This window comes from Gymnoscopelus microlampas, assembly GCF_963454915.1.
Source record: "Gymnoscopelus microlampas genome assembly, chromosome: 9".
Lineage (NCBI taxonomy): Eukaryota > Metazoa > Chordata > Actinopteri > Myctophiformes > Myctophidae > Gymnoscopelus > Gymnoscopelus microlampas.
In genome coordinates this window covers 11,335,949-11,471,930 of record NC_139946.1, presented here as the reverse complement: position 1 = coordinate 11,471,930, position 135,982 = coordinate 11,335,949, and the positions used below count along the sequence as shown (strand labels likewise).

At 41.8% G+C, this 135,982-nt stretch overlaps 2 protein-coding genes across 2 annotated transcripts in view; both read left to right on the top strand.

Annotated features, from left to right (window-relative positions):
• The window catches only part of fgf22 (fibroblast growth factor 22), a 47,138-nt gene extending 43,239 nt beyond the window's left edge, over positions 1-3,899 (top strand). The window contains exons 2-3 of the mRNA XM_084066500.1: positions 114-217; positions 2,163-3,899. Of these exons, the coding sequence (XP_083922626.1) occupies positions 114-217; positions 2,163-2,357 (299 nt within the window). The 3' untranslated portion in view covers positions 2,358-3,899. The remainder of the gene's footprint in view (positions 1-113; positions 218-2,162) is intronic.
• Positions 3,900-14,286: 10,387 nt separating this feature from the next.
• Positions 14,287-106,241, top strand: polrmt (polymerase (RNA) mitochondrial (DNA directed)). The gene is made up of 21 exons (XM_084066473.1): positions 14,287-14,464; positions 16,330-16,431; positions 16,719-17,776; positions 18,631-18,764; positions 27,664-27,853; positions 34,972-35,121; positions 37,165-37,350; positions 38,714-38,884; positions 40,395-40,634; positions 44,091-44,879; positions 45,538-45,660; positions 50,378-50,500; positions 63,197-63,376; positions 64,548-64,634; positions 67,667-67,780; positions 83,219-83,271; positions 88,443-88,541; positions 89,731-89,803; positions 92,130-92,221; positions 95,165-95,238; positions 104,994-106,241. Exons 1-21 carry the CDS (start codon positions 14,317-14,319, stop codon positions 105,041-105,043), a joined length of 4,236 nt encoding a protein of 1,411 aa, XP_083922599.1. The 5' UTR covers positions 14,287-14,316; the 3' UTR covers positions 105,044-106,241.
• Positions 106,242-135,982: the final 29,741 nt, after the last annotated feature.

The window sequence follows — 135,982 nt, the reverse complement described above, 5'->3', positions numbered from 1 at the left end:
CTGGTATCCTAATCGCTAATGATAGAGTGGCTTTTGATGGGGAAAATCCCACAGCTAGATGTTTCTAACTCAGACCCCCCCCCCCCACCCCTTTCTTTTTTTCTCTTTTTCAGGTCTGATGGAAATCCGATCTGTCAGTGTGGGAGTTGTCGCCATCAAATCTGTCAGCACTGGGCTGTACTTAGCCATGTCCAAGAAAGGCACACTCTTTGGATCGGTGGGTATAGGACCTGGCAATATTGTTTCTGCATAGTACCTGGCAACATTGTTTCTGGCGGTCAAGATGGGCGGCCTGGGAGGGGGGTAATATATGCATAGGGGCAGTGGTGGAAAGTAACGAAGTACATGTACTTAGGTAGAATTTTGAGTTACTTTTTACTTTACTAGAGTATTTCCAATTTGCAATACTTCTACTCCACTACATCTCAGAGGCAAATATTGTACTTTTACTCCACTACAATTATTTGAAAACTTTAGATGCTAGTTACTTTGCAGATATAAATTACTATATTATAAAACATACATTAACCACTTTAGCCCTATTTTATACATAGGCTATTTGAAAATAGCCGATCTACAATCTCACAACGCATAGTGAGCTTGTAGATCTGCTATTTTCAAACATTAGTACCTTTACTTTTGGTACTTTAAGTATATTTTGATGCCAATACTTTTGTATTTCACTCAAGTAACATTTTGAACACAAGCCTTTTACTTGTAACAGAGTATTTTTACATAGTGGTATTGGTACTTTTACTTAAGTAAAATATCTGAGTACTTCTTCCACCACTGCATAGGGCTCCCAAATAATTCTCTACCCACACTTGTTTGACTCTGTTAGAAATGAGAGGAAAACCTCAAGAGTCCAGAGAAAGGTCAGAGTGGTAATATCAATCATGCCTGTACACCTGGGCCCTAGAGCTGATGATACCTGCAGGTTGGGATTGCATGCAATGCTTGAGGAGGCTTGTTCCACTGTCAAAATAGATAGCGGAGACAAGGGAGCCTGATCTACGATGACAAAAGAGCCAGCTGGGCTCCTCTTGGAGGCCTTTGCGTGCCGTCTGCCAGTTGTTGTGCACACAGCCAGTAACTCCCTCTCTTTGTGAGAAATCAGACACACACACCCTTTACACTGACAGGGCCTGAAGGTGTGTGGTGTCTAGCACATGTTTTTAATCTGGGACAGGTAGAAATCAGGGCCTGGCAATCAGTCAGCGCGCGGCGATAAGATGAGTGGCAGTCACTTCTGCCCACCACATCATAAACAGGACAGATACAGCCCAGCCCTTTACCTCAGCTCTGAATCCTCCCTTAACCCACTAAGACCCCCGAGGCCCATTCCACAAACGCCAGCTTTCTGAAAAACGTACGTTGCTATATCAGTGGTTCTCCAACCTTTTCATGTCTTTTCCACTGTCAATATTATATGTATTTGGCCGTGGACCCCAATCTAAAAATATTCTTGTTCTAGGGACCCCCAGAAGCAAAGATTTGAGTTAAAAATGGTCGCTTTGAAAAATAAATAAATATATATATTCAAAGATTTGCACAAATGTTCAGGATGTTCGGAAATGTTCGGGTTTTTCAAAAATAGCAGATCTACAAGCTCATAGCACGGCACAAAGTTATTATTTTTTCATAAGTTATACATTATTTTTGAATAGCCAACCAATGTGCTATATACAGCTAAATTCTAAAATTCTTTCCCGGTTTGAATGGGTTAATGACAAATAAGCAGGTGGATCCCGCCACGCTCACGTTATCATGATGCTATCTGAGTGAGGGCAGCACAATAGCAATCTCGTAGTAGGGAATGCACCCGAAGCTCCTTGTCAAAACCATATCTTTCCAGACACACTTAACTGATTAACGTAACTGATAAGAGGTGGTAACCACCCATAAGAAAGTGGATTCTGATCTGATTACAGCCACGGATCTGCGTGTATCTGTGAATAGATCTGGTCACATGGATTTAAAACAGGCATAGCCAAGGAGATTAAAAAGCTCAGCAGGGTATTGAGCTGATTCGGGCTCTGAACCAATGTAACGCAACGCTTTCCAAAGACAAAATTCTATATTCGTGATGGAAAACCCGAAGGCATGGCCGGGGAACTACTACTCTAACCTTTGTGCATCCGTGTCTCTCGTCTCCCCCACAGGTGAAGTACAACCCCAACTGCAAGTTCAAAGAGCGCATCGAGGAGAATGGCTACAACACGTACGCCTCCCTGCGATGGAAGCACGGCGGGAGGCAGATGTTTGTTTCGCTGAATGGCCGAGGGAAGCCGCGGCGAGGTCACAAAGCCCGGAGGAGACACCCGTCCACTCATTTCCTACCCATGCTCCCTTCCTAGCCGCCCAGCCATGAACTCGGACCCACAAATTGGGCTGCAGGCTCTGCACCTCCAACACGAGTGTTGATCTAGTCATGGCGACTATCATATCATTTTAAATATCTCATCCTCCTGTCTCGTATATGTGCATTCAATGAGGTTTGAGATACTTGTTTTATGAGGTCACAGTCCAGTAGGGGTAGTCTAATATTTACGTTTAAGTTATTTTCTCTGTGTTCCAGTGTAAGGCCCAATAAATGCTATCCATTGCTGTAGTGTACAGCTGTATTATCCTCCAATGCTTCTGTACTTTAATGCTATAATTCTGTTATAGCAAGCCTGTAATTGAAGATTAAGTTCACCTGATTGGATGTGATGACTTAACAACATGATCCCCCCCCCTGTTTCATTTGGCCTCTACTGACGACAATGGGCCTACACTTCATTTGTGTGACCTCACCGGGCTGTAAGACAGACAACAGAGAAGGGAGACTGGATGGCAAACATCGATGTTGGGACATTGGTGTGTCAAGTAGCTTATTGTAGATGCACAGTTTAATAAAGAAAGGACTCGTTTGGGAGAGGACTCGAAGTGTTACTTTGTCAATCTGAAATGATAACTGTCATTATAAAAAAGATACAGGTCCAAACTCTTGTGTCTTTACCGGCATTTGGGATGTAGTGCCGTCATCATCGCTGGATAAGAGACAATGACAATGCAGCCGAATGAACTTTGAACAGACGACACAGACATAAACTAACTCCAGTTACATTGACCGATGTATCTATCGTTCTTGTCACAGTAGAAGTATCCATGTATGACAGGAACTCGACAAGAACATTTCTAACTACTTGGGGACATGTGCCGGATCTTCTGAAATGAATTTTGTGAGCTTAAGTCCGTGTGTTCCTTTCAATCTGCTTCTACCATCCCAACAATTGCATAACCACTTTGAAGTCAATAGTAGAGAAAACATGAAAGGGTACTCATCAAGTCTCTGATTATGGGTCCAGACTTATAATAGATTTGGATCATTCTATCCATTTTAGATACTGTATAGGTGAAGAATATCGCATAGCAACCAGCAACTATAGACCAGTTATTTCCATGCGTATACAGTAGTACCTGGTTATTACATATCATGTCTTTGTCAAGTCTAACATTTTCTCAACAACAACAAAAAAAAACTGTTGCAAATAGAACATTTAATATATTTAAACTTTTTGTACTGTATAGCTGTTTGATGTCTATTATTATTGTTTACTTTTTGCATTGGATCGTACTGTAGTCCCATTGTAAAAAACAAGAAAAAAAGGGAAAATGAAACTGTATTCAAGAACATATCCATATTGTATGTTACTGCATTGGGAAATCGGTATACCTCTTCAATCATGTATTTACAACATTGTTGACTTGTTGGCCAGTGATAGTAAGTTGCAAGTATAAGGCCAAAATCTCAAATCTTTCAGTCCTTTTGGAAAAACAAATACAAAAACAAAAGAAAACAGGAAAGTAAAAATAATTTGAGTGCCTTGGTCCATGCTCAGTTTGGTGAACTTCAATAAAAATGTGCATAAATCAGATTACGACTGGCTCCCTCATGCTAGCATTCGCACTACTTTAACACAAGCATTTTACTGTCAAAGTCATGAATTGCAATAACAGTGTTCTTCTCCTCCTGCGCGGTTCATGGCACTGATCATAAAGGCTTGGTAACATCTCCATCAGAGCTCTACCACATAATCCCCCCTCTTCATCATAATCTTGACAAAACTCACAGCAGGAGAGGGGTTGATGAGGAGGACCTCCCCTGTCTGCTGAAAGGTCTGTGGTTATGAGGTCTCCAATGCAGCATCATGGTCATTTACACACACTGGCCCTCAGGCAGCATGGGAGGCCATTCAGGCTTTTCAGCCAGACAGAAAGGAGGGTTGGGGATGAATAGTGGCTGTTTGGGGTGGATAAAGGCCAACCTTTCAGCCTGTCATAATGTGAGATTGCTGTGATGGGGTACATGTCTGGTCAGAATGGCTTGAAGTCGCACTGTAGTTCTATTCCAGAGGTCTGGGTCTGAAACACAGACACATCAGATCAGTGTGGGGGGTCTGGGGAGACTGTTGCCATGCAAATTCCTTTTTATTCAGCCATGCAAACTTTGGGATGTCATTTGAGGAGTAAAATGAGAGAGTTAATATATCGTCTCTGTCGGGGGGAAACCTCATTTATTATGTTGTATTTGTCAGGATTTAAATTCTAAAGTAACAGATCTACAAGCTCAAAACACGACAACATGTATGTATGTACGTACATACGTACATACATACATACAGTACATGCATGCATGTATGTATGTATGTATGTATGTATGTATGTATGTATGTATGTATGTATGCATGCATGTATGTATGTATGTATGTATGTATGTATGTATGTATGTATGTACTGTATGTATGTATGTATGTATGTATGTATGTATGTATGTATGTATGTATGTATGTATGTATGTATGTATGTATGTATGTATGTATGCATGTATGTATGTATGTATGTATGTATGTATGTATGTATATGTATGTATGTATGTATGTATGTATGTATGTATGTACTGTATGTATGTATGTATGTATGTATGTATGTATGTATGTATGTATGTATGTATGTATGTATGTATGTATGTATGTATGTATGTATGTATGTATGTATGTATGTATGTACATCCATACACGTGGGTGAGAGTGTGTGTGTGTGTGTGTGTGTGTGTGTGTGTGTGTGTGTGTGTGTGTGTGTGTGTGTGTGTGTGTGTGTGTGTGTGTGTGTGTGTGTGTGTGTGTGTGTGTGTGTGTGTGTCTGTGTGTGTGTGTGTGTGTGTGTGTGTGTGTGTGTGTGTGTGTGTGTGTGTGTGTGTGTGTGTGTGTGCGTGCGTGTGTGCGAGCGTGTGCGTGTGCGTGTTTTGCTGAAAGGATGTACTTAAGGACGTACTGCATACAAGCACAGAAGGTACAGTACATTTCAGTTCAGCAGGTGTTTCACAACACAATTGCGCCACAAAGCAATCCCATTTTCTGCCTATTCCCTTGCTCTGCCACAGTCCTCCGCCCTTCTCCTCTTCTACTTCTCATCTTTTCCTCTCACGGTGCAAGAATCTCTCCTTTCTTCTTGGCCTAAAGGTGAGGCAGTCTGTTTATGCCAGTTCCAGGGACACAAAATGGGAGCCTGTAATTATCATTGTTCCACCACTGTCCTGTCAGTGTGCTCGCCAGCGAAACAAGAGGATCCCTCTGGTTGGTCTTTGGCAGTCCTGATCAAAAGCTGCAGCCTTTGATCAAGTAGCAAAGAGAAAAACTCCCAAAACACTGTTCAAAATCACAGTGGAATGTTCCAAAGATATAGTAAGATGAGAATGGAAGTGGGCAATCCTCAATTCCTCTGCAATGACTTGTTGATGTCACAACCACAGGTGTTACTTGTGAAACCTGGTCTGTGCCTGATCAGGTGGGTGCAAAGGGTGACGTAAGGAAAAGCAGACATGCAATGTTTTTGTTGCTAAAATATCAAAAGACAGGGTAGTTAATTACCTAGTACCGTTACCGTATGTTGTGTCTTCAAGTTTTCAAAGGCCTTTTCAGTGGTTAGACAACAATTATTTCGATTTGATTTGAATAATTAATTCAAAATGCACACGTTTGTTTAAAATTTCACTTGGCTCATTGTACATAATCTCGTCTAATATTCACAGAACCTTATTAAAACATCATCCTTATAAAGGTATTACACGCACAACCCATTGCAAAACAATGTACTTCTACATGTAGTGCTTAATGCTTCAACATTAATTTGCAGCTGAGGGACAGAGGAAAACAACACAAAAAACATAATAATTGAAGCCCATTTTAAGGGGCCTTGGCCAAAACCTACAGGGGCACAAGTCATGCTGCTTCAGCGACAACAGCCCAGAGCCTCCAGAACCTTTGAAACCCTGTGTGGTCATTTTCTCTCACAGCGGCTGAAAAGAGCTGCGGTGGGTGGGAAAGAAAAAGAAAAAAAAAAGAGCCCTCACCACTCATAATACCAATCTGATGTATGTAGACGAAAATGGGAGGAATGGGAGGGGTGGGGGAGCTGCGCCGAGGGACCAAGGCACAATTTTAAAGCGCTTATTGAATTGCGATTACAGCCTCTGAGACTAATTGTGGCTGTTGTGTGTCTCTCGGTGGCCTAGGGGGCTCTAGAGTGGCCCTGTATGCTCTTACTCAGTGGGGTTTTCAAACCGAGTGGCCCTGAAAGAGAACAGGACCACCGTAGATCAATGGCAAACCCTTCACTCTTTCACGGGCTCCTTGCTAATCCTTCTCATTTGTCTCCCATTTGTTCAGGGGTATTCACAGCTCCCTGAATTTAGGATTAGGTCTTGTTTTGTTACAAAAACAGTCCAAAATGTAATGGTGAATAGATGGACCTGGGAGCAGACGATGGATGAGTGTGTATGCGAGGGTTCATGACTGTGTGTGTGTGTGTGTGCGCGCGTGCATGTGTGTGATTGTGAGCGTGAGCGTGTGCGTGTGCGTGTGCGTGTGCGTGTGTGTGTGTGTGTGTGTGTGTGTGTGTGTGTGTGTGTGTGTGTGTGTGTGCCTACTACAAATATCATGGGAATGCATAGGTAATTGCTTTCAATGTACATCCCTACAGTAAATCAGGCATTGCATTATAGGTGACAATTTTCTAAACTATTTTTGAAAATGTTTTGAACAGGGCTTAAGTGTTTAATGTCTCGTCTCACCAGTGATAGCTATCCAAAAACCAAAGGATAATAATCAAAGAGATGCAAAAGATAGTACTTATACAATAAAAAAAAAATGCCAGTCCATAAAAGCTCCAACATTCTCTTGGATACAAAGAGTTCTCCCGTTCTTTTGTCCCAACGTTGCTCTCTATCTGAATCAGAATCTAGTGTATCTGCAGTCTTGGCAGCGTCGCAGCAGAGACATCAGACTGATGGCCTACTCATCACTGAGTGGATTAGCGGGCACGTCTGAACCCACTGGCCGGACATTAGACAGGGAATACTGAGTGGCACACGCGCCACATCATTACCCCCAAAGCCCTGTCGTGCCACGACCACAGGTATGTGGCGCTGACCGGGCCGAACCCTGTGTCGAGCATTCCCTGCATGCCTGTGACGGGGTCACACACAAGGCCAGGACAGGACCGGGGTTGAAAGAGACGGAGGTGGAAACTTGTTTGTTATAATATATCGTTGCTGTCCGGCAGAAACCAGCTAACTCAATTTTTCCGCTTTTGCATTTTTTTCCACAAAGCAGTGCTATTGAACACCCTTTACGTCTGTGTGTTGATTAAAAATATATTGAACAAATGAAAGGTATTAAAAAGCGCTTCTGACAAAACCAGCTAACTCCATTGGATCCTCAAACTTTCTGCTAAACCAGCTAAGTCCACCAATGGAGGGTGGAGTTAGCTGGTTTTGCTGACTCCAGGCTCCTTTGGACCTCCAACCTTATTGTGAGCTTTGAGGTCCATTTAGCTGTTCTTATCAATGATGAACAAAACCTCCTAACTCCACTTTTAGTTTTGTTTTCGTCATTTCCTGAAAAATTTACATTTTGGAGTTAGCTGGTTTCTGCCGGACAGCAGAGATATTCTAAGTACAGCAGGAGAGTACAAGAACAATAATTTGATGGGTTGGGGGGTAAACTTTGATGGATATAACAAACCTAACTCAGAGAGTAACTAGAGGGGGGCCGCCAAATCTTTATGTGATAGGATGTATTTTTTTTTACCACTTGAACCTTAGCATCCCTATTCTGAGGGGAACGTTAGCTGAAAATAGCAGATCTACAAGTTAGCGCGAGGCGTTATGAGCTTGTAGATCGGCTATTTTTGACAAAGAGGTGTGGTATAAAGGGAAAAAAAGAGTATGTGAGTGAGTGAGTGCATTAAATGAATACACATTAACATGAATCCAACATACACTGATCAGTGCTGTCAAATAAGTCTGTGGTGCCCGCTGGCCTAGTGGTCCAGGCGCATACCAAAAAGGCTCTGATGCCCGACGACCTTTGCTGTGTGTCACTCTCTGTCTCTTTCTCCCTGTTTCCTGTCATTCTCTACTATAATATCGATAAAGGCAGAAAAGCCAAAAAAAAAGTCTATGAAGCTATCTATTAAATCTATAAAAAAAGTTGAATCTGCAACACTATTAGCGGCGCTAGCCGCTCTATACCTTTAGGTATAGAGCGGATATTAGCCCTCTATACCTGGCTTTTGCGTCAACGTTCTGATTGGTCAGGCTCGCCAAGGTTCTGATTGGTCAGGTCCGTCAACGTTCTGATTGGTCAGGTCCGTCAACGTTCTGATTGGTCACTATTCATGACATCACTATGTTACTATTCATGACTTACAGAGATTTAATATTGTTTCTCTAGTAGAAACACATATCTATGACAAAATATATCAAAGGCGCCGCTACCTTCACACAGGTGTGATTTTTTTATACAATATGTAGTACTTTAGCTCAGCTAGGGGGTCCTTGGCATGAAAAACATTGAAGACCCCTTAGATAGAGGATAGGCTATATGCAGTAATTAGCACAAGAAGACTCTGAGTCTACAATCCACACTACTGCCCCTAGAGGCTGTGCTGCTCCTTGCACTCAACTGCACCAAATTGGTTTGAACAGACGAACATTGCCATCCTTAAACCCTGCTCTTATGACTGGAGCTAAACATGAAACAAATTGGATATTTTGGCATGAGGATGGCGCTAGATGAAAAGGGTCATGGGATTGCTCAATGGTTAGGATGCTATAACTCCGGGAAACACGCACTCAGCCATTAGATACGTACAACATCAGATAAGATATCTTATATGCAAGTGGAAATTCTGGCCTACGGTTGGCGTTAGAGGAGAGGTCATGAGTTCCCCTAAAAATCTGTTTAACCTCCTGGGACTATGTAGTACAATATAGGGGTGTGGCGATAAACATGAAGATGAGTGTAAAAGCAGAAGAGAAAGGGGGTTTTTGGGTACGAGAGGAGGCAGAGGAAAATGGACGAACAAGGGGCACAGACCAGCCACCCTCCTCCACAGAGGCTGGTCAAAATGAGGCAGGGCCGGCTCCACGTTGGCCACCGTCCCAGTCAACATCATGAGGTTGTCTTTGGCTGTTGGTGATTGGAAAAGACCAAAGTCGAGGCCGCCTCATGCAAAGTCTGAGCCGTGCCAAAGCCTATCCACCCTGCCCCTTGAGCTCCGCTGTGTGTGGAGTAATTCCTCATGCCAGAGAGGCTAGACAGTCTCTGTCTTTTGTCACTGTGTTCTCTCTGTGATATTTTTTTTTTCACGGCACACTGTGCTTCACAAGTAGCTTACACCGAGCCCTGCTTTCACTTCAAACATCAACAGGTGGGTGTTCGTCCGACAAAGATGTTTTTTTTTCCATGTCCACGGTTTAAATTTAGCCATATTTTTCTTTCTTCGGAGGTTTTAAATAAAGCCGGCGAGTGTGCTTTTATTGGATTAAATCCTGCGGGTTGTATCAGACATATAAAATAACCATGACTAGAAAGTGTCAGCTTCCTCAGTCAGGGCCTGTCATCATGTTCCTCTCGGAGAGACCGGGGGGAACTCAACACTGGCTGGCAGACTGAAAGGAGGTATACAACGGTTACAATCAAGTTTATGGCATGCTATTTTTCCGCTAACAATCTGGCAAGAAGAAATGGGTGGGTGGCTCATGCGTGGGCCTTTCTGAAATGAACCAGCCCTCATATGATATTCAATTAATTCTAAACCCAGGAGATATATCTAGACAGAGTGCGGAACTAAAACATGTCAGTGACAGTGTAGACTAAGAGGGTGTAGCGTTGAATACCGCCCAACTCACTCCAAATCCAACTCACTCCATGAAGACTTAAGAAATATTTGCCCAACTCACTCCAGGGCTCGCCCAACTCACTCCAGGGCTCGGCCAACTCACTCCAGGACCAAAGACCAACTCCCTCCAGGACCATAGCCAACTCACTCCAGGACCAAACCCAACTCACTCCATGCAATGTCACCAGTGTAATATTGGTTCAATGTGTCAGTGGTGTAAAGTAACTAAGTACATTTACTTAAGTACTGTACTTAAGTACAATGTTGGGTATTTGTGCGTTATTTGAGTATTCCCAACTTCCAATGCTTTTACCTCTACTCCACTACATATTGGATCCAAATATTGTTTTTTTACTCCACTAAATGTATTTGTTTTACTAGTTGCTTTGCAGCTATAAATTATAATATTATAAAACATGCATTAAACACTTTAGCCCAGTGTTCGTGTGTGTGTGTGTGTGTGTGTGTGTGTGTGTGTGTGTGTGTGTGTGTGTGTGTGTGTGTGTGTGTGTGTGTGTGTGTGTGTGTGTGTGTGTGTGTGTGTGTGTGTGTGTGTGTGTGTGGGTTGAATCGGTGGAGACTCTTACATTCTAACCCTAACCCTAAACCCTAACCCTAACCCTAACCTGGGTGGAGGGTGATTATGCGGGTGAACTCAGTGGAGGAGGGCCATTAGGTGTAAGCAGTGGGGTGGAGTGAGTGGAGTGCCAAAGTGTTAACAGTCCAGGGCCATAGATACTGTTAAGGCTCAATAATAGCCTAACAAGACGGGGGCCAGCGAGCCCCCCCCCCCTTAAGTTGTTTTGTAGAGACTGTTTTGTAGAGACAGTATTTAAAACTTTAACCAAGCCTAAAACAGAATAGAGTTAAAAGTAACAAATTCCTCAATATTGTACTTAATTCCTCAATATTGTACTCAATAATAATTTTTGGAGTGAGTTGGCCAAGTGTGTGGAGTGAGTTGGGCAAGTGTGTGGAGTGAGTTGGGCAAGTGTGTGGAGTGAGATGTCTGGAGTGAGTTGGGCGCGATTTGGAGTGAGTTGGATTTGGAGTGAGTTGGGCGGTTACCGTAGCGTTCTGCCCAGACAGCCTTGAGTCTGGACAAGCGATGAGGTTTAACGCCCCGATCTCAAGGGACTCATAACCAATTCCTTCTGACTCAACCCCCTTGTACAGTGAGCCAAGGTCATCCGTGTGCCACAACACTCAAATATCCCACCGAGCTAAAGGATCGAAAGTAAGAGGCCTACTAATGTTAACTCCACTGGAGCTCTTTTAAAACTTCATGCATCAGAGGAAATATAAAATTTGACTTACATTTACAGAGTCTCACAATGACAGGGCCTCTAAAATCATACTTATGAGCTCAATTTGTGAATCACGGAGTCCTCTAAGCTCTAAGCACACACACTTCACATTCAAGAAAATATAACAGCCGCCTGCAATGCAGTGGTGGAAAAAGTATTAAAATGTTTTACTTAAGTAAAAGTATCAATACTGCAATGCAGAAGTACTCTGTTACAAGTAAAAGTCCCGAATTAAAAAAAATACTTGTGTAAAAGTACAAAAGTATTGGTATCAAAATGTACTTAAAGTACCAAAAGTAAAAGTACTAATGTTTGAAAATAGCAGATCTACAAGCTCACAACGCGACGCGTTGTGAGCTTGTAGATCTGCCATTTTCAAATGGCTTATGTATAAAATAAGGCTAAAGTGGTTAATGTATGTTTCATTATGTCATAGTTTATATCTGAAAAGTAACTAGTAACTAAAGTTTTCAAATAATTGTAGTGGAGTAAAAGTACAATGTAAATGTAAAAGTACAATATTTGCCTCTGAGATGTAGTGGAGTAGAAGTAAAAGTATTGGAAATTGGAAATACTTAAGTAAAGTACAAACACCTCAAAATTGTACTTAAGTACAGTACTTAAGTAAATGTACTTTCCACCACTGATTAAGATGATATTGAGAACAGGTTTTCTAAACAATCTCTACACTCATTTCTGTACACTGAGTATTTGCTATAATTCTGAAGAAGTCATTTAGAGCATCTAAACACCATGTACCAGCAACACTTGTCTCTTAGAATGGTCTACTATATAAACACAGACACACACACATCACTATTTATTTTAATGTATTTATTCTTTACAGTGATGGAAGGGAACATTGTTGGTATATGATAATGAAAATTGCAGACCCACAGAGCCACAAAGAGATCAGAGCCGGTGGAGATGCTACGCCATCTCATGGTCAAAAGGCATAACAACTTTTCACAAGTAGCTCAAATCTGTCTGACTCTGGCGCTCTCTTTTGGATATATTGAGGTACTACAATAAACTGGTCATGTAATTTACAGTGGTGTAAGTGTAAGTATACCAAGTACATTTACTCAAGTACTGTACTTAAGTACAATGTTGAGGTATGCACTTTATACTTCTCTACTACATCTCAGAGGCAAAAGCACTTTTTACTAATTTACTCTACTACAATTATTTGAAAACTTGTGTTACTAGTTACTTTGTAAATTTAGATTATTATTACAACATACATTAACGAATTAAGCCCTATTTTATACTTTGGCTTTCAAAAATAGCTGATCTACAAGGTCACAACATGTTTTGGGCTTGTAGAACTAAAACATTTTAAGGAGAAACTTTGAAAAAGAAATTTCAGCATTATGAGTAGCTATTATTACTTTTGCACCTTTTCATTTTTTTTATGCAGGACTTTTACCTATAATAAGAGTATTTCTACATTGTGGGTGTGGATTAGATCAGTGGTTCTCAAAGTGGGGTCCGGGGACCCCCAGGGGTCGTTGAGGGGGTTCCAGGGGGTCCTCAGCAAAATGAGTTAATATGGCATACATCTTTGAAACATTTGGAATATTTATAAAACATTTTAACAACGCAAATCTTGGGGGCCTCTGGCACAAAATATTTTCAGATGGGGGTCCGTGACCAAATAGGCCTACATTTGGCGGTTGCTTGACATGAAAGAAGTTTGAGAACCACTGGTTTAGATGACCGCAATGTGTAACATATCAGGCCTTCCTTATTTCCCTACTTCAATGGTAGGCCTACATAACTATAAAGGTACACTGTCTAGTGTCTAAATCAAGCATTACAGTTAATATTTCTCGGTGGAGTCAATTAGACTATGGAACAGTATTCTCTTACAGAGCACTTCTGAAGAGAGAGGCCTACTGGATCTCCACTCTCAACACCCTTGCCTTGCCCCTAATGGCCTTTAAATAGATAGATTTTGATTTGAGACCTTTTCTTTGACAGCTTGTAGCTAGAGCTCATAGAAATCACACATGGGCCTACTGCTATTGTATATAGCATGATGCCCCCCTGCAAACATATCTATGTGAAAATATACAGTACAAACATACAATAGCAGGCTATGTGAAACATACTGTGCGACTATGCATGTCTTTTTGGGTACTGGACAGTAGTTTGTGGCCAGTCTATGTCAGTCAGCTATGACAACTTCAACTATAGGCTATAGAATAGACAGTGGTGGAAGAAGTACTCACATTTAAAGTATCAATACCACAATGTGGCAACTTTGTTGCGAGTAAAAGTCTGGTAAAATATACTTGAGTAAAAGTAAAAAGGTATTCGCATCAAAATATACTTAAGTACCAAAAGCAAAAGCACTAATTGTGCAGAATGTCCCATTTCACAAGTTCATACAAAATCTTTTGAAAATAGCAGATCTACAAGTTCGCAATTGTAAAGTACAGTAATATATAGGATTGAAGTGGTTGATGTACGTTTTGTAATATTCAAAATCTTAAGTAAAAGTACAATATTTGCCTCTGAGATGTAGTGGAGTAGAAGTAAAAGTACTGAAAACTGGAAATACGCAAGTGAAGTAAAAATGCCTCCAAATTATACTCAAGTACAGTACTTGAGTAATGTACTAGTTACTTTACGTTACGTACGCAACGGACATACAATCCATTATTCTGTGATCCTGTAACCACGCCTGATGCACTAGCATTCGTCCTTTTCCATTAACCTGGTCTTTTTCAAAATGGCGGCCCAGTGAACAGATGTAACGCGGTTATATCATGTCAACATGTCCCTCCTCAGAATCTGTGCCTTTTCTAAGAGTCTGAATCGCTGTGGTTTATTAATTGAAAGATGTGTTCCTCCTCGCGGACCCCTAGTGGACCGCTGTCAGCACTGTCTGACGGTCCGGAGCAACGTTATAAGACTCATATCAGGTAATAATAACGTCTGTCTGTGTCAGTACAGTAGTTCTCAAACAGTTATGCTCTATGCCAGTGGTTCTATTCAACTTTTTCATGTCAACGACCCCCAAATTGATCTATATTTGTCTGCGGACCCCCATTTGAAAATACTTTGAGCCAGGGACCCCCAGAAGAGAAGATTTGTGTTGCAAATGCAAAATTTCCAGATTTTTCAAAAATGTTCAAAAATAGCAGATCTACAAGTCTGCAGTGCAGCACGAAGTGACGCGCTGTGAGCTTGTATATATCTGCTATTTTTGAATAGCCAACTAATACATGGATAAAGTGGTTATAACTACTTTTGTTGGGGACCCCCTGGATCCACCCCGAGGACCCCTGGGGGTCCCCGGACCCCACTTTGAGAACCAATGCTCTATGCACAGCAACCGTATTGGAAATAAACTGGGCCTCTTCTTAATTCCTTCACAGGTGTTACCAATGATACTAATGAAGGCTCTGTTCCATTCTTGGTCAAACAGAGTCAGGGTGCTGATGTTGTGCATGTTGGCTCACTGGACTAACTCTCAGGGTTCCTTGATTGGGTTCCAAATGGACTCTTATATGGGTGTGTGTAACTCTGAGAGTGTACACATGGAAACAAATGAACGGTTGACTGTCAGTCAGGTGGAACAATCCCACAACAAACCTTGCATGTGACAGTTTGCTCTTGTTGTCTCTTCGAATCTAGACAGGCAGGCTATGCACTGCTTGATAGTCTAATTCCAATGGGTTAAAATGGGGTGGTCGAATGCATAGCATAGGGCCAACATGTGAAAGGTACATACTGTATAGATATAGTAGGAACAAGAGTGGGCATCTAAACATTGTGGGCACCTCAATGTTTTTTGGGCAAATGTTCTGAAGTAATGCATGGTAGGCTACATCATTACCAGACCTAAATTTACCCTTCAACTTTGTGTTAATGCCCATATTGACTGGCTGGTCACAGGTTTTGTAGCAATTTCTAGCAACTGTAGAAATATTAGGCATTAAATGTCAAATGTTCAAACATGTTCAAATCATGTATACTTTACATTACTTCAGACCATTTTCCAAATTCTTTTATCTTTCACATTTTTGAAAAAATAGAGATGACCACAATGTTCAGGTGCCCACTCTTCTGGTTACCATGAATTTTGACCTTTTGGAATTTGACTGGCAGGTAGCTGCGATTTGCTTGTATGGGCCATCCAAACAAGCACTAATAACTATATGTTATAACTACCGGTATGTTATGAAAAATCATCCACACCACAACTATAAGTTATAACAATGACAAGTGGTGATCGTTATAGTGCTTGGTGTGCACAGCCATTAAAACCTGAGGCCAATCCTACATATGCCATTTAAATCAGTAGTTCGTACAGATTTTCCAAAAATGTTCAAAAATAGCAGATGTACAAGCTCGCTGTGAGCTTGTATGTCTGCTATTTTTGAATAGCCAACGCTAAAATCTAAAAATGACACAGATGCTTCTCCAGGTCTTAATGGGTTAACCCATTAAGACCGGGAAATTGAGCTAAAAAGCATTATTTTACACTTTGGCTATTCAAAAATAGTGAAAATGTGTGCAAATCTTAGAATATATATGTTTTTAAAGCGAACATTTGTAACTCAAATCTTTGCTTCTGGGGGTCCCTGGAACAAAATATTTTGAGATGGGGGTCCGCGGCCAAATACATATCATTTTGGGGGTCCTTGACATGAAAAAGTTTGGGAACCACTGATATGGAAACACGTTTTTTCAAAAAAACAGATTTTGTAGAATCGGCCTCAGGTCTTAATGGTCTTAATGGGTTAAGTGAGGCTAAACTAAACTTTACCTATTTTCCTTTCAGAAACTCCCTGGTGTTTACAACGGAGACATTTTTCACCTTTACCTTTACCAAAGACAGTGGAAAGGAAGAAACGCATAGTTGAACAGTTTCAGCTTTTAGATGGTACGTTGCCCAATTCAACAGGTTTGTCAAAGTAAGGTTTTGGTTTCATGTTAGTGTACATTGCCTTGTTTAACGGTTTATAGTTTTATTTTCCTTAATCCCAATATTATCTTGTTGGCAATGAGTCTAATATGACAATCAAGCTGCTTTTCTGCTAGGCCTTAACAGGCAAAACATTTGATCTTATTATCATAGTATACTGGCATTCTTTTGTGTTTTATTATTCATATTCCTGTAAATTATTTGTTTTGCTTACCGTAGATTCCATTTCTGTTCATTTCTCTTAGTGCTTGAGGCAAGGATTCAGCAACTCCAATCCGATGGCATTCTAGATGTCCAACATGCAAAGGTGCAATTTCTCCAAACTCCTTCATCTGCACGAGGCCCTCAAAGAGTCCCTAACGAAAAAGGAGGCATCCCTAAATCAGGACAGTCTGATTCTCAAAGATCAACTAAATCGAAAATGTCTGAATCGCAGCACAGCCGCTGGGCGGAAAAACTGAAACAGGAGGAACAAAACAAAGAAAAAACAAAGAAAAAGCAGAAACTTCCGAAGAATGTTAAGCTGCAACCTCAGAAGAACGTTGAGCAAAAACCTCAGGAGAACGTTGAGCAGAAACTTCAGGAGAATGTTGAGCAGAAACTTCAGAAGAACGTTGAGCAGAAACTTCAGAAGAATGTTAAGCAGAAACCTCAGATGAACGTTGAGCAGAAACTTCAGGAGAATGTTGAGCAGAAACTTCAGAAGAACGTTGAGCAGAAACTTCAGAAGAACGTTGAGCAGAAACCTCAGAAGAACGTTGAGCAGAAACTTCAGAAGAATGTCGAGGACAAACCACCATCAAAATCTAAACGTAGCAAAGGTAGCCTGAAGCCCCCTGGTACAGTGCTCAAAACCATATCCACCTCTGCATCCTCTGCTCCTCCACATTCAGCAACATCTTCTCCACCTCGTAAGGCCTCTGCTTCTCCAGCACCAGCAACAGCTTCACCACCTCCTCCTAAGGCCTCTAAACGTAAAGGGAAGGACTCTAGTGGACAGGGCCAGAGCCAGTCTCTCACCGACCCCAAGGAGCTGGCCGAGGTAGAGGAGCTGGTGAGGAAGATCAAGGCACAGCTCGGTCATCTGACACCCTCAGCCAAACCAGAGGACCACTCAGAGGACATGCAAAACGAGTATAGGTACCACCAGCTTAACTACCTTTCCTATCTGGAGGCGTGCGTGTTTAATGGGCAGGTCGAGCAGGCGCATCGCTTCATGCACAGCCTGCACAGAAGCATGAAACGCCGCAAACATCTCAACATAGAGATCTATAACACCGTGATGAGAGCTTGGGCCAAAAAGGTAAGATTTGCTAGTGATGAATACAGGTTTTGTTTATTAACACAAATGTATAATCGATCACACAAGGGAATACAACGTACGATTATCCATTCCAGCTAGCTTTTCAAGATCAGGTAAAGAAAGAATGGTCAAGAATAGCCTTGTGATGAAATGCTTTTTGGGAATATCTTCAGAATGTTTGTGATGGCCAAAGATGAATGACATCATAGTTGAAAACGTTGCTCTCATATCAAAGGCCTGAATTGTTGCTTTTCATATATCTGTTTTTTTCCTTGGAATGATCATCTCTACTGGTTTCCAGCTGGAATGGTTATGTAGAAGTTTTTATTGTGAGTTTTTATGCAATATTCAGTTCGCTGCTGTGCAAGTGCGCCACCCAGCACTAGGCCTGTCACGATTATTACATTATCGTTTAATCGCAATTATTTCATATAATCGCAATTATTTTTGCATAATCGTCATAATCAATTCCATGTTAAAAAAACGTCATATATATATTTTTTTAAATCTAAAATAATGGAAATAGCAGATAAACATTAATAGTGGAAATAGCTGATCTATAGCTCGTTTTGAGCTGATAGATCAGCTATTTCCACTATCAATGTTTATTTTTAAGTATAAAATAATTAAGTATGTGTTATTTGTCATATCTGCCCTGTGCAACTTTTGTTTACGAAAGCTAAAAGCCGAACAGAAATGTAATTTGTATTCATAATGTTCCATTAATTTTCAACGACAGAAACACACTTAAATTTGTAATCGTGACAGCCCTACCCAGCACTTCCAATAAAACCAACTCATAATATCTATCTCTCTTATCTCTGAACTTCACTTTCTGTCTGTGTTTTCTGTAGGGCACAGTAAATCAGATGGGCCGCATGTTTATACTGGTAGAAGAAGCTGGTTTCAAGCCTGACCTGGGATCCTACTCTGCTGCTTTGGAGTGCATGGGCCGCATCCCCAGCTGCTCGACACAGGTCATCAGCAGGTAGGCTAAGAAAAGTGATGATGGCACTGCTCATGTGCTAGTCTAGACCAGTGGTTCTCAAACTTTTTCATGTCAAGGACCCCCAAATTGACACTTATTAGCCCACGGACCCCCATTTGAAAAGATAAGCCAGGGACCCCCATAAGAGAAGGTTTTTACGGCTCTCTAGCAGTGATTCTCAACCATTTTAATTTCAAGGACCCCCAGTTTAACATGCATTAGGCTACGGACCCCCATTTAGTGGAATTTATACCTCTGGGACCCCAATTCATATTGTAAAATCAATGTTAATTTAGCTGGGGACCCCCTGGAACCCCCTCAAGTACCCCTGGGGGTCCCCGGACCCCACTTTGAGATTCAATGGTCTAGAGCACTGTTTCCCAAACAGAGGGTCTGGACCCATTTTCATGGGTCGCAATTAAATGTCCCCTTTATTCTTTTCCTACATATTTCTTTATTTCTTTATTTATATTTATTTCCCCCCCCTTTTTTTCTTTTTCATAAATTAAAATAATTTCTAAATACATTTAATGATAATTTCCATAAATAAAAAACAACAACTTTTAAGAAGTATTGAAAATAGCTAATTAAGCTTGCATCGCGACACGCTGTGAGCTTGTAGATCGGCTATTTTCACTAGTTTGGGTCCCAGGGAGGCATAACATCTCTGTTTTAGGTCTCGAGCTAAAATGTTTGGGAAACCCTGGTCTAGACACACGCTCACAGAAACACAACTTTTTCCTATGTTTTGGTGACATGTTCTGCAAGTGGATGATGACAATACTGGTCAGTACCAGCAGGTGGCACTAACACCTTTTAACCCATATGATTTAATGCCTACTATAAGATTGAACTAAATGGCCTACACAGTGGTCTAACCCAGTGCTTCTCAACATGGAGCCCAGAGTCCTTGAGGGGGTTCCAGCCAGGGGGTCCCCAGGTAAATGATTGATAGTTAGAAACCAAATGGACCCTTACAGGTCTGTAACTCCTAGAGCGTACAAATCAAACTCTTATGGGTCCATCTGGTTCCATTTGTACACTCTCTGAGCTTGTCATCAAATTATTGGCATAGGAATGCGACAAAAACTAAAACGTATCCATGAATTCAAGTCTCCATGGGGTGACTAATCGATAGAAAAAAAGTATTTTTTGGGATGAACTATCCATTTAACAGACAATTAATTGTACAGTATAGATTGGGTTCCCAGAGATAATAAAAAGTATAAATGGGGGTCCATGGCCTAATGCAAAACTTGAAATTGATGCGGCCCTTGAAATTAAATGTTGTATTTTAATAGCTAATCAGTCAATTACAGCTAAAGATCCTGCAGTGTGTGTGTGTGTGTGTGCGTGGTAGCCTTAGACTTGTGAGTGTGAACTAGAGTCGGCCACCATTGGGATTATAACTAATCATAAAACAAGCAGCACAGCAAGAATAATGTTCTGCAGGGGAATTTATAAAGTGTAATATAAAAAGGCAGCAGAATTCAACCCAGTGAGTAATCACTGGTGCTTGTTCTGTGGAGGACAGGAATAGTCCCAAAACACAAGTGGATTCTGCACACAGGCATATTGCTGAGTATTATATTTATTGAGTTGTCTGGAATCAGCACGCAGGCTGAACAAAAAGAATGAAGAGTGAAAATGCTGCTGTTGGAATAATTCCTCCTGTCGTGAGACTGCGGCTAGTAGTTCAGCCCAAGCCCCAGGACCGGGTGGTCAAACCTGGTACTGCAATTGACCTCAACCAGTTCACCCATTAAGACCTGGAACGCATCTGTGTCACTTTTTGATTTTAGCTAAAAAGCATTATTTTACACTTTGGCTATTTTTGAAAAATCGTGACAATGTGTGCACATCTTTGAATATATATTGTTTAAAGCGAACATTTTTAACTCTAATCTTTGCTTCTGGGGGTCCCTGGAACAAAATATTTTGAGATGGGGGGTCGGTGGCCGAATACATATAATTTTGGGGGTCCTCGACATGAAAAGTTTGAGCACCACTGATATAGAAACATATTTTTTTTCAGAATAATGTTGGGATTTAGAAGACATTTGTAGAATCGGCTTCGGGTCTTAATGGATTAATGGACTCGACCAATGGGCTCGACACACGGGCTCTGCCGTGGAGGTAGTTTGTGACGTGAACACTTATAGGACACTAAAGTGCATGCCGTTATGACCTCAGTGACTTGACAATTACCCGTAAGTAGGGTGTCCCTAGGGACGTATGTGCCGGGTGAGTAACTTTCATTGAAATGAGTGGGTGGGGAGGGTGGGGGTGGAGTCCTTCCTCCAGATAATGTATAGTCGGCCTTCCTGACCCCAGGCTCCTTACTTCCTGTTCCAACATACTTGTACATGGCTGATGTTTGTCTCCTTGGCAACGTAGCAGAACAAACTGTTTCCCAGTGGTCACTGCCCCATATCTGTTGTACAGGGCTGTCATTTTGTATTCTTGCTTTTCTCAAGGCCACTTGAGAATTGTTGAAGCTGTGGAGACATGTTGTGATGATCGTTGGGGTCTTGCATGTTTTTGTAAGATTACTGGCCTGGTTTTAAATCGCAGAACGACAGTGGCGAGCAGGACATATTTATATTTGCTTGGACAACCGTTTCCCCGGAATCGTCAGCGAGCACAAATTCCTGGTCTGTCTTTAGGCAGCTCAGGGGTAGAGTGGCCGGATGGCAACCGCAAGGTTCCCAGTTTGATCCCGGGCTCCCCCAGAGTCAGTATCGAAGTGTCCTTGAGCAAGACGCTGAACCCCTAATTGCTCCAAATGAGCACGTTGGTGCCTTGCATGGTTTCCTCCGCCATCGGTGTATGAATGTGTGTGTGAATGGGTGAAATCTATGTAAAGCGATCGATTTATTACATGACATTTAGCACACATGAACGGAGGAGCACTTCATCACTGGAAGAAGCTGCAGTCAGTCACTCAAGTTTGCACTATTTGTAGTGGGAAAGAGTATTCATATTTAAAATTGTGACAAGAAAAAAATGATATAGAAGTATGTGTTCCTGATTTAATGGTTTAATGGACAGGTCGAGCAGGCGCATTTGGGTGAACTACTGCTTTAAGACTGTCAGTTACCTTGTCGGGCTTTACCAATTGGCCATGGAAGAGAGAGGTGTGGTTGGAGAGTTTTTATTGTGTTGATTTCGCTTTGTTTGCTGTTTCTTTACTTCACATGAATTAAAGTTCTCAGTCGCCACGACAGATTTCAGTCTTTTGGATTCCATAGAAGCCAGCATGTCTTCTATGGAAGCTATAGCTATACAAGCTCTCAATGCATTGAGAGCTTGTAGATCGGCTATTGTCGGTTAATATTTTCAAAGATTGGAGCATTTGAAGTGGTGAGACTAGCAACATTTTCAGAAGCATTTTCCATAAAACCCTAATGGTCTCTGATATGTCATAAAGATCAAAGGTTAAAGCCTCAATCTGTGATTTCTTCACCTGGTTGGCAGTATGTAGAACAGCAGGAACAATATTACTAAAACATAATCAAGATTAATTTTACATATGAGCAATATGACATATTTAGAACCACAATACCTCCAAGTAAGCTGTTCTAATATTTTATTATGGTATCATTTTATTATCAGTGATTCAAGTGACTGCAGGGTTCATAGTCTACCTCACCCCTTGTGGTTTCATAAAACTATTGTAATGTATTGTATTGTAAAACATACTGACCTCTGCTAACCAGCATATAACATGTCATACTTTATAATGTCATAAAGACATTAAACTTGTCGATTCAGTGTAAAAAGTACAGTACAGTTTCAGTCGTGAGATTTTATTTTGCTTTAATCCATGAGTTCATTATGTATTTGTATTTGTATTGTATTACAACCTGTATTAGGAAAAGTGTTATTTGTATTGCTTGTGGAAATAATTGTTGTTAGATTGTGTTTACATGTCCTCTAAAGTTATTGTGGGAGTGTCTTGGGGCTGAACTATTTCTTGAGTATTCCCCAGGCATGGGGCTGGTATGACTGCAAGTGGAACTACAGGAAACGCGGTCTGTAGTCCACTGTAGTTCAGGAAGATCTGAGATCCCCACTGAGACATCATGGATTACACCAATTCAAAATAAATAACACAAGAAACACTGCATAATCATGTTTAGTATTTCCTCAACTTCATAAAAATGGGATTAGGTTTAAAAATGGTGGCCCTTTTAAGGCTTGCCGTACTGTAGTGTTGTAGTTCATTGCGTGCTGTGTTGTGCACCGAAAATAGCCGATGTACAAGCTCACAACTTGTGTGAGCTTGCAGTTTGGCTACTTTTGATGCGCAACACCGGCATGCAACTATATCCGTCTTCAGACATCTCTTGAGTAGTTCACAACTCAAGGGGAGGACTGCATTTATCATAATGAGTCTCCCTGCTTGACGGGAGCCAATAGAATCTGCAGGCCCCGTGCCTAGGCTGGCAGAGTTGAGTGCAAGTCCGTCAGAATAAATTGATTAGGATTGATGCTGTATCTCCTGTGCTCCTGGCATTACTTTACTGATAATGGAATGGAAAACACCACATTCCAGTTTGCTTTTCAATTATTTCTATGCTTGTTATTATCAAAACGCTTCCAGATTTTGGAAATGGCATCAACTAATGTCTAGAGACCTAGAGGCACTGCGTTTCCGCACACGCACACGCACACGCACACGCACACGCACGCGCACGCACACACACACACACACACACACACACACACACACACACACACACACACACACACACACACACACACACACACACACACACACACACACACACACACACACCAGTGGTCCTGGGGGGGGGGGGGGGGGGGTACCAGGGGGTCCCCAGGGGGGGGGGTACCAGGGGGTCCCCAGCGAAATTAGTTAACATAGCGTCAAAATCTTTTTAACCACTTAGCTTTGGCTCTTCAAAAATAACAGATATACCGGTATAAGCTCATAGCTATGAGCTTGTAGATCTGCTATTTTTGAAAAATCTTGAAAATGTGTGCATACAGTAGCTTTGAATATATATATATTTTTTTTAATCACAATTTTCTTTGCTTCTGGGGGTCCCTGGCACAAAACATTTTCAGATGGGGGGTCCGTGGCCAAATGTATATCAATTTAGGGCATGAAAAAAGGTTGAAAACCACTGGTGTACAGTCATCCTATGCAGCATGGGGCTAATAGCAGGACAAGTGTCATAGTAGCAGGAGTAGCTGGCAGGTAGCCAGTATGGTTCATCCATAACTGTAAGCTAATGCTTATGACATTGTTGTTCTGTGGTTGTGCTCACTTGCCTGGTCTCTGACGCTAAGCAGTACACGTCCTCAGACTCCTCACTCTGTGTTCCTCCTTACCAGTACAAACTCATTCCTATCTTCTCTGTCTGTTATTACTCGATTACTTGATTCATATACTCGCCCTTTGTTCCTTAACCACTTTCACACTGTCGTACCCTAGTTTGGGCGTGTCATTATTGGTGAAAATGTTACCAAAGCTTCCAGAAAAGTCCAAAATCACTGTTTGTTGTACGGCAAATTATATAGGTTGTAAGTGCTTAATGCCTTTTTTGTTTGGTAACATAGTACTCTTGCTCTAACGAACACACACACACACACACACACACACACACACAAACACACACACACACACACACACACACACACACACACACACACACACACACACACACACACACACACACACACACACACACACACACACACACACACACACACACACACACACACACACACACACAGTTTAGTCTTTCTCACTGCATGTTCTGTTCATCCCTGTTGAGTGCTATCCTCCCCAGTGCTCAGTCTCCGCCGGGCTGCAGCATAGCACACTCACTGGACAGATTAAGCACGCTATCTCCCTATTTCTCTGCCCTCTTTGTTCCTCTGGACCTCACTGCCAGCACCCAACCTAATCCCGTCTTTGTTCAAGGCACCCTCTCATTTGCTCAAACTGAAATTGCACATTTTTACCATTACAAGAGAAGCCAAGAAGGAATGCACTTAAAAGGTCAAATTTGACCCGTTTAACCCTCTTCAGAAGCATTTCTAAAGCTAGCCCAATGTTCAGTAGTTAACTCGATAACGTTTGTAGTGTCTCTCATTCATTCTTTTGTACTGTACATGCAAATAGTCCAGATAGCATCAGGTGAGGGATGCATGCCATGATTGATTATGCAAGGACTTCCACCAGATGGTAATAACTATTGCCTATTTAATCATTGTCTCTTAAGGGGAAATGTGTAAAGGGCAGTTGATAATAAATGGCCCGTCCCCTCCCTGGTGTACAGTTCTGCAGTTAACCTACAGAGAGCAGTGCTATCACATGGTCTCATTGTGCTCCCTTATCAGTGCTTTTTGGGGGGTCACTTTAAGGCATACATGTTATAAGGAAGGACGGCATTGCTTAACTGATAATCAACACATGGCATGCAAAAAAATATGGCCAAATAATAATTAAGCCCTCAATTTAAGCAGGTGTGGGGGGAGGGGTAGTAGTAGTACCTACCCGTGTGGGTTGGTAGTGGTGCTACAGTATTTCCTTAATTTATTCTTAACATTAGGTTATGTAATCCCTTCAATCTGAAGTGCTTTATATTCTTAAGCATTCACTGTCTATATTTCCCATTCTCAAACCCACTGTATTAGGAGACTGTAGGAGACTGTATTTTAATCCATAGAACATGTGATGGGTTATGTATCAAAGTGAATTGTGAAATAATGTTATTTCAGACACATTTATATTCCATTGGCTGAGTGCACGCTAGCACTATCTACATTAATCAGCCCCACCATGGAGACCTATGCTTTCTGCAGGTGATTCTACTTGAATTATCATATCACTGATCTCGCCTGTGCCCATCTGTCGCCGGAGTCATCTCATATCTCCTGGAGTGTCTGGTGGAACAGATCGTCAATGCAAATACCCATATTGCTATTCTGCTGCTGTCAATCAGGCTAGGGAGGCCATCCATGCACAATGATCTCGCGGAGAGCGTCCTTTTTTTTCCAAAGCCAGTCTAAATGGCGTCCCTGTAATTGATATGACTACTTTAGCCCCAGCCCCCCCCCCCCCCACATGAAGAAGTCGCAGGTCAGAGGGCTGTGAGCTCTAACCTCGCTATGAGACTCTAAATTCTGTTCCATCATGATGAGTATCATTTGCTATTCAAATGAACTATCATTGAAATGAATGAGTGAACTCATCTGTGGTGCTGATTTTCTGGTAAGATCCTTTTGGTCTGAATATCAAGCACAGAGACTACCTGAATAAAACTAAACCCTGAACACATTTGGTGAATGTTCTGCCATTTAAAGGCGAAAAGTCAACTAAAAGACTTTAGATAGACTGACCTAATGTTAGCAACAGAACGGCACCTAATCCTACTATAAATGGGTGAAATCTCTGTGTTTCCACGTGTCATGTACAGTATGTGTTCATGTATCTGGAGAAGCTTCCGACCAACAACTTATAACTCGGACCAGAGGTTAGGCGGATAGGCCGTTGTCCAAAACCACTGATCCGATATGCCTATATGGGACCGACCGGCTTCAAACTCGCCGTGCGTATCACAGAGGACCCGGATCTCCCAAAAATATAGATAAAAGCCCAAATTCCCATATATGGAGTGCGTACAGTGATGTTATCAATATCATGTCAGACTGGCCTAGTCTACATATTTGGGAATGCCTGGGACAGAACTCTATATTTGGGCATAAAAGCGACACACACAGACAGACATAGTACATACAGTACAGACATCTCCATATATGAGCATAAAAGGGACACAGAGGTGTAGCTGTGTTGCTTACATAACGTTGTACAGTGCCAAGCTCAGACTAACCCGTTCAGATGATTGTCAACCTTTAGATGGCAGTAAACTCACAACATTGGCACAGAAGTGAGTTTAGTTCACCTTTTAAATTCTATGTTCAAATATACCCATAATCTGTCGTGTAGATGGGACCCTTGAGCGACGAGGCAATCAGTCGCCCCGAGGTGGCCGACCGAAGTGGTCGGGCAGGGGTGTAAGCATCGACCATAGCCCGGAGGTAAGAAGGAGCTGTTCCTTTCACTGCCCTATAGGCTAGCACCAGGGTTTTAAACTGGATGCGAGCCACTACGGGAGCCAGTGTAGAGAACTGAGATGTTTATCAACATGACAAAGGTGAACAGCTTGTGTGTAGCATCCAAGTTTTAAATCACAAAACAGCTTTGCACCTGCCTAGATTTCAGACCTTTTGTCCCCTTAGATTCCTTCCCACAACCTTAGATCATCATCAGACCAGCTGTTGCTCGAGGTCCAAACTTCAAGCCTGGTTACAGAAGGGGATAGAGCATTTGCCGTTAGAGCTCCACTTTTATGGAACAATCTTCCTCTAGAAGTTAGACAAGCTACCTCACTGACCATTTTTTAAACGTGTCTAAAGACCCACTTTTTTTAGAATGGCTTTTAACTAGAACACTAATACCCATCTGAGGACTCCATGGTATGGCCTCTATTTTGTTGTTCTCTGCTTTTTTGCTGTCGGTATTGTTTTAATTGAACTGTCTGTGTTTTTTTTTCTTCCGTTTTTTGTTTTGCTTTCCCCACACTGTCTGCTGTGGGTTGTGTTGTGAAGCACTTTGTAAACTTGTTTTTGAAAGGTGGTATATATAAATAAAGATTATTATTATTATGTGAATCTCATATTTATCTATTGCCACAGCCAATCACAGTTCAGTCCATCAATGTGTATTTACACTAATCTGAATAGGCCTGACATGTTAATCACCACCTGACACTCCAATCAAATGAGAACAAACGCCAAGAAGAACTGTTTGCTCATGCTATCCGACCCATCCCTTGTGTGTGTGTTTGTGTTTCGTGTCCAGGTGTCTGAGCAGGATGGAGGAGGACAGCTTGTCTGTGGACGATCTGTTCAGTCAGTGTGTGTTCCACCAAGACGAGAGAGACATGGTGCTGAAGGCCATCCACAGAGTCCAGCCGGACTACCAGCCCAGCTTCAACTCCAAAAGCATCACCCCCTGCACCTTACCGCTGGTCCAGGACTTCTACACCGAGGTACTACACAGTGTTGATTTTGACAGCAAATTTTGATTTCGTTTTAGTCATAGTCTTTTGAATCAAATTCCATTTAGTTTTAGTCATATTTTAGTCATCTGAAATGTTTTACTTTCAGTCTAGTTTCAATCAACTAAATATCATAAGATTATAGCCGACTAAATCTTACAGTTGATTTAGTCGACTAAAATGTATTTTGGCGGTGCCTTGATGGCGTCGTAATGCTTGATTTTACATTTGGTTGCATGCTGAAAATAGCCGATCTACAAGCTCACAACGTGTCGCGCTGCGACGCGTTGTGAGCTTGTAGATCTGCTATTTTCAGAGATCGACACCCGAGCGCAACCAAACATAAAATGACTTGTCTTTTAGTTCTACTGGATCTCTTCTCCACTAATCCCTCCCTAACATTTTAGTCTAGTTTTTATTTGTTGACGAAATTGTGAATATATTTAGTCTTAGTTTTAGTCATCATAGCTTAGTTTTTGTTTAGTTTATATTTCGTTTTCGTCAGTGAAAAAAGGTAGTCGACGTTTTGTCATAGTTTTAGTCGACGAAATCAACACTCGTACCACTATGGCCAGTAGTGTAGTCTGGTTATAAGCTCTGCTAACCCTATATGGCATACACAGGGTGTCATTCGTTCATTTGGTTTTAATAGTAGACTGGTCGTGCCCCAGAAAACAGGAACTGACCATCTACTTTCATCATGGTTGCCAAAGTTTCCCATGTTGGATGTTAATTTCAGGCCCTGGTCCTCATGCTCCTTATCTATGGTCATTAAAAGGCCATGTTTTTTTTGTCCCTTATTATCTGTTTATGTCTGCGCTATATCAGGTTAGCCTGGCATGGCCAGACTAATATCACTGCGCAATTTTCTTTTGCAATGGCAGATTCGTCCGGAACCAGGCTAATATCAGGTTGGCTGCAGACAGTACTGTTACATTAAACGGGGTGATATAATCACTAATCAGCTGTTTTTCTTTCAAAGGATATAGCTGACACACACAGTACAGTGTGGTGTAATGTAATGCCTTTCAGAAAGCATTTGTAGTTATGCTTAATATGTATGAGTCCTGTGGAAATTGGCTTAGGGAATAGGGAATTTATTTAGGAATTTAGGAAGTTGCTTTTCAAGTGGGCACTGTGTATGCCGAGTGGGTCAAAGCACCAGAGAGTCGAGAGAGCTGTGTCCGTAGACACCAGCATTGCCTATGGAAAGATGTTATTGTCGCTCTCCTTCACAGGCAGGTAGGCACTGGAATATTTATATAGTGAAATGAACCAAGGCTGCTACGGTTCCTGTCTTCTCAAACATGTCTCCTCCTCCTCCCCTCTCCTGCTCCCCCCCATCTCCTGTGATCCTCACATGATATTACTCATGTGACGCGTTCACAGCTTCTTTGTGCACTGGGAGAATTCTCTGTCATAAGCTCACACCATATTTATTTTGATCTCATTTCTCAGTCTGATGTATTGTTAGGGTCTTGATGATCCGTTTGTGCAAGTGTTCCATTAACCCATTAAAGCCGGGAATCCATCTGTGACATTTGTAACTCAAATCTTTGCTTCCGGGAGATTCTACAAATGTCTTCTAAATCCTAACAGTTTTCTGAAAAACGTATGTTGCTACAGTATATTATGGTGGTTCTCAAACCTTTTCATGTCAAGGACCACCCAAAATTATGTGTTTTTGGCCAGGGACCCCCATCTCAAAATATGTTGGGCAAAGATTTGAGCTACAAATGTTCGCTTTATACGTATTCAAAGATTTGCAAAATTTTCCAAAAATGTTCAAGCGGTTTTGCGCTATGAGCTTGTATATCTGCTATTTTTGAATAGGCAAAAGAAATCTCAAAATGACACACAGATGCGTTCCTGGTCTTAATGGCTTAACAGGCAGGCCATGTTTTTATTTAGAAAAGAGTCCAGACGGAAGCACGCACATCCCAACAAAAACTTTCCAGGTGCTGAACAACAATACGTACTTGCTGGGAGGAAATAAAGGGAAGTTCGCACACTGTAGCTCCCAGTAGAAAATGTATGTACTATAAACAATGTATACACAACAAAAGAGCAACGTCACAATCAGAGGCAGCTGTAGTAGTGATTAACCACCGTCACACCCACCAGATCTACAAGCTCAGGCTTAGTAGTATAGTGCCATGCTGAGAGCTTATAGATCTGGGAAAGAAAAAAGGGGCGGTAAAGCCAACTGTCATGAAAGAAAGAGTGGTTATAGTGTGTGCCAAAAATCCTGAAGGGGGTGTCAATAAGTGTCATTTGGTAGCGGCGGACATCTTTGTGGGGTATAAACAGGTTGACTTAACATTGCCCCCCCCCACAAGTATGTCTGCAGCTACTATGCCACGCCCCTCCCCCCGTGGTGACGAGACGTTGGCAAGCACTATAAGGCCAACAGTATAGTTACATTACCATTTACAGCTAAATGGACACATGGAAATTAAAAATAAAAGTGACTCCTCAGATATAACGACCAATTACAAAGAATATGCGTGCGGCAGATGCAATGCAGAAAGTAATACCAATGTTGGTCTATTAGATAGACCAACATTGAATTGAATTAGACAAATATACGCAGTTAAGAATAATAATAGAACTCAGAAAAAAAGGGGAAGCACGCACATCTCTATGAAAATGTGCAGGTGCTGGCCTGCTTATAGGCTCATAGGTGAGCCTATAAATAAAACTGGTCGCTGGAGCTTCAAAAGTGTGCGGACTTCTTCTTCGTTCTAAAGAATAATAATAGAATCACAGAAATGGCTTAACATCAAATTCTTTGTTTTCTTTCTCCGTTTCATTTTGATCTTTTTGTCCTCATTATTATTATTACAGCTGCCTCTGATTGTGATGTTCCTTCCTTGTGTAAATAACACGCCCTCTTCACATGTTTCTTTAGTTAACCTTGATGACAAAATGTGTCAAATTGGTTGGTAAACAAAGATGTAAAACAGGGCTAGATGAGATTTCTTCATTATAGTCTGATTGTGATTTCTTTGTGACTGACTGACTGACTTTCTGTCTGACTATAGCCTGCTGATTAGTTGACTCACTTACTGGATGTTGCTTTGGGGGAAGGCTGTTTGGCTGTTTTCAGTGTGCGACAGCGCACAACAAGGTATAAATTGGGTTTTAGCTGCTCAGGCCCCTGGGAACTTTCACTTAACATATTAAGACCGGTAACGCATCTGTGTGTAATTTTTTAGATTTTTTTAGCTATTCAGAAATAGCAGATATACAAGCTCATAGCGCGGCACCGAGTGCCGCGCTATGAGCTTGTAGATCTGCTATTTTTTGAAAAATCATGAAAAGTTTTTTCTTTTTTTTGACGGACATTTGTAACTCAAATCTTTGCTCCTGGGGATTCTACAAATGTCTTCTAAAACAGGTTTATTTTATATAATATCAGTGGTTCTGAAACATTTTTCATGTCAAGGACCCCCAAAATTATATATATATTTAGCCGCAGACCCCCATCTCAAAATATGTTGTTCCAGGGACCCCCCAGAAGCAAAGATTTGAGTAAAATAAATTTGCTTTAAAATATATCATATTCATAGATCTGCACACATTTTCCCGATTTTTCATAAATAGCAGATCTACAAGCTCGGCACTCGGTGCCGCGCTATAAGCTTGTATACAGTATCTGCTATTTTTGAATAGCCAAAGAAATCTAAAAATGACACACAGATGCGCTCCCGGTCTTAATGGGTTAACTGTTAGCAGCAGCCACACAGACTCATTTGAATATTGTTTTCAGGCGTTGGCGTGTATATAGCATGTTGGAATGTTGATGTAGCTTTTAGGAAATTGCTGTTTGATGATGTATTGTATTTTCATTTGATTATTATGCGATTATTATGTTCTATTGTTATGTACGTTTCTGCCTCGCCTATTTAGCTTTTCACCTGTTTTCATCACAACAAGCTAATGTAGTCTACCCTGCGGCGGAGAAACCAACGAGGGTCACGGCAACATTGTATTTCTGAGCCTCTTGAACGGTCACATTGTTGGCCTCCCCAGCATTAATTCAGTAAAAGCTTTCATTCTCTATTTGAATCAGTAAAAAAAAGAGACTCACAGGCTAGGAGGAGAAGCGCGGTTCTGTGGCAGGCTTAGTGTCAAACTCGTTGACACTAAATGTTGCTACATTTCAGTGGCAGCGCTCCATATTTTTTTCATGTAATCCTAACGACAAATAATATTACCACTATAGAGAAGGCGCTAGAGACTCTCTCTCTGTGTTCGATCCTTTTACTCAAATGAACCGTGTTTGTCTGGAGCTGTGGTGGTGTACTAACTAGACAATAGCAGCTCAGTGTTTTTTATCTGTGACACAACCTTAAGCTTTGCTTTGGCAGCGGTCCACGCAAAGTCGCTTTTGAGGTCAGATTTACTGTCCAATCTTTTCCCCTGCTTAGTTAATCAAGGTCTTCCTTGCTACTGTTCTGCAGCCTTTTGTCTTTTGACTACTGACTCCTGCACAGACTCTGGTGGACTTGCATATTTGCTTCTAGGATGTGCATTAACAAACTTTGACAGATGCCTGTAAGCATAACTGTTGAGACTGTACTTATATTCACTCTAAGACTATTGATAGACTGTACCTATATTCATCCAGATGCTCATGTTAAAGGTCTGTTGATACACTTTACACATACACCTACATTACGTATATCCATTCTTATAACAATTATTGTATATCATAGTATATTCATTCTTATACCCAGTGTTGTTGATAGACTATATTGACCCGTCATAATTATATTCACTGCTGATAGATGTACTGTATAGCGATAGATGTACAGTATATTCATTAATATATTAACTGTACATAATACAGTATATTCATTCATGTACATAATACAGTATATTCATTCATGTACATAATACAGTATATTCATTGATAGACTCATTCAGTGAGTTCCAGTGCAGATATCTAGGGCCAGCAGCATTTTATTTATTTTGTGTTTCATCCGTTATGACACCTGAATTTCCCTCAAGGGATCATTACATTTTATCGTTATCGCTCACTTATACAAGGTCTCCATGATGTGTTTCCTCCTGATCATATTACAATGTCCATGGCTTAGCTGGCCAGCATTTACTATCTTCAGTAATAAATGACAACATGAAGAAGCACATGCATGACCTTTTTGGTAGCATTGCGTATGCGGGCCCACTCATGTGTGCACAGACGATATAACGACTATATATTCAGATAGGACAGTGTAGTAGACTAGAGAGACGGGGAACCAAGGGCAAAGAGAGGAGAGACATACATCACAAGACGGTAGTCGGATTCAAACTCTGTTCTGCGCCGTCGAACTAAGGAGCATATGGTCTGCTCTAGTATCCCAGCTGCTCAGCTTCTTAAACTCTGTGTACATGGACAAAGAGAACCCTGCCATGTTACTGCCACCTTCAATGGGTTGTTAATTACTGCAGCTGCCAGCCATGCCCTCCCTCTTTGTGGCTAAAAGTTATTTATTTTTAATTGGGCTTGGGCAAAATGTGATGCAAGAACATTTCCATATCGACTGGCCGTTAATTAGGGCCATAAATTTGTCAGCATTGGATTTCCCACATGCCCTGCTTACTAGTGCTTGTGTTCTTATCTGCTGACAGTCGTGCATGGACCTCTCAGCAAGTGCAGCTTGTGTGTTTGTTTTAGGATAAATATAGAAACCTCTTATCTCCATATTTTTAACTTTGTGTGTTTGTTTTGTAAATTAACGCCCTGCTTGATCATACTGCAGTGTCACCGAAAAGCATCGCTTCGCTCCGCGTTTCGAGCTTGTAGATCTGCTACTTTAGCAATTTTTTCATTTGAATCCTGAAAAGTAAGTAAGTTCTGGATTTGGACATGAGGTTTCCACCCAACAGAGACGAAGTACACACTAGGCACTCACATGACATATCTTTTCATGTAAAAAGCTCAAAAGTCAAAATATGCATCACTTAACTTAAAATGTATTGTGATATCCGTTAATGAGGAGAGATTATAAGATGAGATGAACAGCAGCTGGGTATGCATACTTACAAGGGCGGCAGTGGCTCAGCGGTAGAGTGGCCGGTAGAGTGGCTGGATGGCAACCGCGAGGTTCCCAGTTCGATCCCGGGCTCCCCCAGAGTTAGTGTCAGAGTGTCCTTGAGCAAGACGCTGAACCCCTAACTGCTCCCAATGAGCAGGCTGGTGCCTTGCAGGGTTTCCTCCGCCATCGGTGAATGAATGAATGGGTGAATGTAATGCACAATCTATGTAGAGCGCTTTGGATAAAAGTGCTATATATAAATGCACCATGTGTTCGAAAATAGTCTGATATATTAAATCAGCAGTTCCAATGGCCCACTGTGGACACTGATCACCAAAGATAAATGAAGAGAAGCTATATACTGTGTCTTTGAGGGGACAGTGTGGGTTGTTGGTTAGAGCTAGGTTAGCAGAAGGAAGCCATTTTAATTACGACTACAGACGTATCCTGTTGAACCATTTTCTTACCTGTGTATGCAAGATAAAGTCACGTTGGATCACCGTGTCTCCCAAATGCCTGGAATGCATGTAGAATGTTATCGTTAAACTACTGGCACGTTGTATTTACTGGGCATTTTATTTAAGGGTCATTTAGAATTGGGGGTTTTATTCACAATGTTCCTTATGCTGTATCTGGCTTGAACGCCAGCACTTTCTCATTTGGTACCAATAACATCATCCTCTGTCTCTAGACCTGCCCAACTAAAGTCCTAATGTAAACTGCAATTAAACTTGGGCACTATCGGGCCAATGATGCTGTTTGGTCAATGAGGTGCCTTGCTGTTCCATCTTATTAAGCAGGAAATAATATGCCATTTGCTAGCTACTTAGTAGTTTCTTTATGATCTCTGCTCGGCAACCAGACTGTCTCTCTGCCTCACCCTCTGCTTAGCTTCCCTGACAGGCCTATTATAGTGCACAATCATTGTTTTACTTACCGAGTTGTCCCCCCCCTCCTCCCACACACACACACACACACCGTTTTGTAAAAGCAATGTAGAGCCCAGATCTCTTACAGTATATGGACGATAAATCCTGCATTTCCTTTTCTTTTGTGTTTCAGAGGACCGACCACAGGTACCCCAAACTGGCCTTCACCCAGGAGGAGCTCCGGGAGCACTTTAGCCAACAGCTCAGCATAGAACAGGCCTGCACCATCACCATCGACTCGGTGGAGGCTCTTAAGCCTGTCACCGAAGACATGACCAAGATGGTAAACAAGCATCCCTCTATGACAGGGGTCTTCAACGTTTTCAGGCCAGGGACCCCCTAGCCGAGAGATAGATGAAGCAGGGACCCCCTCTATAATGTATAAAATTGTGTTTCAGATTAAACTTTCTTTTTTTTTACTTGGTCTGCTCTTTTTCCCTTCTACACCTATGCCTCTTTGCCAAAAATAGCAGATCTACAAGCTTGCGAGGCGTTGTGAGCTTGTAGATCTGCTGTTTTTGGCTAAAGTTCTCCTCAGAAAAGTGATGCTAGTTCAAATGGTTAATGTAAAAAAAAGAAAAAATCATATCACACAAAAATTTGGCGGACCCCCAGTAGTAACACTGAGGACCCCCTAGGGGTCCCGGACCCCCTGTTGAAGACCCTTGCTACAGTATATAATATTGTGTCGTCAAATAGAAACAGCAGTGAATTTGACCCTACACAGAACAGAACAGTTCTTTTGTTGTCAACATAGGGTGCGTTCGGAAATTGCGCACCGGAGCGCACTCGCCTATTAGTTTGTATTGGCCAGTGCGCTCAGTGCTATATTTCCGAACGCACCTAGAGTATCCATTAGCTCCGATGAGTGTAGTTCCTCTGTCTCTCTTTTTAAAAACTTTAGAAACATTTATGCATTGAGGCCAAGCAGGTTTCAGTGACAGGAACATCATATTCCCACGGTGCCTCTTCTCGCCAACTGTGGCATTTACAGTTCTAGCCTGGTTCCCCTGCTGATGCAGATCAGGCTGTGGGAGACACAGGGCGTGCGGTAGGGAGATGGCTCAAGCCAGGAAACATTTGCAGACAGCCCCGGCCCGAATGATAATGCATCGCAGAAGCCCTGGATAGAATGCAGAGTCACCTCCTCTAATCCCCAAGCCAAGCTCGAGATCTGCTCTCTCTATCAGACAGACTGGGAGGTGGTGTCAAACAGAGAGACAGCCTTCACACACACAAAAGGAACACACGCTTTCACACCCATACCCGTACACACACACACACACATACACCTACCTACCAATCCAGTGACCCGAGATGCTGTGTGCACAGAAGAGCAGACAGTGTTGTCTCTTCCCTGTTGATTTGAGATGAATCAGTCTGTGACCTAGTTCTGATCCTCCCAGATGGATGTTCTGGTCTCCCTCCCCCCCTGTTATCTGCTGGTATCTGGGCCAAACAGGCCTGAGCAACAAATACAATGCACAGGCACATAGTGCTGATTTATGTACAAATGAAAAGTATGGCTGCAAAAAAATAGCCATTTCTGCAAAAAAATAGCAGAAATGGCAGATCTACAAGCTTACAACGCGTCACTTTGTGACACGTTGTTTTCCCTACTTATGGTTCCTCGATCACAGAGCACAGAAGCAACAGATACAGGTGATCAACAATATCTGGACTTTATATCATGCATGCCCAGTATAAAACTCAAGGTTCTACCAAACGGTGTTGATTTCGTCGACTTAAACTATGACGGAAAATGTTGGTCGACTTCCTTTTTTTCACTGACGAAAACAAAATAAAAACGGAATAAAAATTTAAGCTACGATGACTAAAACTAAGACTAAATATATTGACAATTTCGTGCAACAAATAAAAACTAGACTAAAATGTTAGTGAGGGACTAGTGGAGAAGAGATCCAGTAGAACTGAAAGACGCTCTGAAAGTGTTGCGCTCTGAAAATAGCAGATCTACAAGCTTGCAACGCGTCGCGCTGCGACGGGTTGTGAGCTTGTAGATCGGCTATTTTCAACATGCAACCAAGTTTAAAATCAGCCATTACGGCGCCATCAAGGCACCGCCAACATACATTTTAGTCGACTAAATCAACTGTAGATTTAATCGACTATAATCTGATGATATTTAGTTGACTAAAACTAGACAAAAACTAAAACATTTTAGATGACTGAAATATGACTAAAACTAAATAGAATTTTATTCAAAAGACTATGACTAAATGTAATCAAAATGTGCTGTCAAAATCAACACTGCTACTAAAGCTCATCATTGCTTGAAGAGTTTCCTGTTTTTGCCTTTTATCAGAGGGAGAAGTTGGCAGAGCAGCGGACGCAGTGGAGTAAGGAGCTCCTTCAGGCACTGAGGGAGAGGAAGATGTTCCTCAACACCAACGGCAACGTCAACACCAACGGCAACGGCTCCAAGGTGGTCAACGTCTACCCGTACCTCTGTTTGCTAGACGACAGGGAATACGTTGATATCATGATACAGGTAATACTGTCCATCTGATATGGTCTATAACACTAGGGGTGGGCAACTTTGATGATGGAGAGGGCCACTATATTTACACACTCACTCCAGACGAGCCGCATTGCATATACTGTTGGGCAGACACCTCTTATCTCTTTTTCCGTAAATGAATGCCATACTTCGCCATTCTGTCACACAAAAGTAGCAAAAATAGCCGATCTACAAGCTCAAAACGCGTCGCGGTGCGACGTGTTATGAGCTTGTAGATCGGCTATTTTTGAATTGGAATCCTGATTTTCTTTTTGCTGTTTTTGAATTGGAATCCTGAAATAACATTTTTTATTTAATTTCAAATGCATTTAGTTATACTTATGTTAACTTTATGAACTTAAATACAAACACATTGGACATACAAAAGACAATAGAATTGTAATACTAGTCATTAAGCCACTAATATAGATTGAAGTAATTAAAGCGGGTCATGTTTGCAATTGTACAGTAACAGCTCAATAATATAATCAGTATTCCGATATTAACCTGCGGGCCGCATTAAGTGAAGGTGGGGGCCGCATGTGGCCCCCGGGCCGCCAGTTGCCCATGTATGTTCTATACCGAAACGCAACATATAAGTCTGACGCCTGATTTAGACTATGTTGCAGTGCACATCGTGTCATGTACCGAAAATAGCCGATCTACAAACTTATGTCACGCTGTGATGCATTGTGAGCTTGTGGATTGGCTATTTTTGGTGCACAAAACCGGCATGCAACTTTGTATAAAACGTCATGTTTCAGATAAGACTTTTTTGCACTAAGCATTTCTAGTTTATTTAGAATTTAGGCTCATGTTTAAGTTGATGTTTTGTACGGTTGCTGTACTATTCTTATGTTTTAGTTATGACTGACTATAAAACTAGATAATAAAGCTATGGCATTCATTCTCTTTGTATCTAGAGACACAACCCAAACAGTGAGACCCTAACCCATAACATCTATAACGTATTTGATGAGGATGACTGCTGAAAAAACTAGAAATTTCCCTTTCATACATCAAAGAAAAATGCATGCTTGGATCAGAAACACCCGCCAGCTGTTACAAATACACAAGTTCATGAGAAGGGTGTTTCCAGTAGGATTGTTTTATTTTTTACTTGGCAAAAAGAGCTGGATTGAATTGTATTGAATGCCATCTAAACACACATAGAAATCAGAGAAATTTGTGTATGTTTAATTTTTTTTGTCTTTTTTATGTGAAGAAATCAAACTGTGCAAGGGCCTTAATGTATTGGTTATTGCTTTTTTTTTTTTCTTTTCATAGCCAAGACTTTGTCCTACATGTTTTGACTGCTTACCTTTTGAGGCATACGTATCTTGTCCTTTTCCAGAGTTTGGCCAAAATTCCTTACAGTGGAGAGTCGATGACGATTATTGCCTCTGATCTGGGCACTCAGGTCTACAACAAATACTTCGTCCAACACAAGTACCATAATAAGTTGGTGGAAAAACTGGGCACTGTCTACAGTGATTACACAAGCTTGCTCGCTAAAGATGCCAAGGTAGACCTTTTTAAATGTTATATTTTTATATTTTATTTTAACTTATCATGGTAAAAGCATGAACGCTCCTATGATCAGCTTCTCATCCTGTTCCTCTCTCCCTCTCTCTTGCATGCCACCTCAAGCATATCTTCTAAAGCGAGCATCTTCTCAGCCATTATCTCTGTTAACCCACATGAAAGCAGCATGAAAACCTAGACCCGTTCTAATTGGCAATTTCTGCTGCGCAAACACCATTGCAAAGTATGAAATAACCCATTAAGACCGCAAACGCATCTGTGTAACCACTTTAACCATTATTTTATACTTTGGCTATTCAAAAATGCCGCGCGATTGCCGCGCTATGAGCTTGTAGATCTGCTATTTTTGAACAACATTTTTGCAAATCTTTCAATATTTATATATTTTTTAAAGCGGGGGGGTTCTGGGGGGTCCCTGGAATAACATATTTTGAGATGGGGGGGGGGGGGTCCGCGGCCAAATACATATAATTTTGTGAGGTCCTTGACATGAAAAAGTTTGAGAACCTGTCCGGATATGCAAGACATTTGTAGAATCCCCAGAAGCGAGAGATTTGAGTTACAAATGTTCGCTTTAAAAAAATATATATATTCAAAGATTTGCACAAACTTTCATGATTTAAAAAAAAAAGAGCAGATCTACAAACTCAGAACACAGCACTCGGTGCCGCGCTATGAGCTTGTATATCTGCTATTTGTGAATAGCCAAAGTATAAGATAATGGTTAGTAGTGGTTAAAATCTAAAATGACAGATGCTTTCCCGGTCTTAATACTGTAAATGTAAAGAGGTCAAATGGAGCACATGTCACCTCGCTCTGGCATTTTGGCTATCCAATTATTTTGTGGCTCACCTTATTATCACTTGCAAGAGGTTTTCACACTCATCATGACTCATAACATGGAGATTGACTGGAGAGAATCTCTACACGCTAAAATCCTTGCGTGTCAATTTAACTGGGAGTGTAAAAATAGAACCACACTCTCGATTAAATCAGGATTTTGCTGTGTATCTAGGGCTGTCACGATTACAAATTTAAGTTGATGATTAATTATCACTCAAATAATTGCGAATAACGATTTAAGTGTTTCTGTCGTTGAAAATGTATGGAACATTATGAATAAAAATGACATTTCTGTTCAGCTTTTAGCTTTCGTAATCAAAAGTTGCACAGGGCAGATATGACAAGTAACACATATTTAATTACTTTATACTTAAAAATAAACATGAATAGTGGAAATAGCCGATCTATAAGCTCAAAACGCATCGCAACGCGTTTTGAGCGTATAGATCTGCTATTTCCACTATTTTGTCATTTAAAAAAATATATATATGACATTTTTTAACATGGAATTGATTATGACGATTATGCAAAAATAATTGCGATTACCGGTATATAAAATAATTGCGATTAAACGATTATGTAATAATTGTGACAGGCATATGTGTATCTCCATGTAACAAGTTGAAATTCCTTTCCTCTCCTTCTAGGTGCACGACGTCCTGCCCAGAGAGCATTGGCTTAAGCTGGAGATGGAGCACAGTTCCGGTCCTTCGCTCTGTGGGAACGAGACCCAGTGGCCACACATTGTAACCCTGGAGTTGGGCATCTACTTGTTGGACCTGATGGTCAAGCACCTCAAGATCAACAGCGACATTCTAAACCCAGCCCATGAGAAGAAGATCATACCCATCCTTTACCACATGTACACCTTCCGCAGCGTTAAACAGGTACAGGAACGGGCTATACTTGGTCTTACACAGGTCTAAAGGCTTCTCCGCCAGGCCAAAAGGCATGGCGAGAGAGTATGTTTTGCACCCTGTCCGTGTGTCCGTCCGTCCGTCCGTCCGTCCGTCCGTCCGTCCGTGTGTGTGTCCTTCTGTCTGTGAGCAGCTGATCTCCGGCACCGTTGGCCCAGTCATTTTTCAGATTGGCCTGTTATAGCGCCACCAGGAGGCCGATTTGTGCGAGACCGTTTTTTTGATTCTACTCCTACAGATTTTATCCAAACATCACACAAATCGGTACACAGTATCTCTATAGTCATGTGATCAACACGGATCTGTCACATATTCCATCCTGATTGCCTAAGATTGGCTTCCAAAGTTTGCAGGATTGGTTCGTTTTGAACAAAATGCCTCAAATCATGAACGCAGCATGCAGACTGGTTAGCCTAATACACACATCTTTGATCGGATGCCCTCAGGGCTCGGGCTGCAAGAATTAACATGAAGTACAGAATGCAGCCATTTACAGGATGAATAGGTTTTCGTGTATTTGTATGTCTGGCACGCCTTCAGAGGTGTGATAGTGAAATACAGCGAGATTCTTCCAAGACCCGGAAAAGGCGCACTGTGATTGGCCAGTAGTCACTTTGAGTGGCAGTTGGGGCAAACGCTCACCCTAAAACATGATTTACGATTCTGTGCCTATCGGTACATAACTCGGACGGCGCTGAGTCGGCTCAAGCAAACTTCGCAACGCTCGGCACGGCAACTCGCTCGCTCGGTGGTGGCCTCTCGTGGCTCAAGTTCGCTTGAGATGGCGTGCCTCCGACGCGGTCCAAAACTATACTTTATCGCCAAAAAACTGTGTCCGCGGTTGTGTTGGGGTCGGCAGTTCAATGCTCAGTGAGGCACACCACCAGACCAGTCATAAAATCAGGGTTTTGGGCTGTATTAGAATGTGACAACGCCCCCACCGTCCCCTCTGGGGGCGGCGTCCTTGTTTTCTCGTTTTTGCATTCAGCCAATCGCAAGGCAGGCAGGGCGGGGCTTGGTAGAATCTCGCTGTAGAAAAATAACACAGATCCCCACATACAACAGTATAACCACATGCACAGAAAGTACAGTGTCCGTTTTTCCGTATCCCGCAGCCTGATCAACTTGGCAAAATGTCCCTCCCCACTCACACACACACACACACACACACACACACACACACACACACACACACACACACACACACCCCTTCCATTCCGCCGACCTGTGATGCCGATAGATGTGGCATTCAGATCACGGTGAGATAAGAAATTAACTCCTTTGATATCCTCACAACAGGTACAGTATCTTGGGGTTTAACCCAGACTCCAAAAAGATTATTTTTGCAGAGATGTAAGTGGTGAAGTGGTCCAGTTTTAATAGGATCTTCAGGGAGCCAGCCTTCATAGAAGCATTGAAAAGGATAAAAAATAAATCAGAATTGATCGAGGGCTGTGCTGCTCACAGACCCTTACACACACACACACACACACATTGAGAAGCACTTAGCTGGGTGAAGATGAAAAATCAAGGTCTAATTAATATTATTTTTCCAAACCCTTCCCAGGAAGTCCCACTTCCCAATTCAAAGATACTATTTTTTTTTAAACAGTCATATAGCAGAACTATCCGTACACACAACCTGCAGCAAATGACTTAGTAAAATACACATAAAAACACATAAACTCAGGTACAGTACCAGGGGCCTTGATAAACTCCTCTTTACAACTTTCAAAATCAAATTTTGAAAGCTTGGTCAAGTGTCGAATCTCAACCAAGTGTGGAATCTCAGGGGTTTCTCAGTCATAGCTTCATCTTAAAGTTGAAATCATCATAGCACTGCTATCGGGGGAAAAAAATCTAGTCATAGATAACCTTCACTTGACAGGTCTGTCTGTCATTCAGCGCTACATTGCTGTCTTGTAAAGCCTTTCTTGCATAGCTCAGCGCTCTCCTATCCATTCTTGTGTTCACAAGTATATGAATTATAAAGCCATTTTCCTCCGGTGTGAGAGCACATTGAGTAAGATGAATAGGTTCCAGGTTAATCCCTTTTTAGTGCCCCTCCTTAATTGGCTGGCTGATTTAGTAGTGCCTTGAGACCTTGAAACCACCGTTCAGTCCTGGGAGGCTCTGGCTCTGTAGTCTATTCCTAGAGAGGAGCGGATCCACCCATGTGGACTTAATGGGCTTTGACAGGAGAGCACATTTTCTGAGTCAAAGTCCCCCCTCAGTCTGAACTCTCTTTCTCCCTCTATAACTTGCTCTGTTGTTTCCTCTCCATCTTTCACTCTCCCCCTCTTCTCCCTGCTGTGTGTCATTCGTGTGTGTGTGCGTGGATGGGTGAGGTCAGCACATCAGGGGTGCGCATCCTAATGATTTTACAGCCCAGCATGACGGTCTGACTCATTCGAGTCCATGCTGAAATGTTCTGTGAGGTTGATGATGGATGAGGGTTAGAACATGATACGGACGGGCTCTTGATGTTACATAAGATTGTGGTTAAGGACCGTGAGACGTCGTATAGGCAGTCGTAGTGTAGACGTTTGTCTTTTTTCCGTGTCAGCCATAATTAAAGCTGTCACGGAACAGACGTCTGTGCTTGCAAGCTCCTCTATTTACATCACCGTAACTACCCTGCAATCAGTCAGGAACTAAATCAGCCGTACGCCGCGCACCAGAAGTCATGATTAACCTTTTTTGCTGTCAAAGCAAATACGGATGCCTCTTTCATTACTGTATAATTGTACCATTCATCTTTATTTAAAGAGACATGCTCAGTATGCCTACTCACTCTCTGTCTCTCTCTCTTTCGCTAATCAGATCTCATGATTATCTCATGGCAGTGTTGATTTTGTCGACTAAAACTATGACGAAAAATGTTCGTCGACTACCCTTTTTCACTGACAAAAACTACATAAAAACGAAATAAAAACTATTCTATGATGACTAAGACTAAATGTAGTGACAATTTCGTCAACAAATAAAAACTAGACTAAAATTTGTTAGGGAGGGGACTAATGGAGAAGAGTTCCACGTAGAACTAAAAGACAAGTCATTTTATGTTTGGTTGCGCTCGGGTGTTGCGCTCTGAATAGCAGATCTACAAGCTCACAACCTGTCGCAGCGTGACACGTTGTGAGCTTGTAGATCTGCTATTTTCAGCATGCAACCAAGTGTAAAATCAGCCTTTACGCCGCCATCAAGGCCCCACCAGAATACATTTTAGTCGACTAAATCAACTGTAGATTTAGTCGACTAAAATCTTATGATGCTTAGTCAACTAAAACCAGACTAACAGTAAAACATTTCAGATGACTAAAACTAAATGGAATTTTATTCAAAAGACTATGACTAAAACCAAATCAAAATTTGCTGTCAAAATCAACACTGTTGTGGGGTTAATGTTTTTTTCACCCCCACCAGATTGGCTTCATCAAGCCCCACCCCATCCTCTCCCAGATGCAGCAGCGGGCCAGGGAGGACACCTCGCTGACCTTCGACTCCTACGTGATGCCCATGCTGTGCCCTCCCGTGCCCTGGACCTCGGCCAAGTTCGGCGCCTACCTGCTGTCGCCGACCAAGCTGATGCGCTCGACGGACGGCGCCATCCAGCACGAGCAGCTGCTGGAGAAGAGCGAGAACCTCCACGCCGTCCTCGACTCCGTCAACCAGCTGGGCAACTGCGCCTGGAGGGTCAACAAGCCCCTGCTGGACATCATCATCGGCATCTTCAACGACCAGGGCAGCGACAAGCTGGACATTCCCGCCCCGTCGTCGGAGCCGCCCAAGATCCCGCACTTCCGCTACAACGACCCCACGCACACCGCCGCCGAGAAGGCCCACCTGAAGAGGGAGGCGATCAAGGCCAGGAAGAGGTGCAGCGAGATGCACAGCCTGCGCATGGACACCCTCTACAAGCTCTCCATCGCCAACCACATGCGCGACAAGGTGTTCTGGTTCCCGCACAGCATGGACTTCCGGGGACGCACCTACCCGTGTCCTCCCTACTTCAACCACCTGGGGAGCGACGTGACGCGGGCCCTCCTCGCGTTCGCCGAGGGTAAACCGCTGGGGCCGAAGGGCCTGGACTGGCTGAAGATCCACCTGGTCAACCTGACGGGGCTGAAGAAGAGGAGTTCCCTGCAGGGCAGGCTGGAGTACGCCAACTCGATCATCGACGACATACTGGACTCCGCGGACAACCCTCTCGATGTTAGTCTTTCTCTTAACCAATTTAGACCTGGAACGCATCTGTGTCACTTTTTCATTTGAGCTAAAAAGCATTATTTTACACTTTGGCTATTCAAAAATAGCAGATCTATTTTTGAAAAATCGTGAAAATGTGTGCAAATCTTTCAATATTTATTATTTTAAAGCGAACATTTTTAACTCAAATCTTTGCTTCTGGGGGTCCCTGGAACAAAATGTTTTGAGATGGGGTCCACGGCCAAATTCATATCGTTTTGGGGGTCCTTGACATGAAAAAGTTTGAGCACCACTGACATAGAAACATACGTTTTTCAGAATACTGTTGGGATTTAGAAGACATTTGTAGAATCGGCTTCAGGTCTTAAAGGGTTAACCTGTCCATTGAAAGCTGTTATATTTTTAACCATGATATCATATATAAACATAGCTCATCTGTCTGTCTTTGGTGGTGGTGCTGAAGTATTATTATTAGCCTGGTAATATACCTTGACTTTATGAAACAGCATAATCATCTCTTTTACAGTGAGAGAGGACAGATTAGTATCCTAAGAAAAGCTCTTTGGCTTGGTTTTTGCCTCCCTCTATGCAGGAAAGTATGTCTCCTGCTGGTGTTTGTATGCAGGATAAGCATGTCTCATGCTGGTGTTTGTGTTTTGGCCAGGGTAAGGGGTGGTGGATGACTGCAGATGAGCCATGGCAGGCCCTGGGCTGCTGCATGGAGATCGCCAACGTTCTGAGATCCCCTGATCCAACTCAATTTATCTCCCACTTACCTGTCCACCAGGTACAGTATTTTCAGCTGGAAAAAGTATTGTGCAACAAGTAGAAAATGCCTTTTACAAGGAAGGTTCAGAGAACTATTGATTATCCTACTATCCTACTATCCTACTATAATCCTACTATAATTCTAGTAACCTCTGTAGTGGTACGTGAGTGAAGATACCCGGTTCTCCTCACTGGCTGGACCAATTGCTCTGATTTTGCACACAGCCATTGACCATTACCATCTGAACGCAACTGTGAAGCCCGTTTTTCAATTTCATCAAATCTCAGCTTCTTATTAGCGTTTTTGTGTCAAACACTGTCGCCATGGTTACGGGGCTGCCCAGCTATGGGACGAACTGCCTCCCGGGTTGCCAGATCATGTGCGCATATCCCCCCACGGATGCGCTGCGCCGACCGGGTATGGTCTAGTTCTACTATAATTCTAGTAACCTCTGTCTGTAGTGGGAGTAGGTGAAGCTACCCGGTTCTCCTCAGTGGCTGGACCAATTGCTCTGATTTTGCACACAGCCATTGACCATTACCATCTGAACTTAACTGTGAAGCCCGTTTTTCAATTTCATCAAATCTCAGCTTCTTATTAGCGTTTATGTGTCAAACACTGTCGCCATGGTTACGGGGCTGCCCAGCTATGGGACGAACTGCCTCCCGGGTTGCCAGATCATGTGCGCATATTCCCCCACGGATGCGTCGACCGGGTATGGTCTAGTATGAACTAATTTGAATAATCACATATTGTTACATGTCAATCCATAACCTGGGTTTAATACTATTCATTTAATACTATTATTTATGACTCTTGTTTTAATGTATAGGGGTTTCCAGCGTTTATGAATTGACGTTTATTGTAAACTTACTTATGCTAGCTACAACCTCTCGTATTACCCTACCTAGTCTAGCGTCCGAATGTACATAAATCTAATGGCTTCAAATTTCTAGTATTAGATTGACCTCGCGTCACCAGTCTTTCCACCTCGGAGGAAAGCCTGGTATGCGTTACTAAAGACCCATATGATCCGGTCTAGGCCACGCCTACTGAAAAAAAAAAAAAGAAAAGAATCCTCTTTCCGGATTCTGCCCATCCGGTTTTGCGGTGCCGCTTTGTTTTGGTTCCCCAATCCCTATTTAAATGGAATAGAATTTCCCCGTGGGATAATACAGACGCTAAATAGTCTCCAGATAGTGCACGCACATTTAAATTAAAAAAATAAGCTAAACTACGCTGCATCAAGGATTTTATTAGGACGGACCTATTTTGGGGTGAGTCAGGGTGAGGTCTTTCCGGCTCTGCCCAACCGGCCGCTGGATGACGCGGATGACGCGCCTGGTGACGTAGAGTTACTTCCGCTCCCGACCGGATCATAGACCCGAAAAGATATGCTGCCCAGGCTACTATTAGATAGAGGTGTGCATTGGCACTGCCCTCACGATTCAATTCGATTACGATTCACCAGGTAACAAAAGTGCAGGTTTCACGCAGACTAAAACCTGTACGTAAACAGTTTTAAGGGAAATCAAAAAATCTTCTTCTTCTTGATGTTTGTGAGCGAGTGGATTCAGGGACTCTCTACTCCAGGCACACGGACAATGTAGAATCTACATTGTCCGTGTGCCTGGAGTAGAGAGTCCCTGAATCCACTCGCTCACAAACATCAACTCAACTTTATTGGCACATCACAGGTTTATTAAGTGTAAAAAAGAGCTTGGGCCATTCATCAATCAAATAAACATGTTTAGGCCTACATGCGATGCACACTTCCCTCTTCATGCAGCGCTAGCGCCTTTGTTTAGATCTCATAGTCTGAGAGGACGTTCGGCAGTAGCCTGGGACCAGACGAATCTGCGAGTGCAAAAAAAAATTGCACTCTGAGTCTGCGATATGGGTCTGGCACCGCTCCATAGAGAATCCATTTCCTGCTCCAGAAGACGTGGGTGACCAATCAGGGCCCAGTATTCGAATATGGGAGACTGTAATTGGTAGTTGGTTGTAGGTCTAACCAATTGCGTCGAGGGCCATTGTTTTGATCCCGCCCCTTGGGAAAAAAAACGTCCTCATGGAAGCACCAGACTCATATCCACGCAGTGATGTAGTCTGGCTACGCGAGGCTAGTTGGGCAGGGTGAATGTAGCCTATTGCACAACAAGGAAGGGAGTCTAACTAGATTGCGCTCTCTGTTTGCATCGCGATACATTTTTTTTATTTCACCGTAGAACAACCTGAGGGGATGTGAGGACACACCCTGAATTTCTTACGCGATGGAGGAGACAGTAAGGGCACTGCCGAGTCTTTTTCACCACATGCGCGGTGTGTGTCCTATTTGCTGTCCTCATCGATGTGTGCTCTGAGGACCTTGAAGTCACTCAGAGCTCTATAGTGAGAACATTTTGGTCGCACATGCGCCCAAATATGTATCAAGTGTTACTAAACGTTTTAATTAGTCGCACCATTGCAACTGAGATTCAGCAGGTCTCTTTGTTTTTGTTTTCCTAACCACTCAGATTCTTAGAAGACATACTCTGCCTCCGTGGCTCTAGGAGGAAAACCAGCATGTGCATGTGTAAAAACCGCACCCCCTTATACTCCTAGTCGAGCACATTGAGGGCCGAGCGACATCATCACTGATGGCACAGCAGCAGACAGCATACACGGTGGCAGTTCAAAACGCAGCGAACCGTGGCTCAGAAATGACAAAAACGCACTGCAATTATTGCAGAAGAGTTCGGCCAAGGCATGGCAGGGAACAGCACATTTGCTGTCAGAGCGTTGCCATTCTGAATCAAAACAGTAAAACAGTACAATGCCTCTGCCGTGACAGCTGCATGGCCCGCAGACAGAGCAGGTCCTCCCACGTCGTTGTGACAGTCGGTGACAGGCAACAGCGAACAAAAACAGCGAGGAGTCAAGGAGTCGTGGGGGGCATAGGCGAACCCCCCCCCCCCCCCCTCTCTGCCAGCAAGGGGGGGCAAGATTTTCCTTTGAGGAAAAAAATACATATTTTCAGTAATGCCATAGCCCAGGGGTCTTCAAGGTTTTCGGGCCAAGGACCCCTTGGCTGAGAGAGAGATAAAGCAGGGACCCCAAATTATATATTGAATAGAATATAATCTTTTCATAGATTTCATAGATAGCTTCATAGATTTGTTTGACAGACACTGTCATCAGTGTTGGATACATGTTAATTTGTGTTTTCAGACTTTTAACCACATAAACCGTCCATACTAAGTAAACTTGACGCACTCTGTACTTGGTCTGCTCTTTTTCCCCCCTACACCAAACGTGTACAAATATTTTGTACACGTTTATTTTGTGTGCCTTCTCTATCTGCAAAATGCCTAAATTTGACACTCTCGCATCAGCCATCAGTCATCACTCTTCAGTTGTCTCAAAGTAGAGAAACTGCTGAAGCACTTGTGACCAGTATGGTGAGATGCTGCGCGTAGACTTGTTTTAATGTGCCAAATGCATTGGGCAGTCCCTTCTCATGATTCTTTTCAAAACAGTGTCATGTTCTCGTATTCTTTGGGTTCTGTCTGTTCTCTGAACATGGAAGTCATTGCTGAGATTTCAGCTTTACGAGAATCAGCATCAAGATTGTATGTCTGACTCTGACATACGTCTGTCACACTGTTTGTTCTCTGACGAGCTATCTGAGGGTACAGCATCAGCAAGACACTGCAGAATGTGCAAATTGTTTTCAGAAAAGCGATCCTGGAGCTGTTGTTGTATGAGAGTATCCAGGGTTCTGTACATAATCTCACATCTGTAATAATCCTCTGGTGTGTCAAACACTTGACTTAGCTCCTCCTCCCAGTCTGGAGGGAATACTTTTGCGTTGCACACTGGGACCCACAAATCTATTCTTATCACAGAGCTGACTAACATACTGGAAAACTTGACGATGCAAACACTCCCTCTCTAAGCTCTTTAATGGTTTTAACAGTAGCTTTCACCATTGAAAATGCAGTGTCGTATTTGTAGTTTCTTTGTTCGCAACATTTTAGATGGAGAGTCAGTCACAGTAAATACAGTAAATAAAGTCTTGCAGATGTTTAAGTAGTGAACTTGCCTCGCCACCTGTTTTTTGTGAGGGCATCAATGATCATCAATGATTAATCAAAGTTATCCAACACGGCTCTGATAGCTAGGATAGAAGGTTAGCTTTTTTTCTCTGGCTCCTCATCTGAAAACAGAGTCGGTGGCCAAATTAAATAGATCTGCCACAATTATTAGATGATAAGACTGGCAGATAGCGAGATAGAAGATGGCACATAATACGAGAAACAGTGTGTATTCAAAGACCCAGCAAATCATCAAGTACACTCACCACCCAAGCCACAATCTGTTAATAACACGACCATGGCCAGGCAAGCTCTACCGTTGTATCAAAAGCCATACCACAGTTTTCCCCAGACCACTATAGGAGTATTGAACTAGCGCTATTTTAATCCAAAGGACGTATTTCCCCTCAGTGATCAATAAACTCTTAATCCATAATCTAAATGATATCTGACAGCAGCGTTCCAGTATGTCCCGGATTATTTTTCTTTACCTCATCAAATTCATTCACCCTGAACTCTCAAACTCTCTATGTACTGGCTCTCTCCCTCTCCCCTCTTATCCTGATCTTTCACATGCTTCGTCTCTCTCTAATCACCCTGCATTCTTACCCCCCCCCCCCCCCCTCCCCCCATCTCATCATTCACTCTCTCTCCTTCAGGACGGTTCATGTAACGGTCTCCAGCACTACGCAGCACTGGGTAGAGATGTCATTGGTGCCACCTCGGTCAACCTCGTGCCATGTGACCTGCCCCAGGACGTGTACAGTGGAGTTGCACAACAGGTCGGTCCCCCCCCCCCCCCCCCCCCACACACACACACACATAAACATTGTGGGATTGCATCGTCTTGCTTGCCCCCCCCCCCCTGGCCTACATCCACTTCTCATGCACTTCTGCTTTACTGCACATTTGAACTGTGGATGTTTTATATTTCATGCCATGTGGCATTGACTCATTCTTTAATATATTCAAGACAACTCCTCTGATCCCCCACGGCGGGATCTGGAATTGTTTTCCTGCCTTGCAACCGTGTGCGGTAAAGGGTGGAGACTTAAAGGTCCCATATCATCATATATACTGTAGGCCCATATACTGTATGGCTACTGTATATATGGGCGTAGTCATTAGTGACATGTCATGCCTATACATGGGCATATCGGATTTGTTTATGGTTATGTCTGAGTCATAGTAGCGTGGTCCGCCCGATTGCCTGCCGTCCGGCAGGGAGAGAGAGAGATAATATATATAATATACAGTATATATATATATCTCAATGAAGGCACAGTGAAGTTTTACCACAGTCAGGCACAGGGAAAAGCTTTACTTTGTTTGGGTAAGCTTAAAAAAAAGGGCCTTCATTGAAAATGATCTCAACAGCTCCCACAGCAGCCACAAAAGGTCATTTATCTTTGCAGCTGAAACATTTGTAGCGGACATGGCGTAATAACTATGGGAAATATTAACGATAATTATGAAAATATTAAAAATATTTTCTGAAAAATCAAAATATTGATTTTCACCAAAAATTAAGGAATCGCGCAAATTAAGGGATTAATTCGCACCTCCACACAACCATGAAAAGGGCTACGCAAGAATCTTGGACACAGTAATGATGCATGGGTTCTGGTTAGAAAATGATTGGAAATATATGCGTTGAAATCGATTGGAAAAGGACTTCCGTTTATACCAAAATAAAGTGTTTATTAAGATAAATCCTATGTACATATTAAAACAACCAATGAAATGGGGAAAAGAACAATAGATCAATAACTCAAAAGATGATGAAACTGGTTAAAATCTCAACAAAATACAAAATCACAGATCTACAATTCAATCAGGTCAAATCAGGAAATGGCCACATTTTAAACTACTAAAGGAGAAAGAGGGATTAAAGTCATAAAAGAAAAGAGAAAGATCAATGATTAAAAATAGCTAATCTACCCTCACACTACACTCAGGTTGCCACACCACATGTGAATGCATTATGCTCGCCTGGTCCATTGGGATAGGAGAGAAGATGATTCCATTGTCTCTGGGGAAGAGACCATGAGGCGTTGGCTAGCAGGTTTGGCTAGCGTCCGGCTACTTCACTGCCTCACGAGGTCCTTCTCAGTCTCCACTCAACTTGGATTGAGGAGACAGTATGTGTGGCTTTTGGCCCACGAGTAGAGGGGGAGCAGTTGGTCGTGGGCATCGGGTAGCGGTTCAGCAGTCCTCAGTCTCCATTCAAACTCGGATTTGAAGAGACAGGATGTGTGGCCAAGGGCCCACGTGTAGAGTAGAGGGAGCAGGGCAGTTGTTCCGGGTCAGCAGGGCATCTGGCTTTTGCTGGAGAGCTCGGCGTAGGCCGGTGGTTCTTCTCGTTGGGAGAACCTGAGGCGTTGGCTAGCATGGATAGCTAGCGTCCGTGCAGGAGACAGGGCCAGTTGTAGAGAGGGAGAAGGGACTTCTGGTCAACCTTCCTGTTGCTGTGGTCGTTGGGAGAGAGGCACGGGGGAATGTTCACCCTGGAGATAGCAGTGGAAGAGGGGACTCCGTCAACCCTCAGTGTCATCAAAAGCGCAGTGGAAAAGAGGGGACTTGGTCAACCCTGGTTGTCGAGAAGCGGTCAAGAGAGAGAGAGAACTGGCTGAGCAGTTCTTCTTATAGGCAAAAGGAGGGGTCTCCTTCTTGGCCCATTGGGGGGTGTGTTGGAGGCAGCTGGGGTGGCAACCTCCTACCTTACAATATGAAAAACTAAAACTTCTCTGCTAACTATCTTAGGGACTTCCTATTAACACATTTGACTGGATATTGGGAATCACAATGAAATTAGAATTCTCTAGATATTAAACATGAAGGCATTATGTCAAATAGAAAGCAGGTAAGCATCAAAGTGTAATTAGCATGGAAGCATTTACATTTTACATCACCAAAGTTCATATTAGTGTTGTGGTCATAATACAGGACAATAAATATATATTTTGAAGTCACAGAACATAATACATAAGCCAATTTATTCAAAGTTCTTGTTGCTCATTGTGTTGTTCAGTTAGTCTGTGTGGGTGACACAGTGAGCGCTTGGCAAGACATTCGTTGCATGTCGTAAAAATTCCATCCTTATCTCTTAAAAGATGCCGGACAGAGAGAGAGGTAGAGAGGAAACCAAAGAGCCTGTGTGTGTGTCTTCTGAAGACATTCCAATGGGTAATAAAGGTCTTATCTGAAGATGCAGTTCTCTATTAGTGAGCTTGTTGGAGTTTGTGTTTCCTCTGAAAGGAGGGGGGGGGGTCTTTTATGATGAGTCCCGGGTCCATTTGGTTATGAACTAAAAACAATATTAATTTGCTTTCTATGTTCACACCTGGCGGCCTCGGCATTATCATTACAGACCTCCCCTTGTTATCAATATCAGACGAAACGAAACGTTGACGTCACGACCTTTGATAACACAAAAGAAAATGTGAGAGGACAACAGGAGCAGAACGCATAGCATATGCATTCACATGTCAATGGCAACTCTTTCATTAAGCTGATCTAGTGACACTGGATCTGATTGCTTGAAAGAAATTTACCTTTTAGGCATTGGCAGTCACTACTGTCTGTTAACTATTTTCTGAGAGGGCTTTCGGATAATCACAAAAACACCTAAGAAAACATTATAAATCAGAGAACAAAAAGAAAAGAAAACTCCTAATACGTACATATTGGGGTATAATTTTGAGGAGTAATGTGGTAGCACTTTTTGTGACTTTTAGATGTGAGAGCTCGTAGTTGCATGAGCACTCTTACTAATCTCTGCTTTTGTGTACCAGAATTCAATTTGAGCAGTGAGCTCAATTTGCTGACATGAAAGGTGTCGCTTCATAATACAAAATATTCCATCCGTTTTTCTTTTCTACCACGGCTTGCTGGAATATATATATATACACGGGGTGACCTTTTTGGCTTGGTTACACAAGAGCAGATCGGAAGTCCAACCTGAGTGCTAATTCTCTGAAAGAGTTTGGTTGGTTGTCCACTAGGGTAAATCCTGATTTACTTGGATGATAAGGAAATGGATTAGTCCTAGCCTGGATAATAAGTACTTACTTCCTGTTTAAGACAACCAATTCTTTGTAAGAGGTACAGGTTCAAGTTTGTATGGTTTTTAACTAAGGTTAAGAAGTTGCTGTAGATTTGAGAACCTATGTAACAAGGGTCTTGCTCCTCCCCTTAGTCATATCCTGTGTGCAGAGACAACAATTTCTATATAGCTGAATTGACTGAACAACACTACAAGTCTTAGTTAGTCCAGTTCCTGTTAACTGGGTTCTTGTAGCAACCATCATACATCACTATCAGTGTAATACACTTTTGGTAGGGCAAAGAGAGGAAATCTCACTAAACGTGGGTGGAGTTACAGTGTACCTTGTTAATAGCATGCTTTTAATCCACCTAGGGTTAGTAAACTATTCAAGCACACAAACCAGACAGTGTTCATTATCATAGAATGACTGAGGAGGTTAGTTAGGTGAGACACAAAATGAACTTGTTAAGCGCCTTGGATAGAGGCCCATGTTATTTTGAGTAACCTGATCTACCCTTTATGAACACATTTGACTGTTGACTCTTTACTATTTTACTAGTTTGATGGGGTGCATTATACATTAGTTTGTACGCCAATGCAGTTTTGCTGCATGTCTATAAACATTGCAACCTGTTAACGCAAATGTTTCCTTTTAAACACAGGGCAGGTCACCTTTGGGTTTGCACAAGGAGACACAAATGCACAAAAAGTTTAAAATTTGACAAAAAGTTTGAGACACCTCTGCGCAAAAAGTAAAAATTTTGACAAAAAGTTTTTGAAAACAACAGATATATATAATCAACACATGCCTTCAGCTATTTCTGCCGGAGTAGCACTAATAGTGATGTGGCGATGGTTTAATTTAGACACTGGTGTCTCAAGTTATGGTTTCAGCAACCTTTGTCAGGTTTGTCTTAACCAATGGCCTAGCTGGGCACGGGCACTAAGTAGCTGTGACTTATATAGCACATTGTCACTTGTTTAGGGAGAGATCAGAGTTTTTGTTTCAGTGTGTTAACTGCAACCATACTACAGTAAAGAACTACAAACATGGCGACCTCTAATTAGTTACCTAAAGTCAATATGTCTATTTGGGCCCCATGCTGTCATGGCTGTTGAGCCTTGGTCCATTGTCAAATAGGTTTAGTTAGAAAAGAATTTACACATGGTCTTGGGGTCACCCTGGGGGTCTCTCAAGATATCATTAGATAGGCAGAAATGATCACCTTGTGACAGCATTCAGCACTGCTGTCCCTGAATTGTGTCTAACAGACTTGATCAACAGTTGGCAATCTTAGGGTGATATCATTGTTTATGACTGACCCCCTTGATGAGGAGTTGATGAGTCACGGAGGCCTGACGTAGTGATTGATCAGCGCCGCATTATAATGTCACACCTGAAATTGCCAAGTTTTGTACCACCTAAGGGTTGGGGTCTGTGCAGTGGCTTAGCATAGCGAGCCACTAGGTAGACATGGGCGGGAAACAGAGTACCAGTGGTCAGGGTGTCTGCGTAGACGTGGTGGGTCCCTTGAGGGCCCACATTGTAAGTTACTAATAGCAAATGGCACGGGATTAAGACGCCACGTGCAAAATGTCAAATGTGCTTAATCTATTCTGAGCTTCAACCATTCATTAAGCTTTTGACCCATAAGGAGAAGAGCTTTATTGACAGGAGCTACAAAGAGGGAGACAAAAAAAATAAAAAATAATAATAATAATAATTATAAAAATAGCACTAATGCGTGGGTTCAATCTTAATTGGACATAGTAACGCTTTGATTAAACCTGTTAGCCTTAGCATAGGTCGTCAGTATCATCGTACAGCGCCTAATCTGAATAATATTGATACTGAACAGTTGCATTAACAGATGCATATGGGAAGGTATGAATTGGATTCCATAAATTGTTCAACTTGACTAACAATAGAGGATTCATTCTGGCTCAAGCCAAGATACCATAGTTGACTATAATGTTGTAATCACATTATGTAAAGTCTAACAAATTGAATGCAAGTATATTAATCCTGGACGGATCATTCTTTGACAATTTGTTTAGGACTGACATAATTGTATTCTCAAATTGGAAGCCCAACCATAAATATTTGGTAAAGTATAATATGTAGTATATAATAAGGATGTTGTTTATTTAGGGTTACAACAAATAAACAGGAGAATATACTTCCATCCTGCTTAAAATTGATTTTTGTACACATAAATTTGTATTAACTTTGGTCAATGATAAATTTGGTTGGATTATACAACATGCGGAAATAGTGCTATTTGACATTCAAAATGTCTTAAATTCAATTTATAGTCAGAGTCCATGGCATTACCTGATTGAATGTTTTTATTCAATGGATTATAATAATAATGATAGGTAATGTTCAAAACTGTTCCCACTTCATCACAGTCCAGTATCAAAATTATAGTAGCAGCAGAGGTACCATTTAAAACTAGATTGTCTGTTAGATTCGGTTTCAATCCCTCCGTTCGGGAGACACTCAGATTAAACACACTGTGGCCTTCGCCCTGTCAGTCAGGAACACGTAGAAGCATGTGTTTTAACTAACACCCTGGTCAGCTTAGCAGCATTGACAAAGCACTGCAGCCAGGGGCAAACAATATAGACAAAATGTACATCTTACAGCTGCGTTTTGGGACAGATAGCCAGAAAGTGGCTGGAAAAGCAATGCCACCTTCACGCTGTGAGGGAAGGTGGGGAACACTGTTTTGGCGTCAATGGTGCGTGTTACGACCTTGGGTGTATAGGGATTACAACTAATTTCAATCAATTATGAAACCACAGAATAAGCGTGTATCAGTCTGCAAAATTTTCTTGGAGAGCAGGCAATTAAAAACAAAAACCCTTCCATTAGCCGAGAGCCTTTTACAACAGTCCACACTTATTGTGTCGTTCTAAAAAAGTTTTAAATTTTGAAAACAACAGTTTGTGAAGTGGCGTCATCTGAAACATACATTGGAAGTAGTCACAGTGTTTTGTTTTCATCAAGGTGAGCTAAACACGATTAGGCCTCCTCCAATTGTCACGGACTCGGCTTGAATTTTGTGTGGCCGCGTGTTCGCGTGCCTTTCTTTGCCGTCGTGATTCTTTGGGGATCTCAGCGGGGAGCTGTTTCACACACTCAGGGTTCTCATGTTTTGTGCCAGAGTTATCCCGTGAGGGAGGGCGACCGCGGTCGTTTGAGGAGGACCGAGCACATCTCCAGGAGGGAGTTTGGTGGTCGTCCCCCTTGTATAGACCGTAGTCGTCCTGTCTCCTGGGCTGCCATCGATCGATTTGGGGGTCAACAATTTTACAGGATGCACTGTGAGGTTCATTGCATGCTCTATCAAAAGCTGCCCGTGCCAGATTACGTAACTCAGCGGCAGGCTTTTTAGAATTGATTCCAATAGGGATGTGCTTTTTAACGGAAGGGTGTAAATTATTCAAGAACAAATCCTTGAAATGTTCATCTTCCTCCATATTCGGAACATTTTTGTTACCAAAAAATGCAATCCTCAGACGGTTATAAAATCGATTAACTTCTTCACCTTCGTGTTGACAGACGGACACGGCAGACAACAAACCTCCTAAGGCTCGGTGATCAGCAAATTCATCAATTATCGCTTGACACAGAACGGGCCAATTTGCTCGGACCTCGTCTGTCTGTCGCCTGATAAAACCAGTTACCTCGCGGTTTGCGGTTCGATAAATCAATTTAACCTTAGTATCTGTGTCACTTACACCACATTCTGCTAAGTTATATTCTATATCCTCCAAGTAAATGTGGGTGTTTTTAGATTCACCAGGCTTTGGGTCGAAAGGTTGGATGAATTTCGCAACTTTGGCTAAGTCGATATTACTCAGCGGATGCGCCGGCTGGCACCCCCCCGTGGTTTGAGGTAGGGGTACTGGTGCATTCAATGCGGCATAACCACAGGCATATGGCTCGAGGGCAGGTTGCCCGGCCGCCGGAGGTATGTTCTGAAAAGATTGAAAAGACGGTAACATGGCGGGCAAGCCAACTGAGGCATGTCCTTGGACATAGTGTTCAGCTTGAGTGGGTGGTCTGTCTACCAGAGGCTGCTTCTGTGTTACAGGGTACTGATCATAGTGAGGCTGACCAGAGAGTGCCTGTGATTGGCCTTGGAGGTCATGGAACCTTTTAACAAAGTCATTCTCACTGATCCAGTTACCTTTCTCTAGGATTTCAGTTCTATCCCGCAATTGAGTGACACTGTCTTGTGCTATTTGTAACTTGACACTGTTTTGCGTGAAGTTTTCTGCAATGAGCAATTTTAGTTCAATGACAGTGTGTTGCAGTTGACCAATTTGCTGTTTGGCTAAGGTTATCTCACCATTTTGTTGCGTTTTCGCTTGCTCCAGTCCTATGTTAAAGTTCTGGAGCATGGTGATGTGCCCTGTTGCCGCATTCAGTATAGCTGTCTGCTGTTGAGAGGCCTTTACAGCTGCATCTAACATGGCAGTTTGCTGTTTTATTTGGTGTTGTGCCACTTCTAACTGAGTATTTTGCTGGCCCAAATCGACTCTCAGCGTTTTGTTAGTTGGTAGAGCACACCCAGTCTGTTCTATGTTGGTTTGACCTTTAGCTGTTTTAAAAGGTGCAACCAGGTGACATGCTACAGTTTGACTCATATCTCTATCAATGTCAAATTGAGCAGTGTCTTGCAGTTTAGGGTCAAAGCTGTCTGTTAAAAACTCCATGGCGTGTTTTATTGTGTATACAACTGAGTGTAACACGTGACGGAGCCCTTTTAAAGGATCTACGTATATTAAAACTAACCCCAATATCACTGTTAACAATGTTATTAACTGACCGACTATATCGGAGTAGCTGAGGGGAGTGGAGGGCTCAGACATCTTGTTGCGTTACTCGCTCTTTCTATGACTAAATCAGTTAGACTCGACAGGGAAGTCTCACTTATGGGAAGTAAAAGACAAGGATAGGATCACTCATGCTGTTACAACATATACTGCAGGTTAGTCTTAGAATAGAGTTAGAACGAGAAACTATACCCAAACTCAAAGTGTATTAATCTTTAAATAACCTCGGCCATTTACTATAAAAGTGTTTACACTGCTAAAGTAATGGACTATTAGTTACTACAAGACCGTCACTAGAATGAACAAAACCCAAGTGGCTCACTGGCCTGTTGTCTCTGCCTGTGGTTTTATGACATGCAGGACAAGGACCAGGCTTCCTCGCCCCCCCTCCCTCTGTGCCCGTTTAAGGGGTGTTCAAAAGGGTGGGTGCGAGGTATGTGTGTGTGTGTGTGTGTGCGTGTGTGTTGGAGGCTAGAGACAAATGGAGGCCATTTATGGCACTAAAAATGTCTTCTTCTAGTTGTCCCACACACACCACAGCACTTTCTCTACACCCTAGGTGGAGAGGTGCTTTAAACTATTAATTTAGTTTAGCTTACTGCTATGTGTCACTAAATTACAACTGGAGCACAAGTCTGCTTGTATCCGGTTACAAAAATAAATGTGTCACAGTTTCACTTTTACCTACCAACTTGTTGCAGTTTAATTATTGGTAGTTATTGGTTACACTAAGGATTAGTGATGACCTTATTTTTTTGTTTTTACTCTACAGGAAGTGAAGAATGCTGTATTTCAAACTTCCTCGACATGGAGAGGGTCATCCAGTAATTACAATATCAACCTAAATTCAATGCAGATATATTAATCAATGTATCAAATGTAGGATATTTTACTATTACTATTCTAGTAACGGATTTGTTCACGCCACTAGTGTATACACACGGAGGGAGACTCCATGGACTTAAATTTAGCACTTTGTCAGATCGCTATTCCAACAGGCTTGATGACTCAGCGTAGCTAGAGTCAAAAATATAGTATTACACTATATGATATGACAATACATTATATTATCATGAAGTGAGGTGTCACACTGTTGCTATCACTAGGCTCTCATCACTAGCAGCAAAAAGTGGGTAAAACTTTGACAACGAACCCTAACTCACAAGCTTTGTGTATTCTACGAGTTGGCCACCAGATGACGCCAGCATGCGTTCTCTAAATATCTGTGGGGGTTGGAGAGAAGGGGCACGGTTAAAGTGCCTTTGTTCTCTTACCACCACAGGGAATTAGATGTTTGGGGGGGGAGACCTATTTTAACAAAAGATTTTCTCTGGCAATTTTTCCAAGATTTCCAATATTTCCAATTATTCTCTAACCAGACATCAGGGACTGTGCCTCACACGGGGCACCACTTTATGTAGCGGACATGGCGTAATAACTATGGGAAATATTAACGATAATTATGAAAATATTAAAAATATTTTCTGAAAAATCAAAATATTGATTTTCACCAAAAATTAAGGAATCGCGCAAATTAAGGGATTAATTCGCACCTCCACACAACCATGAAAAGGGCTACGCAAGAATCTTGGACACAGTAATGATGCATGGGTTCTGGTTAGAAAATGATTGGAAATATATGCGTTGAAATCGATTGGAAAAGGACTTCCGTTTATACCAAAATAAAGTGTTTATTAAGATAAATCCTATGTACATATTAAAACAACCAATGAAATGGGGAAAAGAACAATAGATCAATAACTCAAAAGATGATGAAACTGGTTAAAATCTCAACAAAATACAAAATCACAGATCTACAATTCAATCAGGTCAAATCAGGAAATGGCCACATTTTAAACTACTAAAGGAGAAAGAGGGATTAAAGTCATAAAAGAAAAGAGAAAGATCAATGATTAAAAATAGCTAATCTACCCTCACACTACACTCAGGTTGCCACACCACATGTGAATGCATTATGCTCGCCTGGTCCATTGGGATAGGAGAGAAGATGATTCCATTGTCTCTGGGGAAGAGACCATGAGGCGTTGGCTAGCAGGTTTGGCTAGCGTCCGGCTACTTCACTGCCTCACGAGGTCCTTCTCAGTCTCCACTCAACTTGGATTGAGGAGACAGTATGTGTGGCTTTTGGCCCACGAGTAGAGGGGGAGCAGTTGGTCGTGGGCATCGGGTAGCGGTTCAGCAGTCCTCAGTCTCCATTCAAACTCGGATTTGAAGAGACAGGATGTGTGGCCAAGGGCCCACGTGTAGAGTAGAGGGAGCAGGGCAGTTGTTCCGGGTCAGCAGGGCATCTGGCTTTTGCTGGAGAGCTCGGCGTAGGCCGGTGGTTCTTCTCGTTGGGAGAACCTGAGGCGTTGGCTAGCATGGATAGCTAGCGTCCGTGCAGGAGACAGGGCCAGTTGTAGAGAGGGAGAAGGGACTTCTGGTCAACCTTCCTGTTGCTGTGGTCGTTGGGAGAGAGGCACGGGGGAATGTTCACCCCGGAGATAGCAGTGGAAGAGGGGACTCCGTCAACCCTCAGTGTCATCAAAAGCGCAGTGGAAAAGAGGGGACTTGGTCAACCCTGGTTGTCGAGAAGCGGTCAAGAGAGAGAGAGAACTGGCTGAGCAGTTCTTCTTATAGGCAAAAGGAGGGGTCTCCTTCTTGGCCCATTGGGGGGTGTGTTGGAGGCAGCTGGGGTGGCAACCTCCTACCTTACAATATGAAAAACTAAAACTTCTCTGCTAACTATCTTAGGGACTTCCTATTAACACATTTGACTGGATATTGGGAATCACAATGAAATTAGAATTCTCTAGATATTAAACATGAAGGCATTATGTCAAATAGAAAGCAGGTAAGCATCAAAGTGTAATTAGCATGGAAGCATTTACATTTTACATCACCAAAGTTCATATTAGTGTTGTGGTCATAATACAGGACAATAAATATATATTTTGAAGTCACAGAACATAATACATAAGCCAATTTATTCAAAGTTCTTGTTGCTCATTGTGTTGTTCAGTTAGTCTGTGTGGGTGACACAGTGAGCGCTTGGCAAGACATTCGTTGCATGTCGTAAAAATTCCATCCTTATCTCTTAAAAGATGCCGGACAGAGAGAGAGGTAGAGAGGAAACCAAAGAGCCTGTGTGTGTGTCTTCTGAAGACATTCCAATGGGTAATAAAGGTCTTATCTGAAGATGCAGTTCTCTATTAGTGAGCTTGTTGGAGTTTGTGTTTCCTCTGAAAGGAGGGGGGGGGGTCTTTTATGATGAGTCCCGGGTCCATTTGGTTATGAACTAAAAGCAATATTAATTTGCTTTCTATGTTCACACCTGGCGGCCTCGGCATTATCATTACACATTTTTCATCATTATCTGTGGGTTTTTTTTAAGCTAAATACGTTTATAACACATTGCAAGGACCTTAATATATACAATATATTTTTGAAAAACAGCATAAAAATGTCTACTTTAATCTGGCATATCTAAAGGCAAAATTAGATACTATTAATTAGCCTGGTATCCAGCCTGCTTCGCTACGTTCGGCGGACTTTTTTTTCTCTCTTCGCTTCTCAGTCTGGAATGCCTCCTATCTCTGCAAAACGAGTCAATGGGGTGCATTCCAGACTGATAAGCGGAGAGAGAGAAAAAAGTCCGCCGAACGTAGCGAATCAGGCTGGATCCCAGGCTAACTATTAATAGCGATTATTCGACCACAGCGCTTTATTAAGCTGGGGGCTGTGATTGTAGCTTCACAGTGGACTGCAGTGAAATTCTCGGTGTCCTGGGGGTTTGTCTGAAATAAAGTGGTGTTTGCCACAGGCACCTATCTCACTGTCCTGTACTTGTACCTCAGGGGGTTGGAGCTGTTGTTCGCTAATAGATGATATCAGGCCCGCACAATACACAATTTACTCTGGGGGACAAACCGATGAGCAACAACAGCCACTTAAGTCTGCTGTGCTAATAAGAAAGGATTATATAAGGGATGAGTATTGATCACTGCATATTTTATCCCATTAAGACCAGGAACGTGGACCTGGATCTGTGTCATTTTTTTATTTGAGCTAAAAAGCATTATTTTACACATTGGCTATTAAAAAATAGCAGATCTACAAGCTCATAGCGCGGCACCGAGTGCCGCGCTATGAGCTTGTAGATCTGCTTTTTTTGAGAAATCGTGAAAATGTGTGCAAATCTTTTTTAAACCAAACATTTGTAACTCAAATCTTTGCTTCTGGGGGGTCCCTGGAACAAAATATTTTGAGATGGGGGTCCGCGGCCAAATACATATAATTTTGGAGGTCCTTGACATGAGAAAGATTGAGAATCACTGACATAGTAACATACGTTTTTTTCAAAAAACAGTTAGGATTTAGAAGACATTTTCTAGAATCGGCCTCAGGCCTTAATGGCTTATAGGAGCAAGTGCATCAAAATAACCACCAAAAGGGACATTTTGAACTATGAAGCAGTTTTACAACTGTGTGTGTGTGTGTGTGTGCGTGTGTGCGTGTATGCGCTCGTGTTGGTCGGTCAACATGTGGGCCTCTGCATGGTTCGTGTGTGTGTGTGGTCAAGGTGGAGGAGTTCCGAGCGCGAGATGCAGAACAGGGCGTGAAGATCGCCCAGATCCTGGAGGGCTTCATCAACAGGAAGGTGGTCAAACAGACGGTGATGACGGTGGTGTACGGGGTCACGCGCTACGGGGGAAGACTTCAGATCGAGAAGAGGCTGCACGAGATAGATGAGTTCCCCAAGGTTGGTACAGTAGCTGGGTTGGTTTGAGCTCAGGGAACGACGACCCTCTCTGTGTTTTATTTTTAGCACGGTATATCAGCCTGGGATGATGGGGGTTTTGAATAGGGTCTCCTCTATAAAGGGTTCTCCCTGCATTGTTTCAGAGACACATGATATAGCGTGTACAGTCAGCAATTCCCGGCGGACTCTAGATGAAATATGAGGTCTTCATGCTGAGGTCTATTGCCCACTTACCTCCCTGCATGAATGCAAAGGCATTCATCACAGACGCTGAACATGTGTTCAGTGTTTAAACCACCAACTGAGAAGTTCAGTGTGATATGGTTTGTTGAACAATATAAAACAGCATTAGGATATTGAAAATAAGAATATTTTCAGTGTAAGGGACAACCACTTAACAAATTTAGGAAAATTATGTCAAATAATATTAGTAAATAATGTGCGAGAACTACTGATTTTGAAGGCATTTGTAGAATCGGCCTCAGGTCCTAATTGCTTATACTGGGAATGTGGGAGAAGCCTAATTTATACTCCACTGCACGCCGGCGGCACGCGCCGGAAATAGCCGACCTACGTACAAGCTCACAACGCATAGTATCCACAGCACGTTCGGACAAAGTATGACACAATGGAGACTCTTTGTGTCTCCTACCGGTCCGCTGGTCATCAAATTATTGGCTTAGGAATGCGACAAAAACTGCAAAATGTCCATGAATTCAAGTCTCCATGGGGTGACTAATCGATAGGAAAAAAAGTCATTTTGGCTGTGAACTATCCCTTTAATTGTGACTCGTTACAGTGTTGGCCAATGAGATAGCTCGAAGATAGAACGTTTCTGCTGAGGAAGAGATTGTATCACCGTAATGATATTCCACTTGATAGACCATTTAGCTCAGCATAGCAAGATTCATCATACGTTTATATAATACCCCACCGCTAAATTATGATGATTATATTCACAACTGGTTACCCTAAGCCTTCACATTATTTCCTTGATGAGATACACTGCAGTTGATCAAAATCATTGTGTGTGTGTGTGTGTGTGTGTGTGTGTGTGTGTGTGTGTGTGTGTGTGTGTGTGTGTGTGTGTGTGTGTGTGTGTGTGTGTGTGTGTGTGTGTGTGTGTGTGTGTGTGTGTGTGTGTGTGTGTGTGTGTTTGTGCACTTTTCAGGAGTTTGTGTGGGAAGCATCCCATTACCTGGTGCGTCAGGTGTTCAGTGGCCTAAAGGAGATGTTTCAAGGGAGCAGAGAGATCCAGGTAGGAGAGCATACCTGCATACTGTGATATCCACTCATCTAACACCCCATCACTAATAACTACGAAGATACTCACTAGGGGACGATATGGGTATCTCACGATATCTGTGGTGATATTAGGCCCTCGATAACAATAATATCAGCGATATATCAATCGCAATATATTACGATATATTGCATGAAATTTTGAATGACATTTCACCAACGATATATCACGATAGTCCTTGTATTCAATTCATAAACACAAACAGTTCAAAATCATCATCACACAAATACAGAGTCGGAAAAACAACGTATCACAAACGAGAAAAAAAAGGGGGAAAAAACGTTTTTTTTATCGATTATTTATCGCGGGAGGAAGTATCGCGATATATCGCAATATCGATATATCGTCCCACCCCTAACACGCCCATTTGCCATAAGATGTTTATATCATATTTTAGGTGTAGGAGGAACATTGCACAAAGCACCTTCAAGCTCTTATTTCACTGGGACCAATGGGCAATTTGTCTTAGTACTGCTGCTATTCTATTCTATTATTCCTTCTTTCTTAGACATACACATTCAACATTTCTTATAAAGGCTGTGTGTACTGGAATTGTAAAAACGAATCCCCATTCAGCAACAAACTGATGTAGCACAACTGCTTAATGACGCACACTTAACTTATTTGAATAAGATAATCCTATCCAGCTGCTGCAGTGTTTGTTTACCGAGTTCTCCATAGTCTCAAGAGCCCACCGCTGACCCAATAACAAAAATAGGGTGTGATGACAATTTAAACACAGTATAAATCCTCAGTGTTCATTTATCCATTTGTGCACACTTGTTGTACAGTTAAATTAACACTCAAGATTTTACATGTTGTTTTTCCTCCTTTTTATTAATGACTAGTTTACTTAACCATTTCCCTGGCAGCTCCATCACATGGAATCCATTTATAGGTGTGATTCATTCAGGATGTGCACCTGTGGGGGGACTCATACATTATCTCCACAGGAAGAGAGTGGTCAGGGTAGATGGAGGACCCTCTCCCCACACACACACACACACACACACACACACACACACACACACACACACACACACACACACACACACATTCTCTCTGGGGAATGTATTGGGACAACCCAGGCTGAGATGAAAACTACCCCCCCCCCCCGTGGTGTGTGTGTGTGTGTGTGTGTGTGTGTGTGTGTGTGTGTGTGTGTGTGTGTGTGTGTGTGTGTGTGTGTGTGTGTGTGTGTGTGTGTGTGTGTGTGTGTGTGTGACTTTTAAGTGGGTCATGTCCTGCTAAGGATTGTGGGGGTGAGTGAGAGATGAGTAGGTGATGTACTCCCGCATTTGTCATCTCTTTTGCATTCCTCTCTTCTATGTCCTGTACATTATTACCACACTGTAAAATTCTCTGTATTCATTTAAATCAACTGATGATTTTACTCACTACGCACTTCACCATCATTTTCAAACCATCTTTTCTGATTGTCCATCAGTCAGATCAATCCATCCCTCAGTACATCATTTTCACTGTAATGCTCATTTAATTTGTTTTGATTGATTGATTGAAGACTTTATTAACAGTTTCATGCAGTTCGTTTTGATGAGCAAATGCAGCTGAAGGTAGTAATGTTTTATGCAGGAGTCGCCAACACATGCCGAGGCGTCAAAAGTTCACAACGTTTAACTCCATGTGACGACGCCTGACGGGATCTCGCTTCACAGCAGGAAGCTCCCCCCGTTTGTTTGCATAGAGTCGAAGTGAACGGAGCGTGACTGATTCAGTCGCACGGGTGTGACCGACTGACCGTACCATAACATCTATTCTACTGTAAATGAAACGTATCCAAAGTTTGTGTTATTACTTTCAGCTGTGTTTACCTATCAAAATGTCTGCCGTGAAAAGGATCTACAGTATTAAAGGGGAACTACTAAACCCTAGGCTCCCAAATGTTGAGTTTTCTACCATCCATAGATTTAAAACACTTCTAAAGGTGAACTGTAAGCAACACAGCTGCAGCTAATCCAATTAATAACAGTGCCGATGTGATCATGCCAAATTGACAATAGTCAATTAAGTTTATTAGCTGCAGCTGTGTGGCGTACAGTACATCACACGTACTAAGATCACCCTCGCACTTTAGATAATTCTTAACCTTTAGATGGCAGCAAACTCACAAAATTGGCACAAAAGTGGCCTAGAGTTTAGTCAAATGGAAAACAAACAAGAAATTTGTTTCTGGGTCAAGCTGTTACCTGCAGGCTTCTGTACTGGGGTATATTTGCCTTTCTTCCAGCTGTGTGTGTGTGTGTGTGTGTGTGTGTGTGTGTGTGTGTGTGTGTGTGTGTGTGTGTGTGTGTGTGTGTGTGTGTGTGTGTGTGTGTGTGTGTGTGTGTGTGTGTGTGTGTGTGTGTGTGTGTGTGTGTGTGTGTGTGTGTGTGTGTGTGTGTGTGTGTGTGTGCACCCATGGGTGCATGCTTGCACATGAATGCCGGTGGGACGCTAATAGGCCTCCCAGATCGAGTGCGTCAGAGACTTTGCTCATGCAGACAACACTGTTGATTTCTAATTTTCGGGGGGGGGGGTTTGGGGGCAGCTCTTCACCTGTTCCACACTAAGCGTGCACCACCTGTTTCCTGTAGAATACTGGAACAGGTTAAATATAGGAACGGGTTGGATGAATGCATCATCCATCTCTAGGCCTTGGAGGGAAAGTTGGTGCATCCTACTTGTTGTTCCAAGCACTCTTTTTACAGCTTGATTAATTGAACCCTTCACAGCAGAACAACTTCGTCAGCCAGCTGTCATTCCTGATGATTTGAAATTCATCGCTCTGACCTTGTCATACTTAACCATGCATGCGTGCACGCACGCGCGCGCACACGCACGCATGCATGCACACACATACACACACACACACAAATGGTAAGACATTTTCTGCAACCCTGAGACATTGGTTTAGGGTCCTACTTTGCTCTGAGTGCCTTCCATGTGCCTTGACTCTCAACAACTGTTGTCTTCCCTGTGTTTTGCAGGACTGGCTGACAGACAGCGCGAGGCTAATCTCCAAGACGGGCCGTACCGTGGAGTGGGTGACACCCTTAGGGCTGCCCGTCATCCAGCCCTACCATCGTAAACGCAGCAGAGTGGTAAGGATAATCAGAACGCATGTGGGGGTGAGGGTTCGGTTGATGTCATGAGAGCCCACTTTATGTTGAAATCTTGGTCTCATCTGAGGTGAGAGCGCAACGGCAAACAAGGCGTTGGTCTGTGACAGTGTTGATTTTGACAGCAAATTTTGAATTAGTTTTAGTCATAGTCCTTTGAATAAAATTCTAATTTAGTTTTTGTCATATTTTAGTCATCTGAAATGTTTTAGTTTTTGTCTAGTTTTAGTCGACTAAATCTACAGTTGATTTAGTCGACTAAAATGTATGTTGGTGGTGCCTTGATGACGTCGGAATGACGGATTTTACACTTAGTTGCATGCTGAAAATAGCAGATCTACAAGCTCACAACGCATCGCAGCGCGACGTGTTGTGAGCTTGTAGATCTGCTATTTTCAGAGCGCAACACCCGGGCGCAACCAAACATAAAATGACTTGTCTTTTAGTTCTACTGGATCTCTTCTCCACTAGTCCCTCACTAACATTTTAGTCTAGTTTTTATTTGTTGACGAAATTTAAATCAATTTAGTCTTAGTTTTAGTCATCGTAGCTTAGTTTTTATTTCGTTTTTGTTTAGTTTTCGTCAGTGAAAAAAAGTAGTCGACGAACATTTTTCGTTATAGTTTTAGTCGACGAAATCAACACTGGTCTGTGAGACATTGAATGAAATTGTTTGACACTGATCCTCCACTTTCTATGGTTCATTATGCTGCATAGCTTTCCCCTGACGTCATACATAATCAAACGTTGGCCTTTTCGAGGGGGAAATGTACTGTAAGCAGGTGTTATTTCTGTAGGTTAACAGTTACAGCAGATGCTGTTACAATAAATGTCACATGTCAGAAGTGAAGTTAATGACCTGCTTGTTGTCTTAGTTGCGTTCTGCTGAATGCCTTTAGCATCAGCTCTTTGCGTAATCAGTCAGAAAAGACGGACGGCTTAGCCAATTAAAGGCATTTTCCCATTTCCTTGTATTCTGCACATTATTGGGTGACCTTTCTGTTCTAAGGTTCTATTCCTGTACTTTCCCTGCTATTGCTGTCTCACACTTTCGACGCGTATTTAGACATCTGAAAGTAGCCTTTTCTCTGCCCATACTCTAAACTCCATCTAACACAGTGGTTTTCAAAGTTTTTGTGCCCAAGGCACAAAAATTAATTATTATATATTGCAGTAATGTGTGGTTGTCACAAAATCCCAAGGTACATCTGGACTTGTTTCACGGCACGCACACCAGTGTGACTCTCTCTCTCACACACACACACGCATGCACACACACACACACACACACACACACACACACACACACACACACACACACACACACACACACACACACACACATTCAGAACCCAAGATATCGTCATTTGAAGATTTGCTGCTTCATTCACTTCTTGTTTAACTTATTACTGAAAAAGGCTGTATCTCGGCTCCTGAGCACTTTTTTTTTACTATGTATTTTTGGCTGGCACAGTTTGCATTTTTTTATTTTATTTCATTGGCACTGAATGAGTTAAATGAACACTCAGGATTTGACAGTGTATGTTGAGAAGATTCGGCCCATCTTAACCTTGGTATTTCCCTGCAGCGTTCCCCGACTAGCCGGATCATTGGCATCATCATTTCACAGCACGATTTCCTGCCTGTTGTATTTTATTGGACTTTTTATGGAATTTGAAATGAAGTTCAGCATAAATCAACGGTAGTCATGTGGCTTGCTTGCACTTTAGCTCCGAGTCTCATCACGTAGTAGTCTCCTCTAAATTGGTTTCATCCTTGAACTCAGTCAGCGCCGGCTGCTCTGTGCCGTTTTATATCTTCGACTGTTGGGTCGAAAGAACACCATAGACCTAGGCCTGTCACAATTATTAATTTTTAAAAAGCAGAATTATCAGATCAACAAGCTTACAACGCGTCACTTTGTGACGCGTTGTAAGCTTGTAGATCTGATATTTCCGCTATTTTTACATTTTTTGAAAGTATATTAAATATGTCAGTAATTTCTTTGCATATTTAAAAAAAATCACACCCTGTGTGAAGGTAGCGGCGCCTTTGATACATTTTGTCATCGATATGTGTTTATAATGTGTTTATAGCCACGTGTCACGTGAAGCTTGACCAATCACTTTGTTGACGGGTCTGACCAATCAGAGCGTTGACGGGTCTGACCAATCAGAGCGTTGACGGGTCTGACCAATCAGAGCGTTGACGGTGAACACGGACAAAGTCAGGTATAGAGCAGGATCCGCTCTATACCTAAAGGTATAGAGCGGCTAGCGCCGCTAAAAATAAATACTTTGTGATGCATTGTAAGCTTGTAGATCAGCTTGTAGATCATCCACGGCACCCCTGAATTACATTGTTACTTATACTTACTTGTAGGACCCTCCATTTATGTCATATTACGGTACTTAAAAATGAAAATATTACCGCCTAAGATACAGTATGTCATGAAATAAACTTGAGAGAGTATCAATTTCCATCAGGGCAGGTTGAAAATAATTCTATACTTGACCACCATACTTGTTTAACCACTCTGGGTGGAACATTGGTCAAAAATAGCAGATCTACAAGCTCACAACGCATCGCAACGCGATGCGTTGTGAGCTTGTAGATCTGCTATTTTTGACAAAGAGATTTGGTGTAGGTCCAACAGTGATATGGATCAATTCCAAATATTATCAAAAAATTCTGAGGCACCCCTGGACCGGTGCCATGGCACCCACTTTTAGAAACCCTGATGTATAGGTGCACGTGCATTTCCACTTGGGAGACAAGCGTACTGACCCCCCCCAGGTAGAATCCATGTCCTGGTGCTGTAGACGTCAGCTGCGGAACGTGCCATAAATAAATCTTTTACTTTCTCTGTTGGCCGGCCGCAAGATGTCGGGTCAAGGCCGAGGGCTGATGCATGCCGTAAAACACCTCAGGATTTAAAGTGTGAACACGCCCCCGCTATCTTCTCTCTTTACCCGCCTCCCTGCTGGTTATTTTTAGACGCTGAGAGAATATCTACTTACTCTTTTCTCTTTCTTTCTTTCATGTCTGTCTGCTGCCCTGCTCTGTCCCTTTTAGTGCTCCATTACTTCTCTACTCTTTTTTTGGGGGGTTACAATCATATTCACTTTGTACATGTTGATCGTAATCTATAATTGCTTGTCCTCTCTCTCCCTCTCTCTCCCTCTCTCCTTCTCTCCCTCTCTCTCTCACCTATTACTCTGGCTGTTCCTCTGGAAAAAACACATCAGGGTCAGTTTAACCCATTAAGACCTGGTCCTTGACATGAAAAATCTGTGCCATTTTTCTATTTGAGCTAAAAAGTATTATCTTACACTTTGGGCTATTCAAAAATAGCAGATCTACAAGCTCGTAGCGCGGCACCGAGTGCCGCGCTACGAGCTTGTAGATCTGCTATTTTTGAAAAATCGTGAAAACGTGTGCACATCTTTGAATATATATTCTTTTAAAGCGATTTTTAACTCAAATACTTACTTCTGGGGGTCCCTGGAAAATATAGTATTTTGAGATGGGGGTCGGCGGGCAAATACGTATAATTTTGGGGGTCCTTGACATGAAAAAGTTTGAGCACCACTGATATAGAAACATAAGTTGTTTTTTTTTAAATGTTGGGATTTAGAAGACATTTCTAGAATCGGCTTCAGGTCTTAATGTCATGAGCCAGACAAGATTTCATTACCGAAAGAGTGGGCAAAACCATACCTATATTAAATTGTTCATAGGGTCAATACGAGTAAATAAATATATGATAACCTCTCCACAGGAGCAGCTTTTTCATGGTTATCACACATTTTGTTATTTTCCCCATACGTACATGACAGGTGAAAAAATGACAACATTTAAAAAAGAGTTATCATAATGAAACTTCCTGAGTTGATTACTTACATGAAGACAATGATTTATCGTTTTACAAGTTTTCTGAAATTGTATATTTATATATGCAAATTAGGCATTTAGTCCATGAGCCAGAGCCCCAAAATTGAGCCAGATATTGAATATTCCCTCGTTAAAAACCTTTGCCTCCAACATCTTAACAAAATGAAATAAGTATGTTGACTCTGGCTTTGTCCAATGTTCCAATGTTGATTCTGGAAAGTTATGCAAATTTGGGCATATTTTCCTAATGCCTAATTTGCATATTTAAATATACAATTTCAGAAAACTTGTAAAACGAAATATCATTGTCTTCATGTAAGTAATCAACTCAGGAAGTTTCATTATGATAACTCTTTTTTAAATGTTGTCATTTTTTCACCTGTCATGTACGTATGGGGAAAATCACAAAATGTGTGATAACCATGAAAAAGCTGCTCCTGTGGAGAGGTTATCATATATTTATTTACTCGTACTGACCCTATGAACAATTTTATGTAGGTTTGGTTTTGCCCACTCTTTCGGTAATCATTTGTCAATTTTGGGGCTCTGGCTCATGGACTAATGTGGTTAATGGCCACGGCTCTCTCTTAACCCCCCCTTTCCTCGCCATCATGTGGATGGAATGTCCTAGCAGAGGGCCTGCCTGTCCCAAGTGGAGTGGGCCGATAGGGTTTTCAGTGTACGAGTGCACCTCTGATGGTGTACCGTGATAGTACTGAGTGGTCTGAGCTGTAATGGAGCGCTCGGCAGCAGCATCGCCACAGATCTGCAGCACTACAGAGTCTCTGACAGGCGGCGTGTCTTCACCATAACGTTTCTGTGTGCCAGCACGTCTCCTAGATAGCATTCCTGTGTGTGTGTGTGTGTGTGTGTGTGTGTGTGTGTGTGTGTGTGTGCGTGTGCGCGTGCATGCACGTGCGGTCGTGCGAGTATGCAGGAGCACATGCAGCATGTACAGTGGTGTAAAGTAACTAAGTACATTTACTTAAGTACTGTACTGTACTACAATTTTGAGTACATTTTTACTTTACTTGAGTATTTCCCATTTCCAATACTTTTACTTCTACTCCACTACATCTCAGAGGCAAATATTGTACTTTTACTCCACTACAATTATTTGAAAAATGTAGTTACTAGTTACTTTTCAGATGTAAATTATTACATTATGAAACATACATTAACCGCTTTAGCCTTATTTTATGCCGAGGCTATAAGATGCGACACGTTGTGAGCTTGTAGATCTGCTATTTTCAAATATTGTAGTACTTTTACTTTTGGTACTTTAAGTACATTTTGATGCCAATACTTCTGTACTTTTACTCAAGTACATTTTGAATTCTGGACTTTTACTTGTAACAGAGTATTTTTATATTGCAGTATTGGTACTTTTACTTAAGTAAAGAATTTGAGTACTTTGTCCACCACTGAGCATGTACAAGCTCTGTGTGCAATGTGCGTACACAGAATAAATTGAGATGAACGTTGTCGGTGTTTGCGTGACTCTGTCTGTCTTTATGTGTGTGTGTGTGTGTCTGCCAGGCCCAGACATAAGCAGGTCTGTCAGAATGCCCAGCGTGCAGCCTATGCTCTTTCAGCCTGACACAGAGCCGAGGGAGGGATGCGTTGCGGGGAGGAGAGACCCCTCATAAGCAGGTGTATTTGGGAGAGAAAGAGTGTGGCAGATGGTAGGTCTCTCTCCTGAGGGTGCCGTCTCTATTCTCGGTGTTTGTATAGGACGGCGCGCTGGCGCCACATGAGCTGAACTTGCCCGGCCTCTCTGGAGGGCCAAATTGTTCTGTGTACGCCATTTTCTAAACGGTGCTGTCGTCTTCGTTCTGTTCTCTTCAAACATGCATAGCAGCAAAAAGGCAGCTCATTAGTATGGAGCTCCTGCACACTTCTGCTGTGAATCAACGAGTCAGTGTTTTAATGAATTCATGTATGGAGGTATAAACGAATGAATAAATGACATTTTAATAAGATGTATGCCCCCCCCCCCCCCCACACACACACACACACAATACACAACTGTCACCCATAGAGTTATAATATATCTAGAGGGCGGACTGCCCCGCCCCCTCCTATTCATTTCAATGAAAGTTTCTCACCAGCGGAGCGCTGGCCTGTAGGTGGCGCCGCCATTGCTGCGGTGTCAGACTCGATCAGCTGCTGCTGCGCGTCGTCAGTCAGCTGCAGTCACTGACTGCTCAGGTTACTCTTTTACCTGCTTTTGACTAACTTTACAATGATGTACAGAACATCGGGATGAACCTGTGTAGTTTATGGCTGCTCCAACAGCCAAGCAGGTAAAGAGTAACGTGAACAGACGGACAGAACCGCAGCAGCAGCTGACTGAGTTTGACACCGCAGTATAGAGCAGCAGGCACTCTAGCGCCCCTTCAGGGCTGACTGCGGTGGTCTCAAAAACGTAAAGGAAAACGGTCAGAAAAAGACTCGCTCTCTACATAAACTTTTAAGGAAGACTCCTTAGACAGAGACTAGTTGATACTGTAGGTGCAAAAAGTAGCAAACGTTTCAGTCATAAGACCTTCGTCTAAATATGGGAATATAAAAGCGTAGAGAAAAGTTGGACTGTATGTTAATGTGAAGTCTATAATGCATTATAAGCACATTTATAATACATTATACACTTATAATGTATAAAACACTCCTTTTAAATGTTTATAATTGTATAAATGCATAACATCTTATAACAAGGTTTATGAAGTATTATAAGTGCTGACCATAATGCATTATAAGTTCACGCGGAACAGCACATTATAACTACTAACTATAACTACTAACGTCAGTTATAAAGTGTCTTTGTTAAAGTTGTTATGCATAATTATAAACATTTATAACGAGGGTGATAAAGCCTTATAAGTACATTATTATAATGCATTATAAATGCGCTTAAAATGTATTATAAACCCGACCTTAATATACTGTACAGCCCTACCGAATATCTTTCTAAGAACTGTAGGTTATCCATCATGTTCTGCTTAGGTTTCCTGGACAGCCTGTCTCATCCTCCAGAGTAATTCTCTAATCTAGTTGCCGCGCATTGGACAATAGCAATGATAAAATCTCAGATATTCAGGAAGGTCACCGGTGCCCTGTGTAGATGGATTATGCCTGATTTATGCTTGGTTCCACCGGAGTGCTGCAAGCAACGTGTGAGCTTGTAGATCGGCTATTTTCGGAGTGTGACACCACACCAGTGCGCGACTAACTATAAATTGCGTTTTACCCGGTGGCTCGTAAATCCCTGGCCGCTGTGTGTGTGACTGGGGGTCGTTGGTAATTACACAATAGCAAGACAGACGAGATGAAGAGCCAGTAACAGCAAGTATAAAGTAAATAAGATAGAACAAAGGTGTGGGCCTTTGTTAATCAGACAACTCAGCGTGCTGGCCTGCAGGCGTGTGTGAGAGCATGTGTGTGCGCTTACAGGCACATGGTATGAATGCCTTTTCCTACATTCATGTAATGTGTGTATTTTCCATGGCTGATGAGAAGTGATGATGAAGCTGCAGCCGGCTAATAGGGAGACCGAGTGGAGGAGCATGAACATGGACCAGTGGGGCTGCCTAACAGGATTTTAAAGATACTTATCAGATCAGAGGTCACTTTTTCTCCGGCTCAGATTAGTTATTTGTTTGTGTTTTTTCCCCCTCACCCTCCCTTAGGCAAATTACAGTGAAATCTCTCTCCTGGTGGATGACACGATGGGAGGCAAAGGATGGATTTGTGTGGGCTTATGCAGTAGCGTTCGCTTCACGTCCCCTGCTGTGTGGAGAGAGTGGCTTAGGTGACCTTGGGTCTTGGTCTTAATTGACGATTTCCCAGCACAATGAGGTGTAGCCACACCAAACCAGATTAAAGGAAAAGTCCGGCCAGTTTGAAGGGGCACTGACCTACAGCGCAACTAATGAATTGCTAGATATATCTGACTTTTTCTGTGCTGATCTGTTCTAAGAAGGTGGATGCCGCATTGCCGCAACAACCTCCATGTTCCAGAGACCAGACTACTTTATTATATTACTGTCAAATTCAGTAAATTGGTTGAACAGCATGAATGTTGCTAACTCATTTCATGCACTGTGAGTGGCTCGTAAATGATCAGACATCTACGTATTCTAGATGGCAAAGCAACTCTTTTTTCTAGAGCATCATTTATTTCAAACCTGTGTTTCTATTTGAACAAGTCTTCTTTCAAATTAGCCATTTTACTGTCTTGCTACTGTATGCAGTTGGAATGCTTAATTTGTGTATTGGGCGGCCTGCTTTGCTCTTGCGGTACCTTCAGAATGAGGTGGTTCTAACTGGGAGACTTTGTCCCCAAATGTTGGTTTTGATGCATGTGTACGCGTTCGCACGCACACACACCTCAATCCCCCCAGTGCTTTAGAGCAGAAGTGAGCATGTCCCGGGGTACCGTGCTGATCTTGCAAAATCTTGTGGCATTTTAGGCTGAAATAATAAATGCAGTTTGAATTTTAAAAATCCCCGAGAGGTCAAAAAAAGAGAGAAGAAAATCGGAAAGTTTGGAAGAAAGGAAAGTCTGGAAAAGGTCAGGGGAAGTGTCTTGGGTGTGCGTGTGTGTGTGTGTGTGTGTGTGTGTGTGTGTGTGTGTGTGTGTGTGTATGTGAATACATTTACCATAGTGTTGGAGGGAAATGTCTGTGCCTATCGCCAGGGGAGTCTGGCGACAGGACTAGGTGACCCAGATCAGCAGAGGAACCGTGGGGGGGGGGGGGTACTACTGGGCGGGGCAGGGCAGCTCTTCAACAGGGCCAGATGAGTTGTTTTATTTATTAGCCACCCTGTGATGAATGGGGATTCCCTTCTCGGTGTCATCATGGCTGCTTTTTCATGGTTACTGATGGCTGTTTGAATCCACTGCCCTCTGTACGGTCATCGTCTGTAGGTGATTCGCTCCACAGGGGTCCTACAGTACCCTCCATGGACATCACAACCCGAGCTGTGGCCAAGGACTTGCTCATTATAACTCATAGGTCAGGCCCCCGCATGCACATCTGGTGTAGATTTATTATGATGAATGGGGGGCACGTAGTAGTGTGGTGACCCCCTTTACACTCTGCTAGGCAGCTTCTTATGCCTGATTTATACGTACTTGCACGCGGGTGTTGCGCACCCGAAAATAGCCAATCCACAAGCTCACAACCTGTCGCAGCGCAACACCTTATGAGCTTGTAGATCAGCTATTTTTGGTACTGTACGTACGTGACACCTGCGCGCAACTATGTACATTATAACTCAGGCGTTAGACCGTAACCTGCATTTCTTTCATCCTCGCCTCTTACATCATTGCTTATGCTTTACCGTGGTCTAACCTGTATTTGATGACCTGAAATGGGAGTTGAAGGAGAGCGATGCACAGGCGTCCCCTTCCGGCCCACCTCCATGTCAGTGATTGATGAGATACGGATAGATTGTATGAGGCAGATACTAATGGAGCTTTACCACGCCGTGCTTCTATCTTCATGAGTTATAACGTTTGATCATGTTTCTGGCATGCGTCACACACTGACCTTCAGTGTGCCGTCAAGCAGTTGCAGTTGCCTGGAGGCCAGCTAAAATACTGTATATATTCATTCACCAGTAGAACCAGTAGAAGTATGCCCTTTATGATTCATTTTAAAATGAATGGAAGCATCATTTACAAAAACACATATCTTACTATCTTACTATCTTATCATAGGGTAATGATGAGGGAACAACAGACAATATTGTTTACACTGAACTATTTTAATTAACTTTGAGCCAAGAGGAGGAAATTGACTATTTAGAAGGGATGACAAAGGAAATATTCGAAGACTATGATGAATTAGAGCGCTGCAATAGTGTCTTTTTTTTTTTTTTTTTTTTAAGATTTGTTTTTGGCATTTTATTGCTTTATTGGAGAGGGACAGTGAAAGTATGACGACAGGAAGAATGGGGAGAGAGAGATGGGGGAAGACATGCAGCAGAGGCCGTCGGGAACGGGACGCGAACCCGCGGCACGCTGCTATTAGGGATTTTCAACCAGGGTGCCTAGACCGCGACGCCACGGCCTAGGCCCTGCAATAGTGTCTTGACTTTGAGCCACGCAAATGCCAGGCAGGTAGAAAGAGAAGAATTGGAACAATATAAGGTTGGGGCCTAAATGTGAGGGCCGCGAAGCATCTCCTCACACCAGGCTTTGGTGTTTTGGGTCTCTTGACCTGTATTTGTTAAACTAGATGTGAGGGCCGCAAACCGGCCCTGACATCTAGTCATGATAATTGAAAGAAGACTTAAAACTAGCGACTGAAAACATAAAGTATTTATGAAAATGTTTACTACGGTAATAAAACCAAATTTCCGCATTGGCTTCATTTTCATGGGCGGATACTTGCCGCCTGGCTGCAACACCTTCATGCGAGGACATAATAAGTTAGTTATCACAGAGACACAGCCATATTGTAGTTGTTTCCCCTGAAACGCCCCCCCCATGAGGCCAAGCATGCTAGCAACAATATGAGGGCACAGTAACCTCTGTAAAGGGGGCTGGGGAGGGAGGTTCACATCACAGAACTCCCGGATCCTCAATGTTCATCATCCCCACAGAGATAGAAGTACAGTAGGCTCAAATGAGGGTGCAAGTACCTTGAAATCAAAATTAAAGAAAGTAATTTTGTTCTTCTTCGGTGTTTACACACCTGGAGCAAATGAATTAACGAGCGACATGAAGCAGCGCTGACGGCCGGGCAATGATTCACACTCGTCAGCCCCTCTGCCCCAGCTGTGTGAAAATGAGAGAGGAGGAAAAAAGAAACAGGGCAGGGCGGCGCTTATGATCCCATAGCATGGGAGGATGGCCGCGGTTAAGAGTATGGGAAAGTCTCGGGGGAACTCTCCCCATTGGCTTAAAGGACGGGGAAGTCTCCCCATTGGCTTAAAGGACAGCCAATGATGAAAAAGTGTTGAGAAAGAGTTGACTAGCCAGTCTCTTCTTAGACCCGGCACTCTTCGAGCACCTGGTAAAAATACCGCAGCAGCAGTCTCTGACAAACGGACACGTTTTGGCCACTCAGGCCCTCATCAGCGTTTGCCCCGCCAAGGTGCATGTGACCTACTGTATGTATAGTCTTTTTGCAGTCATTCTGCCAATCACAAAATATTAAATATTATTGGTACTTCTCAAATTACAAACCCACAAGAATACTGTCAATTATAGGCTACTACTATAGAAAGCAATTCAACATTAACTCTTCGTCAAGTCCTTTTGGACATTCGGTCTTCAACGTGTGGATCCAATAAGCTTCTCTCTGTAATAGTAAACGGTCGCTATAACACCTTTTTAAAGGATTCACCAATTCAGACAGACAGACAGACAGACAGTGAATTCATAGATATATACATGAATGAATGTAACCATCATTATAACTATAATACTGTAATGTTTAAAACCCTGCAATTTACCAAAAATACCAAATCTTATTTGGGACGCATACACTTTCCCTGGGACTCATATTCAACTCCACCCATGGGTCCCGGAATTGCATTAAATTGAAAGCCTAGCAACATGACTTCATAGACTTCATGCTGAGAATATGAAAGTGGTCTAATTACTGTGGATATGATGGCAGTGAAATGCTGAATCATTTGACACACAAACAAAAAACACGTCATAATCATTCATCAGCATTTGAGCCAGTGCAGTGGTTCTCAATTTTTTCAGGCTGTGACCCCCCAAAATAATCATATTTTAACTGGGGACCCCCCCACCCTGATAAGCATTTGGAATGTAGGAGGTGAGGCAATGCATTTTGTTTGACTCCACAGATAAATATTGTGAAAATAGCAGATCTACAAGCGAGGCACTGTGATCTTGTAGATCCGTTTTTTTTCCCCTCTTATATTTAACAATTTGGCCAATGTTTGACCAGTTTTTATAGGATAGTTTACTTAGTTACTTAGTTTACTTTTGATGCAGTAATGGTCTCATCTTTTCTTGCTTTTTTGTTTTAGGTATTAAAAAGGGTCTTAAACGTCCTAAATTGTCACTCATCTGGGGACCCCCTTAAAATCATGAGGGCACCCCCCTGGGGTTCTCAACCTGTAGGGGTTCGTCACTGACGAAAACTCTGATAGACTCAACGAACGGGCAGGACGATGGACGGACAGACACTCAAATACGTTAAAATAAATAACAGTAATAAAAATACAATAATAAAATACAAGGTAAACAGGCTAATGTTATGAGTTGGTGCCAGGGTGACAGTTTTTATCAATGGTAGGGAGACGGCCCTGCCTCAGTTGGCTCGGAATGGCAGGGCTGACTACATGGACCTGCCATACTCTACAGCAGGGGCCTTCAAAGTTTTTCAGGCCAAGGACCCCATAGCTGAGAGAGAGATGAAGATGGAAAATGTTGTTGCAGATTAAACTTAAAGCCTCAATACTTGGTAAACTTGACCGTTGGCTCTGTACTTGGTTTGCTCTTTTTTCCCTCTCCACCAAACGCCTTTACCAAATATAGCGGATCTACAAGCTCACAACGCCTCGCAGCGCAGCTTTTTTTTTGGCTAGAGTTCTCCCCTCAGAATAAGGATGCTAGGGTTGAAGTGGTTAATGTAAAAAGAAAAAAAGTTCCTATCACACAAACATTTGGTGGCCCACCTGTAGTAACTCCGAGGACCCCCTAGCGGTCCCGGACCCCCTGTTGAAGACCCCTGGTCTACAGTTAGGGACGCTGCAATCTGGGAACCCATCGCCAAATAAAAAGGAAAAACAGCGCCCTCTGCTGTTTTTTACTTTTTCACTTGGCTCTGGGGGGAGCTAAATGAAGCACCAGTGCGAAAGGAAACCGGGTTTTTTGGTCTGCCCTCACCCCTCAGCGCTCCACTTCCGGTGGTGCGCTTATGTTTTCATTCCCACTAACAATATTTCTACACGGAACACTAACACCACTTCTCCCAGAGAACATGGATCGTTTTGGTTATAAGCCCACTTGTTTCTATGATGAAAGAGCTAGTTAAAATGTGAATATCTTTCTGTGGTTTTGTCTGCTCCAAGGATGCTATTGTTAAATGAGTTTCGGTTTGTTTTCAATGGGAAGTGAGAGCAGACAGTAAATCCCGCTCACTACATTTGATTGGGTAAAGCGTGGCCTGCTTCCTGCTCTGAAGGCACTCCCACTTGTGGGCCAGTGCGTACACGTTATGACGAACCCCCCCGACAGATTCAAGCGGAGAGCAGAATCTGTTCTTGAGAGATTAGGGACTCTCTCCGTTACAAACCGCTGCTTTCATTGCTACGCTGACAAATACACAGCAGAGTACACATCAAAAAATGGGGCATTCATTATCATTTTTTCATGACGAATTGCCCCGGCAATGCGTTACAGTGAGTCGTTCACATGTGCAAAAAAGAGATAATGTCACTTAACCATGTCTGTTTCTAGTGCTTTTCCTTTGACTTTTTTTAACCATGTCTGTTTCTAGTGCTTTTCTTTTGACTTTTTTTAAGTATCCGCTGACTTTTAGGATTAATTATACAGATCCTTCCTTTGTGGGTACATTGTGATGTCCATGTGAAAAGGATTGGACATGCTGCAGCCTAATTAAGTCTATTCTCTCAAGCACACGTTGCACTGCTTCACTCAAAAGATATGAACTCCCGCTTGCAACTGTCGAGGAAATCTTGTTTGAGACACTTTTTGTATTTCTAAGATAGAAGTGTATTACTTGAGCTCTTGGGAGAAGTACCGTACATTGAGAACACTGTATCGGTATCATGAAATGTTGGTCATGGCTTTTAGGGGGGACTGCAAGGATACTACGGTATGAGTACGCAACTATGAAGTTCACTTATTACTGGTTTATGTTTACATGAGAATGTGGCTGACAAACGATACAGTCAGGGATGTAAACGCCGGTCAGTCATTAAAACGATATCTTTCACCCTGGAGTGTCATTAGTGAGGCTAAGCATCAACTCTGAACTGCACTGTTAGTCCATGAGCCAGACAAGATTTCATTATCGAAAGAGTGGGCAAAACCATACCTATATCAAATTGTTTATAGGGCCAATATAAGTAAATGAATATATGATAACCTTTCCACAGGAACAGCTTTTTCATATTTATCACACATTTCGTTATTTTCCCCATACGCACATGACAGGTGAAAAGATTACAACATTTAAAAAATAGTTATCAAAATGGAACTTCCCCAGTTGATTACTTACATGAAGACAATGATTTATCGTATTACAAGTTTTCTGAAATTGTATATTTAAATATGCAAATTATGCATTAGGAAAATATACCCGAATTTGCATAATTTTCCAGAATCAACATTGGAACATTGGACAAAGCCAGAGTCAGCATTCTTATTTCATTTTGTTAAGATGTTGGAGTCAAAGTCGAGGGAATATTCAATATCTGGCTCAATTTTGGGGCTCTGGCTCATGGACTAAATGCCTAATTTGCATATTTAAATATACAATTTCAGAAAACTCATTCATTCAATCATTGTCTTCATGTAAGTAATCAACTGGGGAAGTTTCATTATGATAACTATTTTTTAAATTTTGTAATTTTTTCACCTGTACGTATGGGGAAAATAACTAAATGTGTGATAAATATGAAAAAGCTGCTCCTGTGGAAAGGTTATCATATTATTTACTTACTGTATATTGACCCTATAAACAATTTAATATAGGTATGGTTTTGCCCACTCTTTCGATAATCATTGCTCAATTTTGAGGCTCTGGCTCATGAACTATGTAGGTTAATCTGAAGGATGAAATTAAAATGAACAAGAGTTCGTAACTAGTTGTACGAACTCTTGTTTTATTGTTGTACTGTTTTATTGGATCTTGTTTAGTCCATACACTTTTTGTATTAGCTCGTGCTCATTTGATTTTGCTGTTTTGTCTCATCTGTTTAAGAAAGTAGGTAGCTGATATATAGCACTTTTACCTTAGCGCTAGGTATACTCTTGGTTGCTTGTTTTTGCAGGAAATGCACTTAGGACTTCTGGTGATTAGTAGTTTCGTTCCCTACCTATGTTGAATGCACTTATTGTAAGTCGCTTTGGATAAAAGCGTCTGCTAAATGACTGTAATGTAATGTAATGTAATGTATAAATTATGACTTGACTCTAAAATATCAATTTGATGGAAATGTCCAACAGGTGAAACGTTATCATGCAATCATGTGCTCTCTGTGCTGATTACTTTGGACACAGTGGAATGAGTGTCTAAAGGGAAGATTATGTAACATGTCATAATGAAGTTTCATTCATCTCGCTCCACTGTTGCAGTGTAGGTTTCCAAGCAGCAGAAGCCATCTGCAGTTTTAATTACATTTAATGCTATATTTAGTTATCATTTATCATTTTAAGCGATTGTATCAAGAGCTCTGATAATCACGTTTTAGACAGAGAGACATTTATATTGATACTGGATCTCTAAAATCACAATCTGTTTATCATGTATGATTAATGTTACATTCTTCTTTGATTCCCTCCACCAGGTGCAGAATGACCTTCAACCGATCAGCTACCAGTCGTGCAGTGATTCCAGAGCGTAAGTCCTCCTGCTAATCTATCCATATTCTAGTAGCTTGCTCTCTACTCCTTCTCTCATTCAGGGGTGTTACGTAAGAAAAGGAAGTGTTTTTACAATTGTATTATTTTAATTTGACACAAATGATCAACCTCATGGATACCTTGCTACTACTGTACTGACCGCTCCCCCACTTTGATCACCATTACCTTCCTCACATGGTCCACATTTTTTAGCAAGCATATAACTAATTAGCTTGACGTAAATGTTGAGTGTCACTGTGCCAGAGAACAATCATTGTGCTTCATGCGTATTAGTTCATCTTGTCATCTGCGTTCTTTCACTGGTAATTAAAAAATATGCTTAGTAGAGCACAGATCTCCATTTCGAATGGCCAGTCGTAGTGTTGATTTTGACAGCACATTTTGACTCGTTTTAGTCATAGTCTTTTGAATCAAATTCCATTTAGTTTTAGTCATATTTTAGTCTCTGAAATGTTTTACTGTTAGTCTAGTTTTAGTCGACTAAATATCATAAGATTATAGTCGACTAAATCTACAGTTGATTTAGTCGACTAAAATGTATTTTGGCGGTGCCTTGATAATGGCGTCGTAATGGCTGATTTTACACTTGGTAAAATAGCCGATCTACAAGCTCACAACGCGTCGCGCTACGACGCGTTGTGAGCTTGTAGATCGGCTATTTTCAGAGCGCAACACCGGAGCGCAACCAAACAAATGACTTGTCTTGTTTTAGTTCTACTGGATCTCTTCTCCACTCGTCCCTCACTAACATTTTAGTCTAGTTTTTATTTGTTGACGAAATTGTCAATATATTTAGTCTTAGTTTTAGTCATGATAGCTTAGTTTTTATTCAGTTTTTATTTAGTTTTCGTCAGTGAAAAAAGGTAGTCGACGCACTTTTTGTCATAGTTTTAGTCGACAAAATCAACACTGGCCCAGTCGTAGCGAAAAGTGAAAGAGTTCTTCAACGGGAGCCCAGGACCAACCTTTCCACCAAGTTTTGTGGAAAGTTATATGCTTGTGCAAATCTGTTCAGAACTGCTCCAAGGTACGCTGCTAACATACAGACAGATGGACGAACAGAGAGACATCCCAACGTGGGCAAAAAAACATTTTCCTCGACGGAGGTACAGAGAAAGCCGCAGGAATAGAACAGGGGTTTTTGGGGAAGTGGTGAGCAGCAGGCCATCTGGAGGATGTCTGTGTGAAGGAAATAGAAGAGATGTTGATAGAGAGAGAGAAATGAGGAAGGAAACGGGACACGGGTGATTTTAGAAAGACTGACAGCCTTCCAAAGCCCCATCTTCACCCTGCTCCTCCACCGGCATCAATGCCAATGACAGCTGTAGTACTCCCCATGAATAACAAAACACCAGGCGAAGAGAAGAGAAACGGAGGAAGCGAGAGGAGGGTGAGAGGGGACAGCGATGAAGAGAGTTAAGGGAGAGCGAGAGAGGAAGATATTGTCATGGTCGGAAAGTGGAAATTTGTAAACGGACAAACCGTCAGCATTTTATAGGCTGACACAGTGTTAGACGAACGACACACTGTTTATGGTTTCTGATACTTTTCATACATACTGATAGGCACAGGAACAGGGAAGTGTTTATTGTCAGCACAGTCTGTGGAGCGTATCACACCAACATTTCACTGCACATACAGTACTTTTATGAGTGAGTTTCAAATAAAAATCTCTTTTTTACTTTCTGTAACTAAAGATCCTAGAATAGCCCTTGGAGACGGTGTGTAAGTGGGAGCCGTTTCTCCTAGCCTGGGACCAGACGAATCTGGCGATTTGGGTCTGGCACCGCTCCGTTGTGAATCCATTTCCTGCTCCCGAAGTCTGGGGTGACCAATCAGGGCCCAGTATTCAAATATGGGAGACTGTAATTGGTAGTTGGTCGTAGGTCTAACCAATTGCGTCCAGAAAAACTTCCTTATAGCCTTCTCTCCCCGTCTTATCCACTTTAAAGATGTAGTGTCCTTTACTGTGCATTGCAGTAGGAGACAACGTGAGAGGTCCTTGTTAGCTTTCAGTGACCATAGTGAATTCAGGTCAAACTGCTGACCTGCATGCCCTATAGCAGGGGTCTTCAACAGGGGGTTCCGGGACCCCTAGGGGGTCCTCAGAGTTACTACAGGGGGTCCGCCAAATCTTTGTGTTATATGATTATTATTTTTTTTACCTTAACCACTTGAACCCTAACATCCCTTTTCTGAGGAGAAAAAATAGCCGATCTACAAGCTCATAACGCCTCGCGTTTAATCTGAAACACAATTCTATACAATATAGAGGGGGTCCCTGCTTCATCTCTCTCTCAGCTAGGGGGTCCTTGGCCTGAAAACGTTGAAGACCCCTGCCCTATAGACTAGAGAGACTATTTAAGTTGCAAATCGAAACCAAATAAGTCCTACATAGTCAGGGGATATTAAAAAAGTCTTGGAATAAATTCCTTACCAAAAAAAATCTTCACCAATGTGTTTGCAAAGGTGTCTAGTAACACATCACAACTTTATTGAAATTCAGTATCCCTAGGAGAATTTTTGACAGCTCCTTAAAGTTCGAGTACCCACCATAACCTTGGTTAAAAAAAAATCCCCCAAAAAAATCCAAATTTAATTCTGTTTTAAGTAGCATGTGAGGTGTCAAATGAGGGTGTTTTTATGATTCTGAATCCATTGCAGTCATTTGTTTTGCACCAAAACCACTCCTTGGGCTAAAAACGGCCCAATCTCAATAGGCTTTTTACACAAAAAGTATACATGGCTATGGCCGTTTTTAGCCCAAGGAGTGGTTTTGGTGCAAAACAAATGATTGCAATGGATTCAGAATCATAAAAACACCCTAGTTTGACCCCTCACATGCTACTTAAAACAGAATTAAATTTTGATTTTTTTTTATTTTTTTTTTTTTTTAACCAAGGTTATGGTGGGTACTCCAACTTTAAGGAGCTGTCAAAAATTCTCCTAGGGATACTGAATTTCAATAAAGTTGTGTTGTGTTACTAGACACCTTTGCAAACACATTAGTGAAGATTTTTTTTGGTAAGGAATTTATTCCAAGATTGGAAAATATTCTGCTAATATCCCCTGACTATACAGTACAGTATGTGGACAAAATTGTTTTAACCTACTCTATGTGGTTCTTCTTTGAGCACTGAATGTTACATTAGTTAAGATTTTCTTTGGCCTTTTCAGCCTTTATTGATAGTATACAGTATACAGACAGGACATGGGGAGAGAGAGACGAAGAGTGACACGCAGCAAAGGTCGTTGGCATTGGGACTCGAATCCGCGACACGGCTGTCAGGCTGCAACGGAGCCTAGGTGCCCAGACCACTAAGCCAATCACACACAGTGTTCTCATTGTTGTCATCTGTGGTGATTTTGGCTAGTTAGAAAATCTTGGAGGTGCAAGAATTGCCGAAAGGGACTTTGGCAAAGGAATGCATTGGTTGGCTCCACAGCCATGTCATTTTGTTCTTAGCACGCTTTAGTTCAAGTGGTACAGAATTCCCTAGAGGGAAGGAGGACGGTAGTAACTGAAAACACCATAACCTGATTTAGACATTATTCAAGGTTTAGAGAGCAGACCTTTATCTGATGATCTAAGGGATGTGGTCGGTGCGTATGCAGTGAGCATGGCAGAAACATACGACGGAGCTGAGACATTCACAGATATAAAAACGATAAGAAGCACTTTAAAGTCGGTGAGCCAGTGACGAGACGATAAAAAAAGGAGTGTGTATAAAACATTCCTTTTTTTTACTCTGGCTGCAGCATTCTGAACAAGCGACTTTATGTAACACCTGCTTTGTCAGTCCAGCAGAGAGTGCATTAAGCACGAACCAGCTTTTCAGAATCTGACTGACGGGAATGATCTAACTTTAGATATGTTCCTTAGATGATAAAAGGCAGTCTTGGAGATGTTGGTGATGTGCTTCTGAAAGTTTAAGCTGAGCGTCTAAAATTACACTGACGTTTTTGGCACGCTCACAGGGTTATACTGACAGGAGAGATAACAAGGAATGAAAGCTGGTTTGGTGCCTTAAGTCCTTGGGACCTACTATGAAAATGTCTAACAATTTGAAAGGCAAATAAACACAAACTAGAGGCCATTAGAAATATTCTATTCTGCAAAATCTCTGGATAATGGGAATATATACTGTTTGTAGACAGTATTAGAAAGGTGCTTTCTCACTGCTGGTTTTGTCAACACCAAAAGGGTCTATATAAGTCTGTCTGTCCAGGGCTAATCTCCCAAACCACTGGACTGATCCACTCCACATTTCTTGCACACATATTTTATATTTCTTTTAAATATAACATACATTTTATAATGGATGTCAATGGCGGTCAGATCAGGCAGGAACCTGAACCATGTCCAGATATGGAGACAACTGAATAGTATCGAGTATTAACATCATAGATGACTGATGTCATAGACTAGCCACACCGTCATGTTGTAAGTGTATTGTAAATCAAGATAAGTCATTTTTCTGCCATCCTCTCAGCTCAGTGCCACGGCAGATTATGTTGACGATTCTACATATTTCTTCTAAACCCCAACAGTTTTCTAAAAAACGTATGTTGCTATACCAGTGGTTCTCAAACTTTTTCATAATAGTCAAGGACCCCCAAAATAATGTGTATTTGGCCGCGGACCCCCATCTCAAAATATGTTGTTCCAGGGATCCCCAGAAGCAAAGATTTTAGTTAAAAAAAAATGCTTTGAAATAATATATATTCAAAGATTTGCCCACATTTTCACGATTTTTCAAAAATAGCAGATTATTCAAAAATAGCAGATCTACAAGCTCGTAGCACGGCACCGAGTGCCGCGCTACGAGCTTGTAGATCTGCTATTTTTGAATAGCCAAAGTGTAAAATTATGCTTTTTTTTAGCTCAAATCAAAAAGTGACACAGATGCGTTCCAGGTCTTAATGGGTTAAAGTTACAAAGGATGACTCTTAGTTGGTGCCGCTGTGATTTAGCAGGTTCTATAAACAAAGGTCGTAGACAGTGGAGTCGTTGTGAACATCAAAGAACAAAACATAGCAACACAGACAAAGTGAAGGTACAGACAGCAGGTTTACAACAGGATGAGTACATGAGCTGTTTGTGTGTCTGTCTAACCTCTCACACGCTCATGTTCCAAACGTCTTTAGGAGACCAGACACGATGAAACAGAAGAATGCCTTCCCTCCTAACTTCATTCACTCTCTAGACTCTACGCACATGATGCTGACTGCTCTCCGTTGCTACAGGTATGCAACCCCCACACACACACACACACACACACACACACACACACACACACACACACACACACACACACACACACACACACACACACACATTCTTGTACTGCTACACAAAGGACATATTTCCATTGGCTATTCATTCCTTAACCTCTAGCCCAGGGGTCTTCAACGTTTCCAAGGACCCCCTAGCTGAGAGAGAGATGGCGCAGGGACCCCCCTCTATATCGTATAAAATTGTGTTTCAGATTCAACATTTTTTGTTTACGTGGTCTGCTCTTTTTTCCCTCTACACCTATACCTCTTTGCCAAAAATAGCCGATCTACAAGCTCTCAACGCCTCGCAGCTGCGAGGCAGTTTCGGCTAATGTTCCCCTCAGAAAAGGAATTCTAGGGTTCAAGTGGTTAATGTAAAAAAACTAAATCCTATCACACAAAGATTTGGCGGACCCCCTATAGTAACTCTGAGGACCCCCTAGGGGTCCCGGACCCCCTGTTGAATACCCCTGCTCTAGCCATGACCTTAACCATCACCACTACATGCCTAACCTTAAACTTATCCTTAACCTAACTCTACTCCTAGCCATAAACACAGGTCTAACCTGTCTAATTTTTCTCATCTTGCTATCCTTTATAAGGACGTTTAGTTCTCGCAAAAATAGCAGTACAAGTACACACACACACACACACACACGCACACACACACACACACACACAGTATTCAGTTTGCACACACATTTCCCCTCAAAGGACCACCATAGAAATAAGCCCTCAAGTTTTTTTTTGTGTTTTATCCTTTTGATATGCACGTTTTGTCAATAAAAATGTCAATCAATACGGATTCATTTTTCAGAACTTACTTTTCGTAAGACTTCTCCCCAGACTCCCTGGGTCTCCTGTAACTCAAAAAACCCAAATGCATTGTATTCACTCATGCAAGTAATTGCATGTATGAATACACGCAGTAATTGCATGTTCTGTACCAATTTTAGTTCATATCACATAACCGGGCCACTTGATTGATCGCTCTATACTAGGCACACACTGGGTGGTCAGTGATCTGCTGTGGCTTCAGAAAATTGCTGCCTGGATTATAGCTGTCTGTTGCTATTTGATGTACTGTATCTCTCTCTCTCTCGGTCCTCTCCTCTCCTCTCCTCTCCTCTCCTCTCCTCTCCCTTCCCTTCTCCTCTAGTGCCGGCCTGACATTCGTCTCAGTCCATGATTGTTTCTGGACCCATGCCCCCTCGGTGGACATCATGAACAAGGTATCAAACAACCTGTTTTCCTGCTAGTTCCGCTCCATGTTCCTGACGCGTGATTTGGGAACGTACGGGACCGGTTTGCAAACCCCGCCTCGCGAGTGGAATGAGGAGATTTTAGACTGAAGGAGCAGCTCTGTTAACCCCCGCATCCCTGTGATAATGATATATAGAATATATTGAAATGATTATTATTCTGGTATTGGTTGCTTTCATTGCTGTTTCCTCAGCAGAAAACCCTCCGTTCCTTTTTTTTTATTTCAATGGATTAAGTAACAGCCGTCTGCCAGCCTGCAGATGGATGGATCATGGATGCTATATTGATAATTCTCATCACCATAGTCTCAGTAGTCTGTACTGTCATATATCTAAGTACTGTACTCGACTATTCCACCAAAAATGAGAACCGTACATACCGCAAACTGTACAAGAAAATAGGGCCTCTCCTACTGCACAAATGCACAAAAGCTGTCTTTTATATTGTGTTTTTTTAGTAACAGAGTCCTGTCACTAACTGCGTGGCATGAAAGGCCCACCTATGTACCTTTTCAAGCAGGCGTGATTCAGCCAGTGGAGACAGTCGGGGGCGGGGTTTGCCAACCGGTCCCGTATGTTCCCAAATCACGCGTTCCTGACAGCATTGAGGATCTAAGAATGTTTTTTGTTGCATTTGGGGCAATGGTTTCATTAAAGTTACAAAAGATTTCAACTTTTCAAGCAAAACGGTGCCACGCCTCAAACACAGTTATGAGCAGTCTCATTGCAGTGGAATCCTTCCCCCTAAGGCCCTAAACCATCTGCTAAGTGATGCAGAAGAAACAGCTCTGGTGGACCCAGATCCATTCTCCTCCATAAGTGTACATGCTGCTGGCAGCAGGTAGCACCATATGTCTGCACCACGCCGTGCCTATTCTGTTGTATAAATGAGTGCGTCTGCCCCTCCCCGGTGACTATTGCTTGTTTTCAAGCTCAGACTGGGAAACGGCTCTGTCATAAAAATGGGCCAAATTACCATAACCCCCCTCTTTATTCTTTCTTTCTTTTTATTTCTGTGTATCCAGCTTCAGAGCCAAGTTATGATTTTAATGTCCCCGTCTGATCTCAGAGGAGTTATAACCCTGCCATCACTCTCGCAGTGCATCCGCTTTCTCTCACATTCTGTCTCCTGAACTGTGAACGTGCGAACCTCCCTCATTACACAGGCAATTGAACATGGAGACAGCGACAGGGCATAAAACATCTTAGTCGACACCAAAGCAATATGACACAGCTCTTTTATATCAGCACCAGCTAATCCATTCTTCAAGCAGGTGTAAAATTACTCCCGACCAGTAGATAAAATGAATGGCGTTTTCTCTCACCCTCCTTTCCTCCCTCCTCCTCTTCCTTTTCTTTCCTCGCTGTTGTAACTCAAAACAAAAACCCTCTCTACTTTCAGTTTCTGCATTAATTTACCCTTTGAGCACATGACGGCTTATATAGCCAGTAGAACGGGAGAGGAGATTATGGCTTTTGGTTTACTTTACTGACACATCTCATAACAGACAGTCAGTGGTGGAAAAAGTACTCACATTTCTTAGTGTAAAAGTAAAAGTATCAATACCATCATGTAGAAGTACTCTGTTACAAGTAAAAGTCCGGATTTTTTTTACCTATGTGGCGGAATCTTCCAATGCTTTGTCGATGCATATGCGTGGATTCATGCCATGGTCTTGCATATCTTTCTTGCGAATCCATGCATTTGCATTGACAAAGCATTGGCAGATTCCGCCCCATAGGTAAAATAAATGTGCGGTGTGAAAGCTAAAGTTTTCAAATCATTTTAGTGATTATTATTTGACTGAGATGTAGTGGAGTAGAAGTAAAAGTACTTTACTGGAATAGTCCAGTAAAGTGTAAATACCTCAAATTTGTCCTCAAGTACAGTACTTGAGCACATGTACATAGTTACTTTATACCCCTGCAGACAGTACTGAAGGAAAAAGAAACACTACAGCCGGTAGTCTAGTTCACACAGCCCACACAGTGTAGAAAAGACAAATGGCCAGGCTGTGTAGTGCCTAATAATGGATCTACAACAGAGCTGTGTTTCAGTCACTATGCTGCCGGGGAAACCATCCATTTGGTTGGTTTGGGCTGGTGGAGTGATGCTCTCCCTCGCTCTCTTCCCTCAATCTTTCTCCCTGCCACCGTCCATCTTTGAGCCTGGTCCAAAGGCTACTATTAGAGCCACGGGTAGAATGATCTGGGGAACGACTCAGGTTGATTGTTTTAGGACGGCCTGACTCAATGTAGTCCATTTCTCCCTTCCTCTCTCTGTGCTCTCTGTCAGGTCTGTCGGGAGCAGTTTGTGGCCCTGCACAGCGAGCCGATCCTTCAAGAGCTGTCCAACTTCCTGCTGCACAAATACTGCTCTGGGATTCTGTGAGTCTATTTACCTGTGTGTGTGTGTATATATATATACACAAATCCTCTGTTATTTCAACTCTGAGAATGTAACATTTTACCGAATGGACCATTAAGGATCCTTTTAGTTACAAATGGATGAATTAATACTGAATATTCTACTGTATACAGCACATGCCCACAGACTCGGTATACGGAGACACACGTGCACACACGTACCAAGAGCCCTGTAAAGAACATAATAAGGCTGCCTTGATGCCATGCATGACCAGTTATCTCAGCCTGTATCCAAATAAAAGCCTAATTCATCCGTATTTCATTCCAAAGCCCGATTCATCTGGTACCAGCACAAGGCCCTCCTTTGAAATCGGGTTGCATTTTCCTCACATAATGTAAATGTGAATTGCCACCATGAATATTTTCCGCCTTCGGCTCATGCAAATTGATTATGCACAGTATGTTGTAGAAATAGATACTTATGTACAGCACAATGCAACAGTGACACATTTATTGTGTACGGCAGCAGTTAGGATATCACCGTCAAATGGCTGGTGTAATCGCTGGCAAACTTCTACCAAAAGTGTGCATGTAGGGAAAGGAATACAAATGAGGAAATGCAACAGAGCATATCCTGAAGAAGAAATATGCGACACAAGCATTTTATCTGCTTGCATAGCTAACTCTATTGAGAGAACAATTCAGATGTCTAGGACAATACGGTACTGTGTGATGTAGAAGTTGGGTTGTCCTCTCTTGCTCCCATCATCAAAGTTAGTTTTATTTTAGTATTTTTTTTATTTTATCCCACAATTTTGTAACCCTTTTTCACCCGGTGCCAATTATCTAAGTGATCCTGGGCGCTACACTCCCCCCACCAGCCTAGGGAGCCCAGAGCCAAGCTCATGCCTCCTTCAATGCATGAGAGCCAACTGACCTTCTTGTCACCTGACAGGGGGGAGTTTCCCCGGTTGGACGTACTGTAGTGCGTGGAAGGAACACGTTATTCCAACCAGTTCCCTTCCCCTCCATCAGGCGCCCGGCTGTCATGGGGGAGGCGATATAGCGACCAGGATTACTACATGTTTTTATGAGGGTATTAACTACCCTAGGAGACACGGGGAGAACATGCAAACTCCTCACAGAGTAGGCCCTTTCGCCAACCCCACCCAGGGTATGGACGCTGATGACGCGGAGGAGAAGACACTCCCCCAGCGCCCACAGCGTCCCCGGCGGGAATCGAACCCAGGACCTTCTAGCTGTGAGGCGACAGCGCTACCGACTGCGCCCCCCTTCTCTTTCTGCTCATACATTTTAAAAAAAGACAATTCTTCCACTACTGTCTTTATTTTTAGATTTGACACGTGTTGACTTTTTCTCCTATGTCATTAAAACAATACCAATTATACCTGAATAACTAACTAATGTTGGCTAACCCTCACTGTGGATTTAATAAGTCATGAGCATTTGAATTTAGGTTTTATCCTGGAATGCATGCATGCAATGATAATAACGGTGCAGTAAAGGCAAAACGGAGGGAAAAGAAAATGCTGGGAAATGTACAATGAAAAGGACAAGTTTCTTTGCTTGGGGCCCTGTAAATAAGACACAGACTGGGGGCGTTGCTCATGCTATAGCAGTAGCATAGACCATGGGTTTTAAAGCATCCGTGGCAGCTGTTTACAGCTGCTGTCATTCTGTCCCTTTGTGTATAAGCGGTGAGATGTTTGTGTCCTGGTTGAGACCATTACAGTGTGTTATGGTATGGACACAAACCGGGTCCGCCTGGACATGCAAGCACAGTCAAGGAGAGAAGAGTTAATGCTTTTAACAGTGCTGTCAAACAGTCTTGGCTGGCTCGAGGGTTTTAAATAGACGGCTAAAAGTTTTCACACTTTTTTTCCAGCATTAGTTTATGTTCTATATATATATACTCGGTGTGTGTGTGTGTGTGTGTGTGTGTGTGTGTGTGTGTGTGTGTGTGTGTGTTTGTGTGTAAACCCTCGTATCATCCTTCTCACTGACCTCGGGTTGATACAGTACAATATCTTATTTCTCTGTGAGATAATTGGACACCTACCTACCTACTGTACATCTATCCTATACTTGCATAGTAACACCCGCCCACCCACCTCACACATGCACACTTTCCTCCCTTAATTCTCTCTTTCCCTCTCTTGCTTAGCCTAGACTATAGGTTGCATCAGATTAGCCTAGACTAGTTGCATGTGTGAGAGGATGTACAAATAGACCATACCACATTACATTTAAAACAAAAACATACAAATTATGAGTAAGTCTGCCATGTATTTTAATACATTTAGATCTAAAAATGTTATGTTGTGTGTTCTGTCAGTCAATCAGGACACGGATATATATCATTGACAATGAGTTTGTATTTTGGCAGCGCTTGAACGGTTTGGACAGACAGACAGACAGACCAACAGAGTGGAGTATACCAGCCGTTTAGCTACATTAATAACATACGTAATTATTATTATGACTTATATGTTATCACATAAATAACAATAAAATAGTACACTCAATATCCTACAAGTTGGCTTCAGGGTCGCCATTAGCAAAACTCCAGCGTGTCGTTTTCCAAGATACTAACACTGTTCTCTTTTCAAAATAAGGAATTTAAAAAATCCCAAAAGGGTAGCACATCCAACATTTCAATTAAATGGATGACAAAGTACTTTCCTCAGAGCAACTGCTCTGAGGAAGGCTCATAGCCGAAACGCTTAAGCCTTCATTTATTGGTGTGTGCAATAAAGAAAGTGGAAATGTGAGTACTTTGTCCTCCATTTAATTGAAATTTAGGATGTGCTACGCTTTTTGGATTTTTTAAATTCCTTATTTTGATGTGTATACTGGACTTTGGGTCTAGCACTCCACTGAGAAGACCTATTGTTGATGCGCAACCTCTTTTTCTTATTTACTATTCTCTTTTCTTTGCTGCAGGTCTGAGATGAAGAACAAGAAGTACCAGGAGTACAGGAAGCTGATGCAGCTGCTGGCCAAAGTGCCCCAGACAGGTCAGTGCTACAGCCATGTCCCCTGGGGGGCCCCAAACACTGGCCCTGGCTCAGCCTGGCCTCTCTGAGCCTTGGTATAGCATTTCGAACAAGAATAAAGCACAGTTACTTGTCCATTGTTTTTCACATAATTGGGAAGAGGCAGAACTTGTCTGTCCTAACGGCCTGTTGTGAGGTTAGCGTTATAGGACTCTAGCTAGCACTGATCCTGTTTAATTGGATGACCGCATAGAGAACCCTTTTGTGACCCTGCACTCTAATTGCTCAGTGTTTTGTAATTGGACCTCAACACGGAGCCAGTCTTAGATGGCTTTGATAGTAGCTAATTTGCAGCTGTCCATCACTCATCGTCCATACTCTGGAAGCACTGTTGGAGAAACAACTGTGTGACACCGTTGTCACAGTCTCTTGCTGCAACTGTTGCCCCGAGAGATTATCCTGACCTTTTTTTGATCCGAACACGCACACAAACTGGCTACGCAAGCTGAAAAAAGTTACTTTCAACGTGTGTCCTGAGAGGCATCCATCCTCCTTTGTACCTGAGAGCCCTTGAGTTGAGCCCAACCCATTTATAAATACTGTAATAGACACGTCCCTGTCATCCTGTATTACCGTCAATGGGAGTCTGTGCCTGTTGTTGTGTCCTGTCAACTGTTGCTGTGGCAGCACAGTGTTGGTTTTGACAGCAAATGATTTGATTTAGTTTTAGTCATAGTCTTTTGATAAAATTCCATTTTGTTTTAGTCATATTTTAGTCATCTGAATTGTTTTAGTTTTTGTCTAGTTTTAGTCGACTAAATATCATAAGATTATAGTCGACTATAATCTACATTTAGTCGACTAAAATGTATGTTGGCAGTGCCTTGATGGAGTCATAATGGCTGATTTTACACTTGGTTGCATGCTGAAAATAGCAGATCTACAAGCTCACAACGCGTCGCGAGCTTGTAGATCTGCTATCAACACCCGAGCACAACCAAACATAAAATTACTTGTCTTTCAGTTCTACTGGATCTCTTCTCCACTAGATCCCTCCATAACATTTTAGTCTAGTTTTTATTTGTTGACGAAAGTGTAAATATATTTAGTCTTAGTTTTAGTCATCGTAGCCTAGTTTTTAGTTCGTTTTTATTTAGTTTTCGTCAGTGAAAAAAGGTAGTCGAAGAACATTTTTCGTCATAGTTTTAGTCGACGAAATCAACACTGAGCCCAACCCATTTATAAATACTGTTATAGAGACTTCCCTGTCATCCTGTATTATCGTCAATGGGAGTCTCTATGCCTGTTGTTGTGTCCTGTCAACTGTTGCTGTGGCAGCAGAGGTAGAGGCGTCATCCGCCTGCCTGTCAGGTGAACGTTGGCTTTGCTGTTTGCGTGGACACTCTCGCTCAATCTCAATCTGCACAGTTACCGGATGTTTGTCGCTGGCATCTGGGCAGTGTAAATTGACCATTGTTAACCCATTAAGACCGGGAAACACATCTGTGTAACCAATTTGACCATTATTTTAGACTTTGGCTATTAAAAAATAGCAGATATACAAGCTCATAGCGTGGCACCGAGTGCCGCGCTATGAGCTTGTAGATCTGCTATTTTTGGGGGGAAATCATGATTTGTGCAAATCTTTGAATATATAGTTCAAGCGAACATTTTTAACTCTTCTGGGGAAGTCCCTGGAACAACATTTTGGGTGGTCCTTGACATGGAAAAAGTTTGAGAACCACTGATATTATAGCAACATAATACACATTTATAAAAGGATTTAGGATTTAGAAGACATTTGTAGAATCCCCCAGAAGCAAAGATTTGAGTTAAAAACGTTCGCTTTAAAAAAACATATATATTCAAAAATTACACATTTTCACAAGTTTTTCAAAAATAGCAGATCTACAAGCTCATAGCGCGGCACCGAGTGCCGCGCTATTAGCTTCTATATCTGCTGTTTTTTATTTATTTATTTATTATTTTTTTATGAATAGCCAAAGAAATGCAAAGCATGACACAGATGCGTTCCCGGTGTCAATGGGTTAATTGTGTCCGTCCTTGGGATAATCAGCTTACAGGGCTGAGAACAGACAGGAGTTTGGACCACGGAATTGTGTTACTTGCGCTTGCTTGCTTGTTTGTGTGCATGATTGTGTGTTTGTTGTGGATGTTTACATGATGTGACTGTACTTGGCGTGTGCCTATACTGTACACAATGTTCGGCACCAGCCTCCCTGAATGAAGATTAAACCACTAGTATTTCTCACCTCTGAGATTCTGATGGCTATTCGTTATTCAAAATGTCAAATTATTTATATTCTCTCTATTTTGAAGCCTCTCTCTCTAGCCGACTAAATGCATGTCTACAAAGGCACTTTGTGATGTTATTCCCCCCCAAAAAATCAAAAATGATTTTCTTTTCATTCATTATTCTTTTCCCCAGGATAACGACATCATTTTTCACAAATACTGTATGTGTGATGAAACATCAGACTTTCCTGTGATTGCATTCATTTGCAGGCAGACAGTAATTTGCAAATGCGGCATGAACAAAGTGAAAATGGCTTTGAAAAAGACAGAATCATTATTTGGACTGGCTTCCTCCTTCCCGAGTTCCCATTCAGCACTGCCTGACACACACTTTAATAAAATGGATTTCTGGAGGAATGCATTGAGGGATTGTGAGAATTAACTAAAGGGCATCGGCCTACTCGGACCACGCAAGTCGGGAAGGATGCAAGGTGGTAGGGCTGTCACGATTATGACATTTTACTGGATGATTAATTTTGAAGAAAGGCAGTCCACACAGCGCACACTGGTCTGTAGCTCCCAGTAGAACATGTATTTAAGGTAACGTTTCGACCTGTGTGGGTCTTTGTCAGGTATGATACCTGATGGAGCTTGTAGCTTGTAGATCTGCTATTTCCATTATTTAAAAAAAAAGATTTAAACATTTATGAACCTGGAAACGATTATGACGATTATGCAAAAATAATTGCGATTAACTCAAATAATTGCGATTAGGCGATTATGTAGTAATCGTGACACGCCTACGAGTTGTAAATGCATGCACCACCATTCCCTGTTGTCCTCTCCTACAGAGTCCTCTTTGTATAAAGCATGCATGCAAAAGTGTCACTTTTCGGCGAAATTCGCCGTTTTGAATCCAAATAGGTCATTTGTGTGAATCAGATCCGTTGAGAAAATGTGTGGGGGGGTGGGGGGGTGTCGTGTCGATTGTAAAGGCTGTGCCAGTCACATATATAGACTGGCAAAGGTTGGATATAGGAAGACGAACGCGTGGACGAACGCCAAAATAAAGCTTCAGTTGACTAATCATGATACATGATACTAATCAGCGGTAGTTTTATTTTGAAAACCCGCTTCAGGAAGTTGTAGCTGCAGCCTGCGTTAGCTGACGAAACAGCTGCCTTAGCTCAGCTGGGCTAGGGGCCATTGTTATGGTTCGTTGCGGTGTTGTGGAAGATGTTTGAATCGATAAAAAGTTTATGAGTCACTCCGCTAAACGTTTTAACAACGTGAAAACCATGCACTGTGGACTATACCGTTCTTTAGACCATCCGTTGCAGTGGTGAGTGTGTTGTTATTTTACGTCGTGTCTGTGTGTGCAGCTACAAACTTGTGTGTGTGTGTGTGTGTGTGTGTGTGTGTGCGTGCGTGCGTGCGTGCGTGCGTGCTCGCGCGCGTGTGCTCATACGTGTCGTACACGCGCGCTCAGCGAGGCTTTGCCAAACCTTTACTGTATTCTTTGATTTTGAAACGGTGTAGATTTAATGTTGTTATTTAACAGCCCCCTCAGCTAGGGGAGAATGGGATAAGTTGAGCCACTTTTCACTTAACCTTATTTCAGGATGTCTTCTATCAATCGAAATTATGAGTAAGCATCTATGACAAAAACAATATTAAAAAAATACAACTTCTAAAAAGTTTTTAAAAGTTTAAACTTGAACAACTTGAACAAATAATGTTTTCACTTATCAAAAATAATTGAATAACACATTTCCCTTGCAAATAGTCTTATTTATTATATTAACGTTTTTTTTAAACAATACAATGCTACTTACATAAAGTTTTGTTATTCTGAACCTTTTAATATTTGCAATTATTATAATAAAATTGCAAACTTATCTTAAATGAGATATTCATCCAAATTAAATGTAATTATGTAATTATAATTTGAGTAGCAAAGAAATAATATAAAATATGAATAGTGATTAATATTAGGATATTCAGCTCAATTACCCTGGGGCATTTGGTTAATTTTACCCCACAGCCACCATTTTAGACACATTGGCTAGAATAATTCTTCAGACAATGTCTTTGCTAAATTATTCACATGGTTTTATCCATTGGCAAATCACCAACATGTATGATATACATTTTTAGATCTGGGTAAATTAGCTTTGATACAGTCATTCTACCTGACGTGTAGATCTTACTTTGACCGGCAAAAAACAGTTTGTTGTGTAAATGAATGTTTTATAGTTTCCCCAGGTGCTTCCCAATTTCACAGCTAGGTGTAAATGATGGATGTTTACTATATTTAAGGTCAATCATCGTTTTATTTGATGGCCTTCTTTTTGATTGGCCTTTTACAGGCCCTACCAGCCTGTAGGGGAGGTAGAGAGTAACATATTATAATACCAGCCTGTAGGGGGAGGTGGAGAGTAACATTATAATACCAGCCTGTAGGGGAGGTAGAGAGTAACATTATAATACCAGCCTATAGGGGAGGTAGAGAGTAACATTATAATACCAGCCTGTAGGGGAGGTAGAGAGTAACATTATAATACCAGCCTGTAGGGGGAGGTGGAGAGTAACATTATAATACCAGCCTGTAGGGGAGGTAGAGAGTAACATTATAATACCAGCCTGTAGGGGAGGTAGAGAGTAACATTATAATACCAGCCTGTAGGGGAGGTAGAGAGTAACATTATAATACCAGCCTGTAGGGGAGGTAGAGAGTAACATTATAATACCAGCCTGTAAGGGGAGGTAGAGAGTAACATTATAATACCAGCCTGTAGGGGAGGTAGAGAGTAACATTATAATACCATCCTGTAGGGGGAGGTAGAGAGTAACATTATAATACCATCCTGTAGGGGGAGGTAGAGAGTAACATTATAATACCATCCTGTAGGGGAGGTAGAGAGTAACATTATAATACCAGCCTGTAGGGGGAGGTAGAGAGTAACATTATAATACCAGCCTGTAGGGGGAGGTAGAGAGTAACATTATAATACCAGCCTGTAGGGGGAGGTAGAGAGTAACATTATAATACCATCCTGTAGGGGGAGGTAGAGAGTAACATTATAATACCAGCCTGTAGGGCGAGGTAGAGAGTCACATTATAATACCAGCCTGTAGGGGGAGGTAGAGAGTAACAATATAATACCAGCCTGTAGGGGGAGGTGGAGAGTAATAACATTATAATACCAGCCTGTAGGGGAGGTAGAGAGTAACATTATAATACCAGCCTGTAGGGGAGGTAGAGAGTAACATTATAATACTAGCCTGTAGGGGGAGGTAGAGAGTAACATTATAATACCAGCCTGTAGGGGGAGGTAGAGAGTAACATTATAATACCAGCCTGTAGGGGAGGTAGAGAGTAACATTATAGTACCAGCCTGTAAGGGGAGGTAGAGAGTAACATTATAATACCAGCCTGTAGGGGGAGGTAGAGAGTAACATTATAATACCATCCTGTAGGGGGAGGTAGAGAGTAACATTATAATACTAGCCTGTAGGGGAGGTAGAGAGTAACATTATAATACCATCCTGTAGGGGGAGGTAGAGAGTAACATTATAATACCAGCCTGTAGGGGAGGTAGAGAGTAACATATTATAATACCAGCCTGTAGGGGAGGTAGAGAGTAACATTATAATACCATCCTGTAGGGGGAGGTAGAGAGTAACATTATAATACCAGCCTGTAGGGGGAGGTAGAGAGTAACATTATAATACCAGCCTGTAGGGGGAGGTAGAGAGTAACATTATAATACCAGCCTGTAGAGGGAGGTAGAGAGTAACATTATAATACCAGCCTGTAGAGGGAGGTAGAGAGTCACATTATAATACCAGCCTGTAGGGGGAGGTAAAGAGTCACATTATAATACCAGCCTGTAGGGGGAGGTAAAGAGTCACATTATAATACCCCCCGTTGACAAAGCGGTGGCGGGGGGCACCAAACCGGGTTCAAGCACCGGGCACCACGAAGGGTTTTGTACCCCTAAAAACGTGTTTGGTACCCCTAAAAAACTTGTCACCTTTTTCACCATTGGCCTGTTTGCATGCCTGATAAAGGAACGCCTTGGCTGATAATAATAAATGTGTCCCCTTGTAGTTGTTGTGTTGTTGTTGGGGTACTTACTGGCCAAGTACATCTGGACACACAGTACCTGGAATGTGTTCTCAGCATTTAGCCCGCCCATCCTACTAGGAACAATGGGCAGCACCCGGGGAGCAGTTGGAGCGGTTCAGTGTCTATTGCTCAAGGACACTTCGGCGCTAAGCCAGGAAGAACCTTCTGGTGCCCAAGCGACCACTCTACCTCCTGAGCCACTGCTGCTGCCCTCAGACCGTATCTCTGTTCCTTTCCTTCTCCTACTGGCGCAGGTTTACACGGCGCTGTAGGAGAACTAATGTTCACCACCATGTGTCAAACATTGCAATCCCTGTCACTGTCACAAGTTAAACTACTGTTATTTGTGAAACCACAGAATGTGACAATAGAAACTAAGGGAGCGCAAAGAGAGACAGAATACAAAAGAGAGAGGGCTGAAACAGCTTGTGGATGAACTGGAGAGTGACGGGGGGGAAAAAAAGAGTCTATCAAAGGGGGGAAACAAGTTATTTAATGTCTCCTGCTGTCTGGCGTCCAGCGATGCTGCAGTCAGTTGCAGTTCCTCTTGGCTGTATTGAGCTGTCAGTGAGGCGAGAGGCACAGTTAGACAGCCAATAACTCAATGCATCACCTGTGACACACCACTGTGCTGAGCGGCACAGCAAGCAGGGAGCAGTATGTGTATATACAGTACTACTTTATGCAACTGTTTTCAACTGTGAGATGGGGAAGGAAGCCGATAATAGTCTGGTATATAAGATCAGATGTACACGATCAAGTGCATCTGATCTGATTGGATGATTGGGTCACCTTGGATACAGTTTCGTTCTGCACACTGTCATCACTTATAGAAAAATGTTTGGTACTAAGCTTTATAATGTGTTATAATGTGTTTATAATTATGATTATTTATAAGCTTTTATAAATGATTTAATGCCTTATAAGTTTGTGTATGATGCGTTATACACATAGGATGCATAGCAAGTGCTACCAAATGTTTTATTGAATGTAGAACCCAAATGTTCTACTGTATATTCAATAAAAAACTATTCTGTAAGTGAAGACTTCACCCTCTTTTCATGTGATTTTTTTTTCTTTCGCGACCTGCCCATGTAAGTAGGTGTGCAAGAGGACTGTTTCTATTGAGTCATATAACGCATGACTTAGAGGTACTCACATATAACAGTAGTTTAACTTGTGACAGTGACAGGGATTGCAATGTTTTAGGGACCTCAACGGAAATAAGTCTCAGGACTTTCTTGGGTAATCCTCGAACTGCGGTAACCATGTGGTTTTTGCTTTTCAAAATAAATCAAATCAAAAGACGTGACCTCTTAATTGTCATTCTATGTTACGCCCCGTGCGTGGAATGGGCGTATATTGTGATTGCCGGGGTCTTTCTCTCCGTTTGTTTGTTTGCTAGTGTGTTTGTTGGTCACATCGATAACTCAGGCAGTTTTAATCCAAATCGGATCACAAATAAGTTGGTCAGTAGGGTCAGGGGTCAGGACCTGTGCTATTTATTCATTTTGATTTCAAATCAGTCAACGGTCAAGGTCATAGCACAAGGTCAAAGTTTAGCCCTATTCTTATACATACTGTAGCATGTGGCATGGAGGAGCATCTCACTGAGTGCATTTTTCACTTCTTCTGCTTGTACCACATCTCTTTATTCGTGTCTGCCTTCTCCTCCTCTCTGATCTTTTTTGTCTTTATTTAAAATGTTCATTTTTCTCTTTTCATGTATGGTCCCTGTCTTGGCCGTGCCCTAATGTCTGGTTTTGAGGAGGATGTGTCTCTTACAACAGTGTTTCCCAAACAATGGGTCGGGACTAATTTCTGGGTTGCGAGTAAATATCCCTTGAATTTACAAGATAAAAAAGAAAATTACACAATTTTTCTAAAGAATTTCAGAAATTAAAAAAAGATAATTGTATATAACATTAGTTTTGCTATTGTTAAGCGTGGCCTCCTATTAACGTCAATTCATCGAATTTTGGATTAGAAATGCGACAAAAACTAAAAAGAATCTCCATGAATTGGGGTGAGTAATAACAATTATCAATGTTCTATCATATGTTCTATCAATTATTGATCATTTGGGGAGTGAACTTCCCCTTTAAGCTGAGGGTGATTTGAAACTAGACCCACAGATTCTCCCCCGGCGACCTTACCCAGCAGCCCTCTGAACAAACTAGCGTCTGACCCCCACCATATGGTACAGTGCATGACCTCGCTGCTCGGAAGAGTCAAAGTCATCATGTTGTCATGCTTGGAACGACGTGCCCCGAGGTGTACATCATGCTATACATAGACAGCTGCTTCATGTCTGCTCGGGTTCCATCCAAGAAGTGACACCTAGTTCCTAGATAAGTGCTCACACCCTCCCTCCCTCCTTGCCTACTGTATATGTCCCCATTCGTTGTTGTCGGGCAGAAACCCTGTATCTCCATATTTCAACTTTTTTTTTTAAACCCATGTTGTTATATCAGTGGTTCTCAAACTCAAAGACCCCCAAAATGTGATATGTATTTGGCCGCGGACCCCCATCTCAAAATATTTGAGTTACAAATGTTGGCTTTTAAAATATATATATTCAAAGATTTGCACAAATGTTCAAGATTTTTCAAAAATAGCAGATCTACAAGCTCGTAGCGCGGCACTCGGTGCCGCGCTATGAGCTTGTATATCTGCTATTTTTGAATAGTCAAAGAAATCTAAAATGACTGGGTTAATGCCTTACTTCATCATCCAAGAGTGTCCCACACATGTGGAGCAGATTTACAAGCTCACAACAGGTCGTGATGTGACGCGCTGTGAGCTTGTAGATCGGCTAGTTTCACTTATTTTTAAATGTTTTTAAAATAATAATAAAAAAAGGAACGGTTTTGGCCATGCAAGGTTTCCACCCGACAGCAGCAGCGCATTTCCTTTTTCACCGAGCTGTAACTCTCATCCCCAAATTGGAATCGCATGTTGCAGGCTTTATATATATATGGTACACCTCAAAAAGCACTTTCACCTCTGCCCACAGGGAGCACCGTAAACGTGAACAGTTACGCGTGTCGTACGAACTCTCTATTTCCCCCCGTAGTGTCCTTGTCACGATGACAGTGGCACCCCACGGCTAACACAGCCCTGGGTAGGCAACCCAACCTGCTGGAGATGTGTGCGCTCCAAGGAGCACACTTTTCTATTTTCTAGTTTTTGAGTTTTTGAGTTTTTCCATGGGATGAGTTGAACATGTTAACATACCTGTCATGTTGTGTTCTGAATGAATACATTGACGAGCACTACATACTGTATGTGACTTAAAGACACCCAGTAAATTATGGGATACATGGACCTACTGTAAACCTCTCTCTTTCTCTCTCTCTCTCTCCCCATCATTATTACCTCCCTCCAGGTGATTTTGATCTCCAGCAGGTGAAGGAATCCACATATTTCTTCAGCTGAGAGGCATCCCGGGAGGCGAAGCCACTGGAGGGAAATGAGTGGAATTGACAGACTACAGCCGGGAGGCAGCGAGGCCCCGTGGTCCTCGACCGGCCTCGTCTCCCTGTGAGACATCGGCACATTGATCCAGCCCCACCCTGCAGGCTGCCCCGCTGGGCCGCAGGCTGGTCCCAAAGCCTCCTGCAGCTACTGGGGGTCATTCACACACAAACACAATCACTCTGCCTGACTGCTGGGTGGAGGGGACGATGGACTACTACATCCTGTGGAAAGAGCAGAGAAGACCCTCGAGGTGTGAAAGACAAGCTTTCATCTCTCAGTGGTTCTCAAACCTTTTTAATTTCAAGGACCCCCATTCACTGAGTGGGTACAAATGGAACCAAATGCTACAGTATTTGGTTCCATGTGTACCCACTCAAGAGTTACAGACCTGTAAGGTTCCATTTGGAAGCTCCTCAAGGATTCTCTGGACCCACTGGCTTAGACTGTGTTGTTCCAGTTTGTGAGATTTTTGTGTGTGTGTGTGTGTGTGTTAAGTGTTTATGTATGTGAGCGTGATTGAGGAATAAATTATCTTTTATAAGCCATATAATACAGTATATATACTCAATCACATGCAAATTGTGTGCTATCTCTTTCACCGCCCTCTTTAATAGTTATTTGGAGAGCGCTGTTGCCAGCAATGGGTGGGATATTTTTTCAATGTGTCTCTCTCGGGTGTGTGTGTGTGTGTGTGTGTGTGTGTGTGTGTGTGTGTGTGTGTGTGTGCGCGCGCGTGCGTGTGTGTGTGTGCGTACACGTCGGTGGCTGAGAAGAGTCTGTTCTCTGCAGGGGTCTGATTGAACCAGCTCAGTCTCCTTTAGCTTAGCCGACCACACCAGATATTATTGATCCCCTTGCTAACTGGAGGAGGATCTCCATAACCCCCCACCACCATCATGATGACGCATTCGGACGTTTCAATCTCTGGAATCTCCTCATGAAGTTTCAAGAAGAGACTCCGTGATTACTCCAAGAGGAGAGATGATAGTAAACTGTGGAGAAGAGTGATTAGAGAAGGAACTCTTGGTGCTGCAGAGAAACTGAAGCAGACGGTTACATGCTGTACTGTTGTGATTGGTATTATCACCACACCTTTTGAAGTGGCTGAGTACTTCAAAAGGTACTGATTGTTCTGAAATAAATGTTTTTTCTTAAAGACTGTCTCCTGCTTAATGTAATGGTCTATCACAGGCACTTGGCTTCTCTGCATGTTTCAAATATAACTGGAAAGGCCTGTCTTTGTTTTTAATTATATCTCCATAATTCAATTGTATTGAGCATTGTGAAATGATGATGAAGGACTACGTTTATAACGGAGCACAAAGGGGTTTGAAAGCTCCACTAATCAACTCATATCTTCATTTTCTGGGCCAGCGCCCACATCTAGTCTAGTAGTAAAAATAGCAGACATGCTATCTGATGATCACTATGTCTGGAAATGTTAACATCCGTTTGAGACAGGTGCCAAAAACACATTTAGGCTGGAGCCAAGCAAAGCTGGCCATGGGAGCCCATGATGGAAAAACAAATGCTGCAAAAGTTCCCTTTGCTGGTTTTTACCCCCCAGTCTGCATGTGGCTGTTGGATGAAAATTAGGACATGGATGCTCTTCATATTTTAACATCACATTTAAGTGCATTTTGCATTTGCAAAACTTGAATTCAGACAGCTAAACATTCTCACCCAATTACTGCCTTGAAACTTCCACGTACAGTGTCAATCTTTATGATTCTTGCTGGTTAGGATGAATGTAATTTAATTTCAGCATTCAGTAAAACAGCTTTCTCTCAATCTCTATATCGACCTCTAACAATATTGACTCGCCTCATTTTGCAGGCATCTCTCCGGCCTCTTCATATTACACCATGAAATTCATTTTTTCAATTTCCATCTTTTAACCCAATCGTTTATTAAGGTTGATGTGAGTGTCTTGAGTCATATTTTATTTTTTACTCCCAATGCATCGCATCTCGAGCTTGTAGATCTATAATTACATGTCCAAAATGTGGATGGCAGGTTGAAAGATGTTAAGCCCAGGTCCCTCTAGCAGCATGCTGTGTCAGTGTTCCCAGCATGTCTCATCTGTTCCTGTCCCGGGGCTCAAGGACGGAGCTCTCTCATGGCTCCAGTATAGTAAGTGCTCTCAGGATCTCAGACACTTAACACATTATTTTGCCTTTCACAACTTAAGCTGGTGACGCATGGTTGTCGGCCTCGGAACACTGCTGCACTTTAATGACCTGCGGTGAGCACCGGCGAGTGGTCAAGCCTGGATATATGGATTAGATGGATAAGTGACTCGATCAATACACCGTGATTGTCCATACAATATAGTCTTAATGTGGAAGAAGTAAACCTGTTGTAATGGCTGGAGAGTATTGACAGTAAAGTGTGATTGGGTGGCAGTGGTGCTGTCAAGGGTATGAAGAGATCAGATTAGATTAACTTACATTTCAGGGAGTAAACAGGATATTTCAGATGTCCTTAGGCTATAGCAAATTGCTGTTGCCATAATGGTTGGATGAACTTGTCTGTCTAAAGTCGTAACAATGCCTACGTTAGATAGATCTATAGTAACGGAACAGTTACTCAATAGCCAGAGAGCTTCCATTATGAGATCCTTTAGCAGAGACCGGCGGTAGCAGTACAGCTATTTGATGAGGGTGTGGTCACTTTACTGAAGAATTGCATTAGGAGATCTAAGTTGGTGTAAGGCAAAGCTCATGCATGTGCACAAATTCAACTCCAATCTTTCTTTATAGCTGGGGTGTTAGCTGACTATCTCATTATCTCATCCCGGAGATGGAATTACCAAATGCCATCTGGTTATATTTGAACAATATTAAAATATAATATTTGATGATTTCATAGTGACACAAATTCTAAAATATCTGCTCACAATGACAACGACTGTATCTACCCAAGGCCATGACATGTTTTCCTGTACAGTAGATGGTTCATAACATGGCTGCATGTCACTGAATGATAACAGACCACCGTGGAAGCACCCATGTACATACATACATGACATGTTATCACTTTGATTACAGGCGGCAGTGTGGGGGCTTTTAGCAAACCCTGTCTCCTGTATCCTATAATGTATAGGACCACCAGAAAGTGCACAACATGGAAGTGTTACTCCATATCTGCCGTGCAGGCCGGTTGCCGGTTAGTCCCTCTTTGATAACTAGGCCACTCACTCTCACTGAGAGCTCTTTGATTTCCCTGCCAGGCTCCCGGGCTCTCCCCTGCCTGCCTATCTCCTGTCCTGTGGCGTGATGAGGGGCCACCACTCAGCAGCACTGGGGGTGAGGTGGCGAAGTTTGGAGAATAGGGTACGGGCCATCCGAGAGAGCGGGAATGAGGCTAGTACTCCAGTCGAATCAGAGTGGAGGAAGGGGACTGATTGGTTGAAGGGGGGTGCAGGTATAGCACGGGGGAGGTGTGTGTGTGTGTGTGTGTGTGTGTGTGTGTGTGTGTGTGTGTGTGTGTGTGTGTGTGTGTGTGTGTGTGTGTGTGTGTGTGTGTGTGTGTGTGTGCGTGCGTGTGCGCGTGTGTGCGCGCGCACGAGTCAGCAAGCTGTGAGTCTCCTTGATATGACATTGATTCTGACTGACACAAACTAATAGGCGGATCAGAGACTACTAGCATACACTTGGAATACTCCTGAAGATTGACTGACAGTATGATGCTGTCAGCAGCACTTGCAGGATACAGATTGAAGTAGCAAAACATAATAAGTACATTTCTACAGTGGCCTGGGAGAGCAAAACACAACATTTAACTGAAAATCAACATTTCACAAAACAAATGAGCAACTCTTCAAAAAAAAAATCACAGAACAAATGATCAAATCAGAAAACAGAACGTTTCAGAAAATAGAATACTTTTAAAACGTATTATAGTGACACATACTTTTATCTTTAGCATTGATAAATAAAAAATATGACATTTAGTATAACCTTTTTTTTTTACAACATACAGTACTGTTGTATAGCATGAATATGATATGATCTCTTTCGATGATATACCGTATGAAATTATATTTGCAACATGGTATACTACAGTATGCTTTTGGGAGGGGGTTGAAAATACTGCATAATTGTGGAGATCCATAAATAATGGATATGTTACAGTATGATATTTTCCCCAACATGATAGTTGAATGCATCTCATGAATGATGCACTTGGACACATCATCAGTGATGGTACCTGGGGCTATCAGGTGATTCGGGTCTTTCAACTGCAGACACCCAAGCCCTGAAGCCCAGGTTACCCAACCGGGAGTGATCAGCTCCCAGACTGTGTCTAAGAAGCATTTATCCATGGCTTATCCCTTCTGATCCACAGCCATCCATTCTGGAGGCTTTCTCTGGTGCCTCTGAAGCTCTACCGATGCCCTCTCTCTTACATGCACCATTGATTACCTGTAGGCTTTGCACAGCGACTCTCCCACAAGCACCAGAACTCTAGTCAGTACCAGAGTCAGCACCATAGTCAGTAGGCCTGTCAAAAAAAATCGATTCATGAATAAATCGCGATTCTTAATGCCACGATTTTAAAAATCGAATCAAAATATTAAAATCGATTTTTTTATTTAATTTTTTATTTATTTTTTATAAGTTAGTACCTTTTTCACTGGCACTTTGTCTGAAATCAATGTCAGAAAGACTAGATGTTCTAGTATAATTAAAGCAAAGTGATTTGGGGTAGAAAATCGCAATAAATCGCAGAATCGAATATCAATTAATCGCAGAATCGCAATTTTAATCGAATCGGCACCCTAGAAAATCACAATAAATCGCAGAATCGAATCGAATATCAATTAATCGCAGAATCGCAATTTTAATCGAATCGGCACCCTAGGAATCGATTTTGAATCGAATCGTGAGGTAAGTGAATCGTGACACCCCTAGTCAGCACCATAGTCTTTTTTTTAAAGCATCGTATAGCGTGAAGACGCATGGCATTTTATGATTTTATTCTTCAAGCTTTCAAGATTTCTGCGACATAGTAGCCTATAGTATGCCGTTTTGTCAAAGTTTGGATGGCTGTGATTTTACACAGTCAAAAATGTTATGATTTTTAAATAGAATTCTATGTTATGATGTTTTGACTACATAATAGTGTGATGCTATCTTTGATGGAAACATAATATTGAAAGTGGGTGATTGTGATTTTACTGATTTTATCTTTTTTTTTTCTTACTTTGGTAACCAGGTCAACTGCTGTCTGTTCACTAGTATTCAATCAAATTCAATATGGATGTTGGTAATGTACCAGAGGCCATGACTACTTGGATCTGGGTCAACACGTACATTAAACATTGTGTCTAAAATAAAAGGAAAAGGCGTTCAACATCAAAGGGATTTATTGCATTAAGAAGTGATGCTTCTAAAAAGGCAACTCGTACTAATTAAACCTCATAAAGACTGCTTGTGCTTAGCCAACATGCCAAACATTCATTATGTTCAATTATTTAGATATTTTGTATACATAGTGTAAAACCACACGAAGGACTGGAAACATTGTGTGTTCAAATGCTATTTATTTATTTCCCTTCTTACATGTATTGCAATTAGATATAAATCACAATGGAGTTTGCATTAGGAGATCTTGCTTTTTTTTTTTTAAAGCCACACAGCAAAATTATAATTGTTTTTGTTGTTGCTGTGCACACACAAATAGTATGTGGGAACTACAGTCCAGGCACTACAGTAGGTATGTGTACAGTATGTCATGACGTAATCGTAACGTTTGAAAAATGAGATGTATGACTCAGGTCCTTAGATACAGAAACTTAATTTACTGTCGAGTAAGATTTCGATTACTTCAGTCTGGCCTCCATTTACAGGCAATTTGCTTCAAGTGAGTGTGGTTTGTGGTTTGGTTTGTTCATACTCATTGAGCAACGTGTCAGTAGATAGTTAGTGGTGAAAATTGATGCTGCTGCTATTGTGATCAGTGCTTCATTGCATCATGAATTCCCTTTGATTCTATTTCTCTGACAGTCAAAAAAGACCTTCAGCCAGAAAACAAACGTGTGAAAATTACAAGTCAATAAATAAAACAGGGAGTTGAGCAGAATAAATAATACTTGAGGATCAAATATTCATTCATTGCTGTGACTATTTTTTGTTTATTAGGGAATGAAGAAACGGGGTGCCAATAGCTGAGTGATTAAGGCGTGTACCTATCTGATGCCTGACAGCAAGGCCCCCGGTTCGATTCCTGGGCCGGGCAGACCCTGGGGCATGTCTTTCCCTGTTTGTCTATCTCTCTACATTAATAAAGGCCAGAAAAAAATATAACCTAACAATCAGGGAAGCAAGGGGAATATATCCTGTTATAGATTCGTAAAAAATAAGTGCATATATATTGTACATCTTTCAGAGTTGTTGCAGTTGTTATCAAAGAAATAAATGGTGAACTTAGTTGCATAATGATACTTTAATGATTAATTCTGTGACTGATTTCAAAGGAATTGCAAAATCTTGGTTCCAAAGAACAGCCCTTGGACAGAAGGTAAAAATCGGCCACAACACAACTTGTTCCTCGTTTACTTTCAGCAGTGAACTCTAAAGAAAACCCTTTTTGGACATGGAACCTCTGACTACTATGAAAACAACACCATCCTTTCACCTGATTCTTCAATGCTGTTTCATTTGGAGTTTACTAAGCTATTCTGTAAAGCTTGGACAGTGTGACAGCTTGCATCTCAGAATGTTGACGCAATTTCCTTCAAGACTCCATTATCCTGTGGATCTTGTGAAAGAGTCTACGTTGCCGTGTCTAATCCTTGTGTCCTGTATTTCAGGGTAATCATATAAACTGCTAACTGTAGGTACCCCATAGAGGTATGGTACCCACGCTGGGACCTGTAACACAGAGACACACTCATTTCCAAGCAACAGCAGTGGCCTGTCTTTGCCTGGCATCATTAATGCTAATTTATTCAATGCACGACTGTATTGCTCGCTGATTTTCTTTTTTGCTAATCTCGCGAACCGCTGGACCGATCAGTGACAACTTTCTTGTGCAAGCTGCCAGTAGGCCAAGGAAGTATCTCCATGCGTTTAGTTTTTCACATGATACCGTATGTTTTGTTTTTGTTTTTTATATTTGAAACTACATTTTTTAAATAAAGTAGATGGCGGTCAGATCAGGCTGTAACCAGGGTTGCCAGATCTGCTTATTATAATTTCCCTGCAATATTTTATTTGAAAATAGCCGATCTACAAGCTCACAACGCGTCGCGATGCGACGCGTTGTGAGCTTGTAGATCTGCTATTTTCAAATAGCTGATTTACTGTATATGTTAAAGTGCTCATGTGGCCCATAGTCGGTTCTTTTGGACTGGTTTTCCTAGACCTGGGGCCTATTTCACGAAAGCAGAATTAGGGGTTAAGCCTGGATTTAACACCTATCCTGGCTTAATTTAGCCAGGATTAGCGATGAATCGGTTTCATGAAAGCTGAATTATCTTGCCAGATTAGTTTAGCCAGAGCACCCTGGATATGTTTATCCATGACTCGATTTCACAAAAGAAAAATGTACGCAATCCTACTTTAGTTACCATGGAAATGTATCTGTGAAGTTAGCCTGGTAGGGACCAGGCTAACAGCCAAGCTTACTTAATCCAGTTTCTTGTTCTTCAAGTTTTTCCACAGTTAATTCAACACATGTGTTTGTATATGGACTCATTTTAATGACCCTGCAAATCAAAGATCTACAAGCCCCAGGACATTTTTAACAGAGTAGATGTAATTTCCAGTATTCTGGTGGATTTTGGGAGTTTGACACTTTTATCAGGCTTTACTTACATAGGATTGATTAAAAAGTTTTTGCTGGGGACCCCCTGGAACCCCCCCAAGGACCCCTGGGGGTCCCCGGACGGCCAAAATACAAAAAAGCAAGTCAGAATCACTAGAAGACACCTGTTGAAAGACAGGGAGAGATGGTCAGGGGATCTTAGTATAATCTCACATTTAATTCCAATTCACCTTTTAAACAATTATTTTACTGATTTTCCTTTCAGACCCCAAATTAGAAATTGCTCAATTTTTCAAATATTCACTTCCAATTTGAAGCTCAGATTATACTAAAATCCCATAGGTCTGTGGAGGTGTCTTAGTATAATCTGAGATTCAATTCGAATTCACTTCTCAAGTCTATTTTACTGATTTTCGTTTCAGAACCTAAATAAAACATTGCTTCATTTTTCCAATTTTCTAGCCCACCAAAAAATCAGGAAAATGGTCAATTTTTCTGATATTCTGCTTAGTATTTTGGCTTGTTTTAATTTGGGACTGACACTGAGAAAAGCTCAAAATAGGTTTTTTTTTCAAATTTTTCATCCCAGAATAAAAATCAAAGAATGTCTTCATTTTTCCAATTTTCTAGCCCACCCAATATATATATATATATATATATATATATATATATATATATATATATATATATATATATATATATATATATATATATATATATATATATATATATATATATATATATATATATATAGTACGTTGCAGTATTGATACTTTTACTTAAGTAAAACATTTGTGTACTTTTTCCACCACTGACTGCACCCACTTTGAGAAAACCTGCCAGGTTTAATATAGGCTCTATGCACAGCAGCCATATTATCACTTCCTTCACAGGTGTTACCAATGATATAATCTGAGTTCCCAGAAGTTTTCGCCAGCTCTGGCGAGGAACTTCTGGGCCACAGCCCTGGTATTTGTGGGCGGGATGTACGTCACGCTCTGAATCTGAGCGGACACGCCTCTTACCGGTCTGAGAGCTGTGCAACTCGTCTAAAAAGTCCGACGAGAGGCAAACAGCAGTACACAACAATGGCGGCCGAAATTTCTCAAGGGGAAATTGCTTCCCGTCGATCCTATTTAGATGCATCACCCACTGCATGTGGATCCCGCCCCCTTTTCTTCATTGGCTGTTGATTTGAATCACAACGCAGTGGCCGCGCCCCTGCTGTCCAAGCTCCGACGCTAACCCTCCCAGACTACCAATGATACTAATGAAGGCTCTGTTCCATTTAGTGTAGCACAGTGGTGTCCACAATCCCCATTACTGAGTGTAGTACAAATGGAACCAAATGGACCCTTACGGGTCCATTTGGTTCCATTTCTACACTCTCAGAGTTACACACCTGTAAGGGGCCATTTGGAAGCCCATGAGGGTCCCTGGACCCCAACTGTAGACCCACTGGTGTAACAGAGTCAGAGTGTTTCCAGTGGGCCAACATGCACAATATCAGCACCCTGACTCTGTTTGACCAGAATGGAACAGAGCCTTCATTAGTATCATTGGTAACACCTGTGAATGTCTTCATAATATGGCTGCTGTGAATAGAGCCAATTGCTCCACACTCCCCAAGGAAATTAGAAAACAAGGAAGGGACAGCCTAGGGGGCGGGCCGACGCCATTGCTTGCATAGCAGACGCCATTGATGCTCATGGGAGCCAAAACTGGAACAGGAAGTTTGGTGAAATACTATGAAGTCTATGGCAGCCATCTGGACCAGCTTGTAAACAAACACTATTTCTGACCGATTGTGTCCTTTGTCAGATAATCGGTTCAGGAATATAAAAGAAGACATATCACATGCTTTTATCCAATTAATTCAGATTTTTTAGCACACTGTATAATTTTATTGAGGCATCTAAACAGCGGCATGTATCGTCCATAGACTGTACAAAAATCTTCTCTGGCAGTGTTGCCAGATTTTGAGAGAGAAATAAGCAACCAGGTCTAGGAAAACAAGCCCAAAAGAAGCACCGGGGGCCAGGGGATGGGGAGATGGGGCAGGGGCAGCATATATTGTATAATTATGTATACAATTGTGTTTCATAGACATACATGTTATTGTGCATAAATACCAAGCTATTAAAATAATAGACAGATTAATATATTCATGCTTTTATTTTAAACATACATGTACAGGGTACAGTGAGTAGGGTGGCCGCACTCCCATTTATAAACATACCTTATTAACTGAGAACAACAATCTGTCAATTGCACAATAATCATGTATACAAGCTATTCAAAATGGACAGAATCATTTATAGATGTCATCATTTATTTAATACATAAATGTGGAAAATGTTTTTAAAATATATGAAGACAAATGGACATTTAAAAAAATATATATATAAAAAATATTTGTATATATATATATATATATATATATATATATATATATATATATATATATATATATATATTATTATTTTTTATTTTTTATTATCTAATCAAGCAACAATTTCGCGGACCACCTGCAGTACCTCGCGGACCCCCTAGGGGTGGCGGACCCCTGTTGAAGACTTGCACTAGGCATTATGAGCACTTTAAACCTTTATTGTATACATTGAAAATAGCCGATCTACAAGCTCACAACGCGTTGTGAGCTTGTAGATCTGCTATTTTGTTTTTAAATCTTGAAGTAAAATGTGAAATATTGAGGATTTTTGAAACACTATAAACAACACAAATCTGGTACGGGCTCCCTGGCACGAAACATTTTCAGATGGGGGTTAGGGACAAATACATATTAATTTGAGGGTCCATGACATAAACATAATTGAGAATTATAATTACACTTTTAAAATTGTGAAGCCCAAGTCCAAATAATCAACTACACTTTAGAAAAAAGCCCATAAAACCGCAACCCGCAACTACCAATATTTACAAGCAACTTCACTGAAAAATAATTAAGCCCAAAGTCGCTTATAATAAGTGGACATGGCAACACTGTTTTCTGTCTCGGCAGTATTGCGTACTTTGTGCTCTTTAGATAGCTCAAGAAACTTATACAGTGGACACATCGAAAAGCAACACAGCAGAAACAATGTGTGATATGTCTTCTTTTATATTCCAGAAGCAATTACTTTACAAAGGTCTCAGTCATTCATAAATATTTTTTGTTCATAAGCTGGTCCACCGTCTCTCGTCCACTTCAATGCATTCCACTGAACTGAAGGCTGCAGTCTGGCTCCCATGGTGCGACGAATCTGCTGGGTGGAATTGCGTGGTAGCAAAAATGACGTAGATGACCCTACCTTCTTTAAATATATCTTGACACTCCCTAGGAAGCAGGGGGGGGGGGGGGGGGGGGGGAGGGGCGGGGCTATTTGAACCACAAATTATCGGGCCCGCCCCCTCTCTCACAAATACCCACCGACCGACAAACACACTCACAGACACTCAGCTCTGCAATGTTTCGAAGTAAAAAGAGTGAACTAAACAACTCATAATGTTTACCAGGGTGGTAAAAAAAAAGCTGCTAAAACCAGACCGTGGAAACACAATGAATTATCTCCAACCGACAAAAACTGAGGTGAGTTTCTACAGTAGCCCTGAAACATGACTCGAGTCATACCATGACAGTCATGGAACCACTTGTTCCTGGTTTGCGATTTTTTTTTTTACATTTACAACAATCACATCTACATTAACGTTCCGATTTCAAATATAAAGTGCTGACCCTCAAGCTACTGATGTAACAAGTTGGGGCGCACTGTACTCGTATCTTCCGTATTGTTCAATAAAACGCATTTTTAATCTGATCGGCGGCCATTTTATTTTTTATTTGTAATATATCAGAGTGCAATACACCTCCCAGCCGATAGGGGCGCGTAGTTGAAAGCATTGGAGAAAATGGCTGGTGATCGGATTAAAAAGCGTTTTATTGAACAATACGGACGATACGGATACTTAGACCAGTGCACTTTAACTGGTTACATCCATGGCTTGGGGGTCAGCACTTTATATTTGAAATGTGAACGTTTATGTAGATGTACGGCTTGTAAATGTCAAAAATTCGCAAACCAGGAACAAGTTGTTCCATGACGCTTGTGACAGACGAGCGTCATGTGAAACATGGCCATTCTACAGGTGTGATAGCTTAGCTAATTAGCTGTTCAGCATTAAGGAATTGATGGAATTGTGTGTAATTTCACTTTGATGTTCCTTTGGAAAAGCAACAACTAGTAAGGATGAAGAGCTATGTTGTGTGATGTTTGTGAAGGGAATATGTTGTATTATTGAGCTGTGTTTGTTTGTGATGCTGAGACACTGAGTGCCGCGCTATGAGCTTGTAGATCTGCTATTTTTGAAAATTTGTGAAAACCTCTGAATATATGTATTTTTTTAAAACAAACATTTTTTACTCATATCTTTGCTTCTGGAGGTACAAAACATTTTCAGATCGGGGTCCGTGGCCAAATATATATCAAATTATGTTTAGAGGTAGTGAGTTTGTAGGTTAGTGGTGTAGTTTGTAGTGTTTAGAGGTAGTGAGGAAGACGTGTGCTGGCAGTGATGATGAGATACATTATGGATGTTTCAATGGGCTCTTTGTACAGAAGCCATACTGGAAATAAATTGGGCCTCTTCCTTACTTCCAGGTGTTACCAATGATACTAATTAAGGCTCTTTTCCATTCTGGTCAAACAGAGTCAGGGTGCTGATAGTGTGTTTGATGGCTCACTGGAGACACTCTGCTACACCATTGGGTCTCAAAGTGTTCTTGAGGGGGGTTCCAGATGGCCCCTTATATATCTGTAACTCTGAGAGTGTACGCATACAACCAAATGGACCCTCACTGGTTAATTTGAACACTCAGAGTTATGGGAGTCCTTGAAATTAAAAGAACCACTGTGCTACACTGAATGAAACGGAGCCTTCATTAGAATCATTGGTAACACCTGTGAAGAAAGTAAGTCAGGGGCCCAATTAATATGGATACTATGCCGTGGTGGAAAAAGTACTCAATGTGTTTACTTAAGTAAAAGTCTCTATACTGAAATGTAGAACTACTCTTGTTACAAGTAAAAGTCTGGAATTCAAAATGTACTTGAGTAAATGCACTTAGTTACTTTACACCACTGCTACTGTGCATAGAGCCTATTTGTATCCAGGTGGACTGTTCAGCGTTGTTTTGTTGATGCCGCCAGTATGTCATGTTTCTAATGTGTATTTGGTAGTGCAAGACCGCCAAGGTTCTTTGATCTCTAAGAATGCTTTACATCATTGGTTCTCAAAGTGGGGTCTGGGGACCCCCAGGGGTACTTGAGGGGATACCAGGGGGTCCCCAGCTAAATAATTTATAGGAACCAAATGGACCCTTATGGGTCTGTAACTCTGAGACCCTAATGGTTCCATTTGTACACTCAGAGTTACATTAACATTGATTTTACAATATAAATTGGGGTCCCAGAGATAGAAATACCATTAATTGGGGGTCCGTAGCCTAATGCATGTCAAACGGGGGGGTCCTTAAATTACAATGATTGAGAATCACTGCTAGAGCCGTAAAAATCTTCTCTTATGGGGGTCCCTGGCTTATCTTTACAAATGGGGGTCCGTGGGCTAATAAGTGTAAATTTGGGGGTCCTTGACAGGAAAAAGTTTGAGAACCACTGCTTTACATAACCGTGGGGACTTTTATTTTGTTCCAAATAAAATGAGTAATAAATTGATCTAGCATATTGAAATAGGATTTTGGTATGCAAACTGGAATAGACTGGAATAAGTGAATGCATTTTGCATATATATATATATATATATATATATATATATATATTATATATATATATATATATATATATATAGTAAAATTGTGTCGCAGATTAAAGTTTTTCCATGGGTTTCATCGATAGATTCATTGACTATCAGTGTTGTGTGAATGAATGGTAGACATTTAACCACTTAAACCGTCAACACTTTGTAAACTTGACCGTTGGCTCTGTACTTGATTTGCTCCTTTTTCCCAAAACCACTTTGCCATCTGCTATTTTCGACTAATGTTCCCCTCAGCATAGGGATGCTATATAAGTTTGATTAGATAAACTATGCTGTGTACAGGATACAGTATACGTATATATCTGGTATTTATCTGGCTCTCGGTCACTTGAATTAATGTGTTTGTTTGTTTGTTTGTTTCTCAGAGTGGAGACGGACTGTGCCGAGGTTGCGCCATAAATGCCCAGAAGACTGAGGTTCTCACCTACAGTGTAACACCCTCCCAGAACATCCACCTCTAATGACGACGCAGAGGTGATCTGGTGAAGCTAGCCAGATGTACGTAGGCCTGTCACAATTCTTACATAATCGTCTGATTGCAATTATTTGAGATAATCGCAATTATTTTGCATAATCGTTGAAGTATTATTATTTGTATGACAATTAATCGTCAACTTAAATTTGTAATCATGACAGCCCTGGACGGACGGACGGAGGATGGAGATGACGGGATACGCCACTGGAAGGCTCAACCCGAGGATGTCCTAGAGATCGAGAGCTTGGAGATCTCTCTCTATCCACGGATTTGTCTGCATGGGGCGGGGGGGATTCCTCTGCGGCGCTGGCCCTGGTCTGCCTGCGGTGGTCTCCATCCGGTGTATCGATCGCTGATTTATCACATAATTCCACTTCAGTGTGTTTTGTGCACACGACAGTGTGTCACGACAGTGCGTATGTGTCTTCGTTGATGCATAAATCCACGACAGTGCGTTCTGTGCTTTTGTATCCACCTCGATGTTAAACACCGGTTGGTTTCCGCCGCCGAAAGACCCAGGTCGGCCGGGGGTTTCCTCTGAAGACGGCTCAAAGTAAGGAACCTCTTTAGGGCTGTCACCATTATGACGTTGAACTTGGCGATAAATTGTCGCTCAAATAATTGCGATTTAACTATTTAATTGCGTCTTACTGACATTTTGAATAAAACTTTGTCTGGCTTTTTTTAGGCTTCGTAAACAAAAGGCGAGTTACACGCTCAAAACGCATCACGTCGTGATGCGTTTTGAGCGTGTAGTTCGGCTATTTCCACAATTTTTTGAAAATGTTTAAAAAATATATGAACATTTTTCAACATGGAAACGATTATGACTATGATCCCCAAAAAAGTATTGCAGTTATCTCAAATACTTGCGATTATGTAATAATAATTGTGACGGTCCTACCTGGTCATTTTTCCTTTTCCTTTGCTGGATGCTGCAGCTGCTTTATGCTGCAGTTTGTTGGATGATGCTTGTGGTGAAGACAGCTATGCTGTTCGTGTTGGATGCCGTTTGGGTCGTACGTGTGATGATGTGGTTAAAGATTGTTGCTCTTTTTTTCAGGTTTGAAGGCCGACGTTGAATCTATGACTATGTTGGTAGTGTAGTTTTTGTTTTCATCTGCCTCTGCAAATCCAGGCTGTACCTGGTCATTTTGAAAAGGTCCATAAGACCTTGTTCATTTGTAAGGTCACTGTTTGGTAGGTACCAAAAGGACACTGTTTGGTAGGTCCCAAAAGTCACTTTTTGGTAGGTACCAAAGGTCACTTTTTTTCTGGCTGGGTTGGGGGGAACTGTGTAAATCCAGGCCTGGACCTGGTCATCTTAAAGGTGTGTGTGTGGGGGGGGGGGGGGGGGGGTCACACGATCATCAATTTCAAACCAATGGAGCAACTACTTTTTGTTTCTCGCCCACCTGAGTTGCATCACGGCAAGGTAACTATACAATGCAAACATCTAGCAAAGTTATTTCATGATATTTTATGAACAATCTAATAATGAGCATTTTTCTTTTTTTTGTTTGGTAGCTTTATTTTTTTCAGAAGGAGAAGCCATTCCGGTACACTTCGGTGAAAAAGAGAAGGCACGTCCCCCAATGTATTCGCTATAGGGTCGGGTGAAGGCCAACAGGAAGCCCGACCCCAGATGACCCCGATCTTCAACGCGGAGCAGCTCTGTTGTGCACAGCGGCCACTCGATCCTGTAGGTTTACACTCTATAACACTCGAAGGATCAGACCCTTCCTCAACCAGGAGTCAGCCCAGCTCCTTATCCAGCCATCAGTCATTTCAAAACTTGACTATTGTAACTCTCTCCTTGCTGGCCTCCTGGCATGTGCACTTAAGCCTCTCCAAATGATCCAGAATGGAACTTTTGGTCTTCAACCAGCCAAAAAGGGTCACATGTCTTCATCTTCTCCGCTCCCTCTATTGGCTCCCAGTTACTGCCTCGCACAGAGTACAAAACACTGACATTGGCCTACAAAGCAACCAAAGGTATGGCACCCCATATCTTCAAAGCCTGATCCAACCCTACAACCCCCCCCCCCCCCCCCCCCGCTCTCTCAGATCAGCTAACACAGGGAAGTGGTCAGAACCTTCGCTAAAACATCCAGGCCAACGCTCCACACGTCCCATACTCTTCTCCCTTCTGGCTCCCAAACTATGAAATGAACTCCCCATTGCAATTACAACTGCAGACTCACTCTCAACCTTCTGCCATAATCTGAAGACTCACCTCTTCAGACTCCACCTAAGCCTGTAGCACTTGCCCTAGCCTTGACAACCTTGCAGGCTTATGCAAAGGCTAAAATGTAACTTCGATAGGATGTTATGTAATCAGATGGTAATTGTTGACCTGGCATCCTATAGAGTGTATAGTTTCAATGTACATGCTGATGATAGGTCCTTGGTTTACGTATGTATTAATTACGTTTATGTATTAATCGCTCTGGATTAAGCATCTGCAAAATGCCTACATTTTAAAGCTCCTTCCTCCAACACCTCCTTCCACCACCACCACCTTTTACCACCCTCCTTCCACCACCTTCTACCACAATTTACAATCTAGACATTTAGCAGACGCTCTTAATCCAGAGTGATTTACAGTAAGCAAGGACAACACAAGATAATGCATCAAATGCATCGAAATGGTAATCTAATAATAAAGTAATACATAAGTAAACCAATAAACTAATACATAAGTAAACCAAGAACCTATCATCAGCCTGTACATTGAACCTATACACACTATAGGATGCCAGGTCAACAATGACCTGGCATCAGTCTACATAACATGCTATCTAACATTTTAGCCTTTGCATAATCCTGCAAGGTCGTCAAGGCTAGGGCAAGTGCTACGGGCTAAGGTGGAGTCTGAAGATGTGAGTCTTCAGATTAGGGCAGAAGATTGGGAGTGAGTCTGCAGTTCTAACTGCAATGGGGAGTTCATTCCATAGGTTGGGAGCCAGAAGGGAGAAGAGTCTGGGACGTGTGGAGTGTTGTCCTGGATGTTTTAGAGAAGGTTCTGACAGCTTCCCTGTGTTAGCTGATCTGACAGAGTGGGAGGGGTTGTAGGGTTGGATCAGGCTTTGAAGATATGGGGGTGCCATACCTTTTGGTTGCTTTGTAGGCCAATGTCAGTGTTTTGTACTCTGTGCGGGCAGTAACTGGGAGCCAATGCAGGGAGCAGAGAAGGGGGAGACATGTGCTAAGTTTGGCTGGTTGAAGACCAAGCGTGCTGTGGCATTCTGGATCATTTGGAGAGACTAAAGTGCACATGCCGGGAGGCCGGTAAGGACAGAGTTACCATAGTCCAGTTTTGATATGACTGATATCCGGATAAGGAGCTGGGCTGACTCCTGGGTGAGGAAGGGTCTGATCCTTCGAATGTTATAGAGTGTAAACCTACAGGATTGAGTGGCCGCTGTGATAGTGGCTCTTGAATGAGAGCTGACTGTCCAGGACAACACCAAGGTTCTTGGCTGTTGGAACCAAAGTTACCAGGGCGTTGTCTATAGAAATGGTTAGATCTTGCATGGGGCAGGACTTAGCTAGGAAGAAGTGAAGTTCAGTCTTGTCTGGGTTCAGCTTGAGGTGGTGTGAAGACATCCACTGTGAGAAGTCAGCCAGACATGCAGTGATGCACTCTTCCACCTGTTTGGCAGACGTGGGGGAAGGATGGAAACATTTGAGTGTTATCGGCATAGCAGTGATAAGATAGATTGTGCACAGAGATAACAGCGCCAAGAGATTTAGTGTACAAGGAGAAAATGAGGCGGCCAAGTACAGATAGCTGGGGGACCCCGGTTCGGAGGGTGCGGGGAGAGGAGAGCAAATATTTCCAAGAAACCTGGTAGGTCCGGCCAGTTAGGTAGGAGGAGAACCCAGCTGGTGGTTCACTGTGCCAAATGCTGCTGATGGGTCTAGAAGAATCAGGACTGCAGAGTGGGAGGCAGCCTGGGCAGCATGTAGTGCTTCTGTGACTACAAGGAGTGCAGTTTCCGTAGAGTGGGCCGGTTTGAATCCTGACTGGTTGGGATCAACAGGTTGTTCTCTGAGAGATGGAGAGAAAGCTGGTTGGAAACGACAAGTTGAGAGAGAATGGAGGGGTTTAGGGACCTCAGGTTACGTCAAGTGGTGACGGTCTGCGGGTGAGTAGGTTTAGAAAGGGAGAGGGAGAAGGTTATGAAGTGATGGTCAGAGTTATTTAGGGAGGTAACAGAGAGGTTAGAGGGAGGGCAAGCTCTGGAGAACACAAGGTCCTACACACCCTCCTTCCACCACCACCTACCACCCTCCTTCCACCACCCCCTCTGTCCTCCACCACCACCTCCTTCTACCAATCTCCTTCTACCACCCTCCTTCCACCACCCTCCTTCTACCACCACCTACCTCTATCACCCTCCTTCTACCACCTACCTCTATCACCCTCCTTCTACCACCTACCTCTATCACCCTCCTACCACCACCACCACCACCTCCTTCATCCACCTCCTTCCAGGTCTCACTTCTGTTTGTAATACATGTTTCCTGTTTGTTTGTAATTCATGTTTGTTTGTAATACATGTTTCCTGTTTGTTTGTAATTCATGTTTGTTTGTAATACATGTTTCATGTTTGTTGTTTGTAATGCATGTTTCATGTTTGTTTGTAATGCATGTTTCATGTTTGTTTGTAATACATGTTTCATATCTGTTTGTAAGTCATGTTTGTTTGTAATACATGTTTCATGTGTTTGTAATGCATGTTTCATGTTTGTTTGTAATGCATGTTTCATGTTTGTTTGTAATACATGTTTCATATTTGTTTGTAATTCATGTTTGTTTATAATATATGTTTCATGTTTGTTTGTTTGTAATGTATGTTTCATGTTGTCTCGTCAAAGTCTTGTCCTGTCCCCACTCTCGGCCTGCACCTTGTCGTGGTGAGTGGGCTTTGAACCAAGACAGGCCATTTAACCCATTAAAACCTAGTGGTGTAAAGTAAGTACAAATCTGAGGAATTCTTACTTTACCGGAGTATTTCCAATTTTCAATACTTCTACTCCACTACATCTCAGAGGCAAATATTATACTTTTACTCCATTACATTTATTTGAAGACTTGAGTTACTAGTTGTAGCCCTATGTATACATTTCGGCCATTTGAAAATCGATCTACGAGCTACGAGCTTGTAGATTTGCTATTTTCAAGTTATTTTTTTACGTTTGAAAAATTGTGAAATGGAACTACATAATGAGTACTTGGTACTTTAAGTACATTTGTATACCAATACTTTTGTACTTTTACTCAAGTAAATTCTGAATTTCTGAGTTTTACTTGTAACAGAGTATATCTACATTGCAGTATTGGTACTTTTACTTAAAGGGATATTTCACTTTCAAAAAAACCTTTAGTCATTTTATCGTCTACTCAGGCCTTGGTGAGTCCCCCAGACAGATTTTACTGCTCGATTCAGTATTTAGATATTTGATATTCATTTTATCAGACATGCCCCCCTTCCTATACAAACCCATTGTAACTTCAAACTCCATTTTAACCATGTTAGATTCATCGAAAACACCCGTCCTTGGTTCTGGGGTCTCACCCTGCCCTCCTAATGCATGAGGGGGGCGTGTTTTTCCGATTAATTTTTTCATTTATTTTATTATTTTATTTTTTCAATTTTTCCAAATTTTCCAATTTTCTTTTTTAATAAATGAAAAAAGTAATTGTAAAAACACGGCCCCCTCATTAGGAGGGCAGGATGAGTCACCAAAACCAAGGACTGGTGTTTTTGATGAATCTAACATGATTAAAATAGAGTTTGAAGTTACAATGGTTTGTATAGGAAGGGGGCATGTCTGATAAAATTGATATCAAATATCTAAATACTGAATTGAGCAACTTAAAAACTGTCTGGGGGGTTCACAAAGGCCTGAGTAGACGATAAAATGACCAAAGGTTTTTTTGAAAGTGAAATATCCCTTTAAGTAAAAAAGAGTACTTTGTCCACATTTTAGATTTTAGCTATATACTGTATGTATATAAAGGCCCAAGTGTTTCAGAAACTATTAGGATTTCGAACAGTGGTTTAGAAACATACATGTATGCATGCATGCATACACACACTAGGGCTTTCACCAACTAGTCGACTAGTATAACCACTAGTCGACCTTGTTGGTACTAGTCGAATAGTTGATCAAATAAATTGCCATTGTTTTAATGCCATTACTACTATTATTATTTTTATTATCCTCCTGCCTTTATTTTTATCAAAAGGGGGTCAAAAGTATGCCCAATAATAGGCTATTATTGGGCAATAACCCCCTTTTGAGGATCCTTGGAGACACTGCTGTGCTGCTGTGCCAGAAGCTTCCCTTGAAATGGCATAGAAATAAAGGAAGGAGGATAATAACAATAGTAATGGCATTAAAACAATGGCAAAAAAAAAACTACCACTGGGTCAAATTAGTCGACCAGTAAAAATCTCTAGTCGTGAAAGCCCTATTTGTGGATAGCCTAAGGTTTGGTCTTGATGAGCTGGACCCACCTGTGACCTTCAAGCTAAAGATCAAATGAAACAAACAGCGACCGCTCATCACAACGTGTACTCAAATAGTTTAGACTCATTTCCAGACGTCACACTGATAAGAACCAGTATGCGCGCTTACACGCAGGCCCGAGCACTCATTAGACGTAATGTAAAAGTGGTCACAGCACTCATGCAAATCGTGCCCATCGTAACTACATTTTAGAGGATACCTAGTATGGGTGTATTTATTTATTCTCTATTTTGCGTTTACAGGAATTAATTAAAAATCTAATTTTAGGAACCTTTGATATAAAAAAAATACACAAAAGTAGATCTCATTATGACCACAGGTATACTCTAACATTCACACTCTCGGAGAGAGTGAACGTTAATATGTGGTTTCTTCAACCTGTAAATGAGTCAAAGAGGTAAAAGACACTGGTATGGCACTTCTGGTTCACTAGGATGGGGTTCAACTCCCTGCGGTGTCCTGCTGATTGCATTTACAGGTTAAAGGTGTATTTATATAAACCAGTATAATCATCACACAAGTCAAGCCATAAACCTTGTGTCAGGCTTTCCACCACGTAATGAAATGCACAGCCATTCATGTCGCTGCTAACTAACCTGATCCTAGGTCAGCCTAAAACATCGCACAAGTTAAAGGGCAAGACTGCTTTGGTAGAGGTTTGGGTTGTGTAGTTTATGGTCATGTACTATGGTCGGAGTTGTTCATGTACTATCTGATTTTTTACTTGGTTACTTTGTTGGTTATGCAGGACTGAAGTTACTGTACTGTATTCATTTGCTGTGATGTGTTTCACTGTGAAGCCCATGTTCTTGTGAGATCAGACAGCCTGTGCATTAGCATAACCTGTTTTGGCTTGGTACATTAGATCAATTCACTTCAAGATCCCCTCCCCCCTTACCTCAAATGTCTGGAAGTGTGGGGCAACACATATGAGAGTAACACCATTCCTTTGGTTATTTACAAAGAGGATTTCAGAGCACATACTAACAGACTTTTTATTTTATCAGGTTTGTTGAAAATAATGGATTTAATTGAGCTACGAACATTATTAGTCGTGTACAAAGCGAAATACAGAGGGTTGCCAAAACAGTTACAGAAGTTATTTAATTTTAACTCGCAGGAAGAGATGAGAGAAGAGATGATTTTAAACATCTGTTTGCTCGAACAACATTAAAACAAATGTGTATCTCTGTTACAGGTATACAATTATGGAATTCGCAAAGCAAGGAGTTGAAGAGTTGTACAACAGTGTTTCAGTTTAAGAGAGTGTTCAACATAAAATGTTAGGGAAAGATGAGCACAAGTGTATAGATAAAGATGTATTCACAATGATAGCCAATTTAGTTTAAATATACTCTCATAGACTTGTTTGTGATGGAATACATCTATAATATACTTTTCAGCATAAATGTTTTTGTTTTGTTTCCCAGAACTGTCAAAGACACACATGGTATTTGAGTTACCTGTAGTTTGAAGCATCAAGGTCCTCATGCTTCTCCACTGTGTTTACGAACATCCTTCGTAGATGGTTTATTTTCAGCACCTCTTGGTCAACTATAAGCCATGGCGGATGACTCTCTCACAGAAGATCTTGTAGCGGTCAGCGAAGGGTGGTTCATTTACACACACACACACACACACACACACACACACACACACACACACACACACACACACACACACACACACACACACACACACACACAGATTTTAACCATTTATTTATGTCCACATAAAGGAGAAACATACAGGGACACACATATTATACTGTAGGTGCAGTAAGGTTACATTCACATAATCCTGGCATATGTCTTCACAATACAATAAACATGTCACTCAGTACTCTATATGGGTATAAGTAACACCGTCTCCGCCATATATGGCGGCTGCCAATTACAGAGAGCACAATACTTTGCCAACCTTTTTGCCTCCTTTTTGGGCATCCCAAGTTGTTGAAACCCTCTAACAGCCAGTATGTGGGTATGTCCTATAGGCTGCCAAATATAAAAACAAATAGGCTGCACCTAATAGCCCAGCTCTGAGATGGTATGTAGGAGTGGTTGGTATTTAATGATCTTGGTCATAAAGGCTTCCTCTAGGCTAGAGTCAAAGGTGCAGGCTATCTAATACAGACACTTCCCTGGACTCTTTATCAATCACAACATCTGGTGTATTAGCTGTTAACGATGTAAAGATGTCTGAGTTAAAACAGAGATGGAACATGGATGAAATGACACGGGAATGTTTAAAATACAGTAATAGCACCCATACAATCATAAAATGACAAATCAATATTTGACAGTCCAATATTGACATGCATGTTTTGTTTACAATCTCTTACTTGGCCATATTGCCAATTAGCTTATGGGCTTTATCAGCACTGGTGAGATGCAGTGGTGGACATTCACTTGAGTACTGTACGTTTTTTTAGTACCTGTACTTTCAGTGGTGTAAAGTAACTAAGTACATTTACTCAAGTAGGCTACTGTACTCAAGTAGAATTTTGAGTTAGTTTTACTTTCACAACGTGACGTGTTGTGAGCTTGTAGATATGCTATTTTCAATAGATTTTTTTCATGTGATAGCATAAAAAATGATTTCAGTCTCATGTTAAAATGTGTCTCCCCCCAAATAAATCTATTGAAAATAGCAGATCTACAAGCTCACAACGTGTTGTGATGCGTTGTGAGCTTGTAGATCTGCTATTTTCAATAGATGTTTTTATCTGATAACACAATAAATGATTTCAGTCTCTCATGTTAAAATGCTTACCCATGGCCATGGATGTTACAATTATGTACGGGCCCAGAGAAGTACCTGTATCTTCCGTATTGTTCAATAAAAAGCCTGTTAATCCGATCGGTGGCCATTTTCACCATATCCTTTAACCACGCGACCCTATCGGATGGGAGGTGTATTGCACTCTAATACATTATAAATCTATGAGAAAATGGCCACCGATCGGTTAAGAATACTCTTTATTGAACAATACAGAATATACGGGTACTTCTGCGGGACCATACAGAATTGTAACATCAATGGCCATGCGGTAAGCACTTTATATTTGAAATCTGAACGTTTATGTAGATGTACGGGCTGTAAATGGAAAAGTGCAAACACCTGGTTGAAGTTCGGTCGGGACAGACGACCGTCGTGTATCCATGGCTTGTTGTACATGTGTCCCATCTTGTCCGTGTAAATTCCTGAACCTCTTCTTTCTGGACAGACATGAGATTCATATAGCATCGTTTCGAGTCCTTTTGACGTGCTTTTGAAGGATATTTTCTTTGTTTTGATTTATTTTCTTCGGACGTTACCGTTGCTATGGCAGATTGGCAGTTGTTGCAGGAAATGGTGAGGCGGAAGAGGCGACCCCATTGGTTGTAACGGGAATCACGTGCCAAAAACCGCACCACCCCTTTGAAAGTATTACTGCGCTGCTAAGAAAATAGTACCGACTTTTAAACTCTGATTATAAAAATACTGCGCCAAATCAGATGTCGGTAATTTTTTTTCTTACTTACTACCAATAGATCTTTTTTAAGAAGCAGAGATTATTTAGATCCACTTGATGGGAACGAAACTGAAGGAAAAGGGGCTAGACAATACGGCCTACCTGTTGCTAATAATGTACTGTAGGGTTCATGGACTCACATGCGCCACATGGTGGCCGATCAGCCACACTACACCTTAAAAAAAGGTGTCAAATGTGGCACCACCAAGTAGTAGTGGCGCCTCTGTGGTACCACAGAGGCACTCAGATGGTATTACTGCCATTATCAAGTGCTAACCACTGTATGTGCAGTGCTTTCACTTGGGGCTGTTGGTAGGGCAGAACACTTCGAGCCTGGACAGGTCCAAAGCGGGAGTCAACCAAGGGTTTATGCAGACATTCCCATGGTGCAGACTAATGTCCTGGACAGGGGGGTCAAAGTTCTTGTATGCCTCTTCAACCTTGAGCACCGAAAGGTCATGGAGAGGTCCAGCAAGAGCCTTGTACAGTAGAGTGTGCTTCTGTAACACAGATGAGTGACACTAGTTGGTATACTCCACATGTTCTATACTTAAGAACTCAACATGTAATAACATTGGGAAATTATAATTTCAATATCACAATAATAATATTTGTTAGTGTTAGTGTTTATCCTATTATCCTATATAAAACAGTAGTACATATTTACATACCTAATTCATCCTTCTAAAGTTCTTGTCTTCGATGACTTGGTGATGGTCATTTGCCCGACTGGACCAGGTTTCAGCCCCTATGACTCTCAGGTCATGGACCTGGTGAGACGAAGTAAGAGCCCGGCCAGGAGGCCACCCACAGAGCCTAGTCCCTCCACGTGCCAGAGCCTCCCCGTGTTCAGGCAGAGTAGTTCCGGAGAAGCGGACTGAGTGGCCCTGTCTTTCCCTATAGGACTGACCGTGGGTAGCTACCTGGGATGTAAGTTGGGGCTTGATCAACCCCAGCTGGGTCACCTGGGCGAGGGTGTATGTTGCGAGACCCGAAACACCCTATGACCCCAGGCTACAACACTGATGATACATCCCAGGTGCATCCATGTGATGTATTCTTTATTGTATGCACTTAATTTAGGAGAGAATATCTCAACTGTTCTTGGCTAATATGACCCCAGGGAACAACTTAGGAACTGTGACTAATTCTCTATCCAGGATGAAATACCCAAAAATGACTGAATTGTAACAGCTGAAATCAATAATATATCAGTATTCTGATATTAACCTGCGGGCCGCTTTAAGTGAGGGTGGGGGCCGCGTGTGGCCCCGTGCCGCCAGTTGCCCATGTATGCTCTAACTGCACCACTGGGGCTTCTTAGTTGTCTAATGTCTTGTATGCTCTTCAGCAGTGGTGGGAGAAGTAAGGCCCAGCATCCCTATTCTGGCGGCAAACATTTGTCAAGATTTACAATGTGTCGACGTGTTGTGAGCTTGTAGATTGACAATTCTTTGTGAAAAGATTTGGTGTAGATGGTAACAAGGCAAGCGGGAAAGTAAAGTTGCAACTTTACTAAGAATAGAGGGTTTAAGTGGTGAAGTTAATGTAGAAATACACTGTGCATCTAAATACTAAAAGGATAAGTATTTCCTTCTCATCTGAATGTTTCATGTCTCTGTGGCTCAAGAGATGTGTCACTGTTTATGAACCAAAGAGTTTAAGGTTCAAAGCTCCTAAAGTACATTTTCATTGTCCATCTCAATCCTGAAAAGGTGGTTTAAGTATTATGTTCTCAGTTCCATGGTTCATGCCACCATGGCTCAAGAGAAAACTCTGGGGTTTATAAACCGAAGGTTTAAGGTTCGAAACTCCTGGAGCACATTTTCACTGTCCATCTAACTTCTAAAAGGTGGTTTAAGTATTACGTTCTCTTATGTATTATCCATACCTGTGTGGCTCAAGAGATAAACACAGGGTCTGAAAGCAGAAGGTTTGGGGTTCAAAGCTCCTGATGAACATTTTCACTGGCCATCTCAATTCTAAAAGGCGGGTGAATCATGACGTTCCCAATTATGACTTTCATGCCAGCGTGGCTCAAGAGATAGACACAGGGTCTAAAAGCAGAAGGTTTGGGGTTCAAGGCTCCTGAAGAACATTTTCACTGTCCATCTAAATTCTAAAAGGCGGGTTAAAGATGACGTTCCCAATTGTACTTTCCATGCCAGCGTGGCTCAAGAGTTAAACACAGGGTCTGAAAGTAGAAGGTTTGGGGTTCAAGGCTCCTGAAGAACATTTTCACTGTCCATCTAAATTCTAAAAGGCGGGTTAAGGATGACGCTCCCAATTGTACTTTCCATGCCAGCGTGGCTCAAGAGTTAAACACAGGGTCTGAAAGTAGAAGGTTTGAGGTTCAAGGCTCCTGATGAACATTTTCACTGTCCATCTAAATTCTAAAAGGCGGGTGGGTTAAGGATGACGTTCCCAATTGTACCTTCCATGCCAGCGTGGCTTAAAAGATAAATCAAAGGTTCACAAACTAAAGGTTCGAGGTTCAAAGCTCACTCAAAACAACTCAAAACAACTACTAAATAAAAACTAGAAGGGTAATACAACAAAAAAACAATGGAGCTCTGGTCAATACAAACTGGTGATGAAAAAAAACAATAAAAAAATGTCTCAAACAAATTCATGTGAAGAAAAACAGTGGCCATAAAATCACAAAAAATACTAAAATAAAAATCTTTAATTAATATGTAAATGTATTAAGCTCCTCCCCCTGGACGTGGGCTCCCTCCATGCTCCTCCCTCTCCTACCGGAGCTAAAAGAGGGCGTGAGGAGGGAGGCGGGCTTCATCCATGGTTCTCGCCTTAAAAAGACAGAAAATTGAGATCTTCCCTGACCAAGATTCAAACCCACAACCATCCGCTTGTGAAGCCTATGCTTTACTCTTGCACCACCAGGCATTTCACATTAATTAGGATTTTGAGGTTATATTTAAAGTTAAAGCGAGAGGTGACAGGTCAAAAGATGAAAATCCACAGCAAACACCTCTACCCCTGACAGAATGACTGGATCTACTAGATACACCCTCTGATGATCAGGGAAAGGGTTCATTATGACACGACTGAGATTTAGGTTGTTTAAAACCATCTGTTAGAAAACGTTTACTCTGGCTGAGTCTGAACCCAGATTTACACTTTCATTGAAAGGAAACAGAGAGATGTTTCGTAATATAGACAGACCCTGACGAAGACCTTCTAGGTCGAAACGCGTTGGTCACATTCATTTGCCTTGCTCTTAATAAACCTTTACAATTTTTACAGTACTTTTTTGGAAATCCCTTTTGTTTAGATGTTTCGTAATGTCATAAAAATTCATACCCTTTTTGTCATTTATAAATTCCTTAGTTTCAGATGATCAAAACTATAGCAGTTTTGGTGTTAAATCAAGTAGGCTACATTGTTCTCACTTTGGACTGGACATTAAAAAATATGTCTTAAGTTTTCAACTATAGTTCCTCAAACAGTGCTGTATTATGACCACAGATCCTCTATGATTAACTGAATTAAGAAAATACCACTTCGCACTCATGGCATGCAGCATGTCAATCAAATCAATGATCAATTATAGGCCGAGCTCCATTCTTCGTTTTGAGGTATTCTAGTGACTCAGGGATAACAAATTACATAAATTCAACCACTTAAATGTAATGTATTTATTGCAACAACCAACCTAGAGTGTTGCAAACGGCTGAGTTTGTAACAAAATGAGGAAACTCACACAAACAAAGAACGTTTAAATTATTTTATTAAAACTAACTTAACCCCATATGGGTAACCGGTGAGCCTCAGGGCTCAATACTAATGTATTTTCTGTTTTGTGTTATTATGAGGAAAGTTTTGACTGAAAATAGCCGATCGACAAGCTCACAACGTGTCGCAGTGAGCTTGTCGATCGGCTATTTTCTGCTAAAGCTATACCCACAATACGGATACTGGGGCGGTTAACAGTGCTTAAAGGGCAAGACCACTTTGGTAGAGGTTTGGGTTGTGTAGTTACCTTGCCATGATGCATCTCCAAAGGTGGGCAAGAAATCTAAAATAATTGCTCCATGATAATAAAAAAATATGCTCCTCATTGAATTACATTGTAGGCTGAAACAGCTCTCAAAGTCTCTTTTAGCACAAACTAACGCAAATAAAGTTGATTCAGACTATATAGAACATCACCAAACCCAGTACCGTTTGTTTTTTAAATAAAAATGCTAACATCCTGTTGATTTTGCTATTTTTATTAAAAAGAACTCTGACTGGATCCGCGGATCTGGATCTTCAAATAGTAAAATCAACAGGAAGTTGACATTTTTATTAAAAAAAAAAACAGTACAGAGTTTGGTGATGTTCTATATTGACTAAATAAGCTTTGTTTGTGTTCGTTTACGTGCTAAAAGAGTGACTTTGAGAGCCGTTTCAACGTACAATGTCAATGAGGAGCATATTTTGAATGATCAATTTCTATTCAATTATTATACAGCAATTATTTTAGATTTCTTGTTCACCTTTGGAGTTACATCATGACAAGGTAACTACACAACCCAAACCTCTACCACAGTGATCTTGTTCTTTAACAAGCAAAATCCAAAAGGCTGGAGTGCTCCCAGTGAGCTTCACGGTGAGAGAGAGAACAGGAATGAAGTCCAGCCACCTCTTTTATAGAGGACAATCCAGGTGGGCCAGATCTCCACTGATGACACACTCCGCCCTCCAATCATTCTGACACACATGACACATGGTTAGTAACCATGACAACCACACCAGTCACCCTGACAACCCCCAGGGTTGTCACAAGAATTAAATATAAAAATAGATAGCTGTGCTGTGAACAATTTAGGCTGACAAGAACAAAGTATTTTTTTAACGACAGGACTTTATGGCATTTTGTTTATACTAAAGTATTGTATGACTTCATTTTTTATGACAGTACAGGTTTAGTATGACTTTTCTCATATACTATTGTGTCAATGTAGGAACTGAATTAATAACAAGCTAAAGTCCTTTTTGCATCAACTCCTCCAAGGAACAGGCCATATGGTGTAGTTGGCAGGGCTTTATTGAAGAAAAGGTGACATTAAAAACAAACAATTAGACAAATAATCATACATTGATGATGACAATGAAGTGCACATTAGCATTCACACTGATTTACATGTCAACCTTAAAGTCACATCAGACAATGAGCATGAAGCTGTCACTTTTACAAACTGTAATAAAAGTTATCCTTGCCTGGGCGTACATCTGTGCTGGAGGCTGACGACAGGGGAACAGGTTCTCCTGAGAGCAAGAAGCTGCGATGGAGAGATGAGTGAATGACATGGTCCAAGGAGTCTCAGATTCACTGAAGCAGTTAAACCGTTAACCGTGCAGGGTACAGAGGTCTGACTGTTTTTTTTCCCACTATAGAACTGTTGTGTGTATTTGAGCATTGCCCTGCATGCTCTTCAGTGAAAGATTACAGCCAGCTACAAACATGAAAAAACACCTATAGTGTAGGTCAGGGGTCTTCAACGTTTTCAGGCCAAGGACTCCCTAGCTGAGAGAAAGATGAAGCAGGGACCCCCTCTATAATTGTATAAAATTGTGTTTCAGATTAAACTTTTTTGTTTACTTAGTCTGCTCTTTTTACCCTCTACACCTCTACATCTTTGCCAAAAATAGCCGATCTACAAGCTGCGAGGCGTTGTGAGCTTGTAGATCTGCTATTTTTGGCTAAAGTTCTCCTCAGAAAAGGGATGCTAGGGTTCAAGTGGTTAATGTAAAAAAATAATAATCATAGCACACAAAGTTTTGGCAGACCCCCTGTAGTAACTCTGAGGACCCCCTAGGGGTCCCGGACCCCCTGTTGAAGACACCTGGTGTAGGTATATTTTGCTTGTTGATCTTATTTTTGTTTGTTTTTTCCCACGCTGGGTCTTGAGTCTTGGGACTCAAGACCCAAAAGAGAAATTTGATGTCTCCCCGAAATTTGATGTCTCCCCGTTTGTGAAGTTTGTGAACCACTGCCAAGGACCCCTAAATTGATATACATTCGGCCGCGGACCCCCATCTGAAAATGTTTTGTGCCAGAGACCCCGCAGAAGCAACGATTTGAGTTAAAAATGTTTGCTTTAAAAATGTATATATATTTCAAAGATATGCACAAATGTTCAAGATTTTTTTTAAATAGCAGATCTACAAGCTCATAGCGCAGCACTCGGTGCCGCTGAGCTTGTGCATCCCCTAGAAAATGAAGTAAAAGACTGACTGAAAAACAGGCAGTGAAGAAAAATCCAAACAAGGATTCTGCTATCGACTTTCATGGTCTTTTATAGGAATACGTGAAGTCTGGCTTTACCATCCTGGCTCGACACAGCCTGGCTTGACAAGGTCTAGCTCGACAAAGTCGCTCCTTTTCAGCCTGGCTTGGCGTTCATGGAACGGAATAAACCAGGCTGTACGGACCAGACTTTGTCAAACCTGGATTTGACTTACATCCAGGCTTATTTAATTCTCCTTTTGTGTAATAGGCCCATGGTCTTTCTTCCCCCATTACAATATGTCAGCTATACAAAGTGCAGCTAGTAAGCCTATATATACTGTATACTGTACTGTATGTCACCGTCCTCTAGATTTATTTAATTATGCTCAAACCATTCTCCAGAGCCCCAGTATGGCTCTAAACTATGGTAACGGTCTTTAGAAAAAGCATGGTGAAAATATAAATAATATGCGTTCATGTGTTTGGACATGTGACCTTCTCAGATGTATTTAACTTATG

Bases quoted from the DNA above. Each gene is read 5' to 3' on its own strand.
- polrmt (XM_084066473.1), top strand. From the start codon at position 14,317: ATGTCCCTCCTCAGAATCTGTGCCTTTTCTAAGAGTCTGAATCGCTGT. The intron at 40,635-44,090 runs GTACAGGAACGG...CACCCCCACCAG, and splicing joins CCTTCCGCAGCGTTAAACAG to ATTGGCTTCATCAAGCCCCA. The intron at 92,222-95,164 runs GTGAGTCTATTT...TCTTTGCTGCAG, and splicing joins AAATACTGCTCTGGGATTCT to GTCTGAGATGAAGAACAAGA.